Here is a 144,179-nt window from a genome sequence, read left to right on the forward strand (position 1 = left end):
CGACTGACTGCATGGCCCAGTCTATTTGCGGATTATGCTGCCGCAACCTGGGAAAGCCCAAGATAAGGTGTAACTCAGGATCCCGAGTGACATATAATGACAGACACTCTGTATGCAGGGCCAATGCGCAAGGTGAGCCAATCTGTCTGCATGGTTATGGTCCCAGCAGCCAGTGGGCACCCATCCAGGGCATGAACTGGTAGGGGTTGTAGGACTGCCTTCAAACGAAGCTTCAAGCTGCGGGCCAAAACTTCATCAATAAAATTTCCGGCAAAAGACTAGTACTGTAAGGGGTCAAATCTTAGACCAGCCCAGGCCCCTTTACCTGGGGATCTGAGAATGGATTCGGGCCATTGCACTGATTTAGGCCAGTGGAACCTAGTTACATGGGTTCTGAGGAAGCCTCTTGAGGTTCAGAGTAATCAGAACGCATATAAGCTCATACGAGTTCACGCTGGGGCCTCCTACTCGCCTGTTGCTTGGTTTGGCGTGCACGAAGGCGATTATCAATGTGTATCAAACGTGTTTCTGGAACTGTAAAAGTGACTGGCTCCAAGCTGCTGGCCTAAGGATCATCACCCTAAGGTCTGTCTACAGCTGGGGCTCCTTGAGGCTGCAGTAAAGCCTAGATCTGCCCTAGCTGATCAGAAACTTGCTGAACTTTGGTTTAGGCCTGCTCATGCTTGCCCAGCACTGAGGCCTGCCCAGCCACAACCTGCCCTATCCGCTCCAGACTGTCTTGCTGACGGTCTGGTGCGTACATACTTGTATGGGGGGATTCTGGTTCCACTTGGGGGAGGGGGTACTGGGTCCGGCCTGTTATGCACTCGAGTAGTGAATGGTGAATCTGACAGGCATCCGGTGCAGATAGAGAAAGCATGAGGCTGGATAGGGCGTGATGACAGGATAGGCTTAAATCGGTGCAAGTATAAATAAGGGGAAGTGCAGGGGGTTAGCTTGTGACTGAAAATATATTTCTTTATATATATGTTTGTGATCAAATAATAATGAGGGAAGATAAAATGCGGGGGGCACGGTGGCTTAGTGGTTAGCACGTTCGCCTCACACCTCCAGGGTCAGGGTTCGATTCCCACCTCCACCTTGTGTGTGTGGAGTTTGCATGTTCTTTCCGTGCCTCGGGGGTTTCCTCCGGGTACTCCGGTTTCCTCCCCCGGTCCAAAGACATGCATGGTAGGTTGATTGGCATCTCTGGAAAAATTGTCCATAGTGTGTGATTGTGTGAGTGAATGAGAGTGTGTGTGTGCCCTGCGATGGGTTGGCACTCCATCCGTGACCCGAGGTAGTTCGGATAAGCGGTAGAAGATGAATGAATGAATGAATGAATGAATGAAGATAAAATGCTTGTGATGATGAGGAATGCACAAAGCAGGGTTTGAACCGCAGAAGCTCAACTCCCCAAACTGTGCAAATGAAACTACCTCTACACCAAGCAGTCATGGAAGCTACAGTCAAGGAAGAGCACAGAAGTGTTTACTCCTCACTCTACTGGCTATTACCTCTCAAAGCGACGTGCACTCCAATACAGGTTACCACCCTGAAACTCAAACAAACTCCTAGTCGAACTCCTAGGGGTAATGTTACTCCTATTGGTTCATATATTACCTCTCAGAGCGCTACACGTATTACTGCTCTACTCTGGCAAAGACTATGTCTGCTCGGCTTCTTAAATATCAGCGTGCACAGGTGTCAAGAGTTTCGCTAATTGCAGCTATGTGACCGAGAGCCTATAAAAAGGCGTGACATTATATATAGTGTAATGATGGCTAAATAAACACCACTTAGAACAATAAAATCGTCTTGTGAAATTTACCTTTATACTGTGGAGCCTCTTGTAGGACCTTGGCAAATTCAGGTGGTGTCAGGCTGAGTTCAGTGAAGTGACTGCTTTTAACACTATCTGATGAGTCTCCTCCACTCCGTAGTACATGTTCTGCAAAACAACAATTATTAGTACTACACTGCATATAACAGTTTAATGTATTAGACATTTTATTGATTATACAGCGTCTTGATGGTTAAATTGGTATTGAGCATAAAAATTACAAAGTGACGTGACATACGGCTAAGTATGGTGACCCATACTCAGAATTTGTGCTCTACATTTAACCCATCCAAAGTGCACATACAAAGCAGTGAACACACACACACCATGAACACACACACCGTGAACACACACCCAGAGCAGTGGGCAGCCATTTATGCTGCGGCGCCCAGGGAGCATTTGGGGGGTTCGGTGCCTTGCTCAAGAGCACCTCAGTCGTGGCCGGCCAGAGACTCGAACCCACAACCTTAGGGTTAGGAGTCAAATTCTCTAACCCTTAGGCCACGACTTCCCCAAAAGTAAGTCATTAGAGAATAGTTTTTTTTCTAATTACCTTCATCCAGTAAGAGCTCAGCAGTCTCAGGTTCTGTGAAACTGTCTGTACTGTCTCCAGCATCTGAGATTTTTTCATCACTCACTGTGGCAGCTTCTGAAAAACAACCATGAAATATTAAAACTTTATACAGGAGGTCACTTGTGTTTATTATTATTTGAAAGTGTTTTGTTTGTGAATATTGTCTATGTCTATGTTTTTCTTCTGTAAATCCTGCTATGGACTCTGATGATGTATTTTGTATTTTGCTGAATAAACACCTGTAGAGTCAAAAAAGCTGAATTTTAGTGAGATATACCTTTGTCCAGTGGAGCCTCATGGAGGAGCTCGACAGGTTCAGGCTGTGTCTGAATAAGTTCAGTGACAGGATAACTTTCAACACCTGGTGATTCTTTACTGCTCACAGGAACAGCTTCTGAAAAATAACCATTTAACATTAATAATCCACCTTACACCATTTACTTGATTACTTGTTTTATTAGTAATTGATGGTATGTTGTCTGTTAATATTGTCTATTCCACTTTTGAAAACAAATCCTCGTATGGACCCTGATTATGCATTTTGTATTTTGATTAATTAACACCACTAGATTTAATTAAACTTTATTTTTGTGGAAATGTACCTTTGCCTAGTGAAGCTTCCGGTAGTGTTTTGTCGGTCACTTTACAGAACATGAGAACACTGTCCTGTAGAGATGGTGACTTCACCAGAGACACAGATTTCATCTTGTCACAAATTTCACCATCACTCTTTGAATCTTTGGTCTTTCGAACCCATCTTTTTAAAGATTTTGGTAAGCTTCTCTTGGGTTGAGATGGTGGCCTGGGTAGATGTTCAGCTGAAATTATAGAGTATATAGACTTAAACATGCTGGGGATTCATGGTACAGGTATGTGTCTCAGGTAAGTCTGACCAGAAATTGACATACAAAATTATTTAAAACAGTTGACTGATAAAACATTTGTCAGGGAAAATAAAACTAGAGACATTTTTAACCTGTGAAGGAGAAAAAAAGGAAGTCAGTAGAAAGCATTTCACCAGGCTTTTGTTTCTTTGGCATTTACCTTCTTCCAGTGAAGCTTCCTGAAGGACCTCAACATCAGGAACAAGCTCAGGTGTTGTGAGACTCACATCACTGATGTGAATTCTGTCTGCAATAGCTGATGCTTCTTCATCACCCAACAGAACATCTTCTGAAAAACAACAATTGAGCATTTATTCTACATGCATTCACCAGGTGGCTAGATTTTTTTGTAATTTATGCCATTTTGTCTCTGATTTTTCATCGCTCACCAGAGCATTTTCTGTCAACCAACAATCAGGCATTAGTAATGTATGTTACTGCTTTAACAGTTCATCATGCTTTCTTTTTTGTTTTGGAATTTACCTTCTTCCTGTGAAGCTTCCTGAAGGACCTCAACATCAGGAACAAGCTCAGGTGTTGTGAGACTCATATCACTGATGTAAATTCTGTCTGCAATATCTGATGCTTCTTCATCACCCAACAGAGCATCTTCTGAAAAACAACAATTGAGCATTTGTTCTACATGCATTCACCAGGTGGCTAGATTCTTTTGTAATCTACGCCAACTTGACTATGATTTTTCATCGCTCACCAGAGCATTTTTTGCCAAACAACAGTAAAGCATTAGTAATGTATGTTACTGCTTTAACAGTTCATCATTCTTTCTTTTTTTGGAATTTACCTTCTTCCAGTAAAGCTTCCTGAAGGACCTCAACATCAGGAACAAGCTCAGGTGTTGTGAGACTCACTTCACTGACGTGAGTACTGTCTCCAATATCTGATGCTTTTTCATCACCCAACAGAGCATCTTCTGAAAAACAACAATTGAGCATTAGTTCTGCCTGAATTTAGCAGGTGGCTGGATTTATTTGTAATTGATGGCATTTTGTCTATGAATTCTATAAAATGTTCCTTTTCTGAAAAACAAAATATATTTTTTACATCATTAAATAAAAAGCCCATCAAAGTTAAATATTTTGATTGTATCTACCTTCTTACATTTCCTAGTTGTTTATCTAATATTCTTCATATTGTCTGATTTTGATCATGTATTCTGTTATCATGAATATAAATTGTGGTCTTTTATGTACCCTGATGATGAATAAAACCACTAGATTCAATAATGCTGTCCTTTTGTGAGAGTTACCTTTGTCCAGTGGAGTTTCCCTTAGGAGTTCAGCTTGTTCAGGTGATGTGACACTGACATCACTGAAGTCAGTTCTGTCTTTATCATCTGGTGATTTTTCATCGCTCAATAGAGCATATACTGCAAAACAACATTCAAGCATTAGTAATGCATGTTACTGCATTTAACAAGTTACTTTATTAGAGGTTTTGTTCATTATATAGTGTCATGAAGGTGAATTTGATAGTTAGCAGAGAAACTATAAAAGTAAGTCACTACAGAATTTTTGATCAGGCATTATGACTTTGTAATTACCTTCATCCAATGGAATTTCCTGTGGAAGCCCAGTAAGTTCAGGTATTGTGAGACTGACACCAATGAAGTCTGTACTGTCTTCTCCATCTGATGACTTTTCTTTGCTTACTGGGGCATCTTCTGGAAAACAACCATTAAACATTAAAACTGCATATTATACAGCATGTCTCTTTTTTATTAGCATATGATGGTATTTTTCTAATAAATATTATCTATTGTTACTCTTCTAAAAAGAAAGTTAAAATATTTCTATTTTATATTTTAACTTGTGAAGGAGAAATAAGGGAATTCAGTTCAGAACATTTCACCAGGCTTTTGTTTCTTTGAAATTTACCTTCTTCCAGTAAAGCTTCCTGAAGGACCTCAACATCAGGAATAAGCTCAGGTGTTGTGAGACTCACTTCACTGATGTGAGTACTGTATCCAATATCTGATGCTTCTTCATCACCTAACAGAGCATCTTCTGAAAAACAACAATTGAGCATTAGTTCTGCCTGAATATACTAGGTGGCTTTTATTTTTATTTATTTATTTATTTATTTATTTATTTTTAAACTAATTTATGGTATATTGTCTGTGAATATTTTTTTCTTCAGAAAAAAAATATTTTGATTTTATGTAACTTCTTAAAGTTGATTAGTTGTTTTTTATCTAATATTCATTGTATTCTCAGATATTGATGATGTATTCTGTGAATGTAAATTGTCTGCTCTTATGAGCCCTGATGATCGATGAGTTACTTGGTTTTATTAGTAATTGACCACATTTGGTCTAGAAATATTGTCTATTTTTACTTTTCTAAACTCAAATATGCATATGAACCTTGATTTTAGAATTTTGCTTAATAAATACCACTAGATTTAATTGAACATTATTTCTGTGGAAATGTACCTTTGTCCCCTGGAACTTCCTGTAGTGTTTTCTCTGTCACCTTACAGGACGTGAGAACACTGTCCTGTAGAGATGGTGACTTCACCAGAGACACAGATTTTATTTTGTCACAGATTTCACCATCACTCTTTGAACCTTTGGTCTTTCGAACCCATCTTTTTAAAGCTTTTGGTGAGCTTCTTTTGGGTTGAGATGGTGGCCTGGGTAGATGTTCAGCTGTAATTATAGGAGAAGATATAGGCTTAAACATTCTGGGGATTCATGGTACAGGTATGTGTTCTGAAAGTTACATTTTGACCTCTAACATGGTTATTCATTCATTCATTCATCTTCTACTGCTTATCCGAACTACCTCGGGTCACGGGGAGCCTGTGCCTATCTCAGGCGTCATCGGGCATCAAGGCAGGATACACCCTGGACGGAGTGCCAACCCATCACAGGGCACACACACACTCTCATTCACTCACGCAATCACACACTACGGACAATTTTCCAGAGATGCCAATCAACCTACCATGCATGTCTTTGGACCGGGGGAGGAAACCGGAGTACCCGGAGGAAACCCCCGAGGCACGGGGTGAACATGCAAACTCCACACACACATATATGGTGGCTATATTTCTTTTGTAATATATGAGATTTTTCTATGAATTCTCTCGAATTTTCCTTTTATGAAAGAAATTATCTTTCCTAGTTGTTTTTTATCTAATATTCTTTATATTGTCTGATTTTGATCATGTATTCTGTTATCATGAATATAAACTGCCATCTGTTATGTACCCTGGTAAGGTATAAAACCTTTTTGTGATAGTTACCTTTGTCCGGTGGAGTTTCTCTTAGGAGTTCAGCTTGTTCAGGTGGTATGACACTGACATCTCTGAAGTAAGTTCTGGCTTCATCCTCTGATGATTTTTCATCGCTCACCAGAGCATTATCTGCAAAACAACAATTAAGCATTAGTAATGCATGTTACTGCTTTAACAGTTTCCCCAGACCTATGTTTCCCTTTCGATACTCCACTCATACGGCGTATGGGGAAAAAGCTCCTTTTTTTCCTCACTACTGAAGCCTTTTTCAATAACGCAGTGCAACTGCACTGCCATTGGTTTAATCTGTAAACTTTTTTAAACCAATGACGGCGCTGCGTAGCTGCGCGAGCCTGTGGCGATGCAGCGTGCCAAAGCACGCTAAAAATGGGCGGGGCATATAGCTATATAAGCAGGCAAATCGCCAGAGGAAATCAGATCTTACTCCTTCAGCGACGACTTCACTTTAACGGCAGCGGCCATGCCGCGTCACAACTGTGGCACATGCAGAGTCCCTCTGCACGACAATGACGGCCATGAGGAGTGCGTTTCCTGCCTGGGTGCATTTCCTGCTGAAACTGCACTCACTGAGTCCTCATGCTGCTTCTGTGAGAGCATGAGTCTCGCCTCTCTGCGCTCGTGGATCGCTTTCTTTAATGAAAGTGACCCCGCCCCTCACGCCCCCCCGTCTTTTTCCTACCGCAAGCTGGCCAGGAAGCGACAGCGGGGAAGAGGGGCTCAGCGCCCGGGTTTGGGTGAGCTCACGCCGGCTCGGCGCCCGCGTGCCTCACCCTCTCCAACGAGAGAGCCGTCCTCCATCCTCTTCTCACGCCCAGAGCAGCGTCCCTCAGCTGAAGTGAGTGACCTCGTCTCATTTGGCGAATCGGAGGACGAGCCGCTTGACGACTCCATGTCACTCGCGGCTTCTGAAACGGAAGACTGTTCTGGTGATTCTAACCCCACTTGATTCTGACGCCCACTTGCCGTCGCTAGAGCCCATCGACGCCAAAGCTGGGATGGATGCCGAGCTTCTCCGCATCCTCTCCAGAGCTGTTGAAGATCTCCATCTGGAGTGGGGCCCCCCTGAGGAGCCGACGTGCAGCAGGCTGCGTTCTGCCCCGTTCTTCCCTGAGGTGCACGATGAGCTCACAAAGTCGTGGCGCGCCCCCTACTCGGCCCGCCTACGCACTTCCTCTGCAGCTCTCGGCGCAGTAGATGGCTCTCAGGAGAAGGGCTATGAGCAATTGCTGCCCCTGGACGAGGCCGTGGCTGCTCATCTCTGCCCCCCCGCGGCTGTGGGGTGGAAAAGCAAGAGAGCCCTTCCTTCAAAGCCAGGATTACATCTGCCATGGCTGGCAGAGCCTACACTTCTGCGGGCCAAGCCGCTTCAGCACTACACACCATGGCCATTCTACAGGTGTTCCAGGCAAAGCTTCTCCATTCCCTGGATGAGTCGAGCCCTAGTGAACCTGCTTTTCGCGACCTCCGCAGCGCCACAGATCTGGCCCTGCACGCCACAAAAACCACGGCCCAAGCCATTGGACGATCCATGGCCAACCTGGTTGTGCTAGAGCGCCACCTCTGGCTTAACCTCACTGGGATTAAGGAGAGCGACAAGGTGGCCTTTCTAGATGCCCAAGTCTCTCCATCCGGTCTCTTCGGGCTGGCCGTAGAAGGGTTTACGGAGCGCTTCACCGCAGCACAGAAGTCGTCCCAGGCTATGCGGCACTTCCTGCCCAAGCGCTCCACCTCTGCCCCGAGTCGCCCCCGGACTGCGCCGACTCAGCGCCAGAGCAAACCTGTCCTTCTGCCCCCCAGGTGGCGCCCCCTAAGGAGCACCACCCAGCTCGCCCCACTAAGCGTGCTAAACCGCCTGGACGTCAGGGCCCCCGGCAGAGGATTGTGCTGGACCCGACGCCCTCTAAATCCTCCTGATCGTTGGGGAAGGAAGAGGAAAGAGCAAAGTCCCACCACGGCTGGACCACCCCAGAAGCTCTCTCACCTGCCGGCTATGCGACCTGGGCCCACCGTTGTTGCGTCCACGCAAAGCGCTGTTGTTATGGCAAAAATAAAGATTTCACATTTTCTAAAATAGAGCAGTTTTCCTCTTCCACACTTGTCAGTGTTCAGGCCCCTAATCAGTGGCCTGCCATCCGACACTATCCAGCCCCTTGTCACGCGGGCTGAGGCCTGGCAGGCCATCCCCGGAGTGTCCAAGTGGGTGTTGGGGATAATAAAATACGGCTACTCACTGCAGTTCGCCCGGAGACCCCCGCGTTTTCGCGGGGTGATTCCCACTTTGGTAGAGCCGGATGACGCCCAGGTCCTCCGCACCGAAGTGCTGACGCTGTTGAGGAAGGGAGCCATAGAGATGGTTCCTCCCTCAGAAAGCGGGTCGGGGTTCTACAGCCGTTATTTCCTTGTCCCCAAGAAAGATGCCAGTCTCAGACCCATTTTAGACCTCAGACTCCTGAACCTCTCCCTCATGAAACGGAAGTTCAGGATGTTGACACTGAAGCAGATCCTCACGCAGATTTGCCCCGAGGACTGGTTCTTCTCGCTGGATCTGTAAGACACTTACTTTCACATCCAGATAGCCCCACATCACAGACGATTCTTGAGATTCGCGTTCGTGGCTTACCAATATGCAGTCCTTCCCTTTGGGCTGTCTCTAGCTCCACGCACTTTCACAAAGTGCATGAACGAGGCACTTTCCCCTCTGAGACAGATGGGAATCCGCATTCTGAACTATCTCGATGACTGGCTCATTCTAGCCCTGTCGCGAACCGAGCTAGACCACCACAGATCCGTGCTCCTGAGCCACTTAGAGTGCCTAGGACTCAGGGTCAATTTTGCCAAGAGCTCACTGCTCCCCAGCCAACATATTATGTTCCTGGGAGTGGTTTTCGACTCAGTCCGCATGAGGGCGGTCATATCATCAGAGCGCGCTCTGGTACTTCAGCAGCTCGCGGCCTTTGTCAGGAACAAAGCCTGTTTCCCTCTGAAGTTCTTTCAGAGGATGCTAGGGCTGATGGCTTCCGCCTCCCCAGTTTTACAGCTTGGCCTCCTACGAATGCGGCCCCTGCAATACTGGCTGAAACTCCGGGTCCCACCTCACGCTTGGCGGCACGGGCGCTTTCGCGTCAGAGTCAACCAGGCCTGTCTAGCAGCCCTGGAGCCTTGGATGAACTCTGTTTGGTTCAGCCGTGGAGTACCCCTACAGGCGGTTTCCAGAAGGACGGTGGTCTCAACAGATGCGTCCAACCTGGGTTGGGGCGCTCTGTGCGAGGGCAGACCAGCCTTCGGCTCGTGGTCGCACGAGGACAGCCATCTCCATATCAACTGCCTCGAGATGCTGGCGGTAGAACGATCCTGGAAGGGCGCCATGTCCTAGTCCAGTTGGACAGCATGACAGTGGTGTCCTACATAAATCACCAAGGTGGCTTTTCGTCCAGCCGCCTCTACATGCTGGCAAAGCGCCTCTTGGAATGGGCATTACCCAGGTTGCAATCGCTCAAGGCGACACATACCTGGCAAGTCGAATCTGGGAGCAGACATGCTTTCGCGGAGCAACGTCCCCTCGGATGAGTGGATGCTCCATCCCCAGACGGTTCTCAAAATCTGGGAGAATTTCTTGAAGGCAGAGGTCGACCTCTTCGCCTCAGAAAGCAACTCTCATTGCCCAACTTATTTTACAAAGGACACAGATGCGCTGGCGACCTCCTTCTTTATGCTTTTCCCCCGATCGCTCTGGTCCCTCAGGTCATCAGACGAGTCAGGGAAGACAGGCACAGAGTCCTCCTGGTGGCCCCACTCTGGAGGAGCCAAGTTTGGTCCTCGGAGCTATTCAGGCTTTCCATGAAAGCCCCATGGCCGATCCCCCTGAGGCAGGACCTCCTCTCTCAGGCGAACAGGACAATCTGGCACCCGCAGCCAGAACTCTGGGCTCTGCACGTATGGTCCCTCGATGGGAGCCTCTGAGCCTCCCCAAGGACGTGCTACATACCATTGCTCAGGCGAGGGCCCCGTCTACGAGACGCCTCTACGCCCAGAAATGGTCAGTCTTCATTGACTGGTGCTCCGCACGGAACGAAGACCCTGTTGAGTGTGACGTATCTCCGATACTGTCATTTCTCCAAGAGCGTCTGGACAAAGGTCTCACCCCTTCCACGCTCAAGGTGTACGTAGCAGCCATCACAGCATTTCATGCTCCTATTGCTGGCCAATCAGTGGGTCGAAACGGCCTCATTGTGCGTTTCCTGAGAGGTGCTAGGCGGTTGAAGCCCCCACGTCCTCTCACCGCTCCCACTTGGGACCTTCACATGGTCCTTGAAGCGCTCAAAGGACCTCCCTTTGAACTGCTGCGGTCAGCTGGCCTTCGGCCCCTAACGCTCAAAACCGCTCTGCTACTTGCTCTAGCATCGGTCAAGTGTGTTGGCGATTTGCAGGCCCTCTCGGTGAGCCCTGCATGCCTTGAGTTTGGGCCCAATGACTCAAAGGTCATTTTAAAACCCAGGCACGGCTACGTACCTAAAGTGCTCTCAACGCCATTTAGAGCGCAGGTAGTTTCTCTCTCGGCTCTGCCTCTGTTGCCAGGTGAGCAAGAGCTGAATTTACTCTGCCCAGTGAGGGCTTTGAGGGTATACACTGAGCGGTCACAGCCGTTCAGGCAATCTGACCAGCTTTTTGTCTGCTTTGGTGGCCGCACCAAGGGGTCTTCGGTCTCAAAGCAACGCCTCTCGCGTTGGATAGTCGACGCTATCGCTCTATGTTACTCTTCTATGGGTCTTGAGTGCCCCATAGGAGTAAGAGCCCACTCCACTAGAGGGATGGCCTCTTCATGGGCCTGGTCTGGTGGTGTCTCTATCAAGGACATCTGTGAGGCGGCCAGTTGGTCCTCGCCGTCCACTTTTGTCAGATTCTATAACCTGGACATCCCGACCTTGCACGCTCGGGTTCTTTTGGTTTGATACGACGGCCTCTTCAGACTCCGTCATCATACCACCTCCGGGGAGCTTGCTCCCTCTTAGCAGTGTTGCGTCAAGGGTTCGACGGCTCCGGCCCTCTCACTTATCCTCTGGGCCCCAGGGTGTTCAAGATAAGTCTTATCGTTCCCTACCGTGGCATGGCGCGGTTGAATTCGTTCCCCATACGCAGTATGAGTGGAGTATCGAAAGGGAACGTACTCGGTTACGAACGTAACCTCGGTTCCCTGAGATACGGAACGAGTACTGCGTTATATGCCGTGCCACGAGGCTGCGGCTTCAGTGTCGTCGCTTCAGTCGTATGACCTGATTTCCTCTGCCGATTTGCCTGCTTATATAGCTATACACCCCGCCCCTTTTTAGCGGGCTTTGGCGCAGCTACGCAGCGCCGTCATTGGTTTAAAAAAGTTTACAGATTAAACCAATGGAAGTGCAGTTCCACTGCGTTATTGAAAAAGGCTTCAGCATTGAGGAAAAAAAGGAGCTTTTTCCCCATACGCAGTACTCGTTCCGTATCTCAGGGAACCGAGGTTACGTTCGTAACCGAGTACGTTTTTGGAATTTACCTTCTTCTAGTGAAGTTTCCCGAAGGAAGCCAAAATCAGGAACAAACACAGGTGTTGTGAGACTCACTTCACTGATGTGAGAACTGTCTGTAATATCTGATGCTTCTTTATCGCCCAACAGAACATCTTCTGAAAAACAACAATTGAGCATTAGTTCTGCCTGAATTTAACAGGTGGCTGGATGTTTTTTCTAATTGCAGGCATTTTGTCTATGAACTCTGTCTAATTTTCTTCTTCTAGATAAAAAAAAAATCTTTTTATACATCAAATAAAAAGCCCATCAAAATGTAATGATTTGATTCATATTTTGATTGTATCTACCTTTTTAAATTTCCTAATCGTTTATCTAATATTCTTCACATTTTTATCATGTATTCTGTTATCATGAATTGTCCTCTGTTATGAACCCTGGTAAGGAATAAAACCAATAGATTCAATAAAGCTGACTTTTTGTGATAGTTACCTTTGTCCAGTGGACTTTCCCTTAGGAGTTCGGCTTGTTCAGGTGGTGTGACACTGACATCTCTGAAGTAAGTTCTGGCTTCATCTTCTGATACTTCGTCGCTCACCAGAGCAATTTCTGCAAAACAACAATCAAGCATTATTAATGCATGTTAGTTACTGCTTTAACCGGTCGCCAGGCTTACGTGTTTTGGTATTTACCCTCTAGTGAAGCTTCCTGAAGGACCTCAACATCAGGAACAAGCTCAAGTGTTGTGGGACTCACTTCACTGATGTAAGTTCTGTCTTCAATATATAATGCTTCTTTATCATCCAACAGAGCATCTTCTGAAAAACAACAATTGAGCATTAGTTTTGCCTGAATTTACCAGATGGCTGGATGTTGTTTGTAATTGATAACATTTTTTCTATGAATTCTTTCTAAAAAAATACATCAAATCAAAAGCCCATCAATGTTTAATATTTTGATTGTATCTAAATCCTTAAATGACCTAGTTGTTTTTTGTCTAATATTCTTTGTATTGTCAGATTTTGATCATGTATTCTGTTATCGTGAATATAAATTGTCCTCTGTTATGTACCCTGATGGGGAATAAAACCACTAGATTCAGTAAAGCTGACTTTTCGTGATAGTGACCTTTGTCCAGTTGAGTTTCCCTTAGGAGTTCAGCTTGTTCAGGTGGTATGACACTGATGTCTCTGAAGAAAGTTCTGGCTTCATCCTCTGATTCTTCATCACTCACCAGAGCATTATCTGCAAAACAACAATCAATCATTAATAATGCATGTTACTGCTTTAACAGTTCACCAGGCTTACGTTTTTTGGAATATACCTTCTTCCAGTGAAGCTTCCTGTAGAACCTCAACATCAGGAACAAGCTCAGGTGTTGTGGGACTAACTTCAACGACATGAGTATCGTCTGCAATATCTGATGCTTCTTCATCACCCAACAAAGCATCTTTTGAAAAACAACAATTGAGCATTAGTTCTGCTTGAATTCACCAGGTGGATTGATTTTTTTTGTAATTGATTCCATTTTGTCTATGAATTCTGTCTAATTTTCTCCTTCTAAAAAAATCTTTTTACATATATCATTAAATAAAAAGCCCATCACAGTTAAATATTTTGATTGTGTCTACCTTCTTAAATTTTATAGATTTTTGTTTATCCTTAAATGACCTAGTTGTTTTTTGTCTAATATTCTTTGTATTGTCAGATTTTGATCATGTATTCTGTTATCATAAATATAAATTGTGGTCTTTTATGTACCCTGATGATAAATAAAACCACTAGATTCAATAATGCTGTCCTTTTGTGATAGTGACCTTTGTCCAGTGGAGTTTCCCTTAGGAGTTCAGCTTGTTCAGGTGGTGTGACACTGACATCTCTAAAGTCAGTTCTGGCTTCATCATCTAATGATTTTTTATCGCTCACCAGAGCATTTTCTGAAAAACAACAATCAAGCATTAGTAATGCATGTTACTGCTTTAACAGATCACCAGGCTTTCTTTGGAATTTACCTTCTTCCAGTAAAGCTTCCTGAAGGACCTCAACATCAGGAACAAGCTCAGGTGTTGTGAGACTCACATCACTGATGTGAATTCTGTCTGCAATATCTGATGCTTCTTCATCACCCAACAGAACATCTGAAAAACAACAATTGAGCATTTATTCTACCTGCATTCACCAGGTGGCTAGATTTTTTTGTAATTTATGCCATTTGGTCTATGATTTTTCATCGCTCACCAGAGCATTGTCTATCAAACCACATTCAGGCATTAATAATACATGTTACTGCTTTAACAGTTCATCATGCTTTCTTTTTTTTGGAATTTACCTTCTTCCAGTGAAGCTTCCTGAAGGACCTCAACATCAGGAACAAGCTCAGGTGTTGTGAGACTCACATCACTGATGTGAATTCTGTCTGCAATATCTGATGCTTCTTCATCACCCAACAGAACATCTGATAAACAACAATTGAGCATTTATTCTACCTGTATTCACCAGGTGGCTAGATTTTTTTGTAATTTATGCCATTTTGTCTCTGATTTTTCATCGCTCACCAGAGCATTTTCTGTCAACCAACAATCAGGCATTAGTAATGTATGTTACTGCTTTAACAGTTCATCATGCTTTCTTTCTTTTTTTTTTTTTGGAATTTACCTTCTTCCAGTAAAGCTTCCTGAAGGACCTCAACATCAGGAACAAGCTCAGGTGTTGTGAGACTCACATAACTGATGTGAATTCTGTCTGCAATATCTGATGCTTCTTCATCACCCAACAGAACATCTGAAAAACAACAATTGAACATTTATTCTACCTGCATTCACCAAGTGGCTAGATTTTTTTGTAATTTATGCCATTTTGTCTCTGATTTTTCATCGCTCACCAGAGCATTTTCTGTCAACCAACAATCAGGCATTAGTAATGTATGTTACTGCTTTAACAGTTCATCATGCTTTCTTTTTTTTTTTTTTGGAATTTACCTTCTTCCAGTAAAGCTTCCTGAAGGACCTCAACATCAGGAACAAGCTCAGGTGTTGTGAGACTCACTTCACTGATGTGAATTCTGTCTGCAATAGCTGATGCTTCTTCATCACCCAACAAAGCATCTTCTGAAAAACAACAATTAAGCATTAGTTCTGCATGCATTCACCAGGTGGCTAGATTTCTTTTGTAATTTATGCCATTTTGTGTATGATTTTTCATTGCTCACCAGAGCATTGTCTATCAAACCACATTCAGGCATTAGTAATGCATGTTACTGCTTTAACAGTTCATCATGCTGTCTTTTTTGTTTTGGAATTTACCTTCTTCCTGTGACGCTTCCTGAAGGACCTCAACATCAGGAACAAGCTCAGGTGTTGTGAGACTCACATCACTGATGTAAATTCTGTCTGCAATATCTGATGCTTCTTCATCACCCAACAGAGCATCTTCTGAAAAACAACAATTGAGCATTTGTTCTACATGCATAAACCAGGTGGCTAGATTCTTTTGTAATCTACGCCAACTTGACTATGATTTTTCATAGCTCAAGAGAGCATTTTCTGCCAAACAACAGTAAAGCATTAGTAATGCATGTTACTGCTTTAACAGTTCATCATTCTTTCTTTTTTTGGAATTTACCTTCTTCCAGTAAAGCTTCCTGAAGGACCTTAACATCAGGAACAAGCTCAGGTGTTGTGAGACTCACTTCAGTGATGTGAGTTTTGTCTGCAATAGCTGATGCTCCTTCCTCAACCAACAGAGCATCTTCTGAAAAACAACAATTAAGCATTAGTTCTACCTGCATTCACCAAGTGGCTAGATTTCTTTTGTTATTTATGCCATTTTGTCTATGATTTTTCATCGGTCACCAGAGCATTGTCTATCAAACCATATTCAGGCATTAATAATGCATGTTACTGCTTTAACAGTTCATCATTCTTTCTTTTTTTGGAATTTACCTTCTTCCAGTAAAGCTTCCTGAAGGACCTCAACATCAGGAACAAGCTCAGGTGTTATGAGACTCACTTCACTGATGTAAATTCTGTCTGCAATATCTGATGCTTCTTCATCGCCCAACAGAGCATCTTCTGAAAAACAATTGAGCATTTGTTCTACATGCATACACCAGATGGCTAGATTTTTTGGTAATTTATGCCATCTTGTCTATGATTTTTTATAGCTCACCAGATCATTTTCTGTCAACCAACAATCAGGCATTAGTAATGCATGTTACTGCTTTAACAGTTCATCATGCTTTCTTTTTTTGGAATTTACCTTCTTCCAGTAAAGCTTCCTGAAGGACCTCAACATCAGGAACAAGCTCAGGTGTTGTGAGACTCACTTCACTGATGTGAATTCTGTCTGCAATAGCAGATGCTTCTTCATCACCCAACAGAGCATCTTCTGAAAAACAACAATTAAGCATTAGTTCTGCATGCATTCACCAGGTGGCTAGATTTCTTTTGTAATTTATGCTATTTTGTCTCTGATTTTTCATCGCTCACCAGAGCATTGTCTATCAAACCACATTCAGGCATTAATAATGCATGTTACTGCTTTAACAGGTCACCAGGCTTGCTTTCTTTGGAATTTACCTTCTTCCAGTAAAGCTTCCTGAAGGACCTCAACATCAGGACCAAGCTCAGGTGTTGTGAGACTCACTTCACTGATGTGAATTCTGTCTGCAATATCTGATGCTTCTTCATCACCTAACAGAACATCTGAAAAACAACAATGAAGCATTAGTTCTGCATGCATTCACCAGGTGGCTAGATTTCTTTTGTAATTTATGCCATTTTGTCTATGATTTTTCATCGCTCACCAGAGTATTGTCTATCAAACCACATTCAGGCATTAATAATACATGTTACTGCTTTAACAGTTCATCATGCTTTCTTTTTTTTGGAATTTACCTTCTTCCAGTAAAGCTTCCTGAAGGACCTCAACATCAGGAACAAGCTCAGGTGTTGTGAGACTCACATCACTGATGTGAATTCTGTCTGCAATAGCTGATGCTTCTTCATCAACCAACAGAGCATCTTCTGAAAAACAACAACTAAGCATTAGTTCTACCTGAATTTACCACATGGCTTGTTTTTACATTAACGGATGCTATTTTGTCACAAACAAAACAAAACAAAACAAAACAAAACAAAAAGTTAAACAAAATATGTTAAATATTTTGATTCTATCTACCTTCTTAAAAATTCCTTGTTGTTTTTATCTAATATTTTTTGTATTGTCAGATTTTGATCATGTATTCTATGGATATAAATTGTCCCCTAATATGAATGCAGATGATCAATGAGTTACTTGTTGCTTATTAGTAATTAATGGTATTGTCTGTAAATATTTCAGTAATGTGCACTGCAAATACCGTTATTCAAGTTTCCAACCAGTGATTATAGCCAATGTATGTCCACAATCAGGCATTAAATCTGAAATAAAACCTTCATGTGGGGTTCATTATCCTTACGTCTGCACATGTTATGTCTAAAACTTACTTGTTTCCATCTGTGCTTTGTGCACAACCTTAACCTCAAGATCAGAATCCGATTTCTCAGAAGGCTCCTGCTCTGTAATCCTGCCAAGCCCTGATGTAGGCAACTCCTTCTCTTCCTTATCAGCTGTAAAAGATTTTTAAGAGAAACAACTTTTCAACAAACATCGACCTGCTTTTATTGACATTTTCTCTCTGATCGAGTGATCACTGTTGCAGATATAACCTGTAATTACACCAATCAGATCTTGATTGGTGTGAAAATAAAATTATGTACTGTAATATATCTTGTACAGTACAATTTTCAACTTATATGCAAATCAACAGTTCTCACCTGGACTTGTGCTGCTATCTTCATCACTCTTTGAGCACTCTGACTGTTCAGACAATCTTCTAATATATGTTTTTTCTAAAAATGCAAAAAAGTTAGTTGTTTTTATCTTGAAAATCTTTTCAAAACATCTCTTTATTTCATATTTCTTTATCTCTCATTTCTTAAATATCTGCTTTGGTTTTCATAATGTTCTAAAGATCCAGAATTATTATTATCTTTTTAATGTGGCTTGCTCAAGTTAAAATTAAACTCACCTTTAAGTTGGTGAAATTTAATTATAGATTCTCGCTGATCCAGTGATGGGTTCTCTGTGAAATAAAAACCAGGGAACTTGTGCATGGTTTGTACATTTTAAAAAGATACAAAAATAATGTCTTATTTTAATTATCATGATTGAGAAATACATTTAAGAAAAAAAAAACTTCAGAGAAATATATGTCCAATATATAAAAATATGTGAGTATTTTTATCAAACAGAACATAATCTAGTAGTTTACATAGCATTTGTTCATCTAACTTTAATTAAGTTATCCCCACCAGATGCATAAAAAGGGAACATTTAATCTAAATATGTTAATAATTGTAGTAAGTTGAACTACCATTAAAAAAATAATAACAATAAATCACAGTCAAGTATTTCTTTTAGTCTATAAATAAGTGATATCTTAAAGTATCAACATGCAAATAATAATAATAATAATAAGAAGAAGAAGAAGAAGAAGAAGAAGAAGAAGAAGAAAAAGAAAAAGAAAAAGAAGAAGAAGACGAATAATCAAATCTGCTTTATACCTTTATATTTGTATAAACAAGTGTTTAATACTCTTTAATAACCCCCCACCTCCAAACCCCCACCCACCCCAGGCGTCGCACGGGGCAACGTCCCAAACCTATTACTCATGTAGTATTGCAATTTTCTTGAAAGAAGCGGAAAATGAACAACCTACTGGACAACTTACCATTTTTAAACTGGAGCAGCTCAAGGGTGTAATCAAGCAAGAACTGGCAGATGTTTTCCGGTTTGTTCATTATAACTGACCAGCTCATTGCTTCCACCAGCTCCTGCAGGCCGTACGGCACGGGCCCAGGTGAATGTCGCTTAGGTGTTCTCTGGTCGCACATGATATTCCTTTCACATAAATATAGCGGAATAATGATTAGTGCAAAAACCTCAGCGGAAACTCTTTTTGCAAGAGTAGAATTGAAAATAGAAGTATTGCGTAGAATTGAAAATTAGTTAGAACGATAGAACGTTTACGTCAAGGTTCCAAATCAAATTCCGATTTTTTTTCAGCCGCTTATTAATAAGCATTTAAGCGTTATAAATAGCGTTTAAATAATATTTAAATATGTGGCTGTTTATTTATTATTTTTTAAATTGTCATTTTACAGATAATACACTTCGTATAGTTATACAGATATGCAGTTATACATATTTTTTATCATAATCATCATTATTATTATTATTATTATTATTATTATTATTATTATTATTATTATTATTACTGATATACAGACTTTATTCTGATCAGGTTCAGATTCAGAGCTGTTTTACACATATTGAGCCGTTTTATTTGGTTATTTATTTCATTATCGTGTTCATTTGGAAACTTAACCTAAATGTTGAGATATTCCGGTCTCCTGCGGGAATTTTTAATTTGCTCTGTCCCGACTTTATGGGAAAGAAATGGCTAATTTGATAACCAGGTAGCTGCTTCGCTTCAAAAATAAAGCTGTATATTTATAACCCGCGCTGTCTACTGAATTTATTTGATTAATGCTATTTATTAATTTTGATTTTGATTAATTTTGATTTGTTTAATATTTGCAAATAAATAAACCCCAGTCGTTTGTTTACATAAACGTTAAAAGTTAAAATTAGTGAACTTGTTACTGGCGCGCACACTGTATACCAAAATAATACATACATAGCCTACATACATACATACATACATATAATAATATGTATTGTCCAAACCCTGGATAGCCACTCAACTCTAAAAGTGTTGGCACCCCAACGGGTATTCTGGTGACGTCAGTCGACACCACGTGACGTCACGTTCAGTCACGCCCAAAATAATCGGAATCACAGAGTTAACACAACATGTCAGCACAATGAGGGGAACTGCCCTCACGGGTATTCTGATGACGTCACGTGACGTCACGTGCAGCCCCTAAAATAAGCAAAATCAAAACATTTCATGTGACATATCAAAACACTTTGGCCAATTGCGTCACGGGTATTTGGATTACAAATCTAGTCTTAATTACAACGAGTCACAGATTTGAAAAATTCGCTTTAATAACCATTTAAACCTCTGAGTGTCAACCTACATGTTTATAATTTGGCCAAACATTCAAGGATATGTAAACTTTTGATCAGGGTTGTTCAGGTGATTTCAGTTATCATTAGGTTTTCAAAAGGAGTCAAACATCTATGTGATAGTAAATGACTTCATGTGACCACAACATTTTAATAAGAAAAGAAATATTTTTAATTATTACTCATATCTTCAAAATAAATGGCAATGTTTAACAATTTATTTCAGGGTATGCAAACCTTTAAGCACAACTGTACATTTATACATCATACACACACATACATACTGTATACATACATACATACATACATACATACATACATACATACATACATACATACATACATACATGTATCTTGTAACTCATCAGTTGAGTTATTTTTAACTTCCTGCTAGGGAGAGAAAAATACCCAATGCAAAAAAGTTTAAAATAAGTCTGGATGCATTTCAGCAGTGGACAGTTTCAAGCTGGGAGGTCAACAATCAACTAGGATTGTGTTAAATGTTATTTACGTGTTGAATGCAGAAATCTCATGTTGTTGAAATACAGGATGTGTGTAATGGTTTGCCAAATGTTTTGATCAGTCATGTGCTTTCTTGGTACATGGTTGATCTTAATTCTGCATCTTTCAAATGTTTACATACATTTGAGTAGCTTCAGGAGGACTTTTCTTCTTTCTCAACTTCAAATTACAAATGAGGGTGAATGAAACAGAACATTTTCCAATGCTGACTTTAACCTTCTTGTTTTCCTCAGGACAATTTTGACCTCTGCTGGAAACTTAATGCGTCATAACTTGGGTTTTCTTCCACATATTTGCCTGAAATTTACCAGGATTGTTCCAAATTATGAACTTTGCAAGTACAATTAATTTTGTCTATTTTCGTTGAACTTATGTGTTCGTAAAATCAATACTTTCCTCCTCAAGTCATCCAGGGTCAGTTGAACCCGGCCACATTTAGTGTACAATAGGTTACACTTTTGCCCTTTTCAGCGCAATGAACATACATACAGACACAAAAATGCACACATAAAATGTCCACTAACACACGCACCCAAAACACACACTCACACACCACACACACACACACACACATGCACACACACATACACACAAACACATACACAAATTGGGCATTGCATTTCATTAGGCCTCCAGAAAAAAAGCTACATATTTATAAATATTTCACACTTTTGATATGCCTTTGCCTAGCAGAGTGCACAATATGATCTACCAAAATAATACTACACACACGCACACACACACAAACACACACAAGCATTGGGCATTGCAATTCATTGGGCAAAAGCTACTCATTTGTAAATATTTCACACTTGTTATATGCATTTGTCCAGCTGGGGGCAAAATCTGATCTACCAACAAGCTTCACACACACACACACACACACACACACACACACACACACACACACACACACACACACACAAGCATTGGGCATTGCAATTCATTAGGCTTCCAGAAAAAACAAAAGCTTCTCATTTGTAAATATTTCACACTTGTTATATGCATTTGTCCAGCTGGGGGCAAAATCTGATCTACCAACAAGCTTCACACACACACACACACACACACACACACACACACACACACACACACACACACACACACACACACACACACACAAGCATTGGGCATTGCATTTCATTGGGCCTCCAAAAAAAAAAAAAAACAATCATTTGTAAATATTTCACACTTGTATGCATTTGTCCAGCTGGGGGCAATATCTTCTCTACCAACAAGCTTTACACTTTACACACACACACACACACACACACACACAGTGCAGACAGTACAAGTGTAAAATGTTCACAAATGTGAGGCTGATCACACAGAATGGTGATAATTGTATAATCTTTGATTTATAAGCATTCGAGACAATTTGACCTGGAAAAAACAGCTTTTTATTAGTTTCTGACATTAAAAATGGTCAAAATGGTTTAAAAAAAATCTCCTGGCTTTGAAATATACCAGCCTGTAATTGTGCATCAACTTTTGTGCCTCTTTAGTAAAAATAATTCAAAACTTCTGGTTTTGTTTTTACTTGAAAATGAGGCATTTTTATATTGAGGCATATTAATGAGGTTTATTATACCAAATATTAAAAAAAATTTTGCAAAATATATGCTAATATGTTGGAAACAAGTTAGACTAAAAAGTTGAAAAAAAGGCTATCATATATACTTCATTTTTTATAAGCAGTCAAAACAGACAAGGTCAACTTGACTTGGCGCTCCTAATTTGCATAGGAATGCAGGAAAGGAAAACAGGAGGGTTACGAAACATTTATTATAAGTGTATTTTCTTATTTTCTGTTCCACTTTAAAAAGGCCACCAGTTACGATATATAGCCTGTAGATGGCGCCATAAAGCACATTGATATTACTGTATATTTCTTAGATTATTTCACTCACTCATTCATTCATTCATTTTCTACCACTTATCCGAACTACCTCGGGTCACGGGGAGCCTGTGCCTATCTCAGGCGTCATCGGGCATCAAGGCAGGATACACCCTGGACGAAGTGCCAACCCATCGCAGGGCACACGCACTCTCTAGATTATTTCATTATACTTTAAAAATGTACCCAACAAATTTCTGAAAAGTTGATGGAATTGAAATGACATTTATCCTACTGCTTTATTTAAAACATCAAGAAAATCTGACAATTGTATATGAATTTCAGTACAATATACTTTCAAATTACAGGAATAACATTTTCTGTATTATTTTTAAATAATGGCCATTTTAACTTGACATTTTAACTTTAAATTTACACTACTACTACTAATTTGCTATGTATGTATAGTTGTTGTTGGTACAAATTCATTCATTCATTCATTCATCTTCTACCGCTTATCCGAACTACCTCGGGTCACGGGATCTCAGGCGTCATCGGGCATCAAGGCAGGATACACCCTGGACGGAGTGCCAACCCATCGCAGGGCACACACACACACTCATTCACTCATGCAATCAACCTACCATGCATGTCTTTGGACCGGGGGAGGAAACCGGAGTACCCGGAGGAAACCCCCGAGACACGGGGAGAACATGCAAACTCCACACACACAAGGTGGAGGCAGGAATCGAACCCCCAACCCTGGAGGTGTGAGGCGAATGTGCTAACCATTAAGCCACCGTGCCCCCTGGTACAAATTAGGATCTCTTAAAAAGCACTGTTACCCTTAAACCAAACATGTATTGGATAAAAGTCAGAAGTTCTTCATATCAAAGTATGGAACTGTGTTACATAACTGTTTAAAGGATTAAACATCTTGGGCCGCCAAAATCACCATCTGAAAGAAAGAGGCTCTATAAAATATATCTGTAGACTGTCCCAAAAGGCCCAAAACACTATATGATCTTGGGGGATCGTGGTGGAACACATCCCTCACTGGATCCAGCACAAACGTGACCGGTATGACCAGTTAAAAGAAGGATGGGGTGTGCACACGAGCATTCTGAGAGATTTGTATCCAAACTCTCTCTCTCTCTCTCTCTCTCTCTCACACACACACACACACACACACACACACACACACACACACACACACACACTCTCGCCCTCTCCCCCTCCCCCGCCCTCTCCCCCTCCCCCGCCCTCTCCCCCTCCCCCGCCCTCTCCCCCTCCCCCGCCCTCTCTGGCTCCTCCCTGAGCGTGGTATCTGCATGTTGTCATTCATGGGTGGAACCATAGATCCGTGTCTGAAATCCCTGTTTGAGGCGCGTTTTATTGTTCGTGCATTTAAGGGAAAATAATCCGTATCAAATTTTAGACATGTCGTACATCCCGGGACAACCTGTCACTGCTGTCGTGGTGAGTCTTGTTTGATTCTAAACTCCTGAAAGTTTCAATCTCGTCACCAGTCGAGACCACTAGGTTAGCAACGTAGCCAGCTAAACTTCCTTTTGCTTCCAAACCATAGTCGAGTAAAAACTACGAAAGTTCCCTTTGTATAAACCTAGTTAATGTGCAGGTTAGTCTTCTAGCTCATATTCGTGCAACTCTTCGTGTAACTGCATACAATAGCTAGCTTAGCTTAGTTTAGTTTATTAAAGTTAACATGCCTATAGCTAGCTGAGCTGCCGGAATTTTACAAACCTAAGTAATGAACGGTTATAGTTAATATAGTGTCTGAATATAACATAGATGATGTGACAATTTGTTTGAAAAGATTAGAAGAAACATTATGTCTAGTGTTAGGAAACAATACCCGCAATTCAGTTAGCATGTAGCTAACGTAAGTTAAATGTCAGCTAATAAAGATGTTAGTAGCTCAAGTAGGTCAAGCAGTCTCAAGTGGGAATTAATAAGGCTTTAATTGCACTTAATTAATGACTTTAATTGCAAGTTTTTATTTTGAAAGGACTGTTTTGGACCTCCAGGTAAAGTCTAGGCGTGGCTTATGTGGTTAAATGACTTGCAGGTAACGTTAGTGTGTGTATATCCATATAAGCACATGTTGGGAATTCAGCTCTCCAGATAAGCAGTCCAGCTGAAGAAGCTCTGTTTTCTGTGTCTTTCAGCAACGGATTGAGATTCGTAAACTACGCGATGGGGATAATTTAATATTGGGATTTAGCATCGGAGGAGGAATTGATCAAGATCCAAGTCAGAATCCATTCTCACAGGACAAAACAGATAAGGTGAGAGTTGTCATAAACATACTGTTTGAGTCACAACACTAAACTGCAATTTATATAATATGTTGAAATTCAGGTTTATTTTGTCATGATTCATGTGTTTGCTATAAACTGATGCCAGTAAAACTTACACAAACTGTTGTCATGATCATTCCTCTCTGTTTCTCAAGAGTTTAATGCTTGCATACATATGTTTAGATTTGAAGACAAATGTTTCTGATTGTTTTTAATATATATTTTTTTAAAATTAGGGCATTTATGTGACAAGGGTATCAAAAGGAGGACCAGCAGAAGTTGCTGGTCTCATGATGGGAGATAAAATAATGCAGGTAAGAATTAGACCTGTGCCTCATGTTGTTAAATCTTACAACATGGGCATAACTTATCTATCCATGTGAAACTGCAAAAGAATTTTAAAACTGTTTTATCCACCAGAGGCTGCTCTCCTCCTTCTGTTTGTGTTTGTCACATACTGTATATCTACTGGACCCATATGGAGTACATGCATGTTACTAGGCCTGTTACCTGTCTGCTTATATAGCGTTGCAAGGTTAGAACAGCTTCTGTGATTATTGAAGAATTATAAAAGTTTTCTCAAAGATATCATACAACATCCAGCATCATTCAAAGAACATTTTAAACTGATTGTTTAGATCGTCTTGTTTTTACCATTTGACTCTCACCCAGACTTTTTTTTTAACTTTCTGTACTTCATTCATTTGATTGCACATAAACAAAAGGTTTCATTACGATTAATGTCAACACGACTAAATACACATGGGAATAGAGATCTTGATCTTAGTAAATCAAATGCAAATCACTCATGAATGACAAGAAGATCGTTCTGATGTTACTGATGATGAAACTCGACACCTGAAAAGTTTATATTCCATCTTCTGTAAATAAAAATTCTATGTGAATTTATCCAAGGGCATTGCTGAGCAATGGCAAGGTCTGAGAATAACATGAACTAAATTTAAAAAGCTTGTCACAACCTCATTGTGCTGACTGTTTTGATATGTCACAAGTCTATGTTACGGTAACATCGTGTTTCCACTCATTTTGGCGGTTGATGTGCACATGACGTCACAAACAGCAGCTCTCCGCATTGTGCTAAGCGTTTGATATGTCAGACGTCTGTATTGTGGTAATTTTTAATTTTGCGTGTTTTAGAGGCGGGCGTGCACGTGCATAAGAATACACGTGTTGAAGGTCCCCTCCTTGTGCTGAGAGTTTTGATATGCCACATGTTCATGCTGTGGTCGAGCAATTGGATATTTCAGGTCTACACTGCAGACATTTTTGGATTCCACTTCATATTATACTACATAGTACAATACAATGCGCATGCAGGAGTGTGTGAGGGAATTTTTGGGATATTGGATTGTCCGCTATGGGAAAACCAGAAAGGCCAGTTGGTACCCCAATTTAAAACCTCGCCCAGAGTAACAGCCTAAGTGGATTGAAAGCTTGCCGAGTTATAAACCTCCAAAATTTTGAATAGGTTTCTATGGAAAAAAAAGGGCAGTTCGAGTTATATATTGGGAATACTGGAATCCGTTTGCTTATGAAAGTAATAACAAACTTCACACCAGGATCTACGACATATCCGATTTTGGTGCATGTGGCTCGAAAGCTCTAAGAGGATTTACTCTTGATAAATAATTGTCTAAAAATAATAATAAGCTTATAAAGTTAATATTATGTTTTCAAGCCAACATAACATGACAAGTCGTTTTTAAAAACCTAAATACAGATGTGTATGTACATTGTGTGCGTACATTTGCAAACAACATAAAATGTTGGAGTCCAATGTGAAAATGAATCAGTTAAAATATCCTTTTTACAGATTTTCTGCTTTTAAACCACAATGCAAACGTGCATTTGATCTAATATACAGACAGAGGTTAAGCAAAGACTGTCACCTGTAAATTTTGAAGCATGTACATGGCACAGCTAATTGCAAAATTCTGTAAAGGTTCTCACACAGCTGTGAGAAAGAAAGGATCACTCAGGGTGAAGCTAAAAAAAAAAACAGAATTGGAAATTCTTTAAAATCACTGCTGTTTCAATAAAGATATTTAAAGATATGATAAAGAGCTTTATCAGCTGAGGTACTTGTTATGGCTGTGTGCAGAAAGACCGTCTCTTCTTTATTTATATATATATATATATATATATGTGTGTGTGTGTGTGTGTGTATGTATGTATATAGCTGTAGTAAATGAATGATTTGTTGTCTATATATTAATTTATGGGGTTTTGTTGGTTTGCTTCCATATTCTTTAAAGAACGACAATAATATAAAACACCTGGTTTACATGTTGTGTATGAGACCCCAAAGCTCAAGTCACTGTGGTTAAGAGCATCTGCTACATGTTGTTAACATCATAAAAATAATCAATCTTTGCAGCAATATTTACTGATCACCAAAGTTTTACTGTTGAATGGTGAGAGAACGTTAACATGGACTTAGTCTATTTAAATTGAAGAGTATTTGGCACAGTTATATAAAGTAAGTGATAGATCAATATTTGATCTCTTTTTACATTATTCTGAACACAAGCTTCAAAATAGTAAAGTATGAAATCTGCTTGTTTGAGAAATATCCTTAACACACGCTTGTTTTAGTTGTGTCCTGTCCTGTTTTAATCACCAGATTCTGTAGCGGATACTAGCATAATGCTTTGCGAGACTATGATCTAATTACTTTGAGGTGTATACTGCTGATAAGTGACTGACGAGTTAAAAGGCTTATTGTGTTTATGAAGCTGTTATAGGATTGGCTTAAAACAAAAACAGTCTTTTTGTTTCATGTAGCAACGCTGTCTATACAAATAAATACCATTATAGTGAGTCACACTTGCACTTTGATGCTCATTTTAAGGGCAGGTTTGGACTTCTGACTATGCAGAAATGTGAATCTGTGAGTGTGTCATGGTTTGGTGGCTGCATAGGTGTTGCATTATATTATGGATGTCTGCAAGCAGCTGAATAATTTTTCACTGCAGAAAAAAATTAAAAGAATCCTGTTCTCTTGCATAGGCATGGCTTTTTACAATTCTCATGCTGCCCCTCTCATGATCCAAAGCCACACATCAAAGTCTAAACCCTAAATCTAACTGCAAAATACTCTATTCTATCAAGTGCAATAACTATTAAATGCAAAAAGTGTTCATCGTTTCATAGTTCATTTTTTATGTCTCATTGGAAAAAGTAACCAAAGTGTTTGTGAGGTAGTTTCAACCTAAGTCTAAAATTAAACTATAAAATAAATAATTAAATAAATAGTTGTTTAAATTATAAAAAGTAGTTTTATTGAATAGGTTGCCAGGTTGGTTTTCCAGTAGGTTAAATAGTGTTAGTTTGCTTAACACCACATTAATGCTTCCTACACTTCTGTGTGCAATTTCATATATACATTGTTGTATTTAATGTAATTTGTTGAATTATGTATAAAACAGGTGAATGGCTGGGATATGACCATGGTGACCCATGACCAAGCACGGAAAAGACTAACAAAAAAGAATGAAGATGTCGTTCGGCTACTGGTAACCAGAAAATCCCTGGAGGAGGCAGTCAGACACTCCATGATGAAACACTAAGAAGAACTCTAAAAAAACACATTAATGAATGTCTCATTTCAATCATTCTTACATAGTATGTAATTCTTCATATATACTTCAATGCAATCAATCCAAAGAACAAGATGTCCTTCCCATTGAGTATCTCATAAATAAACTGGGTGGTTTTACTGTTTTTTCTGACAGATTGAGCTTCAGATTTACACTAACGGCACTATTTAGTAATGTTTGTAATATGCTGGTGTCATTTTTTTTGGAACACCTCACTCGTGCATTCCATAGGTTTGATCTCACAGTGCATTATTTCCAGTGTTGTAATGAAAATGTGCACATGGGTCTTTTTGCTGACCATAATCTGTCTGTCTTTTTTCTTAGATAACAAGGGCTACAAGTAGGTTTACAATTATTTCCTTTAGTTGTATTTTTCTATTGATGATAAACAATAACATAAACTTCTTACTTATTCCCTGGAACTACTACACTGTCTGGTTTTATTGTCTTTATGAGTGACTGTATAATTGTTTTCCACTTTGAATAAATGATTAAATTCTATATGCTTGCTTGTTACTCATTTTGTGATAGACATATGTAATGTCTGGACATTTTGAGCACTGCTTATCATACAAATATACAAACAATACATAAGTCAAGAGAGTTTCCGTAATGTGAAAATACGATTAATGTCGTGTGTGTGTGTGAAAATAATCAGGTGACATTTTGAATCATAAAATCTATTGCCTGACCTTTTGCTGTTTGCTCAGTCATTTCAGTACAGTGATGACTTTCATGTCTTAATTTAGCCTATAGGCATTTTCCTTTTATCATATTGATTTAAGTACACTGCTTCTGTCACTGATTTATGAAATTAATCAAAAGTAAAAGCACTTTATTAAATATTCAAACAGATTTTGAAATACTGAAACAAGCCAATCTGTTAGCAACAACAACAAGAAAACGGCACAGTTAATGGCACTGACATCGCATTTCCCCCCCATTCTGATGTTGGATGCGAACATTCACTGAAGCTCTTTACCAGTATTTCTTGTGCTTGTTTGATTTGATTGCTGCATAAATGAGCAGGTCTACAGAAATAAAAAGTTAAAAATGACAGTTCCTATTAAAGTTGTGAGTATGTATAGCCATGTGTCTGAGAAATATGACAGTTCCTATTAAAGTTGTGAGTATGTATAGCCATGTGTCTGAGAAAAAAGAAGGAATCTGAAGATAGGGATTTTAAAATAACCACAGATGATTTGGATGTTGGAGGTGGCTAAGTTGGAGGCTGGATTTGTTCAGAATCATTACAACTTGACTGGAGTTTAAGAGTCAGCAAAGCCGGTTGCCATGGCAATGCATATGCATTTGTTCTCCTCTTATGCACCAAATAATCGAGTCTATTCAAAATGTTGCATCCTTGTACTTCTTCAGTTTTAAAATGTTCTTTGCCCTCGTCTTTCAATATACCGAACCTGTGAAAATGTGAGAATTTGTAACACTTGTATCTGCACTCTGTTGCACATTTCTTTACACTTTCAACAGCTGCAATTCATTTGCTCTGCTTGCTCCAGCTGACCGTCCTCCTCTTCCTCCTCCTCCTCCTACTTCTACAAACAGAATATTAACCAACAGTGTTTCAGCAACTGGTTGCTCTTTTCACCTGAAGGATGCCTACTCTTCTGTTCCCACACAGACCTACACATTTCTTCTTTTCCAGTCAGAATCAGAAACCAGAATCCGATATCAGACAGAAACATTAATCATCGTAAGAAGAGCAAGCTGATATAGATTGAAACGTCTTTGTCTCCTGTTATTCTTGCCTATACTTCTCACCACTTGTCATCACGAAACAGCAATCAGATCAGTTTAAACAGGGTAAGTATTTTTTTTATAGTCTACTTAGAGTAGATGTAATTAATCTTACACAGTTTATTTTAGCCATAGATCAGTTTAATTTAGCTTATGTACGTAAGAGCTTCAGTAACTGGATAGAGTATATTAATGCACAGAGTATAAAATCACCAAGACGGAAAAAGATGCTCTGAGGAAATATGTATGGATAGGTGACAGGTGTGTAGGTTGGTTGTACAAAGCAAGCCTTTGTAGTGTGAAGAACATATTTTTCTGGTGTATTGTGAGAGTATTGTAAGAGCAGATTTAAATTTTTTTTTTTATTATACTGTAGGTAAAGTCCTCCAGGTGTTCCCACCATGTGGTGATATGAAGGTCAAGGTGCCACCAGTGGCATCTAAAGTTACTGTTCCATGAAGAAAGTGTGATGGATTATCCTATGAGCAGAACTACCAAAATGATGCTTGACATGATATGTAGTCTATTTAGAGGAGGCTATTAGAACTCAAGTATAACAGTCACTTGTTTCACTATGCAGAGCCATGCAGCAACAATTATCTGAAGCCAAGGTCAGGATGTGCAAGTCATTTCTGCGCCGCAACACCTTTGTACTCTTCACTGTTGCAGCAGTTGTAGTTGGTAAGCGTGGACATTAACCTAGAACATGAACAGCACCTGCTTTGTGAAGTCTGTGTGCATTGTTAAGCCCTGTGCCCTGTAATGTTGTTCAGGAATCATGTTGGGATTTGTTCTACGACCTCAGAACTTAACATTAAGGCAAATAAAATATTTCTCCTTTCCTGGGGAGTTACTGATGAGGATGTTACAGATGTTAGTCCTCCCACTCATCGTGTCCAGTCTTGTTACAGGTACGTGGATACATTGGATGCAGTTTTGCTCAGTGTGGCAGTACAACTGTAAACTGGTTGTGGGCATGTTGAAGCTGTTCTTGTCTTGTTTTTTACTTATTATAAACAGATGTAAACTGATTTGATTCAGTATGTATTTAGTTCTTGTCAGATCACTTCCCCATGTGTTATAAATGCAATGCCATTTTGCCCATTAACCAGGCATTTCCTCCTTGGATAGAAGAGCTTCTGGAAAGATGGGAGCACGGGCTATCATTTACTATATGGTGACCACTTTCATTGCTGTGTTCATCGGTATTGTCCTGGTGATCATTATACAACCTGGTAAAGGCAACAGAGACAGACCAATGTCCTCTAGTGGGAGTATTGAATCAGTACAAGCTGCTGATGCCTTTCTGGATCTTATCAGGTGAAGAGACACCCACCTATGAATGTGTTTGTATTCGTATTTGTATTGCAGTTCGTTATAATGATGTACATTTACGCTCCTCCTACAGAAATATGTTTCCACCTAATTTAGTGGAAGCCTCTTTCAAACAGGTATCGCATATATGATGCTTTTATTTACTATCACTGAGGAAAAAGAGAAACATAAGATAAGTAGAACTGAACTTACCTGCAAAATTTCTTCTGTTTTACTCACAGTACAAAACTCATTACAAGAAAACTGTTTTCACCAAGGACATAACAGTTTTAGTCAATGCTAGTCATGACACCAATGCCACCAAGTACAGCCATGTGGGAAATAACAGTGCAGTCCTGCAGACCATACAGGAGACAGTGGAGGAGATGATTCCAGTCTCAGGTTCCTCTAATGGAGTGAATGCTCTAGGTCTTGTGGTGTTTTCTATGTTCTTTGGCTTGGTAATTGGGAATATGAAGCAGCAGGGCCAGCCATTGAAGGAATTCTTTGATTGCCTCAATGATGCCATAATGCACTTAGTGGCAATCATAATCTGGTAAGTGTCCTGGTTCAGTGAAACACCAATAGGTTATATAGTAATGTAAAAATATGAAATATGTGACATTTCTTTTGCCTGCCACTATGTACCTGATATGACCAATTTAAACATCTTTAGGTATGCACCAATTGGGATTCTCTTTTTAATTGCTGGAAAGATCATTGAAATGAAGGACCTGGCACAGGTTGGAGGGCAGCTGGGCATGTATATGGGCTGTGTCATCATTGGCTTACTAATCCATGGTCTCTTCATACTGCCCTTGCTCTTCTTCATGATTACTCGGAGGAACCCCTATACATTTATTGGTGGTCTAATTCAGGCTTTGATTACTGCCTTGGGAACATCTTCTAGGTAATTAGGACATTCAATACATCATTTGCGACTCCTTTAATACATATCTCATGGGGAAAAATGGGACAACATCTGGACAGGACAACACTCTCTGGAGCACCAGATGTCACTGTTACAACAAGGATCAGTAGGACTGAGTTCAATGAGGCAGGACTAAATCCAGTGACTGAGCAGGAGACTAAAACTGAGGCAGAGGTTGGCAAAGAATATGATCCAAGGCTGGGTGAAAGCGTGGGGCCATAGAGACAGAGACTGGTTTATGGGCAAAAGCAAAGACTGAGCATAGATTTTTGAGCTTGATTTGACACTTTACACAGAAGAGATGGCACCAAAAATCAGGAATGGAGTACACTGGTGGTTATGTGGGGCAGCTTAGTGGAGGTTTAGACAGGAGAGGCTGTGGGCTAAAGTACTAAAGAGTCATCAGCCAGTCTGGCGATTTACTTAATTCCTTGAATGTAGGCAGAACTGACCTAAGAAACCTGGCCATGGCAAGCTCTCCAAATAAGACAATGATTTTAATTATTTAAAGGTGGGCACTGTTCTTACTGCCACTGTCTTGAACTGAGGATGTACCATTATAAATTATACCATTATAAACACACCAAGACAAATTCCCGTACACATGTACACATTGTGTAATGTTGGCTATTTGGGTTGAGGAGGCAATCTTAATTACAGGATCTGCTTAGGCTCAGCATCAGAGTGATTTACTGACAGCTTGAATGGTAGTGACTGTATGAGAGGACTAGAGCTCTTCAATCTTGCTTTCATCAAGGTTTCTATCTAGAACCCAAACTGCTGTCTCTTAGCCAACAACTGAGCAGTGCATAGCTGGTGAACTCTTTTGTATTAAGTGAGAGCTATATACAGTAAGACATTAATAAAATCTTTTTAAAGAGGCTTTTCCTCAAATTGGAATCTATAACATTGATTGAAGGCATGAGCAGAAATGGCCACAAGACTTTACAAGGCATACAGCAAACAAAATAGACTGGCAAGAGAAACATTACAAGACACAGATTAATAATCAACACAGCCTATAAAGTAATACCAAGCAGCATTTATTACTAAATGATATTTAGTAGTTTTCTTTCACGTCTACAGTGTTTCACAGTGTATACAAAAAAGTCCTGTACAACAATGCTATAAGAAAATATGTTTCTTTTCTGCAGTTCAGCTACCCTTCCCATCACATTCCGATGCTTAGAGGAGAACAACCATGTGGACAAACGTGTAACACGATTTGTTTTGCCAGTGGGAGCCACCATAAACATGGATGGTACAGCTTTATATGAAGCAGTGGCTGCCATTTTCATAGCCCAAGTTAATGACATGGACCTGAACTTTGGTCAAATCCTTACCGTTAGGTAACAATGAATACTATATATTTAACATACATAATAATGTTTAGAGTCCTGTCTTACATAAGAATAGATACTGTGTGTATAGGATGCCTTGAATGGTCTGCTGGCATAGCTGATAGTACATGCTGTCCACAGTCAGTGTGTTATAGTGATATATCTCAGTACATATTTTGAATTCATCAAAAACTACTGTATAGAACCCTTTGTGTTATGCCATTAAAAAACTTCTTGGGAGTTTCTATCTTATTCTTTCTTATTAAAATGTCACTTTTCAGTATCACAGCGACAGCTGCTAGCATTGGAGCAGCAGGTATTCCTCAGGCTGGTTTGGTAACCATGGTGATTGTATTGACATCTGTGGGACTGCCCACCGAGGACATAACACTCATCATTGCTGTTGATTGGTTCTTGTAAGTCTTGACTAAATGTCACATTGAAGCATGCAGCTCCAGCAGAGAGCACTCTTGCAAAAGGTTATTGATAGGTAATGCAGGTGCATAATCTGAGAGATTATGACTGGTTTTAAAACCAGTATTGCTGTTACTTTACAGAATATACTTGTGAAAGTTCCAAATCTCAAATTAAACTCCAAAATGCCAAGGAAGCAAGTCATGAGAAGATTTGTTTGTGTTTGCTTTCAGGGATCGCCTCAGAACCACTACTAATGTGCTGGGAGACTCATTGGGAGCTGGTATCGTGGAACATATGTCACGAAAGGAACTGCAGAATCTGGACACGGATAGTAGCAACTCTGAGACTGAGGAGAATAAAAAGTCTTATCAGCTCATCTGCCAGGAGGACGACTGCCTCGGGCCCCAAAACAGTGAAAGTACAATATAAAAAAATAATACATATACAGAGAAATAAGAAATAATACATAATAAATAATACAGAGAAAGGCCACTAGGGAAAACAGCTAAAAAATATTATTGGGTGTAATGTCATGTTAGTATGTTCACAAATAAGAAAACAACCCACAATTTTAGAATTTCTGTATTCTCAGGACAAATCTGAATATCCAAGGATTTTTCACCAAATCAGTCATGTTATATTATATACCACAATTCAACAATTTTAGAAAATGATTTATTGGATAGTGGAGTTATTTTAGTTAAATGCCTAAAACACCTTTCAGACAAAAATATTGTCATCACTCCTTACTCTTAGATTCAGCATTTTTCCCTAAAAGTATAATATGATTGTACTTTTGATAACAAGGCCAGACTTCATCAAAATATTTATATGAACAAATCAAGAAAAGTGATTCTGTATCCTGAATATTTGTAGTGGTGGAATTATCAATTAAAGAGAGAAACGAACATGTGGTTACTAAAAATGTGGATATGAAATCCTTACCTAATGTTGCAGCACAGAACTGCCCTTCATTTTGACTTATAATGTTTTAAACATCACAGATTGTGGTTTTGTTAATTCATATTTTAAGTTTGCATTTAATGATTTGATTTTGTTATATTATATTGTTTGATTTTATGTATAATTTATATAATTATTTTAATTACATTTAATATAATTTAGGTTACAATTATACAGCATTGGTTGTAAAATGATAAAACCACTGGTGCATAGTTGAGTATGCACCAGTTGAGTGGCAAGACTGGTGTTTACAGCCTCTCTTTTTCATTTTCTGTAATTATTTCCTCTTTAATGTAGACCTAGTTTAAAATTATGGGGTAATCTTTTAAGTGGTTAAAGAAATAGATATGTGATGCATACACAATGCCTCCTAAAAAACTCCAGATTATTGGCAATAAAATGAGCCATCCTGCAGGTACATACAGTATGTATTATGGAGTGTGATGCAAACAGGAAAAGCACATAACACATAGCTGATAGTACATGCTTATTGTGTCTATGGAGACACCTGCTTTTCAAAATGACAGGATAATATCTCATTGTTAACAATCTGAGCTGTTTGTTCTTTAAACCATGAACATAATTGAACTTTACCAACTGCCGCTGACACATTGAGTGGAACCTGGGCCCTCATTTCTTAATGATTTGTGCGTAAATCATGAGTATAAACCATTCAAGGCATGTGGGATTTATCAAAGCAAACATTTGCTTTAATGATACCTCTTGCGTCACCATGTCACACTTAAAACAGGTATTTCCCAACAGTCGTGTGGGACTGTGCAGATTGTTAAAGATTGTACATTCTTTTGGCCCAAATCAAACCCTAGAGTGAACTGCAATATACAGTTGTGAAACAAGCTTTACATGCTCCAAATCACCAGACTATTTATTTGACACACACGCTCATTATAAGGAGACTTTATCTCCCAGATCATTTGTGAAGTAAATGCTCAGTTTTCTTCAGTACACCTGAAATTTACTGTGTCTTATTCTTCCTGAGTATCTGATATTCTGTTTTATTTTTTTTATTATTTTTTTTTCTCCTTTGATTAATTATGTCTGTTTGTTGATCTGATATAATCCTGATTTTGGCCTTGACCTTGGGATTTCTGAGCCTAACTTTCATGACACAAATCATGGTTTATCATTACAGTTACCTGGGACATTGATTTCCAAATAACCTAGGGCTATTTCTTCTGCTTTTGAAAGTGTACGGGTGTTATTACATTTCACACATTATATATGAGTATCTTTTTCTGCATAATCTGAGTACATTGTGTCACAGTGTTTCTTTTTTGATGACTTACTGTATGAGTTCAAGTTTAATATTCATATATCCCCAAGTAAAGAGGTGAAAACTGGAAGGTATCCCAGAACCTTCTTAACCAGCCAATCTGATGAATGGTCATGTTTTCTCCCTTTGGTAGAGCATTCTAATGTGAAAACAGATAAATGGCACGTTTCTTTCCTTAGAACTTCACATTCAGTGCAGTGGAAGACTGGTTTCAAAAGAGCAAAAGAGCAGGTGCACAAACATCCCATACAAGTGGTACAGCAGCATAAGGATTCTGTTCTAATATGGAATGGGGGAAAAAGGACTTTTGTCTATTTAGTAGGGAAAAAAGATAATACCTTGGTATATTGATCCATTTGAAGTCATCCAATTTATTAATGAGGTAAAATACAAGCTTAATTTACACCACCAATGTCATTTATCATCCATGTTTTTCACTTTAACCCTGTTGTACTCTGTCCACTGAATGAAGCGTCACATGCATTCACAACTAGTAGACATTGGAGAAGTCTTCTTTACTCATATTGTGGGCCATCATTGGAAGCACTACAGCTCTAACAGAAATTACTGGGTCCATGCTCAAACCGTCTTGGACCCAGCACTCCTTAGGTATCACTACTGTATGTACTGTATGTACTGGCTTCTTTAGTCACAATCCCACAAGCAGAATGCTGTTTCTAAATTGAACGGCTATCAAATTCCTCCTATTGACCAGCATCTGGATCAGCTTAGTTTATCCCATCCATAGACTATACGTAAGAATTACATACAGTTCATGTTCATCACAGTACACTGTAATTCAACAATACCTCCACTTTCCACCAGAGGACTCAATCTCATGCATTCTAGTTAGTTTCCGAAACATGTGTACCTGTTTATTCTTTGCTCTCTTCAGTACTCATTGCAGTCTTGCTGTTTATTCTTCCATATAGTTACATTTTCTACATGACCTTTAATACAGTCTCAGTCCAGATCTAACTACTGCATTGTACAATTTACTAAGCTTGCAAAAATATTCATTTATAGTCTACAACTAGTCCAAGATAGTCCTTTGCGTTTAGAAAACTTAACTGTCTATTAGAGCAGATACACAAAAGTGACAAATATAGCTTAAGTGGCAAATGTATTAGAGTGTTAAATATTTATTTAAAAAATGTGAGTGTGCATTCCATTAACATTTCAAATAAGAAATTTTTGTAACAAATGCTTTTATTCTAGCTTTTTCTAAGGTATAACTAAACAGCACTTGTGATTGTGGGACTGGAATCTAGATCAAGATAAAATATTTTTGATGTTTATAGAAATTTCAATACAATGTCAATTGTACAAAACATTTTCTATTATAAGGTCATTCTTCTGTATCCAACTGATCAAAATGACAAGAGGGACACAGCAGCTGATGCTGTAAAACAGATACTAATTTGCACTGAAGGACAATTATGGTGATTAACACTTTGCGTCATTCAATCGCTCTAAGTCTCTAGTATTCACTTTAAGCAGTGTAATCTGTATCTTTATAATGTTTCCAGGCTTTGCAACCAGTGAAGTTCATCTGGTGAAAATTTCTTGTGGTGGAAAGTAACTTGGTCGAGCCTTGATTTGAAAACTCTGATACAAGTTAGATCATGTTTCATCACTACATTTACATATATAGCATTTGGCAGATGTCCTTATCCAGTGTAACCTATACGAGGGCTTGAAGTCTATCAATAAATATGTAAATCACCATCATCTTTTAAAAATAAAAACCAAAAAAAATAAAATCCTAAATTAAGTACTACAGGATGTAGCTACTACGTAGTTCCTTAGGTAGGTCTTTAGAAGTTGTTTGAAAACAGCTAGTCACTCAGCTGTTTGAACATCTAGGGAAAGTTCATTCTATCACCCAGGTGCCAGAACAGAGAAGGACAGTTTTTGCCTTTGTACGCAATCATTAGTGTTTTAAAAACTGATTCAGGCAGCAGCAGGAGGCCAAAAAAAGGAGTGTAGCAACGGAGTGGTGTGGAAGAACATAGGTTGAAAACAATTCACACAGCCGAAGTATGGATCTGTTGCATCAGTCAGTTGTTGAGTGGCGCTCAGAGGTAGACCTGCCAGGACTGAGATGTAGTAGTCCAGTCTTGAAATGACAAGGGACTGAATGAGCACTTGAGTGGTCTATGTGGAAGGAAATGAATCCTTCTGATGCTGTAAAGGAGAAACTGACATGAGCATGTCAGATTAGTGGCAAGAGAGAAAAAGGACAGGTGAATGTCCAAGTCTGCACACAATGACCGAATATCAGAGAGATTACAAGATGAATAGCAGTTCAGTTCTCCATGAGTAGAGATCAGTTTCTACTAGCTGAATACCTTGGGAAAGGATTGTTTTCAGATGTATAATAATGAGTCACTTTCAGGCCTTGAAATGAATTCCAGTATTTAATTATTTAAAGAACCTACTTTAATTCATTAGTAATAAATGTGCATTAATATAAAGCTATCATCCATCCTCTTTATAGTGTTTGTTTACATAACCTTAAATGTAAAAAGTGGTCCATATAAGTGATGTTTTCTATGCACAATATCAAAAACATACATACAGTAAATTCTTAGTGAAGCATATAAGTCTAAAAAAGCACTTCCTCTAGTCCATACTTGCCTAGCAAGACACAAAATATATTAATTATTTTCTTTACACATGAATACATTTAATGGGATTTAGCTTTAATTTAGCACCTTCAAATAGCAAAATATACATTTGGAGTTCAATACAATTCCCATATGATTCCTGTGGGCAAGAGAAGTACCTTTTATTTGGAGCAACGATTCATTACAGCACAGTACAGACAGTGGATTTCTCATATTTGCTGTTCCATTCCTTCCTGTCACATAAATCTTCAGGGTGCAGTGCTGTATATCCCACAGACTCCACCATCCTTCTTTTTTGAATGCCATGCAGCAAAATACGATATGTTCCTGTAATGGGACTGCACAAGTCTTCACAGGTGTTATTCTGAAGGTGCATGCTGTTAATTCCCAGGTCATTCAGTGCAATCTTGATCTCCTCCTCTTCTGCACACAGGCCCTGGGAGGGATCCATCAGGTGACTGGGTGTCAGGCTTAGGCAGGGAAAAGGCTTGGGGTAGTCAATGCCACTCATCCAGGGACAGGTCATGATCTGGGAAATGCTGCTGCGGTCTGGAGGAACAGGCCTTAGCATGCCTTGAATGGTCTGCTGGCAAGGCACAGACACGTACTGAGGGATGGTGTAGATGCCCTGCAAGATACAGCGTTTTAGACGGCCCAGGTTTTCAGCATTGAACGGCATGGTAGCAGTCACCATGAAGTACAGCAAAACACCCAGTGCCCAGATGTCTACATAACGGCCTACGTAGCCTTTCTCCTTAAACAGCTCTGGTGCCACGTAAGGAGGAGAGCCACAAAATGTGGTCAGGACGTCATTTGGACCACTCACAGTGCTGAAACCAAAATCACCTATCTTGATGCAGTAGCTGGTCGTGTAGAAAATGTTTTCAGCCTTTAGGTCACGATGAACTATATTGCTTTCATGCTGGAATAGTAGAAAAGGCAGAAGTTCCTATGAGATTATTTGATCAAGGTGCCTACTACTGTATATGGCCTATAATATATCTGGTAAGGATGATGCTCAGAACACATAAACATATCAATCATAACAATTGATTTAAACCCGCATAAAGAAGCTCAATGTCAAATTGATGCAGTCATGTCAAGTGAAAACAAATTGAATTGCTTGGACAAATTTAATATTATCTCATAAAGCATAAATACTGTAACTCTGTCATAAGAGTAGCATGTATTTGTTGTATGTTTTATTAAAAAAAAACAGACATCTGAACGTCACATCATCATTTTGTGACAATAAGCTACAAAGTCAGTTGTCATGACTTTCTAACGAAAGTCAACATAAAAGTGCCATCACACAACCTTATGTAAATAAAAGTGTTACTTTAATAAGCTCTTCTGTTAATTTGACATAGGATTAAGCAGACTTTGACAGCCTACGCCTGCTCCTTAACAAATGTTTATCTCGGCTAACATCAGTTGTCATAAAGGGATTATGTAGCTCTGTGAGGACAGACTTTAAGTGAAGTGCCACATGCTCTCTCAATTATATTCATAATAAATTTCATACATAATTCTAATGCATAGTTAATATTATATGGTTAAAGGGAAGACATCTGATCAGTGTATAGTATACAACTTTTAAGGAAAGGTTCTACTTGATAATGATAAGGAAAGGTCTACTTTCAACATGAACTAATTCTAATTCCCAGCTTGGATATAGGAACCACATTTTTCTCACCATGTATTTAACAGCTGAAATGATTTGCGCAAAGATGAGCTTGCTTTCCAAGTCGGACAGGCGTCCCCTTGTGCTGATGCGTGAAAAGAGGTCTCCTCCGCTGCCATACTCCATAACCAAGTACAGGTGCTTACTTGTTTCAACTACCTCATAAAGACGCACAATGTTTGGATGGGACAGTCTTTGCAAACAAGATATTTCAGAAGCAAATAACGTTTGTGTCTTCTTATCCAAGCGCCTTTTATTAAGGATCTTGACTGCAACACGCTCTGGACAGAGAGAGAAAGAGCAGAGGACACATCAACAAAGACTACAAGAGAACCTTATAGTAATAAATGTAAGTGTACAATGTAAGTGTATTATACACATGCTGGTTATTTGGAGTTATGCAAATGCAGTATATTCAAAAATAAGTGGCATCAACAGAATGTAACTCAAGCCTTAAACAGCTTAAAAAATAAAACACAGCTTACTCTGGCAAAATGGAAAAGCACTAAATTTCTTTACAAGCACTGAGAAGCATAGCTCTAAAGCAGGAGTGTGTGATTAATAGTTCACCTTTAGTTAAGGCATGAACACCAAGTCTGACTTGTGAGAAATTGCCAGTACCAATTTCCCCTCTGAGTTCGTAGAAGGCTATCCTTTTACCCAGAATTATGTCACTGATGATGGATTCATTGTGGGACATGTCATACACAACCCTCTCAAATGCTGTTTGGTTAATTTGTTGCTCTGCTGTTATTGCTGGTGCTCTGGATCCCAGAAGTGGAGGTCTGGTGGGTTTGATCAGAGTTTGGGTTTTGTTTTTTATCCCCTCATATCGCTTCGGACATGCCTTCTGATATATATAACCTAGGTATAGATCAAACCAACAGGAAAAAATTCAGGAGAAGTAGTTGATTAAATTTTCATTAAAAAATCCAAGAATAGTTACATAATGTACATCTTAACCTATTTAGAATAAATTGTATGCAGTTAAACCTACAAACATATTTTTTATTGATTATCACAAAGGAAGCTTCAGGTCTTAGTATACAATTAAAATCCAGCTGTTAGGAGTCTAATTTTTGAGGTTACAACAGCCCAAGTCAATGCTGAGCATCTTTGAGCTGTAGCTGCAACATTTTAAAACTTTTGGCAATAAAAGGCAAAAACTTTGATACCAGTTAGCAAATGTTCACATTATGACAATGTAATGTAATGTGTTCTTAATGATATTCTCTTTTAATCACTATTCACAATTCAAAATTGTGTTTAAAAATCTGTCTGGTATTTTGGCTATTTGAAAAACCTTCAAAGGACACCTTAGCACAGGATGAATGCTGAATACTTTATGTGACTGATCTCCTGGTGACAGTCTGGGTCACTATGGATCAAAATGGATGACCGTGAGCATGTCGATGTAGCAGACACCACATATTAAATCTCCCAGACAGATATACAGCAAGGTCAGTACAAAACAGTAAGCAAATTGTAATCAGCCCTTGTCACTGTCCAAGGGATGATGGAACATTTTTACATAGATAATTAATTATATAAATGTTTTTTCTACTAAGAAAGAGCAATCTTTAATCCAGATAAAAATTAACATGAAGATCTTTATTTTATCCCCATTGTTAAAGTAGCATATTTAGGGTTTTTCCCACAATGTTTCAGAATGCACAACGTTCCCTTGCCAACATCCCTTTAATCCCTTTTGCAAGCAAGGACAGATCAAGGCAGTACAATTGACAGGGAAAAGATGTTGTATCCATCTAAGATTAGAGGCCATTTTTAGCATCACACTATTAGGGCCAGCTTTATTTCTAAAAAAAAAAAAAAAAGGATTTCCAAGAATCTGTTATCTTTATTTTCATTTGGTGATAAGCAACCTTTATGCGTTATGCTAAATTATATGAACAAAGTTAATGGAACAAAATTTTATAAAACAAGGAGACTATAAGATTTGAGCTGAGATTTTGGGAACTGCTGAATAGTGCATATACATATGTTAGGCATCATGTGTGTTACACTATTTCTGTAGCTAGTGTGTCCTGTTTCCTTAGTGATTCAAAAATTACATTTAGATTTAGAAAGCAAATAAACAGAGCCCCTAATTGTGATCAATTAAAAAAGAATAGAAGCAAAATATCATAATTTCAGAGCAAATATATATTTCTATTATAATATGAAAATACAGGTAAAAACATATAGTTAGAGGATAAACAACGAACAGACACCCACATTGAGTATTTTATTATTCACTGATATATAAATTATGAAAGTATTTGACACTGACCTGGTAGCTGAGGGTCCTTCATCTTCCTGTCTGTAGCAGAGAACTGTCTATACTGAGTAAAACAACTCTCTAGCTCTCTAAACCTTTGAAGATCATTAAGGGGCAATCCAATTAGAAGGACGTATTAATATCTGAGCTGTTGCTGCCTGTGAAAACACTGCAGACATGTTTTATCCACGTGCTGCTCCAGTAACTCACTTACATATTATTAAGTAATACATATATAATATTATATTATATAATATATTACAATATATAGTTGTAAATGAATTAATGGGTGGCCTCTGTCTAGTCCTACTGGGTACTATTTGTATGCATATAATACCCTGGTAAAATATACCAGAAGGGTACTATTAACCTAAGCATACAATTATAATATAATATAATATAATATAATATAATATAATATAATATAATATAATATAATATAATATAATATAATATAATATAATATAATATAATAGTATGTATTATAAGCATACAAATGTCATTGTTAGGTTAATAGTATCCTTCTGGTATATTTTACCAGGGTATTATATGCATACAAATAGTACCCAGAAGGACTAGACAGAGGCCACCCATTAATTCATTTACAACTATATATAGTAATATATTATATAATATATTACTATAATATAGTAAGTATTACTAGTATTGAGTATTAGATTATATAATACTCAATGTGGGTGTCTGTTCGTTGTTTATCCTCTAACTATATGTTTTTACCTGTATTTTCATATTATAATAGAAATATATATTTGCTCTGAAATTATGATATTTTGCTTCTATTCTTTTTTGTATGTATGCATACAAATTATATAATAATTAATATATAATAATTATATATTATTATATAATATATTACTATATATAGTTGTAAATGAATTAATGGGTGGCCTCTGTCTAGTCCTTCTGGGTACTATTTGTATGCATATAATACCCTGTTAAAATATACCAGAAGGATACTATTAACCTAACAATGACATTTGTATGCTTATAATACCCTTAAAATGTATCTCAAACAGGAAGGAAGCTACTCCCTTAATATGACCTTGAACCAGTTGTTTTGCAGGTTAGAATAATAATAATTCCATATAAATCCTTCAAATATTCCATCTTTCATTAGATATCATACTGCAACACTGTATATAAACGGATTCTCATACAGTGAGAATCCTGGATTTATGGACAACAGAAACATGAATTGTTAGCTAAAAATGGGCTTTTGGTTTCCTGAATATGAACCTGAACATATAAACTGGTACGACAAACAGGAAAAAAGTTATTATTAAGAAAAACAATTGCGGACATCTGACCTTGTTGTGACCTTGAACCCATTTGTGTCAATTGCAAAAACGAATTAGATCATGTGCTGGTTAGAACGATAATTTCATACAAATTCTTCCATGTCTGTGACACAGACAGACAAGCCAAAGCACAAAGAAATCACTCTCTGAATTGCTTATTGCAACTTCTCTGTCATTTATCCATCAAATATACGTAAGACATGTCTCCACAACACAGCAGGTGTCACCCAGCTATTCTGAATCTGTTTTAAACGAGAAAAAATCTTAATGTATTAATATTAAAAATATAACATGAGGTTAGAAACTCATTCTTGTTATTTTTTGTTTTGTTTTTCTTAATTTCTATTTCATTATTTTAAAGCAATTAACCAAGCAACTGTGCACATCTGGGAACATCTGGGAATCGCACAGGATGAGCTGGAATCTGTGTTATAGGATGGAGAAGTCTGGACTGACCTTCTTAGCCTGTTGCCACAAACAAAAAGGCTTAAATTGACACCTGAATTATAAATATATAAAAAAAAATATCTGTTCTTCAGTGGAATAACCTCTAACCTTTGTGTAATGAGGTGACGTGGCTCCAGCGTCCCGCCCCTTCGCCCTTACTAGTGTGATTTGGTGGGAGAAAAATAGCGCGCTTTCGGTACACTTTTCAAATCGGATGTTTACTGCGGTGGAGTAAATTCTTGGAGTAAGAACTCAGCACCGGGGTGACTATGGCCACGGGAGTAGCGGTGAGTGTATGTGCTTCGGAGCCTGAGCCTGAGCGGAGTGAAGAGGAAGTGCGGGGAACAGAACCAGATGAGGAGCACCAGCAGCACCCCGGGCCTGCCGTGGGCCCTCAACATCGCCTCGCTAAATTACCCCTGTCCCGGATTAAAGCCCTCATGAAGGCTGACCCTGACGTAAGCCTGGCGAGCCAGGAGTCTGTATTCATCATAGCTAAAGCCACGGTGAGTGTCTGACCTACATGCATTACTATTTGTCTAGTTAATATAACCCAGTAATAACCCAGGCGTCAACATAACAGTAGCCAGAGGCTTTTAATTACAATAACAATTAATGTAAGAAGTATCAGGCTAAGTTTAGCCTGCTATCAGCAGCACCCAGTTAACAGTCTGTCTGTTGCTATCGCTAGCATGCTAGTTTGGTTAAGTTATTTTGAAGTCAGAGTAACTGGACTTAACGTCTTTGCTACGAATCTGTGAAAATATTAGCTATCTTAACAGTTCATAAGTGTTTGAGCTAATGTTATTATGATAATATGCTCGGTCGGGGTGGTCAAGTTTTTTTTTTTCTCCAGGAGAAAGTAGCTAACGCACGCTGTTAAAGGTTATGGACGTTTTCCGGTGTCGCCATGGCACCTAATTTGCATATTCATGAGATTGTCATTCTTATGTGCAAATCGAAACGGGTTAGATAGAGAAGATAATATAGAGAGAATATAACAGATATTTTATACGACATTTAGCAGAGCAATATATGTATAGTTGTTTGTTCATTGTACCACAAACTGTTCCATATTTCTGAAATAGAGTAAAAATCTATATTCAAATTTATGTAAAATCAAACAAAAATCTAGCAGTGGTAGATATATTATATAAAATGTGTGTGTGTGTATATGTGTATATACAGTATATAGTGTATATATGTGTGTATATATATATATATATTTGTGTGTGTGTGTGTATGTATATATAATATACTTCCATAAATCAGCAAGTACAAAACAGTGGACTGTCTATTAAAGGATAGTCTTCTTATACTAGTCAACAAGCCCTTAGAACTTTATGCATTTAAGTAAGCACTTATTTTCACAGGGCCACACCAACCTTGTAAAGAGTATATCTCAGAAAATAATGCAAACAAAGACCTGAAATGTTTGCACATTATTTATTACATACACACACACATTTCTTTCTTTCTTTCTTTCTTTCTTTCTTTCTTTCTCTATTTATTTTATAAGCTTAAAAGGTTAGATGGTCAAAAATCTTTAGTTATTTATTATCTTTATTATCTAATAAAGATAATATTATAATATAATAATATATGAAAGAAAATAATATAAAAATATTATTAAAGATAATATCTTTATTATCTAATAAAGATAAAGATTATTTATAATCTTTATTATCAGAACATAAACTTTACACACTAGTGCTCTCTGTGTTGTGGAGCTTCAGATGTAATCTTGGTTATTTTTCTATGGCTAGGTCAATGTGTGGTCTTGTTCCTAACATTATTATATAATTATGAGCTTTGTATAGGCCAGCCAGTTCTGTTAAAACATATCCCAATTTCTGTAATCTTTAAGGAGCTGTTTGTGGAAATGATATCCAAGGATGCGCTTGTTTATGCACAGCAAGGAAAAAGGAAAACTCTACAGAGGAAAGATCTAGGTACGTTTTATGAGAGTTTTATGTTTAGTGACTTTTAATCTTTGCTCTTGTATTAGTAATGTGTGTGTCTCTTTTCAACAGACAATGCTATTGAGGCAGCAGACGAGTTTGCATTTCTAGAGGGTAAGTAAGCAATTTCTAGCTAGTCTGAAATCACTTCTTGGTTATTTTAACTGGACATTACTTTAAAAAGACAACCTTTCATTTATAGAACAGTCAAATTAGCACATTTTCATATTTTCTTGAAATAACTAGTCTGTTTAATGATGTTGTGTGTTTCAGAATGTATAAAAAAAAAGGTAGTGCATTATTTTTAAATATTAAAACTCAGCATTCAGTTGAACAGCGCTGCTATAGGAATGCTTATTATATTTATAAATAGTCTGCTTTAACCTTTATTTCAGTGGGGCGACAATCTAGACCAAAACTGTGCACTTTACTTGGTGCTTGTTTTTTAATGATATGCCAAGTGGCTGATGGTAGGAGAAGGGAATTTGTTCTTTCACTGCAGTGTGAATGCATGTGCATTGTACTGCTAAGTGTTCCAATCTAACAACTCTGAAGGCCACTGAAGAACACGAACATTCATTTTTAAATTCAGTGACCTATTAGAGTTTAGTTGTGGTGTTTCTGTGCTATCTGAAGAAGGGATGTTTCTATAATTTTAATATCTGTAATATTTCTGTAAGTCATTGTTAATTGACATGTTTCTTATATTTTGTCTCTTTTATTTTCAGGTACCTTGGACTAACTTGAATTTTCCTTGCTGTAATAAGGAAAAATATTGACATTTTGTTTATTTTTGTACAGCTCTGAGCAGGGGAACTCTTTTTTTGGGGACAACTGGGGTTGTTTATGGTCATTTTTTAGTATGAAGATGTACAGCTTAGTATATATTGACAAATCTCATTGCAGAATTTGTCATTGTCTGTGAAGTGACAATTTTATTTGTGAATACTACTATGCTCTTGCAAAATATTTTAAAGTTGCAATAAAGATCTATTATTATTATTAGTTTGCTATTTGTCCAGTGAGGTCATTAAATCCCTAAGCAAGGCAATTTTTAGAATTTAAACATTAAAATAGTCCTGAAAATTTTTTTGGTTCAGTTTCATGCTATGTTATTGCTCAATTATTTTAAATTTTAAATTCTATAATTCACAAATTAAAGTAGCAAAACTACAATACCCAGTATACAATGTACTAATGTTAATGTTTCTGCTTGAAAATTACACCAGTATAGTACATTGATTTTATTTTATTTTATTTTTTTAATCAAACTAGAATTTGTATTCTAAATTGCTTATTGGCATTTAACATTTAATAAACTGGCATAAATCAGCAAGTACAAAACAGTGGACTGTCTATTAAAGGATAGTCTTCTTATACTAGTCAACAAGCCCTTAAAACTTTATGCATTTAAGTAAGCACTTATTTATATCTCAGAAACTAATGCAAACACAGACCTGAAATGTTTGCACATTATTGATTGGGAATAGTCTCAAAAATATGAAATCAGCCTGAGAGAGTCAGGTGTTGACATTTATTTTTTAAATTGCGAATTGAGGTGTATATAATGGGTCAAAATCTTTCACATTTTTTAAGCGTGCGTCCAGCACTTTAATCAGGAGGAATGTAAAAGAGATTTAAAAGCACTTGGACTTGGAAAATAGGATAAAGAAAACTGACTCCATGTGAGTTACAGCACATATCTGGTTAACCCAACAAAAGGAGCTCAACTAAGTTATAAGTTGTTAGCCTGTGCCCATGAAACTACGAGCAAAAGAAGATAAGTTATTTGTTGAGAAGTTTAGTATACTTTCGGAAGACCTGCAGTTGCACACTGTTAACCTTCTGTAGCTTTTCTCACTAGCACAGCTCTTGTGTATATTCTGGCTTAACAGTGTATTGTTGGGTGTCGCTGTCATTTCTGCTGTGTTAGAAAGTTTCCTTGAACATACAGTACCATCAGCTCTGACATGGGATATGGGTCCCATGTAAGAGCACACATTTTTACATTATTGTAATGTTTGATGTTATATCTATTATGTCTTGGCTTGTATCTGGATGATATTTTGGCATGAATGTCAGGGTCTTGTAATAATAAATAAAGTGGACAGTGATTGCATGTTCAGCCAGCATAGACAATATTACAGTTAACAGTTATAACATTTTAGCAATAGGATATTCGTCACTATAACAGGGCTCGTTATGCCTAGCAGGTTGGACTGCACTCCGCTGGGATTGTATGTCTTTGCTCACAGTTTTTCTTGTCAGTTTTTGTAAATCCTTCCTGATCTGCCTGTCTTTCCGCATGATTGTGATTTTTATAACTTCATACCAGTGAATCAGTGAGGCTTTCTTTCAGCATTGTTTGGTATATTTATGGCTGCACAATGTTCAATGTGTCCCAAAATGACCAAAAAAGTATGCAGAAAATGTGCATACCTTTCTGTCTTGGACACAGGCTTAAATGAAAAGGAATGTTTTTACAGCCGAATGATTCCAGCCTGAATTCTTGGTATCCTCTCCTGTACATATAGACTTTTTCTCATGACCTCAGATATGTGTTCCTCTTATCATCCTCATATGAATCAACTGACTTTGTTTAAATGGCAACAAAAACCTAATTTAATTCTGTTAGTGTTAAAAAAACTATTTTGTCTTGTGTTTATTATTTTCTGGGTTTTTCATCCAGTCTTATTGCCATGCTGCATTTATTTATGAAAAGGAACATCTGGCCAACTCAGAAGACTGTGATTTAATAGAAATCAAGCAGGTATCATTCCAAGTATTGAAAAATTTGAAGCAAAATATGAGCAATAAAAAGAAATAACACAGAAAACACTGATTGAAATGGAAAAGGGTGTAAATGTTTTTGCAAGTTATTGTTTATTAATTTTTTGCAATTAATGTGTAATTAATAATACATTCTAGTATCCCTTGATGGTTCTGTGGATGTTTACAACTTTTTTCTTTTCTTTTTGTTCTTTTAAGTGTAAAATATACTTATATCGATATCAGTTTATAGAATTTTAAATCTTGGGCATACACTCTTATGAAAAAATTAAGTTCTGTAGGTCCTGTTCTTATGAGGTTAGTACACTGGCCATGTTTCTACACAACCATTGCAACTCGCCATATTTTTTAATTTGTTTAGTAATTTCATTACTTTGCCACTCAAAGTACACATATGTTGTGGAAACAAATGATGGCCTTATCAGCTATATCACATGTGCAGGTTATTTTACTTCCTGAACAAGTGCAAACCTGAGTATGAGTTTATACAAATTCAAGGGAACCACAGGACAGTTTCCACAGAAACACTCATCACCTCCTACAGGTCTCAGTTTTAGTGTGCTTTCCGGTCCACATGACAGCTTTCACAGTTTTTATGTGAACTGTCTAATCTGCCAGTATGAGTGCCATCTTAGTTTACTAAAGTAGTTGGAATGTTTGGTTGCCTGCCAACTTCCATCTATCAGTCATACAACATCAGTCATCTACTGACCTGGGAGGGTGAAGGCTGATACATGCTTTCTCTGAAACATGCAAAGCCAGTAAACTATCTTTTTATATGCTGCTCATTCTGTCACAGGTCAATGAAAGACAATCTTCCACATACATGTGCTAACAGACACGTTAGTTTTGCTATAACAGGCAAAACAGTGCACAGACAATTTTGGCTTTGTTGATTAATTTTTACAGAATGCTGTAAAAGTATTATGTATTCTGTGATGTACATAGTAAACTGTTTGATGATCTTCAAGTGCACAGCTTTCATGCAACTGAAAGAGAATGAAAGCTGTGCACTTGAAGATCGTTTATGAATACTGAATAAATATTGATGCTTATGTTGAGAGGATTTTTCTTTTTTTTTTATCCTATAAATCCCTCTGTCCCAATTGTCTGTGACGAATCCCATAGGGTCCATCCATAACTAATGTCAAGTGGAACTTCTTTAGATAGCCATTGAACGACTGTTATAATTAATAGTTTATGGCGCTCTTGGTGTGTTTTAGTGTACTGCATCGTTACAGATGTTGAAACTTTTACATAAAGAAAGTACATATTGTGTGCATGTGCAGTATATGATGTAGTGTTTAGTCACTTGAAACCTCTCACATGGCCAAACTCAATTTACCCTCATTGAGACTCTCATTCATTATGTAATCATATCATTTCAGTTTTCTTTTGAACATGAAAACATTTTCTGCATCATTAGTGCTAAACCGTGAAAAATGGCCTACGCAACATGTCATAAGCCAAACTAGTAACAAATCATAGATGTATGTTATTCGGCATATATATTTATATAAATGGCGTATAATGTACATGTTTATATTTATACATGTTTTTTTTTGTTTTTTTTGTTTTTTTTTTTACAAAAAAATAAGTTATCCTTACACCTCATATACTGCTGTAAATCCTCATCATCTTGGTGTGAAGCACTTGGAAGAGAGGAGAGAGGAGACACAGAGCGAGGATCACACACAAGCAAGAACAGCGAGGAGGAGGTGGGTGTGTTAGCATGTGAGAAAACGACAGCAGGCAAAGGGAGGGAGTCAGTGAGTGGAGAGAGATAAAAAAAAAATCCTTCCAGAAGATAGCAGATAACAGAACACAGTCGTTTGTTTTATACGGAAGATTGACCATGTTGCTGCAGACCCTCTTCATGCTCTCTGCAACTGTTTTTTTCGGCTATCTGGAAGGTAAGAGGAAAGAAACAGCACTGCTGATTTGAGATGCTCAGGAGTTTTGCATTAGTGGCATGTCAAAAATTGGCAGAAGGAACAGATCATGGTGGAAGGTATAGAAGGAATTATCTGTTTGCTGTAATAAGCTTTTGATGGTAATCAGCCATGTGTGCTGGTAAGAACGAGGCTGCTCTGTGTTACTATGCCAGCCACAAGAAAATCTAGCACATTAGCTTGTTTTTGTTTGCTCTGCATTTCCGATCATTACAATATCTGTAGTGTGGCATAATCCTCATCTATAATGAAGAATACATAAATGTGAATATGTGAAGGTCATTTGTGTCAGCCATATTGTGTCATGCTTGAGCAGTAACAAAACACGTGGATGTACAACACCACCCATGTACTACATATTTCAATGTGCATTCTAACTATTGTTGATGTTTTTTATTTTTTAATTTTTCCATATTGGAAGTACCTCCAGTGATGGGCATGTAGATCAAGAATGGCAAAGTTTGCAAGATTTTGTCTGAAAGTTTGTTGCCTTTCTGTTAATTGTCATTAAATGGTATCTCTTTGGCAGGAAAGGGTGTTCAGATGCAGAGGGATGTTCAGTGTTGTATGCAGTACTCGCAGCAGAATGTGCGGACCAAAGATGTTCTTAAGTTTGAGGTGCAGACAGAGGGGCCAGACTGCAGCATAAGAGCCATCATGCAAGTATTTCAGTCATCTTGAAACCATTACATACCTGAAAAACTATAGCTTTTTTTTTATTAAATATCGTACAATCCTTGCAGGTCATGTTTTTGTCATGAAATATGGTATTGTCAGTCAAGAATGCACTCGAGGCTGGATGAAAAATAGCAAAATGGTTGTTCTTAATGGGCCAATTTTTCTTGTGCTGATTTAAACCTCCATTTTAGATAAAAAGAAATCTAAGAAGGAACGAACTTTGTCTGACTTATTTGGCTCTGCGTAAATCCGGACAGATTGTACACTAAGAAGGTGGTGAAGTGTGCAGACCCCAGGGACAGGAAAGTGAGGAGATTACTGAAGAAACTGAGGCAGAGAGCCAAAGCCCACAAGTCCATGCAGGTTCTGCCGCAAAGACGTTTGCCTGTCATGTCAAAGGTCAGTCTTTTTGTATCATTGTAAGATGTTTTTTAAGTTTATTTTTATGATTATATAGTGTCGAGATCTTAAATCTTATTAAATAAGGGTTGGTGTGGCAGCAGACTTTCATTCCAACCAAGCTGGAGATTTCACTCATTTAACCAGTTCATCTTAGTCTCCAATCATCTATCAGGTGTACCTCCAATTTAGCTGTAATAAAATTGTAGCTACTTTGTGCCTTTGCAGTAACCCCTAGGATGTAACCCCAGACCTCCAGTGCTACTTAAAGTGCAATAAAATTACATTTTGTAGGGATGAAAGGACAATATTTTCGTGATGTAACCTCAAACAAAACTGACTTGAGAGGCTATTCCACTTAAATTTTGATATAGGCTACAAGCTAGCAAATTGTTTGAGTAAGTAGAGGGTTGACAGTGTACAGTTTTTGAGCAGTTTCAGTGTTCTTTATAACAGGCTTATTTCATGTAACGGGTGAGGCAAATACAGAAAAGATAATACGAGGTTTGCCGAGTTTCACCAAAATGTTCTTCCTCAAATACATCTTAATAAAAGCTATTATTAAAACTATTACAGAAACCTCAAAGGAAGAGACGTTTTTCTTCAAGGTCACTATGCTCCAAACATAGTTCTAATGAATAAATATATTTATATACCTGTATGCATTGGACTTTGTTTGTATAAAGTGATTGTTTTAATACAGGTCATTTGCTATTAAACAGGGTTTTGGCCTTTGGAATGTGTAAAGTAGCCCAATTTGGTATAAAAATGAAAATGTTCACAGAACATTGGGCAGTATGATTCCAGCTCCTATGGGCCTTTAGTAGTGCTTTCATACAGTTTCTATTTTTGACCACTAGGTGAAAATAAGCCTGTGGAGATAAATCCCACAAAGTCCCACAATTTCATCTCATCTAGAATTGCCTTATATTTGTCAACCTTTTTAAAGTTCAGTAGTCACTCAAAAGAAATAATTACTATTTTAACGGAAATCAAACCAATGATACCAACTAAGCTCAGGCTGTCTGGGAAAACCATTCACATTGAAATTGTGAAACAGAAAAGATGTTTTATCTCAAACAAAATTTATACAATTGAGTAGTTGAAGGTTAAGGGCCTTGATTAAGTGTTCAACAATGGCAGCTTGGCAGTATTGGGGTTTTAATTCACAAGTTCAATTTCTTATCCACTGAGAATTTACGTGGATCACTGCATTTAAAGATTTCAATCCAATTCTGCTGAAAGACATCCTGTCCATACGTATACCTCTACATACAGTATATGCCCAACTCTTTTTATATTAAATAAGTTTGTACTATGATTATTAATATCCATGCCAATCTCAGTCTCTCACAGTTACTCACAGCTTTATTGTTGTCTCTGACATGGTATTATGGTATCATGGATGAGGAAATCACTGATGATTCATTCAGTTCTGCTTTGTTCACTATATTTCTTGTGTTTAATGTCTGTAATAGGTCATTTAATTTCAACATTCTGTCTATTGATCAGATGTAGGTCTGTTTTGCAACGAATATGTATATATGTATGAGAGTATGACATTTTCTCAGTTCTGTGAGAAAAGCACACTTGACCGCCTTGACAGGCAGACACACTTTTTACCACTGTGTTTGATACTGGCTCCTTAACCCAGGTATTTTTGCAGAAACACAGTCAAAACAAGGGTAGAAAACAGACAAAACAAAAAACATTTTCATTTTGTTTTGGTAAAAATTTATGTATGTTTATGTAGGTGTAGATGGATATTCATGCCTGTTTGACAGAATTTAGCCACAACAATATAAAGTCTCCTGTTCAATACTGATCTCGGGTTTACTTTCATTTACTGTTCAAGTTCTCTCATGTCAGCATTAGTCTACTTTGTATTCTCTTCCATTAGGTGGATTGGCAAGGTAAACTGCCCTCAAGATAGAATGAGTGTATGAATGTGTCAGACTAGCATCCCACACAAGGTGTATTCCCAGGATAGGCTTGAATTTCACCACAGTTCTGACTAAGTCAAAACAGAAAGCCACTATGGCTCAGCCACTATGATATGCTAGGCTCAAACTAATATATAGTCTGCTACAAATATATAAAAAGGTAACACTTACCAGTTAATCAGTTATTTTAGTTAGATTCATACTAGCAAAGGTCTGAAGTTCAGTGGTAGGAACTTGACGAAGCATGTTGTTTTTGACCACATGGAAAGAAAGGAAAAAAGTGGTAGTGAATCCACTAGTGTTTTTTTTTCTTTTTTCTCTCTTTTCTTCAAAGAGGTATGCAGTGACTGAAATGACTGTATAATAAATTTATCTTACTGATGATTATTATTACTGTTTTTTTTTGTCTCCATCAGATCCAGTAATTAATGGAGTGAATCTGACCACTTTAGCCTTTTCATCTGTCACTGTCTTCTTGAACGTATGTAGATCACTGATTTTCAATACAGAACATGCAGTATGCTGTCCCTCTGAGACATGTAATATTTTAGATCTCTTGAAAATGACTGTTAATCTATATATGCCAAAGCATTATTTTTAACTCTGTACTTCAAGCTTGTTCATTCTCTATATACATTATATGTGTATCTTATAAGCTATACAAGCTGTTATATAGAGTTAAAGTGACATGACTGTTCCTGGCTCAAAAATAGTGCGAATACATATTCTATTATGTATGGTAATGCAATCAATTTTTATATATACAGAAATATTGGAAAATGCTGTGTACATTGTTTTGTTTTTATTTTGAAAAAAGAAAGATGGAGTTCTTTGTCTTTTCAAAAGGGCAAAATTAAGCGCGCACACGTTTCTAAAAAAATTTTTAAAACAAGAGTTGCCGCTATAGTAGTTTTACTTTGGAAGGATTAAAAAAAGACCTCTAAGGAATACTTTTACTAAAAGTGTAGCATTAATCAGGATTTGTTGAAATAGTGGCCATGGATGGGTCTGATTGTTACAAACAAAATACTTAAAGTTGCAGAACTGTGATGTTTCTGGGAGCATTAACAAAACTAGCTTGACACCGACACAACCTCATGACTAAGACTTAAATACATTATGCAAAATAAGAACTAATCTGGCATATGGTCAGAATTTTGGTTTCAGCAACTGGCTAAAATCCTGCTGACAACTATTCAAGTTGTCAAATGATAACCAGTTTCACAATTTACACCTGATATTGTCTAGTGGATGACTTTGGGTACTCCTTACCTGTGGACTAATGTGGACCCAGTGCATTAAAATACAGAGGTACACACAATTACACTCATTATCATCACTATCATCTGTCATTAATGCTGCACTGCTACATGTTGCCACATATATGCTGTATTTTTGACACAAGAAAGAAAGCATAAAAGTTCAGTTGTTCATTTGTTTTATTTTTAACTTTTGTTAAAACAGAATATCTATTAACCATCAGCATGCCAGTTACAAGGCAGCAAAAAAAAACCTTCCTAAAGTTTTGAAATGATAAGCTGTTTGAAAAAGAACAGCACAATATTGTGTGCTTTAAAAATATTAGTAATTTTTATATTTTCCTTATATTTTAAATCAAGATATTCCCCTTTAGGCAGTACTGTCAACAAATCAGATATAGACTGAATCGTGAATCAGTTTCTCAAAAGATTCTGAACAAGAGATGTCAAAAGTTTCTGTCTTTAAATATTAGATAATGTATTTTCAAACATGTTTTAATTAAAAGTATTTAGATATAAACCAAACCAGAAAGGTGACAAATTTACAGTCTGAATGATTAAGGAAGTCAAATCTAGGGGAACACTGTGCATTTTGTAATGCATCAAGGCATGATGCAAAGACGACAGAATCAAGGGTGTTTGTCATCAAAATAAAGATCAAGGGAATGTTACATAAACTGATACACTCACTGCACGGCTGAAATGAAACAGCAGCTGTTGCAAATTCAATAGTGCAATTGTGACATGCTCAAGATTGGAAAGTAAATGACACCATTGTATAATACAGAGCACAGCACTTAAAGGCAATACACACACGGCTTTCTGTCTTTCTGTCTGTTGAGTTTTTTATGCTTTATATCAATGTATCTGTCTAAAAAACAGTCATTATTTTAGAAAGACAACAATAAAAAGAAAAAAGAGTAAAGGAAAAGTCTGAGGAGCCTTTTTTTTGCTGTTCGCCATGATTCACTGATAGCAGGTGCTTAATATAATGTAAGCCTAATATTAATGTATTGTGTTCTGTAAAACAAAATATTAAAATGCTGATATGCTTAATTTTTCTGTAAGGAGGTCAATTTCAAATTGTTGCTGTATAAGAGGAAAAAAAACATGACCAGGTGTGATGGTCTAGTCAAATGATAAACAGTTATACACACTGCTTAAGGCCACATTAAATGTTTTTCTGTAAAACCAAGCTACGGCATGTTTAATTATTAAATAAATACACTATTGGGTGTAAGATGTATACAGTAAGATATCAGGTCTTACAGGCAGCTCAGTCACACTGTAAACTACTGATAAGGATAGAGGCTAGGATAAGGATAAAGTGCTACCAAGATGGTGTGCCCATTAAAACACAGAAGCTCCAAATAATCCAGTTCCTTAACATTTTATTTTCAAGCAATCATGAGACCAGAGTTGTATGGTATCTAAATCAAGAAAACAACATTTTAGAATTTAAACACATAACCAATCAATCAATCACAAAAATTACAAATATGAAGCAAACAATAATACTAAGCATTACATAACTTAAATACATTTAAAGAAATACAGAAATTAATATAAACTTACAAATTCAAGCACTCATCAACTCTGAAGCTCCCCATGAGCTGTTGGATACCACACTGAACAAAGAGCCACTAATTAACAATTTAACGCAGCTGTGGAGACAAAGCTCCTCCCACCCTGCTACAAAGAATTCTCAACACACACAGTTCCTCTTTACTAAACTAAAATGTCACAAATGAACAAAAAGATGAAACCCATACCTTGTTTTTGAATTTACACACTTGTAAAGTCAAAGCAATACCACTGTACCATTCTAGATGCTGTATATTCTGATGGTTATTAGACTGCTGTTTTACTGTTTTGATGACCGAGACAATCGTCCTCCTGGTAGTTGACCTCAGTCACAGAGCTGCTGGTCCCAGGATCAGTGTTCTGCAGTTCCTTTCTTGACAGGTGTTCAACAATGCCGGCTCCAATTGAGTCTCCTAACACATTGGTGGTGGTTCTGAGGCGATCCCTGTCCCAGTAAACAGTTAGAAGCTATAGACATTTAGAAGTCTTTCCAATAAACTTTGATTTTATAAAGAGAATGTGTTGAAGCTGATCTGAGAGAATATGTCTGAAAATGGCTAAAAACACAATCATTTTCCAGCCATGGATGGTATGGTGGCTGTTGTATTGCTATTAGAACATTTCATAGTGTATTCTCTTACACTAGGCCTGCATTATGTATTAGTAACCTTTTGCAAGAGTGCTCTCTGCTGGAGATGTGGCAAATGTGACATTTAGTCAAGACTTACAGGAACCAATCCACAGCAACGATGAGTGATATGTCCTCGGTGGGCAGTCCTACAGATGTCAATACCATCACCATGGTTACAAGACCAGCTTGAGGAATGGCTGCTGCTCCAATGCTGGCAGCTGTCGCTGTGATACTGGAAATTTTTATATTTTAACAGTAAGAAACAGATCTAGACTTTTTTTATGTTATAGTTTTGCAACCAAAAAACTTTTGATCAAAATTATTGTGTACTGTTATGTTAATTTATTGGTTAGTGTTACCCGATGGTAAGGATTTGTCCAAAGTTCAGGGCCATGTCATTAACTTGGGCTATGAAAATGGCAGCCACTGCATCATACAGAGCTGTACCATCCATGTTTACGGTGGCAAGACAAGGCATGATACACGTTTGTTCACGTGGATGTTCTCCTCCATGCAACGGTGGGTGATGGGAAGGGTAGCAGAACTACAATAAAATTAAATTAAAAATACTTAATATGTTTAATGTTCCAGCTGACAAAACAACTCGTAGACCATATTTGCCAATTGGTTAGTGCTCCTAGAAAGAAAAGAGTTTGTGAATGACATACTGCAGAAAACAGACAAGTTATTTTATTGTAGAAGATGATAGCCATGGTCTCATCCTGTTTATTTTGCATGGTAGAGTAAATACCTAAAAATACTGATAAGCACTTGGGTATAATCAAATTTCATTATATTTGTAGTTGCAAAACTAAAACCTTAAACCTAAAACTAAAACCTAAAAACCTAACGTTTAAAAAAATTCAAGAGTGATCAAATATAAAATCAAAAACATTTATAAATCAATTATTTTACATAATTAATCCGTTACGGGGGTTCCACACTGGTTCAGGTTCCTCTTGGAGGAGGGGGTACCAGGTCCGGCCCATTATCCACTCGAGTAGTGGATAGAAAAGCGAACAGGCATATTAGTGCTTCACTATTATGTACTTTCTAATACTCCATAAACACTAAAAAATAACGTCCTATTTTCTCTATAAATCTGGAGCTCCACAGCATGTTATTAAGGTACCTTGACGATGTTCCAAATGCTGTAATTAAAGCCTGAAGCAGACCAGAGATGAAAATGAAAGGGGTCCTATGTGTCCCCACATAGAAAAGTGGAGGCAGAACAATGACGCTGTGGATGAACAGACCGACGATGACACACACCATGTACATTCCTAACTGCCCTGCAACCTCTAAAAAGGTCTTTCATTTCTAATAGCTTCCCAGCAATTAGAAAGAGGATGCAAACAGGAGCATACCTGAGAATGTGTGAAGTGAAATATCAGAAAATATGTGCCCAGCCAGTTACTATCAAAGCATAATTTACAGACATACATCATTTTATTTGTGAGTGCGTGTTAAAGGCTATGAATGCAAACACAACCAACAAACAGAAACTGATCCACACAGAATCAATTAATTACAGAATATAGGTTGACACCACATAGTGATTGCAACTATGAGCATCATGACATCATTGATGGAGTTAAAAAAATCCTTCAGTGGCTGGCCCTGCTGCTTCAATTTCCCAATTACCAGGCCAAAGAGCAATGAGAACACCACAAGACCTAGAGAATTCATTCCATCATCTCCTCCACTGTCTCCTGGTTGGTCTGCGGGACATTTTAATACACCATAACAGTGATGTTCTTTGTCCAAACGATTTTCTTGAAATGTGTTTTGTACTAGAACAGATAAATTAAGATACATCTTTAAGGTGAAGGCAAACTATATTGAAAAGAAACATCATACAGTATAATATTTAAGCACCCTTTATACACCTGTTTAAAGCAGACTTCCAATGAATTAGAAGGGACCATATTATAACACTTTTTAATCGAATTGCGCGCATGAACCAGATAGATCTACGGGGTTTCCTTTCTCATGATCAGCATTGCCACGTTTTCTGGCTGCCATTTTGGACTTGGAGCGGGAGAAACAGGTTTCGGGTGAGTAATTAACGTTGATTAATTTTAAACACTTGAAATGAAAAGTCCAAACGCAAATTATATATTAACCTTACGCGGTTATATTAGCGCAAGCTACACGTACGTAATTAGTAGTTGGTTTCCGCAAAAAATGGGCAAAGTTAATATTTAAGGCTTTTTGTTAAGGCTATTGTTAGTCCAAGTTAAGTCTCAATGTGGCGCTATTGCGATGTTTAAGAGGACGTGGTTGCACTCAGTATTAACATCGTATGTTAAGATATTTTTCACGTTCTCATTAAAACGAAGTGTTAAACCGGATTTTTATAAGATTTTTATCCAGTCTGTGCCCAGGTATTCGAGACAAAGATGTGTTTGACTTTTGACTAAGTTACGCTGTACCGCAAGACTGATTCTAGAACAGTCTGCTGTACTGCGCTCTCTCGCTGTACTTTGACGTCATACGCCGTTCAGTCTGCGCAGCGCTGTATAACAGCGTTCTTGTCGACGTCACACGAAACCCACGAATCTCCCGGTATTCACTAAATTGCAGGGGTTTCGTTACCACGACGTAAAGTGGGCGTGGTTTCTGGAGGTCTTGGAAAACGCCCTCTTTAAAAAAGGCATACCTACGATGGATAATTAAGGACAAAACTGTCATACAGGTCTATATTATATTTTATATCTATTATGCTTTATTATCTTACAGTTAAACTGTTTTCGAAAACAAATAAACAACCAAAAACTACCGTAGTTTAACTACGGTTAGGGATAGATTATCAAATAGGTCACGCCTACCCGATGACGCAATATCTGTTACGCTGTTCTGAAATCCCTGGAAATAAGTGCATCCCGTAGCTGTCTATGAAATGTGTAGATGGTCCGCCATTTTGTAAACGCTAATGTTAAATGCTCATGTGCTCCTGAAATGCATTTAATTTGATTTATACCAGTTCCAGTTACCGGGTTATTATGTTCAATATTGTATACATATTTACATTATATTTTTCTTTGGTTAATCAGAGTTTATGTATGACACAAATGTACATGCACTTCTTCAGTAAATGTTTAAACAGACATTTCTGTGCAAACAAGTGTAATACAGATATTTGCTGCTAATGCAGAAAGAAAATTTAATGTTAATATAACATGGCAGATCTGATTATAAAATCAGCAATGTTAAATGTGTAGGGTTTACATGTATTTCTTAGGTTCATAGGCCTTATATGTTCAGTTATATATTATTTATGTATTATTTTATTTAAATGCATAAAATAATTTTTGAATTGTATGAGTAGATTTAAAGAAGAAAAGTGAAAAGCTCAAATGTTTGTGAAATAAGAAAAAAACGTAAATGTGCATTGTGCTTATTGTGTACGTCAGTCACCACCCGGAAGCAGCCAACACGGAAATAACTGTTGGCCTTTGCATCGAGTGGTGTGCGTGAATGACTAATTGTGAGTGCTAGTTGTGTACTAGACGATTTTCTGACAGTTATAGTAGCTGTTCTTTAAGTCCTGGTAATGTTTAACACGCAAGTGCCGTTACTCTTCACTCCGAGCAATAATGCTAATGCTAAGCTAGAATGTTAGCTCCATGTTAGTCCTGTTTATGCCGTTAGTTCCTTTGTTGATTTATTACTAGCAGTAAGCTGTGAGTTTATCTTTATCTGAGTTATATCTATTTAGTATATAGTGACTGAACCGTATTACTGATGTTTGTTACATGCTTATGTGACATGCAGCACCATATTTAAGTGTAAACTGTTTATTAGAGCTTTATTTGTCACTCTAATGCCTGTGGGTTATCATTGTTTAAGTTAAAGTGCTTATGAATCATCCTACTGAGGGTTATGTTAATTTCTACTCTCTTCTGTTATAGAACCAAGCCATATTATTTTTCACCACGTTACATCATAATACTCCATACCTCATTACTACACCTATCTACATGCCCTCCTCCACAAACTGTGTACATCCAACCTAGTACTAAAGGACCTTTTTTGCAACCACGGCTCTGATCCAGTTGCCTGTGTTCTTACAACGTGTTACCGATACAACGAGAGAGAGGCTAGGGGTATTTGAACCTCTTTGTAATACAATCCTGAGATACAACCTCCCAATCTTTCCAACATTGGTGGTCCTTTGAGCCGGATCCCAGCCATTGCTCTCGGATAAAGTGTATTTATTAAACAGAGTATGCAGCCGGATAGAGTACTTTCAGAGAGCGGTAGGCCTCGTCGTCATTCCCATCCTCCTGTTTACCTTAATGATTATGAGCAGCCTTATTTCTGGCAAACACGAGCTACTGGGCATTTGTGGTCCAGCAGAGAGCCTAGCTTTGTGACTATATGTCAAGAGGTACAGGCCATCACTGGTTCTTGAGTCTCCTTTCAGATTTCACCTATAACTCAGCCCCAAGGGGTCTTCAGGATCACTGCTGCCATCACTGCTGAGCATTTGGGTCTCGCCGACCAGACCTACCCACTAGGAGTCCTGGAAAGGTACCGACCCCTCAAGAACCTTCCATTACAGCCTTTCAAGCAAGTCTGCCCACTAGTGCTCGTCGGAGTTGACAATACTCACCTCATCACTCCTATCTCCCCTGTGAGACTTGGCCCATCTGAGGGACCTGCAGCCAAACTGACGATGCTTGGGTGGACCTTGCAGGGACCTGTAAGACTCGGGAGAGAGCAATCATTCTCACCAAGTTGCTTTTTCATCTCCTTAACCCCTCTCGAGCTGGAGTTGAAGAGTGATGTCGAGAGTTTGTGGCAGATCGATGTCCCCCTTTATCGCTGCGAGAGACAGTTCACCAGATCCATAGGGGATAGCCTCCATGTGCCTCTTGGAGGCCAAAAGCACTAGAGTTGAGGTCAATGGTACTTTTTGGATCAGAAGTGGTGCCCGGAGAAGTACTACAAGCAGATCTGTCGGAAATCGAAGCCATCCTATACTCTAAACCTTTTGGATATGTTCCCTCCCTCATAGCTAACTTAGACCCAGTAACTCCCAACTGTCTGCTTATGGGGCGGCTCCTTACCCTAAGTTGTGTATCCCGAATCAGAGCTCCTCGCCATACGGAGATGGAGACACTCCCAGGGGCGGACAGTCATGTAAGGATTGTTGAGCTTCAGATCAAGGGCAGAAACTTCACTCGGGCCATAATCCGCCTTATTGTGCTTTCGGAAATTCCTGAAGGAGATGAGCCCCTGGAAGGCAAAGATCACCCAGCGGAAGCCTGATTCGTATCCATGGAGCAAATTTACCCATAAATTTGGGGCTGGCAGTGTTGGAGAGGCAGGGCTTATCATGCATGAGTCACCACCCGGAAGCAGCCAACACGGAAGTAGCATCTGGAGAGAGAAGCTGGGGCTGGGGCTGTTGGCCTTTGCATCAAGTGAAGTGGTGTGCATTCATGACTATTGTGAGTACTAGTTGGGTACTAGATGATTTTTTTGAGTTATCCAAAACAGCTGTTCTTTAAGGCCTGATAATGTTTAGCACGGAAGTGCCGTTACTGTACACTCCGAGCGATAGTTAGATACCATTAGTTCCTTTGTGGATTTATTACTAGCAGTAAGCTGAGAGTTTATCCTTATCTGAGTTATATATTTAGTGCATTTGGTGACTGAGCTGTATTACTAATGTTTACCTTAGTTAATCTGCTGGTTATGCTTATGTTACATGCAGTGCCATATTTAAGTGTAAACTGTTTATGGCCTTATTTGTCACTCTAAGGCCTGTGGGTTATCATTGTGTATGTTAATGTGCCTATGAAAAATCCTACTGAGGGTTATGTTCAATTTTACTCTCTTCTGTTGTAGTACATTATATCATAAAACTCCATACCTCATTACTACACCTATCTGCATCTACATGTCCTCCTCAACAAACTGTGTACATACAACCTTGTAAAAGGAAACTTTTTTTCTACTACATCTCTGATATAGTCACCCGTGTTCTGACAGACACAGTGAGAGATAGGCTAGGGGTATTAGAACTTCCTTAGAATACAATCCTGAGATACAACCTTCTGATCTTCCCTACAAGGTCTTTGTTCCTGCCATAAACATTGTATGTAATAAAAGGATGGGGACTTTAAGGGAGTGTGTGTGCAGGATTTGATAACTCAAAAGGGGTAAATCTTCAGTGACCTGGGAGGTCACATTAACACAGATGCACACAAACATACACACACACACACATCTGGGGTACAAAAGGGAGAGCTGAAACAGCACTCTACACTGTATGGAAGAAGTCTTTTGCGGCAGCTTCTTAGCTTTTACCACCACCTCCGAGTCTGTGTGTTTTTTACTTGTAGATCAAAACGGCCACCACATTTTTGGAGGTTCCACCGAGATTTCCCCTGTCTGTGTGCCAGTCTTTAGGTTGATCCCTGATTGGTCTGGACCGGACCAACACGAAGACGGTTACTTCCTCGAACCACGCAATTGACTACTAGTTGGGAGCAATCTGGACAATGGCGAGACTGTCCCAGGGATGGGATTCCGAGCTAAGTGGTAAGATTTCGATTTATTTATGTTCTCAATCTTTTCCATCTTCAAACAATTTGTCTCAAGGATAGGCAGAATTTTGGATTCTGGCCAACGGTTCCAGGAACTGGTAAAGTTACATGAATAGTTTTGGGATCTGACGGTGTGCTGCAACACGTACACTTTAATCATGTTAACTACCTTCAGCAAGTTTTGAGGAATGCTTTTGGAACAAAAAACAGCACATACTGTATGACGGCCACACCATGTTTGAGATATAACGCTGCTTTTGTGGGAAACGTGAACTCTTGCGTAAAGAGGTGGAATACTTGGTGAAAAATGAGTTGGCAATTCCTAGTTGTAGTCCGTGGAGCTCACCTTGTGGGTTGGTGCCAAAACCAGATGGCACTTTTAGACTTTGTACTGATTATAGAAAACTCAATGCCATAACCGTCACTGAGTCATTTCCGTTACCACAAATTGATGATTGCATTGATACTGTAGGTAAAGCCACTTTTGTCACAAAATTAGATATTGGATATTGGCAAGTTCCACTGACTCCGAGAGCTTCAGAACTATCTGCTTTCGTTACTCCAGATTAGTTTTTACAATATACAGTAATGCCGTTTGGGCTGAAAAATTCTCCTGCTACTTTTCAGAGACTGGTTAACATTGTACTTGCTGATGTATCAAACTGTGTTGCCTATTTGGATGATTTGGTCATACACTCCTGTGATTGGACTGGTCATATGGGATCCCTTTGTGCTGTCTTCACTAGACTAAAAGAAGCTGGGTTAACGGCAAACTTGGCAAAATGTGAGTTTGCACAAGCCACTGTGGTTTATCTTGGGATGAGGGTTGGCCAAGTAAATGTTTCTCCATTGGAGGCTAAAGTTAAGGCCATTCTTGACTTTCCAGTTCCCACCACCCGACGGGAATTACGTAGATTTTTAGGAATAGTTGATTATCACAGAGGGTTTTGTAAAAACTTTTCTTCGGTTGCTGAGCCATTAACGTCCTTACTAAGTCCCACTACTACATTCAAGTGGTCTCCTGATTGTCAAATTGCTTTTAAAAATGTGAAAGCTTTGTTGTGTTCTGCTCCTATTCTAGTTGCCCCTGATTTTGCCAGACCTTTTAAACTGGAGGTTGATGCAAGTGGTGTGGGAATCGGAGCAGTGTTGTTACAGGAGGATGTGAAGGAAGTGAACCATCCGGTTTGCTACTTTTCTCGAAAGTTAAAAAACACCAAGTAAAGTATTCCACGATTGAGCGAGAAGCTTTAGCTTTACTGTTGGCCCTACAGCACTTTGAGGTATATGTTGGTTCAAGTGTCTTGCCTGTAGTGGTATATACTGATCATAACCCGCTTGTGTTTTTGTCCCGAATGTATAACCACAATCAATCATGAGATGGTTTCTTGTAATTCAAGAATATAACCTAGAGATGAAACATAAAAAAGGTATTGAAAATAAAATTGCCGCTGCTCTTTCTATAGTTTAAAAAGAAAAAAAAAATCAACTACTGTGTTTTGAGAATTTTTTTTTTTTTTGTGTAGGGGCTTGTTATGTGTCAAGGCACGTACTGTATTTTCCGCACTAAAAGGCACACCTAAGAGCCTTAAATTTTCTCAAAAATCGGCCGTGCGCCTAATAATCCGGTGCGCCTTATGTGTGCACTGAGTTCCAAAAATCTGTAAAAATGTTGTTGTGCGACTTTGGTAAGCACTCCGCTTGATTGACTGTCGGATCATTTCTCGCTGACACAGGGACGTAATACACACACTACGTATGCTGGCAGCGATAAACCAATCAGAGAACATTGCGTAATACGTACAGTACGTACGCTTACCTCCGCCACGCCTCCGGTAGGTATACTACCGGTATGTTGCAAAACATTTGTTTCTTCCTAACCATTATGCGCTCCACACTCCAGTCCAGTAGGTGGCGGTAAATGCACCTTAAGTTGGTTTGCCATCCACCAATAAAAATCAGAAGAAGAAAAAGAAGACATTTGTTTGTCTAAGGACCCCTGAAAATGGCACCACTGAAGAGACATGTTTACGAGGCACAATTCAAACTACAGGCTATCAGTTACGCAGTTGTAAATGGGAATAGAGCAGCTGCGAAAGATTTCAACATCAATGAATCTGGTTCGGAAGTGGAGGAAGCAAGAAAATGAACTGTGCCAAGTTAAGAAGACACAGTAGATGAGGACTTTGATGGATTTGTGGGAGAAGATTGATTAAAAAATAATGTGTGTATTGTTAAATAGTAGAATAAAGTTGAACTAAACTCACTGTTTTGCTTCCATTACCTTTTTTGTAGACCGTATGTTTTAGCATGTGCCTTATAATATGGTGCGCCTTATGTATGGGTTAAGAACAGAAATAGACCCCGTAATTGAGACTGCGCCTTATAATTTGGTGCGCTTTATAGTGCGGAAAATACGGTATTTTGCAGGCTGCGTGAGCGCGATGCAGTTTACCCAATACCGGTCAGGGTACGGACACCGTCCCGGAAGAAGTCCGCGACCATAAAAGCGCGAACATCGTGTCAACTCATTGTTGGGTTGTTGGTTGGCGAGTTGTTGGAAAGTTATCTGCTGTGTATTTTGCCTTTGCGATTTATGCTGTTGGTGTACAATATTGTTTTATTGTCCCTCAGTACGGGACTGAAAGAGGTAAGAAGGAGCGCCCTCATACATTGTACACCACGTAGTATACGTCCGTCTCTATAGAGACCTCAGGTAAGGGGCGGTGCTCCCTCTGTATTCTAGTTAGCGAGGGAAGCATAGCGTAGTTAGGATTTTGGTTTCACTTTTGTTTGTAGATGAGCGTGACTAATATAAAGCAGTGTTAGGTAAGCGGGTTTTGACTTTCTGTTTGTTTCTTTGCTTTGGCGCCGCCGATTTCCCAGTCCCGCCTGTTGTACAAAGTACAAACCATTTGTATATAATTCTGTATATATGATTGTAAATACATTTACCACTTTGTACAGTAAAGAAATAACTCACCACAAGCATTGTGTCCGCATATGTCATTACTGTTGTCGGCAATTTATAGTAATTATCACACTGTACCAGTTAGTCTTTTCCATCCACTCACATCCACATTGGTCATCACTAGTTGCTGACTCTGAGAACTCCCTAGACTTAACTCGGGGTCATAACAATGTACAACTCTTAACCCTGCCACACAGCGTTACACGACTTTGGGACGTTGTGGAAACATCAGGGTTTTTGACCTCCTTGGGCAAACCCATCATGCACCATGGCCTAATAGCTCACCTCCTGGAGGCAGTCCTCCTTCCAAAAACAATTGCAGTATGTAAATGCGAAGCGCATATGCGTAATAATGATCCTTTTCCATAGGTAACAACAAAGCGGATGCAGTGGCAAAGGCAGCAGCAAAACAACCTGAGCAGAAACAAAACACAAACATCAAGACTAAACTGACTTCTTCTATCCTAGATCTCACTGAATTACAAAGTATGAGTGATCATGAGGAGAAACAACGCTGGAGAAACCTGGGATGTGTCCAAAAACAGGGTGTTTGGTATGGTCCCTCAGGGAAACTGTGTTTACCAAAAAAATTGTTTCCTTTTGATGCTAAATTGATATATGGTAAAGACCACTTGTCAAAAGAAGGGATGGTAATGGAAGTAAGGAAACGTTGGCATGTCATAGGCTTTACTGTGTAAACGCTGTCATATGTGCAACAAACAACGTTGGGAGAGGCATCTCGGTTACTCCGAGCACATATTCGCCACCACAAAGGCCATTTGAACACTTACAGATGGACTTTATGGAGCTAAAACCTAGTGAAGGTAAGAAGTACTGTCTGAATTGGCAGTGATAATGGCACCCCATTGGTAAATCAGGCTCTACAAAAAGTCAGTGAATACTTCAACTTAAAACAACACTGTCTCTATCATCCAGCTAGTGTTGGAGCAGTAGAAAGTAGGGGTGTAAGAAAATAACTATACACGTGAGTATCGTGATATTTTGTTTGGCGATACTGTATCGATTCTCAAAAACAAAATATCGATATTTATAAAAAAAAAAAAAATTATACAGATTCATGGCAGTTTCATCTTGTTCCGTTTATATCCCAACCGCTAGATCGCAGTCTTCTTATCTCTGAACTTGAACAGTGACAGGAAGTACTAGCATAACGGCGCGCTACTAATGTTAAAGTAGTAGTTAAAATAGTTCGCTGCTAATAATGGAGGATGAAAGAATATTTCCAGCTCCTGCTTCAGTGTACACAGCCGATGTGTGGCGTCATTTCGGCTTTCGTTACAGACCAGGCATGAAAGAGATTGACAAAAGTATTGCTGTTTTGTAAAATGTGCAATGCCAACGTCAAATATTCAAAGAACACTACAAATCTGAGAGCGCACATAACGAGGCACCATGCGGATGCACGGATAACAGAACAGCAGCAAATGGCTAACGTTAAAAGAGAGGATCCCCGTCAACTCACCCTGGAGCAAGTTCACAGATCAAAGTTACCACCAACCTCAACGCGTGCAACCAAAATAAGTCAGTACTTTATTTTATTTGCAAAGATAAGCGCCCTCTCAGTGTCGTAGAGAACGAAGGCATCCGTCATATGCTGAAAACTTTGGAGCCTCGCTACACAATACCATCCCACCAGCACATTACGGATATTGCTGTGCCCAACTTGTACAATGAGGTAAAAATGGGCGTACTACAATCTCTTAGCTTAGCTGAGAGAGTCGCGTTGACGTGATGCTTGGACAGCCCGGGCCACTGAATCATTCGTAACGATAACAGTGCACTACATAACGACTGAGTGGAATCTGGTCTCGTATGTACTACAGACAAGAGCTATGGCTCTGCCTCCACCTCCCTGCAACCCATAAAGAGGCCAAGGAAATCATGTGCATTGGCTCACTTGCTTGGAATGGTTGTTTCTGAAAACAACATGGCACCAAAATCTGCACATGATACTGCTGCATCCGAGATTAAGAGATTTAGAGAAGAAAAACCTTTGCCCCTCCAAGAAAACCCACTCAGTTGGTGGAAAGAACATGAAGATGCGTACCCTGAGCTATCCAAACTAGCAAAGGGTTTCCTGTGCGTTCTGGGCACAAGTGTTTCTGCGGAAAGAGTTTTCTCCACTGCAGGAGACATTGTAACTGCACATAGAAGTGCCCTGACATCTGAGCATATTGACCAGCTCATCTTTCTTCAGAAAAACCTTGACATTAAATAAAAAGACAAATATAAATACAAATGAAAGAAACCTGTAAAATCCAAGTTTAAAGGTTCTGAGAATGTCCAACATCTGCAAATATTTTATTGTTTATATTTGTTTTGTTTTCTTTAGGAATCCTGCAAGCAATTTATTTTTTCATTGATATAAAGCAGATGTAATTCTTTTGTTCAGATCAAAATGTTAGGACACTGCATGCTACAATTGTAAACTGAAACTGTGAAGCTTTAAAAGCAGGGTCTAAAAATAAATATGGTCTGTTTATAACAGCTAACATTTAATACATTTAATTTAACATATTTAATACATTTAAGAAATCCTGCAAGCACTTTATTTTTCCCCCTTTATTCATACTGCACATAAAGTGGTTCAATCATATTGAATGTTACAGGGGCTAATTAATGCAAATGCAGTTCCCACTGTGTTCTGGTTAAATAAAAAACTTTTTTTTGCTAAGGTTTGCATATGGTGGTGTTCTTGACAGCTTCCCTAAAACTTTATCCTATAACTAAAATAAGAAATATCCCAATATATCGCCTTGCTTACAATATCGCAATGTATCGCAACATATCGTATCGCAACCCCGTATCGTGATACGTATCGTATTGCCAGATTCTTGCCAATACGCAGCCCTAGTAGAAAGGGAAAATGGCACACTAAAAAACAAATTGGCAAAATGCTGTGCTGAAACAGGCTTGTCATAGGTCAAAGCCCTCCCAATATCGATGCACATGCGAGCAAGAGGTAGAGCTAACCTGAGTTCATTTCAAATATGAAATGAGCAATTAGCGAATTCAAATATGAATTCGATATTAGCGAATGTTAAGATGAAATGTTGAATTATTGCACACATGTCCTCTGTGTTATCTGATATTCACAGACAGGTGAAGGATGCCCTTCCTACACCAAATGCAGACGCATTGCCTAATGAATGGATTGTGGTGAAAGACTTCAGGAGAAAGAACTGGAAGGCCAAGCATTGGCAGGGACAGTTCCAGATTCTGCTGACTACACCCACCCCTGCGAAAAGAGCGGTGAGAGTAACGTGGATCCATACCAGCCACTGCAACTAGGTACCAGTACTAAGCCAGGAGTAAAAGAACATATCAGCAGACACACCCATGGAAGAAGGGCAAGGATCTGCTTTAACAAATTCATAGTGAACTTTTCAGAAGCAGACCTAGAATTATTGAGAAGCAGCTAGGAAAATGTCCTGATTAGGGTTAACTTATTGTGGCTAACAATAAGAGGTTACCTGCACTCATGAAACAGCCTATACTGGTAGTGTTCCCAAGCCTCGGTGAGGTGGGACGAGTGCGAAATGGCAGTGCCTGCACTCTGAGCACCAATATACGTCAAGAAGGGTGAAGGTTCACTTAAAGTTTGGTGCTGTCTACATGAATCACTGAGTGACATCCTGAATTGTTCTTCTTCTCTTCCTATCCTTTCCTATGCTTAAACCAGAGTGGCCCTATCTCTCAAAGAAAAAAAACAGCAGTATATCCAGTGTCTAAATTTTAGTTAATGACGATGTCATTGAAAAGACCAACGGAAAATGTCTGTTTCGTCTCATACTGTCTATTGAATGCCTAAAGTAATGATTATGTTAAAATTTCATTTATATTGTATGTTCTAAAGGACAAAATGGAGGGAAATGTATTGGAAATTTTAAATATTATGAGTGTTTACATGTGCTTTCATAGTAAATTGTGTGTCAGACTAGGGAGAGAGAACAGGACACCCTTGTTCCTGCCAGAAACATTGTACGTGCAAAAAGAATGGGAACTTCTTCAGTGACCTTTGAGGTCACAAACACAGATGCACGCACATACTAACACAAACATACCGGCCACACACGCACACAACTGGGGTACAAAAGGGGAGAGCTAAAACACTAGAATTTGCCTTGTCACTGTGTAGATCTGGCACTACACTGTATGGAAGACACCTTTTGCTGCAGCAAAATAAAATTCTGTCTTTGCTTTTACCACCACCTCTGAGTTTAAGTCAGTTTTTTTACATGTAGATCAAAACTGCTACCACAACGTGTAAATGAAATCCAGCCTGATGAAGACAGGCAGTATCTAAAGCAAACTTCAGTCAAGCCAGAATTACATCATGAGTGTTTTGCTGCTATTTCACTGTTAATTTTCCTTAAATTCTTTAGGTTTGATGGTTTTAGATTGGGTGGCTCCAAAATATACTTAAATGCTTCAGGGTTTCTTCTGCATACTCTGGTTTCCTTGCCCAGTCCAAAGATGGGTGTAGGCAGTCTAATCTATGAACTATAATATCTGTAGAGATCGTGTGTGATTGTGCCCTGCAATGGGTTGCCATTCTGGGGTCTCCAGCCTTGTGCCCAAGACGGATGGTTTTCTTCTATTTTTTTGCATATTTGTCACGTTTGTTTGTTTCAAGACAAACCTGAATAAACATGATTAATTTATTTCTAGAAGGAATTAAGTCATCCAAAAAGCAGCTAATCAAATTAAATAGTTTCAAATAATTCAACTGATTTAATTAGACCGAGACTTGATTTCTGCCAGCACTGTTGATCTCTAAACATCACCTTAAATAGCAATGTGAAGTAGCAATTTCTAAGGCTCTGTTTTTTTCATCTATCACAGTTCTTTCAACTGTGAAGCAGGCATTGAACTTGATTAGGTAATTAATCCACATGAACATCTAAGGAATTGTGGGCCTCATTTTCCATGGATAAGTTCAGCATTCATGATTCCATGATTTGAAGAGAGATTGGGCTCATTTGGCAATAAAAGTAGGTCTTACATAGCTTTTTTCGTTCAATAAATATAAGGATAATACATCACCCATGGCATTGTTTTGTGTTTGCCAGGGTTCTCCTTGTCAGAATGGATTCAGAAACTTTTGTATATTTCTGTGACAAATATACAAAAATAGATGAAGTCTGGATGGGGCAAATACTTTTTTTCCAACAAGACTGGAGAGAGACTATTTTTGTTCTTTGTTCTCCAAAATATGTTGGTATGCTGTTGGGTGATAGAATCGAAAAAAGGGTCATAAACACATTTGTTTTTACCACATAATTTTGAATTAGAGATATTTTCCATCCATCCATCCATTTTCAACCGCTTATCCGGGGCCGGGTCGCGGGGGCAGCAGTCTAAGCAGGGACGCCCAGACTTCCTTCTCCCCAGACACTTCCTCCAGCTCTTCCGGGGGAATACCGAGGCGTTCCCAGGCCAGCCGAGAGACATAGTCCCTCCAGCGTGTCCTAGGTCTTCCCCGGGGCCTCCTCCCGGTTGGACATGCCCGGAACACCTCCCCAGGGAGGCGTCCAGGAGGCATCCGAAACAGATGCCCGAGCCACCTTAGCTGACTCCTCTCGATGTGGAGGAGCAGCGGCTCTACTCTGAGCTCCTCCCGGGTGACCGAGCTCCTCACCGTGTCCCTAAGGGAGCGCCCAGCCACCTTGCGGAGGAAACTCATTTCGGCCGCCTGTATCCGGGATCTTGTCCTTTCGGTCATGACCCAAAGCTCATGACCATAGGTGAGGGTAGGAACGTAGATCGACTGGTAAATAGAGAGCTTCGCCTTGCGGCTCAGCTCCTTCTTCACCACAACAGACCGGTACATCGACCGCATCACTGCAGAAGATGCACCGATCCGCCTGTCGATCTCCCGCCCCATCCTTCCCTCACTCGTGAACAAGACCCCAAGATACTTAAACTCCTCCACCTGAGGCAGGAGCTCCCCACCAACCTGAAGGGGGCAAGCCACCCTTTTCCGGTTGAGAACCATGGCCTCGGACTTGGAGGTGCTGATTCTCATCCCCGCCGCTTCACACTCGGCTGCAAACCGTCCCAGTGCACGCTGAAGGTCCTGATTTGAGGAAGCCAACAGGACAACATCGTCTGCAAAAAGCATAGACGAAATCCTGTGGTCCCCAAACCGGACTCCCTCCGGCCCCCGACTGCGCCTAGAAATCCTGTCCATATAGATAATGAACAGGACCGGTGACAAAGGGCAGCCCTGCCGGAGTCCAACATGCACCGGGAACAAGTCTGACTTACTGCCGGCAATGCGAACCAAACTCCTGCTCCGGTCATATAGGGACCGTACAGCCCTTAGCAGAGGGCCCCGGACCCCATACTCCCAGAGCACCCCCCACAGGTCACCACGAGGGACACAGTCGAATGCCTTCTCCAGATCCACAAAGCACATGTGGACTGGTTGGGCAAACTCCCATGAACCCTCCAGCAACCTGGCGAGGGTATAGAGATGGTCCAGTGTTCCACGACCGGGACGAAACCCGCATTGTTCCTCCTGAATCCGAGGTTCGACTATCGGCCGAATTCTCCTCTCCAGTACCCTGGCATAGACTTTTCCGGGGAGGCTGAGGAGTGTGATCCCCCTGTAGTTGGAACACACCCTCCGGTCCCCCTTCTTAAACAGAGGGACCACCACCCCAGTCTGCCAGTCCAGAGGCACTGTCCCCAGCCTCCATGCGACGTTGCAGAGGCGCGTCAACCAAGACAGCCCCACAACATCCAGAGACTTGAGGTACTCAGGGCGGATCTCATCCACCCCCGGTGCCTTGCCACTGAGGAGCTTCTCAACTACCTCAGTGACCTCAGCTTGGGGGATCGACGAGTCCACAACCGAGCCCTCGGCCTCTGCTTCCTCAATGGAAGACATGTCGGTGGGGTTGAGGAGAACCTCGAAGTACTCCTTCCACCGTCCGAGGATGTCCCCAGTCGAAGTCAGCAGATTCCCACTCCCACTGTAAACAGTGTGAGCAGGGCACTGCTTCCCCCTCCTGAGGCGCCGGACGGTTTGCCAGAATTTCTTCGAGGCCAACCGATAGTCCTTCTCCATGGCCTCACCAAACTCCTCCCAGACCCGAGTTTTTGCCTCCGCAACCACCCGGGCTGAAGCTCGCTTGGCCCTCCGGTACCTATCAGCTGCCTCCGGAGTCCCCCGAGCCAACCAGGCTCGATAGGACTCCTTCTTCAGCTTGACGGCATCCCTTACTTCCGGGGTCCACCACCGGGTTCGGGGGTTGCCGCCACGACAGGCACCGGAGACCTTACGGCCACAGCTCCGAGTGGCTGCGTCGACAATGGAGGCGGAGAACATGGTCCACTCGGACTCAATGTCTCCAACCTCCCTCGGGATCTGGTTGAAGCTCTGCCGGAGGTGGGAGTTGAAGTTCTCTCTGACTGGAGACTCTGTCAAACGTTCCCAGCAGACCCTCACAGTACGTTTGGGTCTGCCAAGTCTGTCCAACTTCCTCCCCCGCCTTCGGATCCAACTCACCACCAGGTGGTGATCAGTTGACAGCTCCGCCCCTCTCTTCACCCGAGTGTCCAAGACATACGGCCGGAGGTCAGATGAAACAACCACAAAGTCGATCATCGACCTCCGACCTAGGGTGTCCTGGTACCATGTGTACTGATGGACACCCTTATGCTTGAACATGGTGTTCGTTATGGACAAACTGTGACTAGCACAGAAGTCCAATAACAGAACACCACTCGAGTTCAGGTCGGGGGGGCCGTTCCTCCCAATCACACCCCTCCAGGTGTCACTGTCGCTGCCCACATGAGCGTTGAAGTCCCCCAGTAGAACAATGGAGTCCCCGGTTGGAGCACTTTCCAGCACCCCTTCCAGAGACGCCAAGAAGGTCGGGTACTCTACACTGCCATTTGGCCCGTAAGCACAAATAACAGTGAGAGACCTATCCCCGACCCGCAGGCGCAGGGAAACGACCCTCTCGTTCACCGGGGTGAACTCCAACACATGGCTGCTGAGCTGGGGGGCTATGAGCAAGCCCACACCAGCCCGCCGCCTCTCACCGCGGGCAACTCCAGAGTAGTAGAGAGTCCAGCCTCTCTCAAGGAGTTGGGTTCCAGAGCCCAAGCTGTGTGTGGAGGCGAGCCCAACTATCTCTAGTCGGTATCTCTCAACCTCCCGCACCAGCTCAGGCTCCTTTCCCCCCAGCGAGGTGACATTCCATGTCCCTAGAGCCAGATTCCGTGTCCGGGGATTGGGTCGCCGAGGCCCCCGCCTTCGACTGCCACCCAATCCACATTGCACCAGCCCCTTACGGTCCCTCCTGCAGGTGGTGGGCCCACAGGAGATCGGCCCCACGTCGCTCCTTCGGGCTGAGCCCGGCCGGGCCCCGTGGGGTAAGACCCGGCCACCAGGCGCTCGCATGCGAGCCCCAACCCCGGGCCTGGCTCCAGAGTGGGGCCCCGGTTGCGCCATACCGGGCGACGTCACGGACCTTGTTTTTAAACCACTCATAAGGGGTATTTGAACCGCTCTTGGTCTGGCCTGTCACCCAGGACCTGTTTGCCTTGGGAGACCCTACCAGGGGCAGAAAGCCCCAGACAACATAGCTCCTAGGATCATTCAGGCACGCAAACCCCTCCACCACAATAAGGTGGCGGTTCGAGGAGGGGAGAGATATTTTCAAGCCAACAAAAGATTATAATCCGTTAGGAGTAGGATTGCAAAGGGGCGGAAAGTTTCCGGTAAATTTCCGGAAACTTTCCATGGGAACTTAATCTGGGGAATTTTGGGAATATTCCAAATTGGAAACTTTACGGGAATTTATGGAAATATACGGGAATTTACAGAAATTTATGGGAATTATTTGGAAATATAAGGAAATGTATATAAACTATATCATATATAAACGTAAATAAACATTTTGATTGGTCATAATAAGACATGCATGCAAGTAGTGTTAATTTCGTCAGACGAGACGAGACGAAATATGTTCGTCAACAACCTTTTTTTCATGGCTAAGACGAGACGATGACAAGACTGCACCACTGTCCAAAAACGCTGACTAAGACTAAATTAACATGCATTATTGTTGACGAAAAAAGACGAGACGAAAATGTTTTGTATAAAATAAAAACTAAGATAAAATCTCTTCATTTTCGTCTACAATTGTCTCTGCTTTTTCATCAGCTGTTACGCCTTTAAAATATTCAGCACGAGTTCGCGGCTTTGCGCTGTTGCTCAAGTTACAGGTCCCCGTAATTATATTGCTACCTACCAAATAAATCGATAATTTGACTCAAAATTATGATTTAAAAAGGACTTTATTGATTAAAAAAAAAAATTTATTGTTTCCGCTAAAGAAAATGGTGCGCTCCGTCTCTACGGTTAGAATCCTGTGTGTCCATGGCAACGCTCTGTTTTTCATGGCAACAGTGTGTTATACTGTAGTTCGCAGCGGTCTGTTATCAAGAAAAGTCCACACGCCGCTCAAAAATAAATAAATAAATAAATAAATAAAAACTGAGCGCAAGTCCACCCCTGGTCTAGGCGGCCTTTTGTGTTAAATTATATTTCCTGTCACTGTGCAGGCTCTTTTATTGTACATGACAGCTTATGTCCCGATGACCGGTATTTGCATTACGATTAAAAGCAGCATCAATAAAGTAAAAAATGTGATGTGCAGTCAGGTTTGAGTGTATGCACTGTTTAAACTTCAACTTCTCACTGATACTTTTGTGATTCGCGGAGTTTTGACAAGTTTTATAGCCTTGATATTGTTTCTTATTCAAAAGTGGTGACAGAAAAAACTCAGCACCCCCAACCTGAAACCTCTTCCCTGTCACAATCACATCATAATCAAAATTAATAATTAGGCTTAAAAACAAATGTATATGTAAGGGAATCAAGTTTAACAATTACATGTAATATTGCTCCAAATATCATCAGTAATGGTGTGTGCAATACCATGTATAACTTGCATTAAGTTGGTAATTTATATGTATAATGTGTGTGTGTGTATATATATATATATATATATATATATATATATATATATATATATATATATATATATATTTATATACGTGTGTATGTATATATATATATATATATATATATATATATATATATATATATATATATATACATATATATGTATATGTATATATACATACATATATATATATATATATATGTATATATATATATATATATATATATATATATATATATATATATATATATATACACATATATATATATATATATATATATATACCTACAGTTTTTATCTTAGGCTTTTCATTAAGTTATTTATTTCCACTATAACACTTGTGTTCCTGATATTATTGCATTTAATGAAGCCTCATTGTATTTATTCTTACAATAGATTCCAGATGTGGTCAAGCTACAATTTTTTGACGAAAACTAGACTAAAATTAAAAGACTTGAATGGAGGTGAATCCACCCTTAAGTGATATACAGTATGGAGGATTTATTTATTTATTTATTTCAGGGGGGAGTGTGTGTGGAGGGTCAACAAATTATCTGTGCATGTGGTAACACTCGTAATTTACCTCTTATTAAGAGTTAGTAAGGTAGTTATTAAGTTTAGTTAATGGGTACTATTAAGAATGTAGAATAAGGTAATGCAGAATAAGGCATTAATATGTGCTTAAGTACTAATAGCCAATTTTCTATTAATATTCATGCTAATAAGCAACTAGATAAATGACCCTAAAATAAAGTGTTACTGTGCATGTTATGGAAGAATGCAAGTACATGCAGGGGGTGTGGCCTCAATGGCCCTTCAGTAAGCAGTGTGCTGTGTGCAAGAATGCAGGGTACAAATTCAACTTAAATTGCATTAAATCTTGTTCTTTTAAACAAAATTATGCTGCAAGATTTTTTTTAACTGCATTTAAGTTCCTTGTTATAGGCAACTGCATTTTTTTTTTTTAATTCCCAGTTTATTTCCATATATTCCTGTTAATTCCCATGGAAAGTTTCCAGCCTTTGGAAAAAATTTTCCAAAAAAAATTGGAAAATTTTGCAACCCTAGTTAGGAGGGATAAGTGGTCTGAGGAGTTCCATCTTTGGGGCAGACATTTTCTCAGTTATCTTTCAGCTTGGTTACTAAGAATTTAGCTTGGGTTGCTATTTAACTAACATGCCTAATTTATATCATTTTAGCAATCCTATATACAGTAAATAACAACATTTACATCAGGAAACTAGCTAGCTGAAGCTTTCTCACTAGAAAGTTGCATATAATCGACATGTTTTGCTAGCTATCTAGCTTACAAAGGAGTTTATTGCATTTGTATAGACAACACACAAGCTTTCAGTGCTGAAATGACATTGTTTTGAAATTATAAGCTGTTTGAGAAAGAACAGCACAATAGTGTGCTTAAAATATTGGTAATTTTCCCTATATTTTAAATCAAGATATTCCCCTTTAGACAGTACTGTCAACAAACCAGATATAGACTGAATCATGAATCAGTTTCTATAAAGATTGTTTTTGATTGATTTCTATAAAAATATGTATTTTCACATATTTTGCAATTAAAAGTATTTAGACAAGTACTAGGTAGGTGTTGGGCTCAATGCAAACCAACAAAACCGGCCAGAAATGTGACAAAATTACAGACTGATATGGCAAGCCGTTTTTTTTTTTTTACCTTTAATGGCTAGTCTGGATATGTATTATAGATATCCATAATTCAGTTCTGCCTAGTCAAAATGAAAATTTCATATATCCACAATGGCATTCCTCCTATCCACAACTGTCTTTTCAGATATCCACAACTTCATTCTTCCTAGGACGAATGACGTCACTTTTCCCATTCATGTCTATGGAGTTTCCCTTTACAGATATCTTTAATTCAGTTGTAGATATCCGCGATGTGAAATGTGGATATCTACAACTACATTATGACTATCCATAATTCCGGTTAGAGATATCTACAATTTAATTCTGACTAGTCACAATTCCAGTTCCAGATATCCTCAACTCCCCTCAATTAAGGAAGTCAAATCTAGGGGAACACTGTGCATTTTGTAATGCGTCTAGTTCTGATGCAAAGACAACAGAATCAAGGGTGTTTGTCATAAAATGGAAAAACAAGGGAACATTACTTAACACTTGTATTGTCTTTCTCTTTTACTATACAATTTTGGAGTTTTGACTGCTTATATAAAAAATGGGGTATATATGATATCAATTTTTGTTTTGTGTCAACATGTTTACAACACATGAGCAAATATTTTGCACTTTTGTAATATCTGGTATGATAAAACTAATTTATATACAATTATAGTAAAAAAAAAAAAGCAAAAATTATTTTCACTATAGTTATGATCAGAGGCACATAAGTTGATGGAATATCACAGACTGGTATATTTCAAAGCCAGAATATTGTTTTGAAACTATTTAAAATTTTTAATGGCAGCAAATAATAACACCTGTTGTCCTCCCAGGTAAAATTTACTTGAATACTTGTAAATCATAAACTGTACAATGTTCACACATTTTACACTTATCTCTTTTGCCCAGCAGAGGGCATCTGATCAACCAACAACGGGTCACACACACACCACTCAAAAACATGGCATAATTTAATGTAAATAAAACTTCTTTTACACATCATATGCTTTTTTTATATGTAATTTATGAACAACAAACCTTATGAAATTATTCCATGTTTTTGAGTATTGTTATCTTGTCCCAGTTGGGCAAAGGCATATCCAGCTTTTGTTTTGTCTGGAGGCCCAATGAAATGCAATACATAATGTTTTGAAGTGTGTTTGACTGTGTGTGTGTTTTTGCAATCTTGCAATTTCAATAGTGCAATTGTGACAAATGCTCAAGATTGGAAAGTTAACATCATCATTGTATAATACAGAGCACAGCACTTAAGGGCAGTACACACACACCTTTCTGTCTGTTGCGTTTTTTATGCTTTATATCAGTGTATCTGTCTGAAAAACAGTCATTCCTATTTTAGAAACAACAATAATAAAGAATAAAATTCACCTTTGGTCTTGCTGGCATTTGAACTCATCTTAAACGTCCCTGATATGCCTAATTTTTCTCTAACTGAAAGACTCTAAACTGGCATGAATTAGTGGGTGATCACTGCCTGGTTTTATTCAGCTGTGAGCTTGATTTATCAGCAATTTCACAATGTAAAGCAATGCCACTGCACCATTCTAGATGCTGTATATTCTAATGGTTATTAGATTGTTGTTTCACTGTTTTTGATGACTGAGACAATCGTACTCCTGGCAGTTGACCTCAGTCAGAGAGCTGCTGATCCCAGCATCAGTGTTCTGCAGTTCCTTTCTTGACAGCAAAATACTTTGGATACTGTTATTTTAATTTCTTGGATAGTGTTACCCAATGGTAAGGATTTATCCAAAGTTCAGGTCCATCTCATTAACTTGGGCTATGAAAATGGCAGCCACTGCTTCATACAGAGCTGTACCATCCATGTTTACGGTGGATCCCACTGGCAAGACAAGAAGTGTTACACGTTTGTCCACATGGTTGTTCTCCAGGCAATGGAAGGTGATGGGAAGGGTGGCGGAACTACAAAAAATTTCTTTAAATTCTCAATATGTTCTCTGTTTAAAGGTCCAGCTGAACAAATACAACTCGTAGACCATCTTTGCCAGTTGGTTAGTGTCAGCTGACGTGGCTCATCCTTTACTGGTGTTACTGGTCTTTACAGACGAGTTCCACATCACCACCCTCCTACAGTTTTTTTTTTACTTTCGGCCGGCAACGTTCAGATGGACCCAGCCCCGATTGAGGCAGCCCTTAATTGGCCATGCCCCGGGTTCCCGCAAGGAGTTTCAGAGGTTTCTAGGGTTTAAATTCTATAGTTCAGCATTCTTATTCGAGGATTTAGCACTATTGCTGGTCCCCTTCACAGACTCGCCTTCTCTCTCCGAAAATTCATTTGGGATCGAGAGGCCGAACAAGCCTTCCAGAGACTCAAAGAACTTTTTACTTTGGCCCCCATCCTGACTCTGCTTGACCCAGCCTGCCAGGTTGTCGTCGAAGTGGACGCCTCTGATCAAAGAATGGGAGCAGTCCTGTCCCAGTGATCGGCTAACGGATAATTGCCTCAACCCTTGTGCCTTTTTTCGCAGCGTTTGAACGCTTCTGAACAGAACTATGCCATCGGGGTCCGGGAGCTTCTGGCTCTTGTCCTGGCTCTTGTCCTCGGTGGGCAGTCCTTCAGATGTCAATACAATCACCATGGTTACAAGACCAGCTTGAGGAATGGCTGCTGCTCCAATGCATCCATTTTAACAGTGAGAAACAGATCTAGACTAAGAATTTTCGTGTTATAGTTTTGGATCAATATTATTGTGTACTGTTATGCTAATTTCTTGGTTAGTGTTACCCGATGGTAAGGATTTGTCCAAAGTTCAGGGCCATGTCATTAACTGCTTCATACAGAGCTGTACCATCCATGTTTATGGTTGCTCCCACTGGCAAGACAAGGCATGTTACACGTTTGTCCACATAGTTGTTCTCCTCCAGGCAACAGTGGGTGATGGGAAGGGTAGCTGAACTACAAGAAAAAATGTTAAAATAAATACAAGAGTGATCAAATATAAAATTAATAACATTTATAGATCAATTATTTTACATAATTAATCTGTTATGGGGATTCCGGTTCCACTCGGAGGAGAGGGTACTGCGTCTGGCCCGTTATCCACTCGAGTAGTGGATAGGAAAGCGAACAGGCATATTATGTTAGTGTTTCACTATTATGTACTTTCTGATAGTCCATAAACACTATGATAAAAATCTAATCAAAATAATGTTTCTGTATAAATCTAGAGCTCCACAGCATGTTATTAAGGTACCTTGAGGATGTTCCAAAGGCTGTAATTAAAGCCTGAAGCAGATCAGAGATGAAAGTGAAGGGGTTCCTCCGTGTCCCCGCCTAGAAAAGTGGAGGCAGAACAATGACGCTGTGGATGAACAGACTGGCGATGACACACACCATGTACATTCCCAACTGCCCTCCAATCTCTAACAGGTCTTTCATTTCTAATATCTTCCCAGCAATTAGAAAGAGGATGCCAACAGGAGCATACCTGAGAATGTGTGAAGTGAAATATCAGAAAATATGTGCCAGGCCAGTTAATACTCATCAAAGCATAATTTACATCATTTTATTTGTGTGTGTTAAAGGCTATGAATGCAAATAGAACCAACAAACAGTAACTGATCCAAACAGAATCAATTAATTACAGAATATAGGCTGACACTCACCACATAATGATTGCTATTAAGCTCATTATGGCATCATTGAAGCAGTTAAAAAAATCCTTCAGTGGCTGGCCCTGCTGCTTCCGTTTCCCAATTACCAAGCCAAAGAGCAATGAGAACACCACAAGACCTAGAGAATTCATTCCATCAGCGGATCCTGAGATTGGAATCATCTCCTCCACTGTCTCCTGGTTGGTCTGCGGGACATATTCATTCACCATAACAGTGATGTTCTTTGTCCAAAACGATTGTTATGTACTTTTTTCTTACATAACAGTATAAGTGTCATAACAATTATTCTTCAAACAACATACTAGAGCTGCAACTAACGATTATTTTTTTCTGTCGACTACTCTAGCGATTATTTTTTAGATTAGTCGACTACTCTAACGATTATTAGGGTTCAAGCGGGAAGCGCTGGAAACCTATTGTTTTTGTTAGGATTTTTATTATTATTAATATTACTATTAGGGTTCAAGCGCGAAGCGCTGGAAACCTATTGTTTTTGTTAGGATTTTTATTAGGGTTCAAGTGCGAAGCGCTGGAAACCTATTGTTAGGATTTTTATTATTATTATTATTATTATTATTATTATTATTATTATTATTATTCCGCCCTAGAAACGGTCGTTCAGCCCAAACCGTAAGGCCTAGAGAGCTGAAACTTGGTCAGATGGTAGTACTGGTCACAGTTAATCAGGGCCAAGGTTTCAGCGGAATCGGACAATTTGGGGCGCTTCAGCGCCCCTCAACGCGTTTGTGCCCATAACTCCAATTTCATTCCCCCCTTGAAAAGTTTTTCGCTATAGTGCGTTTTGTCCGAAACCTACTTTTGCTAACTAGTCCTAGGTTTTTCGCCTGATCGAGACCAATCCAGTGCAGTAATATTCTCTGGAGTCTCATTGTCAATAATCTTCGAAAAAAAGTCGAAATTTTGATTCAGGGTCCTTAAGAGGCCCCAAAACGTTTGGACTGTGAGGAGCCAGTTTTACTAAAATGTCAATAACTCAAGAACTTAATGAGCTATCAACACCAAACCTGGGACACATGTGAAAGAGGTCAAACTGAGGTCACAGTTCAAAAACCGCGGCGATTGGCTACTTGGTGGTGCTATAACGGAAATTTTTTTTAAAAAAAGCCCTCTAGTGCCACCAACAGTCCAAAAACCCAATTTTGTGCAAAGATTCTGATTCTGAGAAAGATTCTGATTCTCACGGGTATTCTGATGACGTCACGTGTAGCCCCGCCCCCAAAATTAGCGAAATCAAAAAGTTAGCACAACATGGACATATTACATATCAAAACACTCAGCACGATGAGGGGAACTGACGTCGCGTGTAGCCCTGCCCCCAAAATGAGCGAAATCAAAACAGTTAGCACAACATGGACATGTGACATAATCATCAAAACACTCAGCACGATGAGGGGAATTTGCCACGTGCAAGCACATTCACATTTTCTTCAGGAAATGACTTGCGGGTCACTCGTTCTACATCTGGGTGCTTGTGTTTCTTCGCTTTATGGATATGTCTTTGTATATTTTAGGGAAAACTGGACAGGTGAGTACTTCACATGACATATATTGTGGCACCCTCTGTAGCATGACATATGTAGCATGACATGACATGTATTGTGGCAACCTCTGTAACTTGCGGATCACTTTGTGTATGTGAAAATCCTTTAAGGCCTTAAACTCCCTAAAGGCCTTAAACGCTTGAACCCGGGAAATGCTGCTTGCAGCTTTAATTATTATTATTATTATTATTAATCCGCCCTAGAAACGATCGTGCAGCCCAAACCGTAAGGCCTAAAGAGCTCATACTTGGTCAGATGGTAGTACTGGTCACAGTTACTCAGGGCCAAGGTCTCAGTGGAATCGGACAATTTGGGGCGCTTCAGCGCCCCTCAACGCGTTTGTCCCCATAACCCCTAAACCCCTAAAACCCCTATGTCCAAATCTCAAGTGCTTTATATCATTGGAATCCTTGGCTCATGACTTAAAAAACGTATATCTCCGATTTCATCTCCGCCATTAAATTTTTTCGCTATAGTGCATTTTGTCCGAAACCTACTTTTCCAAAAAAAGTGCCAAAAGTAAAAAATGCACTAGTAGCCTATTTATCTATATGTTCACGTACACTACTAGATTACAGCGCATTCTACATTAGTATGTGGCCAAAAGTATACAGACACCTTACCAATTTCACCTATATTTGATTTTTAAGCATTCCATGCCAGAGGTAGTCGCTCTTCACTGTTCTAATAAACTTAAATCTTCTGGGAAGGCTTTATGGTAGATTTTATATCAAAACAAATAACGATGCTATGGGTTTTGCAAATATCTGCCTCACATTTTTGGCACCTGCTGCTGGTTTTTGTGTAATTTGTTCAGAATTTGCACCTCCTCCTTTTGGGTGATGGTGGAGGAGGAGCAGCTGGGTGGAGGGGGGTAGCTGCAGAGGTCGATGTACCCTGCTGGATGTCCATGACCAAGCTGACAAGCTTGTTTTTTCTGGAGGCCCAAAGAAATGCAATGCCTAATGCTTTGAAGTGTGTTTGACTGTGTGTGTTTTTGCAATGTTGCAATTTCAATAGTGCAATTTTGACAAATGCTCAAGATCAGAAAGTAAACACCACCATTGTATAATACAGAGCACAGCAAAACACACACGTAGGTCATTCCTATTTTAGAAAGACAACAACAATAAACAATAAAAAGAAAAAAGGAAAAGTCTGAGGAGCCTTTTCTTTGCTCTTCGCCATGATTCACTGATTTAACTAAATTCTACGGGTTTTCCATTGCCCATCTCCATATTTCTTTATGCTTACATTAAAGATTATAACAGCACACAGTATTGTCAGGTGTAAAAGTAATCCCACTGTAATAATAATACACACTCATTCTAACACGTTAGCATTGACATTTAAATTTATGGCATTTGGCAGACGCTTTGTGTCTACCTCTGCTTTTCTATACTAACCTCATACACAGGGGATTGTACAGAAGGTGCTGAATATAATGTAAGCCTGATATAAATGGATTGTGTTATTGAAATGCAGATATGCTTAATTTTTCTGTAAGGATACATTTATTTAGCACTTTTAATAAAAATGAGCCTGCTAAAAAATTTCCCATGTTTTTCACTTAGGAAAGTCTTCAGGAGAGAAAGCTTTCATCTGGTAATCTGACAAGCTCTCTTTTTTTTTTTGCTGTCTTATTAATTTAAAGAGAAAGTGAGAAAACTATTGTTTATTGCTGTTGTAACAATTGCCATAAACAAGTTTTTTAATCTAAAAAAGTACAGTATTTTAATTAATTGTAGAATTATATTCACTGGTCAAAGTCTTCTTCTTCTTCTTCTTCTTCTTCTTCTTCTTCTTCTTCTTCTTCTTCTTATTCCTCTTCTGCCATTGAAGTCAATGGCAGCCCATAGAAGTTTTGTAATTTGGCACACATGTAGAGGCCAGTCTTAGAAGTTACTATAGCAACTTTGGTGTGTCTAGCTCAAACCCTCTACGCCACCAACAGTCCAAAAATCCAATTATGTTTATGTTCATGTTCATAACTGCTATAGGCCTAGAGACAAAATTCTCAGAATCAGAATACAGCAAAAAGAAGACACGGCATCTGTCTGTCTGTCTCTCTCTCTCTCTGTCTGTCTCTCTCTCTTGCTCTGTCTGTCTGTCTGTTCATGGTAAACATTTGAACACACAGCGCCTGAGCTGTCACTTTATTTTCTCCTTGTGGTGAGCGCTCTTCAGTGTGTCCTCTACTCTCATCAGTCTTCCTGTAAACCCACTGCGTCACAGAGCTCTGTTTCTGCTTTTAGGGGAACTTGTGAGGTTTGGTGCAAATGACTAGCACCACACTTACACACACACACACACACACACTTACACACACACTCACACTCACACTTATCACACACACTTAGGGGCGTAGACACCTATTGTTATCGTTAGTTTTCTTATTATTAGCATGCAACGTCTCGTGACAGTGCCACCTAGTGGCCACGAGATTTTAAAAACAGCTATTTTCGCTTATAACTACTGCAAACTTGAGTCTAAAATCATGAAGGAGGTGTTGTTAGACTCCTTGAGGCATGCTGAGTCAAACGATACCAAACGGTTTTCGGACGGCCATTTTGAATTTTCACGTTAAGTTCAGTATTTTACGATTTATAATGCAATGCCATATCGCTACGAAACTTGGTATGGTTCATCAGCGACATGTTCTGAGCGCATCTGATCGGCTTGACCCCGGTATCACTGTATCAATATTTCCACATTATTATTATCATCCCCCCCCCCACTATTTGTATATTATATATTGTTACTTACTGTAATATTTTGATTAATAAACTTTCATATTGTTTGAATTTGTGTTCTGTCTTCAGCCTTTCACACATATACTCCTGGGAATAATTTCCTTTTTTTGTTAATACTCCCTAAATACCCCTAGACTATTATTGGGTCGTAACAAGTATACAGACAACTTACCAATTTCACCTATATTTGATTTTTAAGCATTCCATGCCAGATGTAGTCGCTCTTCACTGTTCTAATAAACTTAAATCTTCTGGGAAGGCTTTCTGACAAACCATTTCTTCAAGAACCATACTTTGTACATGTGTTGATGCTGAAACAGGTTTGGACCTCTTAGGTCTAGTTCAAGAAATATTAGAAAACTGTTTGTTGACCAACATAATGTGATATGATAGTCATAAAATATCATTGTCACGGTCATCAAAATACTATTGTTTTGGTAAACCTACTTGTTTACCTACTACATCTGCTCCAAACATGAAGAGCTATTGTGCTATGGCGGCGCGGCAGTAGCAAGCAGCGGCCACTCAGGTTTCAATATGGTGCTATTTACGTTTTTTAGCCCGACTATTACTAGTGCATGGACACCAGAGACAGCGGTGTTCATGTATACAACAAGTTAATAAAATACAGAAATCGTGCAACAACCAACCTGTACGATGATGTGCTGGAAAGGCTTCGCGACCTCGGCTTGGTGCGAAGACAAGGCCTCCAGTCCTTGGCGTCGCCTGATATCGGAGACCAGGAGAGGGGACGCCGAAAGCGGTGCGCCAGGAAGCCGAAGCACGGTAAGCGGGCGGGTGTCAGTGCTAGGCTAAAAACAAACCCTAGCCGACCGGCTTTTCCGTCCATTCTGCTCTCAATGTTTGCTCTCTGGACAATAAACTGGACTACGACTCGAAAGCACTACACGCCGGGAGTTTAGAGACGTGGCTCAGCGACAGAGTTCCGGACGCCGCCATTCACCTTTACGAGCTTACCTCATTTAGAGCCAACAGAAATGCAGCTCTGTGCCTGTAAGACTCGCGGTGGTGGTGGTGTGTGTTTACATCAACACATAATGGTATAAGAACTCTGTGCTTGTTTCTAATTACTGCTCAACATCAGTAGAGTTTGTGACTGTTAGATGCTGGCCATTTTATTTACCACGTGAATTCACCACTGGAGTTTACATCCCCCCAGCGCTAATGCTAAAGAGGCGCTAAGTGAGCTATATGGTGCTATTAGCGATCTGCACAATGTTCACCCCACGGACTGTTTATCATCGCCGGAGATTTCAATCATGCACATCTCAAGTCAGTGCCCCCTAAATTCCATCAGTATGTGGACTTTGCTACGAGGTGAAAACATGCTGGATCTTGTTTTTTTTTAATTGCATAACAAGAACAATAACAAAATACATACAGAGGATCACAGTGTGTTCAACTATTATGTATTACATTCATAATAGCATCAAAGGAAAAACAGAAAGGGAAAAAAACTATACAGGGGGAAAAAAAACTTAGTGTTCCAAAAAGAAAAGGATTAAAAAATTCTATGCATCCGTTTCGCTTTTTTATTTCTTGCATCTTTTAATATAATGCTTAAGTTAAATTTTAAATAATTTTAATGTTAGGTTTATTATTATTCCATTTCTGTTTGTGTATCTGATATTTTCCATACATAATTATTAAGTTAATCACCAAATTTTGCTCCAAAATCTTATTTTTATATAACAAAAATATATCTTTACCAGATAGTCGAATCTTTAATTTTGTGAATTTGAATATTAGATATTCAATAATCAATCCAAAACCATTGGGTAAATCCACATTCTAAAAAGTGTTTTATGGATTCTTCTTCTGAATGACAAAAGACTTATGTAGTCTCCATGTCTCTGAAAAAGTTTGACTACTTTTCTTGCTGGATAAATCAAATGAATAACCTTATATGTAATTTCTTTAAATTTATTGGTGAGACAGTATTTACTAGGTAAACTCCAGATCTCTTTCCAGTCAATCTGATTATACGTCGAGTTCCAAAGAGGTTTGCATTTAGGCAATACTGTAATTTTATATATAAAAGTTATAAAAATTTTTATCTATAATTTTCACACCATTAATACTTAACTGATCTGTATATAAGGGAATAGGCTCAGAAGATATATTGCCTGATAAAAGTTAAATAAGACCACTAGGAATGGCATCAAATACTACCGTAAACTCCTTAGCAGTTACAGGGATCTTATAATGATTCAGGAATTCACAGTAATTAAAGAGCTGTCTGTTATTCTTAAATAGCTGCCTCACCAAAATTATACCATTATCGTACCAATTTCTGTAAAATAAAGAATTATTTTTAAACTTAATATATTTGTTGTTCCAAATCACAGAGTTGTGTGGAGAAAAGTTATGCTTAAAAATGAGCACCCATAATACAAAAACCTGTTTATAAAAAGAAGAAAGCTTTATCGGAACCTTGTTTAAATCAAAATTACACCTCAAAAAAAATTCGAAACCCGCCAATTTATCAGAACTTAATTCAGGGATGATATTCCAAATCTTGTCTTTAGAGCTCTTTATCCGTTTGTTTTTAAATACCCAGTTAGCAGTATTAAAGTCAAGTACATTTAGACCACCATCTTCAATTGAGTTACATATAACTGTTCTTTTAAATAATGTGGTCTGTTCTTCCGGATGAAATTGAACAAAATAGTATCTACCTCTTTTATAACAGATTGTGGAACATCTAATGCAAGAGATGTATACAGTAAATGTGACAACCCTTCAGTTTTAGATAATAATATTTTTCCTTTTAATGATAGATCTCTCATTAACCAGGAGTTTATTTTTTATTTAACTTTCTTTATAATTGGTGTAAAATTTTGGTCCTTACAGATCTTAATACCTAAATAATCTTATTTATCTTTTTTACTGGAATACCCAGTATGTTATAATGAATACATGTTTTCAAATGAAATTACACACATTTTTTAATGTTTTTAATAAACCGGAAATAGATGAGAAAATATTAAGGCACTCAATAGCTTTTTTAATTTCAGTTTCATTTTTTTTAAAAATGGCAGTGTCGTCTGCTAATTGAGAACACTTTAGCTCTTTCTCCAAAATTCTAATACCACAAAGTGTATCTTTTTTAATATCAATGGCCATGGTTTGTGTTACAAGTAAGAAAAGAAACGGAGAAATTTGGCATCCATGACGTATAAATATACTGATTTTAAACCTGGATGACATTCCATGTGATAATTTAATTGAGCTGTTACAGCCGTTGTACAGTGTTTGAATAGCTTTTTTAAAATATTCTCCAAAACCAAACAAATTTAAGGTTTCTAACATAAAGTTATGATCGGTAGTATCAAACGCTTTAAAAAATCAACAAATAAAACTATTATCTGTAATAAATTTGTTATAAGCAATTAAATCTAAAATGAGCCTAATAATATTGCAAATGTGCCGACCTTTCATAAATCCTGATTGACAATCATTAATTATAGGATCAAGACATTTCTTCAATCTTTTGGCAAATATACGTGCAAAAATCTTTTGAATGTCATCTTTAATAGATTCTAAGAATGACTGTGCCTTACTCAATTTGTTATCATAGGAATATAATTTCTCAGAAATCTCGGCTGCATATTTTGATATTTCTTTAGAATTTTCTGTTAAATGTCCATTATTATTCAATTTGACCATAGATGTAAGTTCTACCTTCCTATTTTACATGTTAAAATGTGTTTTTCTCCTTCCTCTATCCATTTCTTTATTGATCTTATGAAAGCACCCTTTGCTTTATATTCATATATTTTATAGCTCTAACTGCAGTTGTAGTAATTTATTTTTCTTTTCTTGATCAATATTACAATTTCCAGAAAGGCTTGTAATTTCTTGTATAATTTTTTTCTTCATTTTCCTGTCTATGTTTTGCTATTTCTTTTCCTCTCCTTATGGCTAAAGTTCTGGTGTTATATTTCATGAATTCCCAATTTGCACCAAAAGAGTTAGCCAGCTTTGCCTTCTTCCAGGATTCTATGATAACCTTTTTGCTTCATTTCTAAACTGCACATCTGTCAATAATTATGGTTCATTTTCCAACAAAATTTAGTTGTATGTAACGAGAGAAAAATAGCTTTATGATCTGTAAGAACAGATGGTTCTATAGAAACCTCATTAACAAAATTAATTAAATTCCTTGAAATTAACCAATAGTCTATACGTGACTGTTGAGAAAGATTTTTTTTACACCATGTAAACTGAATTTTTTCTGGACGCTTATGTCTCCATATATCAATCAAATCAAAAGTAAAACATAAATTGTATAATTCTGGAAGAACAGACTTGTTACCTGGACGGGGTGGATAACAATCCTTTTCAGAATCCCATATTGTATTGAAATCCCCTCTAAGTACTAATTTTGCATTGCTATATGGTTCCACTGTTTTTTCAATTTGTTCTTCAAAGTTCAAAAATATTTTTTTATTTTGTGTAGTAAAATTACTTGCATATTCCCCAAAATAAACAATTCTGTAATCTTTTCAATTACCAATATTACCCATCGACCCGAATTGTGCATTTTATTTTGAATGATTTTCTCCTTAAATGTACCTTTTATGATTGCAACACCAGCTGCTTGATTACTCCCATATGACATCCATAAATCATCCCCTATTGAGCGTGTGTTTCCTGAATCTAATAGAAGTCAAACTTAAATTTCCTGCAAAACAAAAATACTGATTTCCTTTTCAGCAAATCATGAATTCCCCTGACATTTAAAGATAAAACTGACAAAGATACCAATGTGCTATATTAGCAACCTCAGGCTGAACAAATGTAAGATAAGATAAGATATTCCTTTATTCATCCCACAATGGGGAAATTCCTCTGGTGCAGCAGTTGTGGTTGGTAATAGCAGGTGTGATGGTCTAGTCAAATGATAACCAGTTATCCACATTGCTTGAAGCCACATTAAATGTTTTTCTGTAAAACCAAGCTACGGCATGTTTAATTATTAAATAAATACACTATTTGGTGTAAGATATATCAGGTCTTACAGGCAGCTCAGTCACATAGTTCCTCTTTACTAAACTAAAATGTCACAAATGAGCAAAAAGATCAAACCCATACAGTACCTCGTTTTTGAATTTACACACTTGACATTATGGAGGTATTAAATTGTAATCATTCCCCAGTGTTAATGTATGAAATGTACGATCACTAAGACTCTTAACTGGCATGTTATTTCTTTATTTAACCAGGTGAGTCAGTTGAGAACCAGTTCTCATTTACAATGACGACCTGACAAAGAGGAAACAAAAAAACAAATACAATACACAAAACACAGCTATAAACAATGACATGTAAAAACAAACAAAAAACTAAAAACAAGTACAGTGATCATGAGTTAGTGACTGAATTAAATATTCAAAGGAAGAAAGCGATATAAATGAACTAAGCTTAAGAGTAACTGAAAGGAAAACTGAAAAGAGCATCGACCAAAGGACGTACGGACTTTAGGAATGCAGAAATTAAAGAATCGGCTAGAGTGCAGATTACGACTTGTATTATTGACATTAAGAAGGGACAAGGGAGTTTTAGTGGATTAGTTTCATGAATTAGTGGGAGATCACTGCCTGGTTTTAGTCAGCTGTGAGCTTGATTTATCAGCAATTTCACAATGTAAAACAATACCACTGTACCATTCTAGATGCTGCATAATTCTGATGGTTATTAGACTGCTGTTTTATTGTTTTGATGACCGAGACAATCGTCCTCCTGGTAGTTGACCTCAGTCACAGAGCTTCTGGTCCCAGGATCAGTGTTCTGCAGTTCCTTTCTTGACAGGTATTCAACAATGCCAGCTCCAATTGAGTCTCCTAACACATTGGTGGTGGTTCTGATGCGATCCCTGTCCCAGTAAACAGTGTACCACAAGTTATAGACATTTAGAAGTCTTTCCAATAAACTGATTTTATAAAGAGAATGTGTTGAAGCTGTTCTGGCAGAACATGTGGTAGCTGTTGTATTGCTATTAGAACATTTCATAGTGTATTCTCTTACACTAGGCCTGCATTATGTATTAGTAACCTTTTACGAGAGTGCGCTCTGCTGGAGATGTGGCAAATGTGACATTTAGTCAAGACTTACAGGAACCAATCCACAGCAACGATGAGTGATATGTCCTCGGTGGGCAGTCCTACAGATGTCAATACCATCACCATGGTTACAAGACCAGCTTGAGGAATGGCTGCTGCTCCAATGCTGGCAGCTGTCGCTGTGATACTGGAATTTTTTATATTTTAACAGTAAGAAACAGATCTAGACTTTTTTGTGTTATAGTTTTGCAACCAAAAAACTTTAGATCAAAATTATTGTGTACTGTTATGTTAATTTCTTGGTTAGTGTTACCCGATGGTAAGGATTTGTCCAAAGTTCAGGGCCATGTCATTAACTTGGGCTATGAAAATGGCAGCCACTGCTTCATACAGAGCTGTACCATCCATGTTTATGGTGGTTCCCACTGGCAAGACAAGGCGTGTTACACGTTTGTCCACATGGTTGTTCTCCTCCAGGCAATGGAAGGTGATGGGAAGGGTAGCAGAACTACAATAAATAAATAAATAAATAAATAAATAAATAAATAAAAATACTTAATATAGTTAATGTTCCAGCTGACAAAACACATCTTGTAGACCATATTTGCCAATTGGTTAGTGCTCCTAGAAATAAAGAGTTTGTGAATGACATACTGCAGAAAACAGACAAGTTATTTTATTGTAGAAGATGATAGCCATGGTCTCATCCTGCTTATTTTGCATGGTAGAGAAAATACCTAAAAATACTGATAAGCACTTGGGTAGAATCAAATTTAATTATATTTGTAGTTGCAAAACTAAAACCTTTTAAAAAAATTCAAGAGTGATCAAATATAAAATCAAAAACATTTATAAATCAATTATTTTACATAATTAATCCGTTACGGGGGGTTCCACACCGGTTCAGGTTCCACTTAGAGGCGGGGGTACCAGGTCCGGCCCATTATCCACTCGAGTAGTGGATAGAAAACCGAACAGGCATATTAGTGCTTCACTATTATGTACTTTCTAATACTCCATAAACACTAAAAAATAACGTCCTATTTTCTCTATAAATCTGGAGCTCCACAGCATGTTATTAAGGTACCTTGAGGATGTTCCAAATGCTGTAATCAAAGCCTGAAGCAGACCAGAGATGAAAATGAAAGGGTTCCTCCGTGTCCCCAGATAGAAAAGTAGAGGCAAAACAATGACGCTGTGGATGAACAGACCGGCGATGACACACACCATGTACATTCCCAACTGTCCTCCAACCTCTAAAAGGTCTTTCATTTCTAATATCTTCCCAGCAATTAGAAAGAGGATGCCAACAGGAGCATACCTGAGAATGTGTGAAGTGAAATATCAGAAAATATATGCCCAGCCAGTTAATACTCATCAAAGCATAATTTACAGACTTACATCATTTTATTTGTGTGTGTGTTAAAGGCTATGAATGCAAATAGAACCAACAAACAGTAACTGATCCAAACAGAATCAATTAATTACAGAATATAGGCTGACACTCACCACATAATGATTGCTACTAAGCTCATTATGGCATCATTGAGGCAGTTAAAAAAATTCTTCAGTGGCTGGCCCTGCTGTTTCAATTTCCCAATTACCAAGCCAAAGAGCAATGAGAACACCACAAGACCTAGAGTATTCATTCCATCAGCGGATCCTGAGACTGGAATCATCTCCTCCACTGTCTCCTGGTTGGTCTGCGGGACACTTTCATTCACCATAACAGTGATGTTCTTTGTCCAAACGATTTTCTTGTAATGTGTTTTGTACTAGAACAGATAAATTAAGATAAACATTTAAGGTAAAGGCAAACTATATTGAAAAGAAGCATCATACAGTATATATAATATTTAAGCACTCTTTATATACCTGTTTAAAGCAGGCTTCCACTAAATTAGAAGGGACCATATTTCTGTAAGAAAAAAATACATATAACAGTATAAGTGTCATAACAATTATTCTTCCAACAACATACCATATATATATATATATATATATATATATATATATATATATATATATATATATATATATATATATATATATATATATGTGTGTGTCTCTCTTTACCTAATTAGATCAAGAAATGCATCAGTAGTTGTTACCGACTCAGCCCCGGCACTAGACTTTGGAGTCTCTCTTTTGCCTGTTCCAGGTCTTATGCTGGTCACCAAGACAATACCAATAAATACAGCAATAAGAGTTGTCACGATATAATAAATGATAGCCCGCAATCCCATCTTTCCAGTGGCTTTAGTATCCAACTGTGAAATACCTGTTAAAATAATAGAAAAATTTCTCATTGTTATATAATAATAGGAGCAACAGATCAGCCAGAAGAATGTTACTGAGGTTAATGACCTATGCAGGCCACTCAAGTTATTCCACACCAATTCTGACAAACCATTTCATCAAGGACCATGTTTTGTACATGTGTTGATGCTGGAACAGGTTTGGACCTCTTAGGTCTAGTTCAAGAAATGTTAGACAACAGTTTAAGACCCACATAATGTTATATGATAGTTGTAGTCAGATATGATAGTCAGGTGTCCACATATTTTTGGCCTATATAATTTAGATATGATTCCACTCGACTCTTACTTGACATTTACAGTTTCTACTTGACTTTTTCCACATACCTGAAACAAGACTGGACACAATGAGTGGAAGGACGATCATCCGTAACATCCTCATCAGTATTTCCCCAGGGAAGGATAAATACTTTATTTCTTTCAATGATAAGTTATAAGGTCGCACAGTAAATCCCAAAATGACTCCTAAACAGTAAAGAATTGTTACTCAAGAAGTTTTAACAAGCTGCCACTTGATAATTATTGGTCACTGACTTTCTAAAACACTAGGACAAATACAGTACTCTAGGAATAACTTTCTTTTCAAAAACTGTCATCAAAATAGTATTGTTTTGGTAAACATTACCTACTACAACTGCTCCTACAGTGAAGAGCACATAAGAGTTGCGAAGCAGGAATGCCTTGATGTAATGTTGATTGATGGAGCACATCCTGACTTGATGTCTTCTCATTTTTAATCAGCTCAAAAACTCCAAGGAGGCAGGTTTCATGAGATAGTGATCAAAAGGCAAAAGATACAGAAGACCCTTAGAGAATATTACCTTTAAATGGCTCACTCAACAATACACCTAGAATCAGAATTAGAATCAAGCATACTTGGCGATAAAGCTCCTGATTCTGATTATAATTTTTGCTTTTTGCATGTGCTCTTGTTCGGTTGGTTCTCTTACCATTAACATGACTACAAAAAAAATTGCTGTTATGAAAACAACCCACACAATTTTTTACACAAATTAGAAAAAGCATTTTAATTATTTTCAGTATGAGTGATCATCCTCTCTAAGTCTCATTCATGTGTGATTTGCAGCGCATGTTGATCAACTCAGTTCCCATGACAGCATTTCAGAGAGTTTAGCTGCAAAATGTCTGTTAGCCCATTTAGGGAGAGTTATAAATACTAACCTGTGTGGTTCTAACACTGCAAAAGGGTACCTTACAGTATGTTTCACGTGGGGCTGAAGTCTGGACCAAGATTGTCAAGTCCAAGACCGTGGTTAAGGCCAAGTAGAGACAGAGTCCAGTCTAGTCAAAATCAGTCCCTTTTCAAGACCAGGTCATTACATTTCATGAAAGCCCGACCAAACTACAAATTGTCTTGAGAATTAACCAGATTCCTCTCAACATCATGCTGTACAATAGAATTAGGCATATAATGTAGTTTCCACTAGTGGTTTTACAAGGGAATTCCTAGGACCAAGACAAATTCAAGCACAAATAAATGAATAAATCCAAGACAAGTTAAAATACAGATAACATCTCAAAAATAGACTCAAGTACAAGAATGGACTCAAGTCCTACAGCACCGGTATCAGAGGTAATCAAACATTTTAAAAAGATGAACTATTGTTAAGAATGTCAATAAAAAGCCAACTAATGGGAAAAGAAGGGTGGAAAGGAGGGAATCTCCAGGAGAGATACATTCTGCAGCTGGCATGCTTGGAACATAGAAATGTGCCTAAATCTATTACGCTAAACCCTTTACAGATCTTTTAGAAACTATTGTCTATGACAGGCAACTCATCCCTGGAAACCTGACTGATGCCTTCTTCTATGTCTCTAATTTCCATGTGAATTTAATTTGATGTATTTTTTAAATAATATAATATATTTTCTACTTTTTTGCCTAGTCAATGTACATAAGATTGTCTTATATCTTGTGCAGCTGATTATATCACACTAATGGCTCTGACAGTAGTGTCTAGAGTAAACTATATCTAATTAAAAAAACTGATGGTGAACTATCTACATTATCTAAGACTTTACTATATTTGATATGATGACGCTTGAGGAGATGTGCATGTACCATTTATGGTCTCCATAGTTCTTTGTAATAGTCAATACTATTAAAAAGCTACCATGTAAGTGATAAGAAGAACCAACTAGCTCATAACACCTTGCTTTTCACACATTGTCTAACATTTCAGTTTGCTGTTTTGCACAATTCTTGACATTATCTCAGGGACTCAGGTTGTAATCAGTATTGAGTCCCATCATACCATCATGTTGTTTTATACTTTTCTAAAGGAGCACTCTGTTGTTTGATTTCAGGTCACCAAATGACCTGCCAGCATTTAGAATTTCTGGGAAAAGAACTGGATTATTTATTATCATGTCTTGCACAGAACAAAATTCTGTCCATGTCCAGCTGTGTAATCGGATTTTTGATGTTTGAAAGATTGTGTAAACTTCTAGAAGCAGATGTTGGTTTTTTATGCTCTGTGTATTTCAACAAAGTGTGTGAAAGAAGAGCTCTTAATAGACTAACACAGACATATACGTCGCTCTGGATAACTGCCAAATGCTGTAAATGTAAATGTAAATATATAATGTCACAGTAAGGCAATAGTGGTAGGAGGGGCTAAAACTTTACACTGAGTGTTTTAAAAAGATTCCATGATATTCTTCATTATACTCAACCAGCTTATGTTTTAGTAAATCTATCAATGTAAGGTTTTGCTTCACTATGGTTTTCAACTTGTCTTACACGAATAGCCAAGGATGGTATTCAACTTTTTGCATCCTGTTTTTTGGCATCTTTAAATGCTTTAAATGCTGAGCTGTACCTCTATCCACCAATGGTTACAGTTGTTTAAGGAACATTTGGTACATTTGGTTCAGGCCAGCATGTTTTCTCATTCCCCCTGTTTTTTTTTCTTTCTTTTTGTTTTATGCGCTGGATTCTGTTTTCCATCAATATCTTTTCCTTCAATTTCTTATGACTGTGGAAGATGCTGCTATTGTGACTGTCCTTTTCTGATTAAGGAGTCAGATGTATGGCTTTTAAACCAGGTCAGTACTCAGTTTGCACTGGTGATGATTATTCAGGCTGAATCAAGAGTTCATTCTGAATTCATGCACATTAAGGCTAATTTATACACACTGAATTGCTGTTTAAGTGCTCTCAGTTCATCTAAAGTGCACAATGTGTTGTGTTCAGTGTTATTTTTAAACATCTGGAACCATAATATCCAAAAATCAACAACAATAATAATCATAATCGTATGTATAAATCTTTAGTTGCAAATGTTTTATATTAAATCCAACTCAGCACAAACCAGCTTCACCATGTCCACTCATGATTTTAGGCAGTTGCTGTTGCTTGCCGTCTATGAAGAAATAAAACTATAATTCATAGACGTGTTTTCTCAGAAATCTTACGACTGTTGCCAAACTACAACATACATGTGCTGATAAACATGGAACAGTCTGTCGTCTCCGCAGACCTGACCATCAGAAGGTCCTTCCTCAGTCCCCTTGACCACATGCTGGGCAACACTGAGTAAAAGTTGCCCCTTAGCATTGGCCAAGAATAACAAACACCTATAATGCTAAATATAAATAGTAAACCACAAACCAGTCACAAATAAGTAAAAAACAAAACAAAACAAAAAACAGTTTGTATCACTGTCCCTGGTCTCAGTGCTGGATCTATGCAGTAGGGATGTGAGCCAATACAAGTACTTTATTGTGAGTGAACAACTATTGCATATCTAAAGAGATATAAATACAGATTTGAATAGGAAGCGCAGTATTCTCTGTTTTAGAAAGGTTCACAGGTTCAGATCTGTTAGCTGATCCTTTGTGATGTGGCAAAAGGCTTGCTTGTGCAGTCAAATATGAAGCTTGGAGAAAATGGTTAGGGTTAGGGTTAGACCACATTCATTAACATCTATCCAGGACCTAGATTTGACTATCCAGTAACTAGATTTGACTAGATTTGACTTGGAATTATGCCATTTTTGACCTCTTCATTCAAGGTGAAAATAGTTAAGCAGATAAACATCCATCCACCTATCTATCCATCTAAATACTTTGTTGCATATCCTACACAGGGTAGCAGTAAACCTGAAGCCCATCCCAGGAGACTCAGGATATAAGGTAGGAGACTCATGGCAGGGCAAAATCACATCTTGCGCACACTCACACACAACAGTCAATTTAGAAATGCTAATCAGTCTACAACACACATCTTTGGACTAGGGGAGGAAACCGGAGAACCCAGAGGAAACCCCTGAAGCACAGGGAGAACATGCACACATGGCACAGGACCTTCATTTCCGGAGGTTTGAGGCAAAAATGCCAACCACTAAACTGTGCCAACCTTCACACCTCTCATACACATGAAAAAGTGTTATACAACTGTCTGTGTTTGCTGTTATGACACAGACAAGCATTTATTTCAACAGTTTTGTGACGTGTCTAAAATGAACGCTCTGTGTCGTTGCTATCTAGTGCTGTCTAACATATTAAAGTCTTGTTTGATTTTACTCAACTCAATCACAGACAGTTGTAACTACTGCCATCTGGTGGCAATTTACATTGTACCATGAGCTGCTTTTAATTTCATGTAACAGAACATTTTTACATACTTCATTCTTTTGCAACCACTTCCTTTATTTTTTTATTTTTTTCAGCCTGATGAAGATATGCAGTATTTAAAGCTGCTAATTCACTGTTAATTTCCCTTAAATTCTTTAGATTTAATGGTTTTATATTGGGTGGCTACCAAATGTACTTAAAACTCTATCAGCTGTGATTATGCTATGCGTCTTTTTCTAATGTCTGTTGTTAGCTGTTCCACGTGTCACTACTAGTATTTCAGTGCATCTGTATCTCTGCATGTCATGTGTTCATTTAATATGCAGGACACGCATATGGTTGCTATATGCTGCTTTATCATTTAACCTTTTATGAGGCTCCTTTAGTTTAAGGCTGAAACAAAATCCATGCTAACAAAATTTTTCATGTGGGATTTCTTAAAAGAGTAAGATTTACCCAACTGATTTGGCCAAAGATATGAGTAGGCTGTCTAATCTATAAAATATAATATCTATAAATCTGTAGCGATCGTGTGTGATTGTGCCCTGCAATGGGTTTCTTCTTTTTTTGCAAATTTGTTTGTTTCAAGACAAACCTGAATAAACATGATTATTTTATTTCTAGAATTAATTAAGTCATCCAAAAGCAGCTAATCAAATTAAATAGTTTCAAATAAATCAAATAATTGTGTTTAATTGACTTAATTAGACCCAGACTCTGCCATCACTGTTGAACTCTAAACATCACTTAAATAGCAATGTGAAGCAGCAATTTCTAAGGCTCTGTGTTTTCAGTGAACCACTCTGAAAGCCGTTATCTACAAATGTGAAGCATACATTGAACTTGATTAGGTAATTAATCCACATTAACGTCTAAGGAACAGTGGGCCTCATTTTCCATGGATAAGTTCAGCATTCATGATTCCATGATTTGAAGAGAGATTGGGCTCATTTGGCAATAAAAACACAGAGGACCTCCAAGAATTTTAGATAATGTTCTGTGCAATCGAAAGTGGAACTTTTTTCTAAATCGTGGCTCTTGTTACATCTGGGGTACAGCTAGGAGAGCATTCCACAATAACAACATCATACTGACAGTCAGAGTGGTGTGAATGTGATACGCTTTGTTGTTTTAGAGAATACCTTGGAAGAGAATGTGTGGTTATCAGTCTGTAAACTGAGATGGCAGCACATTAAACATTTGGTTGCACTTGATGATATAAATGGCACAAGCAGTTATTAAGCTTAAGAATACAGTTGCTTTAATCCATGGGTGATGTACACAGTAAATTTGCAAGAGTAAAATTTACTCAAATTGAAGAAAGTTTTACTCTCTTCCATATAACATTTGGTCCCTCTCTAAAAAGTGATATTACTCTTTCAAGTGATATTTGACTCCATTTAGTGTTTTTCCAAATTAACTCTTGTACTATTTATTTTACACAGTATTTTACACTGAGCTATTTGAAATTGACTCTGCTACTTTTTAACTCTATTCAGAGGTACTTTGACTTTACTCTGCAACAATCCCCTTCCCCTCCAGAGTTGTTTATCATCAATTCTAAGTGACCTATAAAGAATTTACTCTATTCAAAGTTATTCTTATGAATTACACCATTCATGTTTACCCATTAAAAGGACATAAAATGAAAAACTTGCTTTTCAGTCTTAAAAGAAAATTGAACAAACTATATTTTCTTATATCACAAATTTTATTTTTCAAGCTTATTTTGAAAAAATAATAATGAAAACAATTATTCTGAGATGACAAACAGGATGAATTACATGTAACTATATGGTACAATAAATAAATCAGAATCACAACCATAAGACATCAGAATGTCAAACAGTTTGTGGTGCAAAATATCCTTCACATCCAAAACACAAGGTGCTTCTACGGTATGTGCAACTTTGTAAGCATGAATATGTTCAACTAAACAAACAGTTTTCAGTGCAGTTGTTATTAAAAGGACATGTTCATCTTTGACAACAATATTCTGGATTACATGAAATACAGGCATGTCTTTATCTTTAGAATTCTCACATACCAAGCCTGGTATATCCTGGAATCGTGGGAAAATTGATAGAATATCAGTTGACTCTTTAGGGTCATGAAGCAGCTTCTGGCGATAGGCCAGTGTTAACCTCATCTTTTCCTTTACCACTGCCTCGTCAGCTGTATGCTTCATCAAGCAATTGCTTCCTGACACTGAAGTTCATCATTTAACAAACTATCTCCTTTGCAGAGATACCTTTCAGCAGTTGGCCCTCCTGAAATGGTTTAAGACAATATAACCACATTTGTAATTCTTTTTTATTTTTAAAGCACAACACGTTAACATCAAAGAAGATAAATGACAGAAAATAACATGGAAAACATTAATATATATCCCAGAATGACATTTAAATTTGCCAACTGTTATAGATTATGAAAAACATGTTCACATTCAAAAAGAAAAGCAATTATATTTTGTAGAGATACTATAACAGGTGACCTCATTCTCACTATAGAACAAAAGAATACTTCAAATACTGTACAAGTCACAAATGTTAAGATGAGTAAAATAAAATAATGCAAAAGTTACATATTCATTTTAAAAAAATTATAAAATGTTGATTGCATCAGTTGCACTGATTAAACATCAAATCTTGCACCCACCTGTTTGTGATTGCCGTGGGCGTTTCATCCGACCCTCCGATGCTCTCCATGCCAAAAATCCACTTTCATCTTCTGCATTGTAATAATGCTCCTATGACCTCAAAGTTATACATTACTAGACTAAGAAAATAAATACCACTTCAATTATACTGTAAATAATATGTATTTTGCAAGATGCAGTAAATCCTCCTTCTGTAAATCAAATAGTTTGAGAGGCAACAGCTACTAACATAGTAGCCAAGTTTGCTCCTGGGGTCAGCCAAATTTGGGAAGAGGGAGATGATTCCCTTTGCATATTGTTCCTTCAAGTGTTGGGAAGGCCTTGTTCTACACACAAACATAAACCAATTACAACCCTTAACATCAGAAACATTAATTTACAAGGTACTGTATAAACAACCTACCCATGTTCATTTGTCAAATGTGCTACCAAGATTTTCACCATGTCACGTCTTCGGCTATCTGACAGACTTTTAGTGCGAGCGTATTCATTTGCAATCTTTTCACCTCCAGGGCTGGTCTTTAGGATATTTTTGATCATCTAAAAGAGGGGATGATATAATATTGAGCAAAGATGAGAAAATAACAACTGGCAACTGTATATAGTTCCAAATATCTTTAATATTGAAGTAATTCTATATAGATGTAATTCAGAGACAAGATTGGTGATCCTTACTTGAGCAAGATGTTCCTCTGCTTGATTTTTTTAGGAGGACTTCTAATCAAAATTGCTGTGTCGTCAGCCTCTGATGTGCCTTCGGTATCTCCTACTGAGCTTAAGCTTAAAGAATCTTCAATATAAACCATACCTATAGTCTGATTATCTGTTCATACTATTTTTATATCTTGTTATAAGCTATTGAGAATTAGTACAATAGACACATTAGTCTATGCAAAAATAAATTGGTGAATATTGCTGAAAATAAACACAAAAATGTACAAGCATGTAAAACAATTTACCCTCAGAACATTCTTTGCCTGGGATCAAAATTTCTAGTACACCAAGGTCTGGTCGTGTCAGCAGGTATTCAAATGCTTCCTCATCAACCTCTGTCTTTGAGTCATCAAAGACTTTCACATCCATTGTAGGAAGATCAAATTTCTTGCAAACTGAAGGATGACAAACCATTGTGCAAATTAACAAAAACCAGCAATGACAGGAAGTTAGTGTTATTTTTATACCCCATAAGATACAACCATAAACTTAGTTTTATGCTATTAAAATTTTTAGAAGGAAAAGTATTAATGATATTAACAATGTTAAAGTTTCTCCTCTTACCACATTCCAAAAACGTTTGAAACGTAAAAGATTTTGAAGAAAAAAATATATTTTTTTGCTATCTTTGAACTTCACTCTGACAACGTTGTTGGTTTGCATCCTGAAGGAAGCAAAAAGACGAACACAAGGCAATAATGAAGATGACATTCAACATGAATTATTTTTTCTTCGCTGGTGTGTTTAATTTGTAATAACTGTTCAACAGTTTATGCATGGTGCTAGCATGCTAGCCCTATTCAGGCCATTTTTCTCATGGATGTCTGAAAATATAATCCTAATGGCGACTCAGTGATAAAACTCATGCATTCAGATGGCGATTTAATCACGATTTAGGAGTGGGTTTTGTACGATTAAACGTGTCCATATATAAAAAAAAGCGCAAGGTCATTGCACGGTGTTCCACAATAATGGCAAAATCGCACATTTGCCAAGGAGTATGCAAATTCAGTGTGAGCGCCCTAACACTCGCAAAAAATATTCTTTAATCAATGTCAAAAGCCCAACAACGAGCTTGTGAATGAAAGGGTACAATATTCTGGATTCAGATGCCAAAAAAAATAACGAATAGCTCCTGTAAATATTGATAATATCTTACGTTACCGTGAGAAATTAGAGTCCGAATAGGGCTAATGCACATCAAAATGGCCTCCAGCAATCCAGTTAAGGCTGTTAACTCTTTACCGAGTCAAGTACATGTGGTGCACAAACATTTAATAAACAGTTTGCAATTTCACCGGTGTCATTTAACGTTCGTTACATTTGTAATCTATATATTAACTATTTGCTTTCAAGATTAGTCGGACTTCTAAATTAAGCAAAGTTCTAAAATTAAAATTCATCCGGATATTGATATACAAAACAGAGGCTCAAAACTAAAATAAATAATTATACTTAAAAATGTAGTTACTTACATCTCATAGAAATGCGCCTTCTGATTCCACAATCTGCAATGACCGTGTACAGTAATGGCGAATAAATTAAACTTTGTGAGGAGACAATGGGGAGGAGTCTGTAATTACTCTGTAATTTTGCTCTCACTCTACTGACACATTTTACTCTGTACACTCAAAATAGAGCAAAAACTACTATTTTTGAGGAAAAGAATATTGTATATCGGAAAAATTACTCTGCCAATTTTCCTGTGTAGGTCTTGCATAGCATTTTTCCTTCAATAAATAGGATAATTTAAAGGCATTGTTTTGTGTTTGCCAGAGTTCTCCTTGTCAGAATGGATTCAGAACCATTTTCAGTGACAAATATACAAAAATAGATGAAATCTGGAGGGGCAAATACTTTTTTCCACAAGACTGGACAGAGAAAGTTGTCTAAAATTTGTCGGTGTAATATAATAGAATTAGTCAGAATTTGTTCTCGAATATCCACATAAACACATCATCAACACATTTGTTTTTACCACATAATTTTGAATTAGAGATATTTCCAAGCCACCAGAAGAATGATGTGATTATAATCCATTAGGAGGGATAAGTGGTCTGAGGAGTTCCATCTTTGTGGCAAATATTTTTTCAGGTATCTTTCATATCAGCTTGGTAACTAAGAATTTAACTTAAGTTGCTATTTAACTAACATGCCTGATTTATATTGCTTTAGCAATCCTATATACATTAAATTACAACATTTACATCAGGAAACTTGCTAGCTAAAGCTAGATAGATAGGCCACTTTATAGTAAACATGTTTTGCTACAGTAGCTATCTAGCTTACAAGGAAGTGTATTGCATTTGTATAGACAGCACACAAGCTTTCAGTGCTAAAATGACAATGTTGTAATAAAAACACACTTTCCCAGTTTAAATGTAGATTAAAAACTCATTTCTTTAGTCAGGCGTATACATAATACATCCCATAATATTGTGCTGTATTACAGCAGTACTCATCTAGTACTTTCTAATATTACTGTATGTACAGCAGCTACTGTACGTTAATCCCCCTCCACTGCTTCTCTCTTTCTACCCATCCAGAGGCATCCAGAAATTGTACCAGCTCCAACTGTCTTCCGTACGATGAAGATTTTGGACCTCCACTGAGATGAGCCCAACCATGTGAGGATCCTGAGGCATCTAGAGATCTTCCAGCTCCATTAGACTCTGAGATACTAAAGAGGAGATGCCAACTGCATGTGGTTTTTTGCATCAATACAACATTTGTCAGACTGTATATTTATAATCACACCCTCCAGTGTTACCCACATGAGGATGGGTTCCCCTTTGAGTCTGGTTCCTCTCAAGTTTTCTTCTTTCCATTCAAGGGAGTTTTTCCTTCCTACTGCTGCCTGAGTCACCTCAGACTTGCTCATTGGGACTAAATACATACACATTTACATATATCTAATATTAATCTTGAATTTTGTATTATATTAATCTTTATATTATTCTTTATAATAACCTTTTGTTCTATGTTTTTGTTCTGTAAAGCTGCTTTGAGACAACGTCAATTGTACAAAGTGCTATGCAAATAAACTTGAATTGAATTGAATTAAAACATAAATATAAATATAGTGTACACAATAGTGTAAATCTTTGAACATGCCCACAAACAAAGCTGTACAAATCAACAGGTTTGTATGCCTGCAATTAGCATATTCGTTTAAGCATCTCTTAGCATCATTTAGCCATTGCCGACATGTCAAGTAAAAATAATACTTTTTTATTTAGCAGTAATGCATACTAATACTTGCACAACTGTATAGTCCAGTTCCTAAATATAATAGATTCTTCTTGCTAGAACCAATTAGCTTCAGGTTGTGGTTTATACTCTAAATTATACATATAGCCTATATTTAAAAACAAATAAGCAGCACACTTTACATTTCTGGCCCAGCAACATGATTTAGCTAAATGGGAAAGGGAAGATTCAGTAACATCAAGCAGTATTTGTGTGGCAAGACACACTCATGGGGGTTCAAACTGTGGGTGAGAACTGGAATCTCTGGCAGGCTGTGTGATTTTGTGTACCAAGGGAGTGTAGATGAAATACGGCAAGCCAAATCTGAACTTGGACTGTCAGGTGATGTTGTAACAAAGCTCACCTTCACACTTCCAGAGGGTCAAAACTACAAGATGTACGCAGACAACTACTTCACCGGTGTTCCATTGGTAATTAAGCTCCTTGAGCATGGTATCCATAATGTGGGAACAGCACGGCAGGTACGCCTACCCAACTGCAACCTTGACGATGAGAAGAGGTTGAAAAGAAAGGGGAGATGAAGTTTTCATGTCCGAGTGGAGGGGAACCACAACATCTGCACTGTCAAATGGTATGACAACAGAGCAGTCACACTTGTCATCCTTTGCTGGACCAGAACCTGTGCAGAAGATTCAGCGCTGGGACAAAGCGACCAAAACCATCATTGATGTTGAGAGGCCTTACATTGTTGGTACCTACAACAAACACATGTGAGGTGTGGATTTGTTGGACTCATTTGCTGCTAAGTACAAGTTCCCCATGAAATCCCAAAGCTGGTACATTTACATCTTCTGGTACACCATCATCCTTGCTGTGATTAATGCCTGGCTTCTCTACAAGCGGGACTGTAAATCTCTGAAGATGACTAAGAAAGAGATACTGAACAGGAGACAGTTTCAGGCACAACTTGCAACCCCTCTCATCCTGGTGAACACACAACACAACACCCATTCACACTGAAGGTGACATCAGGGAGCCCTTTGGATTCTCAGAAGAGACCATCCTCAACAGATGTGAGTCCCCCAGGCAAGAGGTTATCGGACCACCCCCTGCTGGATGTACGTAAAGACATGATTGCACATTTCCCAGTAAAGACAAAGAGAGGATGCTGCAGACACTGCAAAAATGGATACACAAACACATTGTGTAGCAAGTGCAATGTTCACCTGTGCTTCTCAGATGAAAAGAACTGTTATAGGGACTATCACTGCAAGTAAACACAGACTTCATTCAAACCACATTGAAATTGATTGAAGAAAAATGTTATAAATTTTCAATATTTTTATCAATAAATGCTTATCCATAATAAAATATGATTGTGATTATTACTCATGATATATACTGTTATGGGGCTAAGTAAGCAATCAATCCTGCAAATGAATGCTTAAATGCTCTGTATATCTGTTCAGACAAAGTGAGTACAAATACAGAAATTCTGCTCTTATCTGGGGCCAATGTTGCAATATTACAACATTTCCCTAAAAACGTACTAAATGGTAAAAATTTTAATAATCTTTAATTTCTACACCAGAGGCCTGATTTAACCATATCTTTATTTTATTTTATTTTAATTTTGCTAATTTTTTTTTCAATATTTGGGTATTACTGGTTTAAACATGTGGGTAAGCGATCCAGTATGCAGGTTGACAATTTTGAAAAGGAAATCAGTGAAAATTAGTCAGTCTCTTGAAGGGGATTAAAATTCATTCATTCATTCATTCATTCATTCATTCATTCACTGTCATCAAGTGGCAAAATGAGTGATACTCCAAGCACAGCAGATACAGTACTGATCTCTGCATCAATTCAGGAAATTTAACTTGAGGGGTGGAGCGCACTTAAAAGTGACAATGGAGTTGAAACATTCTTCAGAGGCTAGCAGAGAACATGTACTCCTTCAAAGCTTACCCAACATCTTCAGATATACTGTACGTGATGTTGTTAAGGCATTAGTGGCAGCTCACCATCCTTTCAAGAACCACCTTCTGGATACTGTGAATGGATTAACAGTTTAAAAGACAAAATGGGCAATTTCAGGTCAAAAATGAGGAGCCTTGGACTCACAGACGTTATAGTTAATGCTGGGAAAAGAGGGAGATTTTCTGCCAGTTGTGAACCACCTAACAAGAACATTTAGGAAACCAAGAAAAGAAGTCAATTACCTACATGATGTTCCAGATGGGCAGGATGCCTCCAGCCTTGAAATATGCAGACAGGAATTGGTGGATGAATGCAGTCTTTATCAGTGAGAGGATGGACCTGATGCTCTCTTTCAGAAGAAAAGAAGTTGTAAGGTGTACCAAGAGGGCTTCCAGTGGTTGGGAAGAACCTTAAACAGGAGCTGGGTGGTTGGAAAGAACCTTAAACAGGGGTTTTATGGCTCTCTTGATCGTCACGGTCCACAGTTAATTCAGATCTTCAGGTCAAAGACAGGTCTCACTTAAGATTTTCAGTGATCATGCTCAGGGGCCAAACAGTTTCAGCTTGGTGGAACAGGGATTGAACTCACAACCTTCTAATTAGTAGTCCAACACCTTTAATACTAGGCTACCACGCACCCAGGCTTCTTCCTTTGATGGTAACAACTGAAACAGCATTGTCTCTGCCACCACTGAATTTCAGAACTCATTGCTGACATGGGATTTGCTGCTACAGTGTACAGTATAAGAGGGCTTCCAGTAATACCTGATGACACAACCCAGTTCCAAGTATTGTTTGTTTCTGACATGGCACCTTTAAAACTTTAATGTACTCTAGAATGATCTCATTGACTCATTGTATAATTGTGCATGTCATTTAGAATTTTTTTTATTAATATTAATTTAGAATTTCATTTACATATTTTTGTGCACATAACTGACAAAACATCACAAATCATACATGGAAATAACTAAATGGAAACATGATTTCTAAAAGTTAAGAGCTAAAATTGTTTCACAAATTCTATTTTCATGTCTAGGCTTCTGCTGATGAGGATTCATACCAACATGTTTCAGTTGGAATCCTAAGCAAAGAAAGTGAAGATGTGGCATAGCAACCCGTGTACTTCCACATGCATCCACCTTCTGTATTATCTTGGAGGGGAATGTTGTGATGGACAATTTGGAGAACCTGCCTCAGGCCATGTGTCTTGTTTGGGTTGACTTATGACATCTTGACTATCTCAAATGCATAACAAAGACATTCCATTTTATTCAGCGGGTGATGTTATGTTTGGGTAAGAAGGAGCTTAAAGGCAAAATTTTGCACAAATCCGCTTGCTATATAAGACATACGAAAACAGTCTCAATTTTATGTACACCTAGCATGTTGAGTTTGGCATAGTAATATAATACCAGAATAGATATTGTGCCTGTTCAGAATTAGGCAAATGTTTATGCAGTTTACAGTATAAGAATACATACTGGGCCTATTCAGAGTTTGTCAAATATGTAATAATGTAGGACTAAGTTTGGTAAGACATATTTTGTTTTTGTTACTCTTTTGTAAAGTTAAGTGAATTTAAATAAATTGTAAATTCAAATAAATCTTATAGTTGCATTTTTGTTGTTTATTGTATAATGTTGTAGAGTATTGTATAGTTATACAAAAAACATCTAACTAGTTTTGTCTACCAAAGCAATTTAGCATTTTAAGTTACCTAAACTGATAAATATTAGTCATTGTAGCACATACTCACATACGCAATATACTCATTGTAGCACATACTCACATACGCAAATAACTAACACTTTTCAATACAGCTATTCCCAAATGCTAAGTACATTAATCCTAAAATGTTTTTTGTTCAACAACTTTTTTAGGGCAACGAGTTTCCATAATTTTTTTTTAAGTTGAATCAACCTGTATGGGCTTAGAGTGTAGATCTTTATGGGGTTTTACAACCGATGTTAAGATTTTATTCGGACTAGTTATGAGGATTTGATTTCTTACGGCGGATCCTGATCTTGTCTCTGCTTAGATTAGCTCTTATGTAGACTGCCAGAATCTCTGCATGTTCTGGACTTTGATTACTCCTTTTGTCCTTTTAGTTATTTGCCTTGGCCGCAACTCTGGGGGCTCTGCCAATAAAATTGGGTGAAAAAAATTAATCAAAATTTAACTCGACTTTCTGTTTAATTGAATAGACTTGAGGATAATATCTCAATTGACTTTTTGCTGTGTTTGAGTTTTTGCTTGAATGGAATTCCAATGGCAAAGGTTTTTGCAATACTAACATGCACAGACAAGCACATATCTGTCAATGTATTCTGGAGAGAGTAGCAAGAAGCAAAAGTGAAGGCTTGCAAGTCTTTGCTAGTCTTAAATCTGTATGTCCCCTAAAGGTAAGTTCACCCACACTGTATAATTTGCATTTTATACTTTTTTTTCATTTTTACAAAAAATAAGGTTTTATTTCTTTTTTATTTTAATTTTTTTAATTGATGTTCCTACAACAATCTACAAAGTCAGTTCAGTAGAAAATGTTAATACTGTAGAGTTTGTGTGATCATCAGTGGACATGGCATCAATACAGATTTTCAGGAATTAACATAACCTTTGGCATGAAATAAAATAATTAAATATAAATAAACATGACATGAAGATGAAAAGGAAGAAGGGATGCCCATCTTTCCAGAAGCATCTTTAACAGAAAAAATTGAGCCAGCTAGCATTTTAACTGTTGTCCTGATAAGTGAGTGTGTCTTCTTTGGGATCTATTTACATTAGTAGAACGATTAAACTATCAGCACAGCTGTGACCTTACACCCGCTCACCTTGTGGGCTCATGCCACATGCGAATCACAGCCGTGTTGATATATGGGATAACCGTGATCTTGTTCATGCCATATTGCTTAAAATAATGACAGCCTAATGCTTAATTTCAGACAACCCATCAAAAAATATTACACATATTTCAGCACAAGAGTAGAAGTATATTCATCACTGGCATTCAATTTACAGGTGCCATGTTCTCAGGACTGCCATCAGTCATCACACATGAATAAGGACAGAAACATGTCTGGAAATGTCTTGGTTCTCCCATAAAGGTGACAGGGATTTAAAATTATATTAATCAGAACACATTTCTTACTCACTCACTCACCATGATTGCCGGTGGTCGATATAAATTTGTGCAATCAGAGGACATGAGATCTAAAATTTCCAGTAAATGTGCTGACAATAAATCAAATGTTTATGCTTGTTTGAAACAATTAAAATTCTTCCATATAAAGCCTTTTGGATTTGATGATAGATTTAGAAACTCAGTAGCATTAAGCCCAGAAGGAGATAAATAACAAATCTTATGAGTAATCCAATCCCCTTAAGCAAGTTCAGGCTTCTTTATCCCACGCTGAAGAAGCAGAGGATTGATGACTGAAGAAAAAATAAACTGGTCTGAGTACTTTCCCTATCAGGATGTCAAAGCACGAACTAACATGCAGACCAACTTGAAATCAATGCCTGTGTTATGAAACACAGAAAGAACATTACAGGTAATCCTGATATGTCAGCCGTTGCTGAGGGAAGTTAATGAGGTATAAAGAACTGGGAGGCAGTTAACCCAGTAGCACAACAGCATATTGAGTCCTCCTAATTAAAAATCCATTCAAATGCAGGACGTTACCAACAATACACTGTATTTTATCACAGATGTTATCATGTTGAATTTTTTAATAGGCATTTGGACTGAGATTAAATCCACATAATATTAAAGAATGAGACATATATATATAAATATAAAAAATTGGCCTCATAAAATAGTGTTCTTATTGTGCAACATGCCATATTGTGCAACAACTTCTTGTAACTGATGTATTAAACTATTAAATATGGCTTAAACCTATTACAAACAAAACCTCAAATACTCTCATAAAATAAAGCACTCTCTCCCATGAAACAATAAACACCACCAAACCAAAGTTACAGTTAATATGCATTATTTGGTTTGTATGACTGGGGCCTCTATGCAATATTGTTTGTGTGGTGTTTCTCTTGGCTTCTCAGGTTTGATTTGATAATTTTTCTTGGCCAACAATCAACATTTGCATAGTTTTCATGGTTTCACACCAAATAATTACAGTTCTCCAAAATCATTGAGATCAAGATTTTAGGCAAAATCGTAAGCAGGGCTCTTCTCCTCATCACCTCATGATCCAATGTATAGATTTCTGACTGTCTTGCAACCTGTATATACAGTAACAGAAAACATTGCCTTATACATCCAGCATTTGAGAATCTGAGTAATCTAAGTGTGCTATTACCTTATGTGCCTGGATTTTTTCTTATTTTCTCCTTGCAATCTCCTCCATCAAATTGCCAGCATTGACAGCATATTCAATATGGAGATCTAGGGATAAATCTAGGGAGTGATCTAGGGATAAACTAATAAATTGTTAAAATTATTCAAAATGTATATATACTGTATTTAATATACCCAGAATACCCAGAATCCCTGTTGTTGTGTTGTTGACTGAGATGTGTGTTGTTGACTGAGATGTGATGTTGCTCTTTTTCTGTGGTGCTCTTCAAACACAGAAACACAGAATTATTTTTGATTGATCTTATCACTGAACTTATTTATTGGCATTTAACAGTCAGATAATATCACAGACAAATCTTAAGGAAATATTTATGTTGGTTTATTATGAAGCACATAATTCTCTCTCTCTCTCTCTCTCTCTCTCTCTCTCACACACACACACACACACGACTAATGTAACATAATGGAACGTGAATGAAAAATACAAAAAAATACAGTGGTATCAAATATAAAAAGAAATTAAACATACATATATTTATAGTGAAACAGAACAAAGCAAACAGATGAAAAGTCTTGAAACCAGAAGGACTCAGCACTTAGCAGTACATTAGAAGTATAGAACCTCCAGCTCTATTATTTTACAATGCAGTAATTTGCGAACACTGAACTGAAAAGAATCCAGTCAAAAATTTATGAACTGCTAACACTCAGCTCAAGCTATATTAACTGTTTTCTCTCTTTTTTAAATCATGATCACCACACAGATAAAAACAATTGGAATGATTTCAATCAGTTGTTTTCCACCTTGGTTTCTAAAATTTTCACCATTTTCATCACCCAGGACTTTGTGGGGTCAGCACAGAATGTCACCGATGTTTTCTTCTTCAGAACAGTGAATCTTTTAAAAGAAGAAAATATTGTTATATCTCAATTTATTCATTAATATATTTATATTTTATTGAAATATCACTCTTCCTTTTGTAGGACCAGTCTTGAATTGGAAAATAACTACTAACTAACTTACATAACAGCGGAGCGGTTGCATCCTCCATCACTCTCCTGAATCCTGAAGCGCACAATTTTTCTTTTGATGCTCATCTTAGGCTCCTTAGAATACTTTAGGCAACAATTTTCAAAAGAACCTATTACAAAAGGGGAATATTATTAATCTGCGTGCATCTTGACTGATAAAATTTGATACTGATTCCATGAGCTGCATAATAGTTCCAATATTTCATAATATCCTCAATATATTCAGCTGAATGTAGATGAGGAATAGACAATTTATCCCCCCAAAAAATCTTGTTAAGACAACACCTCAAAACACATGTCAGTCAGTATAAAAACGAAGGTGCAGATGCAGAAAAGTGGTTTGTGCCAACCTTGTGCCAAACTTGGGTACAGGCATGCCAGAAGCAGGAGTAAACTGATGAAATAAATCTTCATCGTTGATCTTTGTAATCTGATTTTACCTGAGGTGGAATAAAATGTATTTATTGAGCTCCAGCATTAAAGAACCTTTTTAAAATGCAACATTTCCTGAGCTGAGATAAAAATCATTTTGTGGTAAAATAACATACCTTGGCAGTCTGTAAAATTGTTCAGTGAACAAAAATGTTGCTCAGTCTCTGGAAAAGCCGCCGCTCGTACAGTATGCTCACTTTGGGGGACCGTGCTTCCCTTTTATGGCTTTCAGCAATTCCACTAACACACCTCTTCCTCTCACTTACACAGGATCCTACCAATGATGAAGAAGACATCAGCCTGAAACCAGATTTTTTTTTCTGGATGGTAAAACAAAACTAAAACTATAAGTTTATTACAACATATATTTCTTTAAAGAAATAACCTTCCAGGAGTTCAGTGGTTACTTTTTCACTAGGGACATTTGGACACTTTTAAAGACATATTATAATAAACTAACCGTTTAATAAACTGTGTTGGACACCAACTCCACCCCCACCCCAACCCCTCAGTTTTGATCATGCACATCTGTTACTTATCAAAGCCAGTATAAACAAATATCTGAGAAGTGAGATTGTGCAACGCTTTACATGAAGTCTGTTCACATACAACTTGAAACATGCCCAAAAGTTTTTTTAAAGCATTATTTGAAACACATGTAATTGCAACGTGCAAAATATGTCCGTTTTAACTCTTTATCCTTCTAATGTCCTCACTTTTAGCATAATATTCTATAAGTCTTGTAAACCTCCTGGATGCAATTTATTTTCATTATGAGGATCATCTTCAGAAATTCCTATGTTAAGATGTCTTTATAGTTTACAGACTACTGTACCTCCACATTCTCATCCTCTGTGAATCTCACACACTGTCAGTGGGATTTAGGACTCAGTTTCGATAAGTTGGATCAAAATTAAAGCCTTATTCTAGGTTCAAGAGCTCTTTTTTATATTTCGTGAAAAAAAATTCCTGGATTATTATCCAGCTGGATGATCCAAAAAGTAGCCCAAAATATCCCCAGTATTGCATAATCTGGAGGAGGCTGCCTGATTTTGCTCCACAAAATGGCAAAGTACATGACAAGTTCATGATCCCATTTACTGTAAAATGATCTTATGTACATGTTTCTCATGACTCTTTGCAAAAAAAAAATCTGTATTTACCGCAATATTTCAGTGTTGACAATTTTCTGTAGTTTTCTTAATTACAAGAAACCCCATGGTTTTTATTAACATTAAACAGTTTTTTGTCTCACCTCACCATACAAACTAGCACCAAAATTTTTTTTACAGCTTTTAACAGAAAATTGAGAGCTAACAAAGGCTTTATACCAAAATAAAAATAAACAAACAAAAAATAACAAAACAAACAAACAAACAAAATAATAAAACAGAGAACAATGTGGCATGTTTTTTTTTTGTTTTGCTTTTCACACAAGAGGCAATTATTAATGTATAGCGTGATCCATCATAAATGTTACTATGACATAAAGTAACTAGGTTGCAAATGCTGCAATAATAATAATAATAATAATAATAATAATAATAATATCAAAATTTCAAGTAGCATTTTCAGGTGGCTAAACTAACTGTTAAGACTGTTAGGAGCTACTCTGTACACACACTCAGTTAGCCACATTAACAGATGTGCTATTTGTGCAGATTGTTTTACATACAACATATATTAATTTTCCCATCTAATGAGTCTTCCATGCAGATCAGATTTGGACAAGGAGTGCTGCATAAAATAGTGCACCACCATCTCAAACTAACCGTTTCTGCTTTGCCTTTCTACCCTCATACAGGTAGCACCATCTGAAGGTTTTCTTAGTGTTCCAGATCTTGCTATGATGTCCACACATTATGAGGTTTTCAGTCATCTGTATAGAGGAGCCCATGGTGGTTTAGTATGAGCACCCGGTGTACAGAATCAGAGAATATATAATGCTATGGAAGTGTTATTCCTAATCAAGTCAAGGCAAGAAGCTTTTATTGTCATTTCAACCATATATAGCTGTTGCAGTACACAGTAAAATGAGAAAGTTTTTCCAGTGCTACATAAAATGCAAAGACAGGGCTAAGGACTTAGTAAGTAAGTCTTAGCCACATAAAGTGCAATTGTGCAACCTAGTGTAAACAGTGAAGGACAAGACAAACAAGACAGACAAGACAGTGCAAGTCAAAAGACAGTGCAGACAAAATATCACAAGACAATACACAAAAGACAATAGACAGAAACAGCGCCGAACAGCGTAAATAAATACTGTATGTTCAGACAATATTGCGTGTGCAGTAATACTAGAATGAACACAGTAATATAGCAACACTCTGTAATGACAACTCTTTATCTGACTAACAAGTTCCAATTAGTACATTGCAGTCTGACAAGTGACTGAACAACATTTTAACTTCATTAAATAAAAAGTAATTGTGTGATAGTATTTGTACTATAATAGTATTGTGCATTAATATTAATATTATCTGCATTATCTGCTTATGCTTTATAGTCATCCCCCTTAATCTTTGATTTGTGTTGATAGTGTTGTGCATTATCAGATGCTATTCTGCTCACCACAATGTTTATATACTGTATGTACCACTGTCATGAGCAGAATATCATCTGATAATGCACAACACTTCAAAGCTTCAGGAGGATGACTATAAAGCAAAAGACCACCTCAGCTTCCATTTCTCTCAACCTAGAACAGAAAGTTCAGGCTGTACTGTGCACAGACTAACCAAAATTTGACACTGAAGACTGGAAAAACATGGACTGATCTGAGGAATCTCGATTTCTGCTGAGGCATGCAGATGGGATGTGGTAGAATGGGAGATATGCAGCATCCAATAACAGCAATTTCAGCATAACAAACATTTTCCCATAAATCATAAAGATTGGATTTGGGGAAACCATGAGCAATGTGGGATATTAGAAAAAACATGTACAGCACCCGGGGGCACGGTGGCTTAGTGGTTAGCACGTTCGCCTCACACCTCCAGGGTTGGGGGTTCAATTCCCGCCTCTGCCTTGTGTGTGTGGAGTTTGCATGTTCTCCCTGTGCCTCGGGGGTTTCCTTCGGGTACTCCGGTTTCCTCCCCTGGTCCAAAGACATGCATGGTAGGTTGATTGGCATTTCTGGAAAATTGTCCGTAGTGTGTGATTGCGTGAGTGAATGAGAGTGTGTGTGTGTGCGCCATGCGATGGGTTGGCACTCCGTCCAGGGTGTATCCTGCCTCGATGCCCGATGACGCCTGAGATAGGCACAGGCTCCCCGTGACCCGAGGTAGTTCGGATAAGCGGTAGAAAATGAGTGAGAGAGATGTACAGCACCCAAAACAAACAAATATCATAATCAAAAGACAGTGTAAATAAACCTTTTAATATCCCAAAAATAAGTAACTGGGGAAAACAGGATTTAGGGGTAATCCAAGACAGTAAATAGTCCAAGGTTAAAGATACAGAATAATCTGACAAGGTTTCGTATTTTCAGACTCAATGTTTAATAGATCACCTCAACTAGTGATTGAATGCTGGTATTATTATTATTATTATTATTATTATTATTATTATTATTATTGTTGTTATTATTAATTTATTATTTTTTATATATGGAAAATGGCAGATATAACTAACAATTTAATTATTAATTTCATAATCCTGGTGACTGCGACCTCTAGTGGACATGTGGGCACACGTCCTCGTTGCAGTGTGATGCAACTTATATTTTGATATGAACAGTTTACTTAGATTTTGATATGAACTTATATGAACAGTTTAGTGTATTCATTAGGTTTAAAATAATTTCAAATATGCCCACATCTTTCTTGTGTGATATCAACAAACGAATAAGAAAGAAAACTTAAAGAATCATATCTTGAAAATCTGTTTTCATAGCTTGAAATCTGTTTCGTACTGTTTTCAGTTTCAAATCTCTTCAAATTTACAACAAACATTAACAAATTTCTTCAATTTACAAATGATATAGTCACATCCCTTCAATTCAAGTCTCACATCTCTGCAATTTACAATCAATATTTATATTCACATATCTCTTTAATTTGCAGTTAATAGTCTCATATATTTCTTTCATGTACAGATAATATAAACATATTTTTAAATGTACAATTAATATAGGATCGTACAGGGGCGTAGATTACGTGGGGGACATGTCCCCCGCACTTTTTATAAAAAGTAAATTCGTCCCCCTCACTTTTTTAGTGGAGAGTTGTGTTCACCACATGTTGAGGTTTTAATGGAGAAATGTATATAAATGCAGAGTGATTTAAAATTCAAAGAGACAAGAAAGTTTAAGATAGACTATACATGACGTTCACAGCAATCAGTCACTCACTTGTCACGTCGTCATCACGCGCCCCCAGTACTGTAGCTCGAGTCGCATTCGGTTACGATGAGCTCAAAGCGGCAAAAAACGCTTCACTCCTTTTTTTTATAAAATGTCAAGCAGTGTAAGTTGGCATATGGTATCCGAATTGTGTTGCACAATGTTTAGTAACTCTGCCTGTTGCTCTTGTTGAATAATTAGCAAGTTTTAATTTAAAGGATTATAAGGGAAAATAGCTGCTTTGACAAACGTTATATAAACTCTTTTATAACGTATTTTGTTTTAACAAGTGTGTTATCAAAACCCTTCAAATAAGAATAAAGATAATGTTGAACTGAGATTTTACAGCATGTTTAGCCAATTCTACATAATATCGAGTATGTTTCACTGTATGTACACGACAGAGACGAGGACGGTGAATAGTGACATTAAAGATGTCATTTTAATAATAAGGAGCAGGTAAATCACACATACATACAACGTAGTAAAGACGATAACCGACAATGAGTGAAGACAGTGGTGATGAGTATAAATAGGCCACGTTCACACTGCAGGTAAAAGTGGCCCAAATCCGATTTTTTTGGGGTCAAGTGACCAGGTCAGACTTCTTCAGGAGTAGTGTGAACACTCAGATCTGGGCCACTTCCATATGTGGTCCTGAATCAGACCCAAATCGACATTCGTCACAATTATGCGCCGGCGAAACCTTTTTTTTTTATTTTTTTTATTTTTTTTTGCGCCGGCGAAAGCTTTTTTTTTTTTTTTGCGCCGGCGAAACCTTTTTTTTTGCGCCGGCGAAAACGTGACACAAACGTGACTGGTAACGTGTGTGTTAAGAGTGTTATATAAAGTGGTTACGTGAACCAGCTCATAATGCTTGCGTTGAATACATCATATTATAGCATTACATGATATGTTTGCTTGCACCAGATGATACAATACTTCCTCCATAACCTCGCCAACTTTTTAGCGCAACGGCGTGCTGCGTGTGACGTCATTGTTATTGTTCGTTTGCGCATGCGGGTCAGTTCACACTGGTATCTGATATAGGCCACATTTTAAAAGGTAATGTGAACAGCCAAACAAAAAAACAGATCTGAGCAAAATATCCGAATTGAGCATTAAGACTTGCAGTGTGAACGTGGCTATAGAGTCCGGGTGAACAGACAGGTGAAGACGGGAAACAAATATGGTGGATGACGGTGTGCAAAGGATGATGGGTAATGTAGTCCGGTGAATGAGGGTAGATCACAGGGGAAACGTTACAGTATGCTGATAGGTACGATCTTTATTTAATGGGCTGCTCTTTCATTATTGCACTAATTTTACGTTTTTATGTGTTGTCAAGAATGAGCAAGAAACAGACAGCATAGGTTTGTCAGGGCAGATTCAGCCACGTGACTTTATAGCCTCTGTGAGCACGTGATATAGAAGTCAGCTGGTTTGGGTCACATGAGCAGGAAATAACCACACAGTGAACCAGGAACGATTATGTACACGCTATTTTAATGGTTTGCTTTACTACTACGTACAGTATGTTTGTCAACATTTTGTCTGGTTAGAAACACAGTTTGTATATAGAGAGAAAGGGCTGGGAGATGTGTAGTTTGTTACCCAGTATGTGAGCTTAGTCATCTCTATCTGTAAGTGCTGTTGTGTTATTTGCACTTTTAAGGAAATAGCACTTCTCCTTCAGCCTTAATGGCTGTTCGCTTTCTTCCTCTCAGGCTTTTCTGAGCTGAACAAAATGCAGACAGGAGCAGTAGCACTGCTGTTTGTGTCTTTGTCCGTGTTCAGGACAAACTGTGGTGAGTTCACTGATTATTCAAACTAATTCAAAGGCTGCATCAGTGGAATAATAAATACATAAGTCCTAAGAGTCCATGAGTTATTATATATATATATATATATATATATATATATATATATATATATATATATATATATATATATATATATTTTTTCTTTTCTTTTTCTTTTTAGTTTTGTCGTGATCTCTGCATGTACCCAATTGTTAATATCAGTATCTGAATCAGAAAGAGCTTTATTGCCAGGCATGATTTCACATGCGAGGAATTTGTTTTAGTGACAGCAAAACAATTTGTTTTAGTGTTTCAGAAAGCTGTAACTCCTGAGCTAAACACTGTTACTAGCAAAACGCAGTTGTATCTGCCTTTCTACATTACAACGATAGAAAAGAGGTGTTATTTGTGTAGTAACAGCGTTTAGCTCAGGAGTTATTGACTCGGGAAACTCCAATCTGTGAATATGCGCACATATTGACAAGACCCGCCCCTTTGTGCTCATTGGCTACACGTTTGTTTTGATTTTTGTTTTGTTTGGTGGCCCAACGCAGTTTTCTGAAGCATTTCTCAAATATCAGAGACCCTACCTTTAAAGGTTAGGGGCCTTTGATCAGGAGCCCAACAATGGCAGCTTGGTGGACCTGAGATTCGAACCACTAGGCCCCCACATACTTTAAGCATTTATTCTCATAAATTCTGTAAATTTATTTTTTTTGTCGTGTATTTATTTAAAAAATTATCATTTTGTATTAATTTATTGTTCTGTGATGACGCTCTCTTTCCTCTTTCAGTGCTATTAACGCAATGTATGTATTTAAAAGCCGCTCCAACAACATATTGTTGCGGTTAATTTAATTGTGTTTTCAGAATGAGCGGCTGGATTAACTGCAGTAGGGTCACTATATTGTCTTCGACGATAAAGCCGCAAACATCACAGTCTCCTTCTTAACTGTCAGACACTTATGTGGAAGTCGTCCATCACATGAGTCCCTGATCAAATTAAAAGTGCATGTGATCATCCGTGATGCTGATTTATTGTCCTTTTGCTGCCTTTTGATCATGTTCTTATGCAGAGATCATGAGAAAATGAAGTCGTTATCACGACAAAACAAGAAAGAAAAAATATAATAATCGCATGGCATCTTAGGACTTCTGTAGAATAACAGTTGGACTTCAACTGGATGCCAACTCCATGTGGTCTTTGAGGACAACAATCTCCTCATCAATACAATATTTGTCAGACTATATATTTATAAATCACACCCTCCACTGTCACCCAAATGAGGATCTGTTCCCCTTTGAGTCTGGTTCCTCTCAAGGTTTCTTCCTTTACCATTTAAGGGAGTTTTTCACTGCTGCCTGAGTCACCTCAGACTTGCTCATTGGGGATAAATATAAACACATTTAAATATATCTAATATTAATCTTTATATTATTCTTTATAATAACCTTTTGTTCTATGTTTATGTTCTGTAAAGCTGCTTTGAGACAATGTCAGTTGTATAAAGCGCTATGCAAATAAATTTGAATTGAACAATTTTAATTGAATAGCGTGATCATAACGTATTATTGTATTCACTGATGTCTTTTCAGATGGCGGCGTTTCCCTAAGTGCTCCAGCTGTTGTTGACCTGGAGGAGAAATTCTCTAAAAATATCACCATCAATGCAAGGTGAGACAAGCTTTTAAATACTGTATATGTTGCCAGTCTGGCTGGTTATTTATTACCTTACATTCTTAGAATTCTGTACTGTATTGTTTGTGTCTTTTGCAGTTCTCCTCTGAATGTTACTGCGTACATCTACTTCAACATTACATATCAGTCAGCAAACTTCTCTTCAATAATTCATCTTCCAGATGTGGTAAGCTCACCCTGGAGTTACGGCACATAAAATGCCTTGTTACTTTTACTTTTAACCGCATTTGCTTGAGTGTTTTCATGTTGTTTGACTCCGCAGGTTGTTCTGCCAGCAAAAAATGTATCCACTGTTTTTGAAGTGCAAGCAAAAAGCGTTGGACAGGTCACTGCTTATCTGTACAGCAACAACACTGACATCCAAAGGTATGCAGTGGATCACTTAACCTATGTCCTCGGTTTGAACTTCAGCACTACAGACCCAAGCCTTTCTGTTTTTTTTTTTCTTTTCTGAATTAAATTCCACCCTGAAATGCATTAAACATGTCAACATTTAAATACATTTGTTACATTAGATACATTTTTGTTATTAATGTAAAAGGTTAGAGTTTTCCTGGTGTTATTAAAATTGCATTTAGATTTAAGTTAAAATTATTTTTTCATGCATCTGTGGTAAGTTTTAGATTAATCCCTTTCCTTTCAAATGATCAGCTATAAAAATATCATACGGATTATAAACCATAAATGATCAAGACACATTGATAAGTTATTATGAGAATAATTTCCACCAGTCGTGTGAATAAAAAAATAAATAAAAAATAAGGGTCACTTTGGATATATTTAACAGACCCCTGAGACAGACAGACTAAGGGATTAAATCACTGGACAGACTAATTGATTAAATCACTGCTTCATTGCTCTCTTTAGGGAGAGAAGTTAAAGACAACATTTCTTTTATAAATTATTTGTTATGAAGTTTGATGTGCAAGTTGTTCTAAACTGCAGGGAAAATCATTGACCCCAAATCTGGCTGGTATGGTATAGAGGGTGGAAAATCACATTACAATAGATCCAATTCAGCTATTTCTTTCACATTATATGATTAATTCCTCAGTATTCCTCATGTATAGTATCTTGATATATAGTCATATTTTCTATAGATGATGACAAGAATTATAACTTCCATGCATAAAATTCTTTTCTCTGTAGCTTACAAACTCGAATCAGATTTTTGGTCATCAGAAGCAATGTTCTTTATGTCATCAACCAAATCATTGGATGGATCTACTTTCTGGCTTGGTCTATTTCCTTCTATCCTCAGGTGTATGAAAACTGGAAAAGAAAAAGGTAGAATTTTTTTTATTTTTTTTTTTACAAATATTGAGAATTGAACAAGTGTTCCACTTTATTTGCATAATTTCTGCAATATTCTTCTACAGTGTGGTGGGCCTGAACTTTGATTTTCTCTCACTGAACCTGACTGGATTCATTGCTTATAGTGTATTCAATATAGGCCTTTTTTGGGTACCTTACATAAAGGTAAACACATATTAGACATTGTAACATGATCAGAAATTTCCCCAGGAGCTATTTAATACTTTATAATATGTATCACCAGGAAGAATTCTTGAAGGATAATCCAAATGGAGTCAATCCGGTGGATGCCAATGATGTGTTTTTCAGTCTCCATGCAGTCGTTCTTACTCTGGTCTACATCGTTCAATGTACAATATACGAGGTGAGTCAACACCTATTTTTGTTTTATTTTCACATATATTGAAAAAAATAATAAAAAAATTTAAAAAATCTATGAAATAAAATAACACATAGACATGTGAAAAAATTAGGACACCCAATTATATGTTCAGTTCTGTATTAAGCAATGTCAACATGTCAGTTTCTGATCTTGTTTTAATTTGTACCTGTAGAAGAAAGTGATGTAAAGCAAGTAAACAAAATAAATCAACAAAAATGAGTATTTCAACTAAGGAAAAAGTAAGGACACCCTATGCTCTAATAGCTAGTGTTTCCCCCTTTGGCTGTGATACACCTGTAGGAAATTTTATATTTTTACATTTAATTTTAGTACAAATAAATGTAGGTGTGTCCTTACTTTTCCCTCACAAGAAATTGGATTATTTTAAAATGACATTTTATAGAGCATTAAAAAAAAGACTTTTCTTTGGTTTGATTTGTTTAGTTATATTACTCGAAACTTACAATATTGTTAAAATGAAGATTGAATGCGCATCTTTAACTACTAAAAAAAACCCACAGGCTTTCATGGGGTGTCCTAATTTTTTCACATGATTGTATTATATCGGGTAAAATAACATGTACATCAATGCTTATAATTTGTACATTAAGAAGAAATCACAATGTATACAGTACACTAGTCAAGCATGTTTTTTACATTTGGATCTGTAACATCATGATTAAAATCTGAAAACTTTCTTAACTTGTTTAGAGAGGAGGACAAAAGGTGTCTAAGGTGGCCATTTTTTTCTTGGTGGTCGCTTGGACCTTCGCGTTTGTCACACTTTTTGTTGCTGTTGCTCAGAAGATCTCCTGGATAACTTACCTGTACTATTTCTCCTACATCAAACTGGGTATAACACTGATTAAATATATCCCTCAGGTATGGCTCATTTATGTACTCTTGTATAGAGAAAGTGTATTACTTGAACTACAGTCATGTCTTAATCTGTTGAAGTTCAGATTTTCAGGCGAGTGTGCAAAGCTTTCTAAAAGACTATAATGCAGAAGGAAATGTTGATATCTTCTATGATGTTGTCATGTTACAGATGTAACAGTGTGTTGTAGTGTATCTGTACCAGATTAGGTAGGCATGTGAGTTTCCTTGAGAAAAACAAGATCACAGTCACATGTATAAACTCAACAACAAGAAGTTGGCCATTTTGGATTTTTATAAAGTTTTAAATATTCCTCCTAGAGGGTTCATCCAATTCATACAAAATTTGGAATGGATGACATCAAGATATTCATGTTATTTATATTACTTATATTTAGTATTGCCATGGTGATGGAGTCAATTAATATGTCAAGCCACTTGTGATGTGACCCAAGTTTCATCTTCATGTTGTTGCTTTTTCTTAGCACACATATGGTAGGTAATAACCCCTGAATACTAGGAACACACCCCAAAAGACCTGATGTTTTGCAGGTGCCCTGATCCAGTCATCCAGATATCACAATTTCTGCCTTGTCACAGTCACTCAGATCTTTACACTTGCCCAGTTTTCCTGTTTCCATCATCTTCAAGAACTGACTGCTCACTTACTGTCTAATACATTCCACTTCTTGACAGGTGCCACTGTACCAAGTTAATTTATTTTAGTCACTTCACCTGTCCACCAGTGGTTTTAATGTTTTGCTGATTGGTGTATATTAACTGACAAGACAGTGAATTCAGTTATGATGCTTTAAACAGAAAGTCCACAATATGTCATGTGAAGGAGCTGATATCAAACAGATTATTGATTTTAGAGGAAATTTTCCACCAGTTGTCTTCACTGCTAAAACGTTCTGATGTCATGCAGCTAAAGATACCACAAGCCTTTGGTGCTTAGATCTGCTAGTCACTCCTTGTATCTATATTTCTGATTTGTTGTTATGTCTTAATTTAACCTGTATTAGGCATACATGAACTATCAGAGACAGAGTACTGAAGGGTGGAGCATTGGCAATGTGTTACTGGATTTAACAGGAGGCAGTTTCAGTCTGCTACAGATGTTCCTGCAGTCTTATAACAATAGTAAGAATACACACACACACACACACACACACACACACACACACCCACCCAATACTTGTATCTGGATCAGTACAGTAAATATAGAGTTGTACAGAATAATCAGCCACTCATCAGCATACCAGTACTGTGTGGGTGTGTGTGAGAGTGCGCGGGAGTGAGTGTGCTCGTGTTTGACTCCACCACAACCAGGATCAAAGTCGAGTTTAACTGCGTCCCTGTATAGATGATGATGTGTTTGATGTAGCCAAGTTGAAGAATGATAGATACATACAAACAACAATGCATACAAATGATGCATACAAAGATCAGATGTGCTGCTGACATACTTCTTTTAATGCTTGCTAGCTATGGATGGAGGGAAAAAACATGTACACATGCACCAATATTGAGCTCAGGAACATTAATTACACAGTTTAACTCTTCCTGTATTCCTTTTTACAGATCAGTGGAAGCTTATATTCGGAGACCCAACAAAATTTGGATTGGGCATCTTCTCAATATTTTTCGACATCATATTTATGATCCAGCACTACTGCTTGTACCGCAGTAAAGGTCCTGTGTATCAGGTACTGCGTGGTGAAGAATAGGGAAGGAATTTTGTTACTGCTCAGGTAAAATGCCTTAACCTTGTAGGACTTTGGACCTACGTCACCAGAGAACAATGATTTTTCTAATCATTTTATAATGCATTTTTATATTTATATTATAAATTCTATGCATAACATTTTAACACAAATCCGAAAGCATTTTAATATTGAGTGATTAGTAGATGGACAAACTGTTATATTCTTTTTCACTAAAGGATTGAGAAGTACAGTATAATTGCATAGAATGATGTGCCATTTAAAAAAAAAGTATATCTGAATTCAAAGAAATTATGTTTTACTGTTTATTTTAATTGATATTGTTTTATTATACATGTTGGTGTTCAGGTCTGATTTGTTAACACAATAATTTTCTCTACATACTTACATGGAGAGAATCAGGAAGCATCATTGCTGATGTTAGAAAATAAGTTCCACAGCTTACATTACAGATTCAAGGGTGACATTTGAGTGTGTTTTCTGACAGCTTCTGCCTGCTGATAAATGTCAGTGGATCTTTGAGCTCGGCTACTATAGCAGTTAGCTTGCAGCTTAGCTAAGTGACCTCATGTTACTGATAATACTGATGACAAAAACGACAAAAGACCATTTAACTGTATCCAAATTGTATATATTTTTATGCTTCAAAAATTCCACATTCAGACTTTATTATTATTATTATTATTATTATTATTATTATTATTATTTGAATAGAGACTTTTTTTATTAAACAGTCATTGTGTTCATTCCCCTTTTAATTTGTGTTAAATAAATAAGTAGAAAAACAGTTGGGATTGTCAAGATTTCAGATTTTTGTTTGCCACAAACAGGGTGGGTAAATAACATGAATTACAGGCACAATCTTGGATGATTTTACACTTTGACAAGTGATTTTACACTATAGGAGGTGCAAGAGGGAATGGAGTAAAGAGGGAAAGTACCATAAAGTCAAACCAACTTTTTTAAACTAAGGGTTTATAAAAATGAACACATTAATTCATTCAAGAATTTTAAATGAATTACACAATTTATAGTTCTAAATCTGCAGTATGTTTTCTGTCACAACTGACACTTTATGTAAAGCTTTTTTAATTTATGAAATTTATGAAATGAAATAAATGGGACTTTTATTAAATGTAGCAATTATTAAGGCATTCTGTCTCAGATATTATTACTTACTCAGATAGTTCACATGCATGTGTATACATACTTTTAGGATTTTTATTTTTATTTTATTTTGGAGACCAAACCATATGTTTCCATACTAAACAAACTAAAATGAGTATTTTCAGTAAAAAAATAAAGCACAAGTGTTTTGCCTGAAAAGTTCTATAAAGGTTCTATACCAAAATTTAGGATTTGTTTAAGTTTTGGATAAGTTTTGATGTTTGATTATTATTGTTAGTGATAAGATACTGATTCAGTATAAACCAGAACTATTTCTAAGAAGCTCCATCAACAAAATATTTTATTAAATAAGAATTAAGCTACATTCACACACAGTTTTTATCAGTGCAACATTGCTAATACTGGTTGCTATATTAATAATGAGGTGCAAAGTTTATAAGTTAATTTCTAATGAACAAGCCAGAAGTGACGGTTGCATGGGAAAAACTCCCTGAGACGATATGAAGGGGAATCCCTCAGAGGACACAGACTTCAAAATAAACCTTTCCTCATCTGTGTAATACAGGATCATGTGACTATAAATCATTACCCTTCTGAATCTGTGTACTATATTGTCAAAAAGGTGCAATTATGTAACCAGGAAATACATTCTAGTTTTAACCTGAAGTCTGTTTGGTTGAACTGTTCACTGATTAACACCTGAGGGCATCAGAAGTGATCGCTTTGATCCAGAGAGTTTTATCTGATTTATTCATTCATCCATGGTAGTAATTGTTATTGACATAAATCTTACGAGATGTAGTGTAGAGAATGAAGATGAAGAATTAACATTTCATTACATTTAATTTGACTTTTTTCCAGTGTAAAGTCTTTACTTAATTGGTTTCCATGTTTCCCAGATTATAATAGCTCCAGCCCTCCTGCTAAATTTGAAACATCATCATACACACCTCCAGCCTCCTACACTTTAATTGTGGCTACAGTTTTACTTCTCCTGTTACTCGCAGTAAGACATATTTGGTTCGTTTCATTTCGAGTTATCTGATCGTTCCATATTTATTTGTGGTTTTTTTGGTTGATTTTGTTCTTTTCACTTTTCCAGTGTCTAAGAATAAGATTTTCTTGCCATCCAGTCTCTGCCTTCCATCTGGAAATATTGATTCAGACCCTGTTGAGTTCATGCATCTTCACACGTCTATTTTACTTCCTGTAAAATTGTCAATATGTAGGTTATTTGACTAGAATGTGTGTACCTTTGAACAGAGGAGAAGGCTGTTGATCTCCTCTTGTGGCCATCAGTATAGTGCTGGTAAACCCCCTAAAAATACTCTAATGCATTCAATCCATCTTCAAAGGAAAATATCAATCTCTCGCTCTCTCTCTTTCTCTCTCTTTCTTTCTTTCTTTCTTTCTTTCTTTCTTTCTTTCTTTCTTTCTTTCTTTCTATCTTTCTTTCCGCTCTCATCCCTGACATATAACAACATGAAATATTCTGCTGTAATTCTAGAAAATGTGTGAACACTGCTCCTCTCTACCTCTCAGGGTACCAGGACAGCACTCATCACAACAGACACATCTCTGTTCTGGTACCGAGGTGGTGGAATGAACTTCCAGGTTTCATGTTCAAACCACGTCCAAAGACCTATTTTTTTCTGGAGTACTTAAATTAGCGCTTAAAAACTAAACCCTTTTGTTGTGTGTGCTTTTCTTACTATATTGCCTCCCAATAGACTTTTTAGATTGATGGTATTCTTAGTCTGTGACCTAGTAAATCAGTATCAGCATGTATTCATTGATTCATCGAATCTTCAAAGCAGTTTTGTAAGTCACTCTGGATAAGAATTTAAGTAAAAGGTGTGTATGGTGTTTTCTGTGCTATCAGTTCTTTCATGGTTTATATATTCATATTTTTATAATATTTTTTCATGCTAAAATTTACTTGCCAGAAACAGGAATCTGAGACTACTATAATATGGTCACAGACAACTAATCTGGACAGTTGAATATCAGACAAAGACCAAGTGATTAAACCGCTATGTGTTGTTAGGTGCTTTTCTGCTCACTGGGGTTATAAAGACTAGTTATTTGAGTTACTATAGCTTTCCTGTCAGTTCACACCAGTCTGGCCCTTTGAAATGGTTCTGTAGTGATTCTGAAATGCTCAGGCTGTCTGGCACTAGCAACCACAACACAGACTCCATACCTGGACAATGTTATGCATTTTTATTTTTTTTTATTTTTATTTATTAATTTTTATAAGAATTCATACAAGCATGGCAGTTTTGTGCTGATGCATGATGCTGAATCTTATGCTGTTGTTTTCAGAGTCGAAAGAAAAACAGCAAAGCAACAGCAGAGAGCAGTGTGGAGTCAAAATCAGCCACAGCCACTGCTCACAACCTGCTCATCATCAGCTCTCAATTCAGAGAAGAGTTTTCTGTCCAAACATAAGAAAAATACACTCATTATCCTTCATTTCTATCAGTCTTTATGAATTTGACACTTGGACTACTGACTCTTGACCTGTTTTTTCCAGAGCTGTTTCTGTTAAAAAAAAAAAAAAAAAAACACTCTTTATTCCATTTTTAACCTGCCAGTAAGTTTATTTAAACACACAGCTAATTTTAAATGGTCATATACTCATTCCCTTTAAATGTAGTTATGCTGAGTGGAAAGTAGAAGGTCAGGATATGCATGTCAGGATAAATGATGGTACCTTGTCATCAATGCGGTAAACTGCAGCTCAGGGTGAATTGTGATTTCAAAACAGCCTGTGTGTGTGGGTGGGTGTGTGTGTGTGCGTGTTTGTGAGTGTGTGTCCGGTAGATAGTGACAGCAGTTGCAAACAAAAAAGCTCAAACTAAGAACTGCTTGCAGGAGAGAGTGGAAGTGATGAGTAGAGAAGAGCTGGAAAGCCATGTTTACAGGTTAAAACAAGTCGGGTGTAAAAACATTTTTAATCAGTACATGTCGAAGCACTGGAGCATGACCATAGCCGTGACAGATCTTGGAACATCCTGCTAACATGCCTAAGCCAAATTCAACTTCAAAAGGTCTTAATGGGGTCACTGAATTTTAACCACTTCTGCTCTGTTTTGTGTTGAATTTAGAAATGTTCAGTGGTAACTGCAAAACTGTGGCTTTGGGTTTTTGTTATGGTCTTTATAGGCAGGAATGCATTTGTGAGGGTGAGGGGTATATGATCCTTAAGGAAATAAAAGATACGGCAAAACAGTATAATCAGACTAATTTCTGATCATGTTACTAATCTGAATAGATGATGTGATAAAGTTGAAATAGTCCTTTTCCAAGAAAAGTCTAGACACTTTTTCACTCTACAATTGTTTATCTCAAAAAACATTTTGTGACTTTGCCATTATAAACCAACCATACATAAAACAGAGCACATTACCACTCTACAGTAAACCATACAGTAAACTCACACCAGGTTGCCAGTTCATTGCCATACAGAAGCACTTTTGTAAAAGTACAATTACAGTCCATGTACCGGACTATGGATAACATGCATGAAACATATAAAGTGAAACACCATCCCTCATAAACAACAAAAAGAAGCCTTTTATTAAAATACAAAGCTGAGGGTCCATCCATCCATCCATTTAATTTTTTGTACTGTTTATCCTACACAGGGTCGCAGGGAACCTGGAGCTTGTCTCACGGTACTCGGGGACACCCTGGACAGGGTGCTAACCCACCAGCGGGTGCAATCTCACAGACACTTACACACTGGTGGAGGAAACCAGAGTACATATGAGTCATACAGTACATGGTCACACTGTTCCACTTGTCCTTGAACAAAATAAAAGAAAAAAGGAGTAAATGCCAGGAATCAATACTGCTCTCTCCTCAGGTTTGTGTGTCCTCTTTTCTGACGTAAACTCAAACAACTCAAGTCTGCTGATTATAGGATTGCACTATTAGAACCCAAGTCATCTCATTCAGAGGATGCAAGTTTCCCAGGTGATAAAGATGACCCATTCTATTGCTTTTATCCCTGTCCAAGTTTCAGATAGCATCATCAATCTGAGAATCTCACTCTTTCAAACAATCTTAAACAGGATAAATTAATCCTAGTTAAATCCAGTCACTTCTGGGATTGCTTTAGTGCTTTCAACTGCTGACATAGAACTGAAGGCATGTATTCATGAAAATGTTTTATAAAAGTCTAAGCATATATCTGAGGATTTGGGAAAATAAAAAAAAACACTAATGGCTTTATTTCTTTTGACCCCGTCCTATGTGAATAATCTGACAAGATGAATCACAGGAGTCCTTAACATGATTGTGTAATCAAAAGAGTGTTAGCCAAACAGCATGTGCCAGATAATGGTGACACCACACTACTGTCCTGGATTCCACAATACATTACTGCTTTATCTTTCTCAAACCTCCTTCTATTGGCTGCTCCCGTGACGACGTCCGCATGTTAGATTTGGCACAGGTTTTATGATGCAACCCCTCATTTTTGTCCAGGTTTGGGGCTGGCACTGAGAGTTAACTCTTCAGTGGCTGGGTTAGCTCTCTACCTGGGAATCAAACCCGGGCCACAGCAATGAGCACGAGAGATCCTGCCACTGGACCACCAGGGGGCTATTGTCGCTCTTAAACCATTGTTAAATATTACACAAAATTCCCAATTTTACCTCAATTTTAGTCAAAATCATCAATGAACCCAATTTCTCTTTATCAATACAATCCTGGATTTTCATATGTTTCCAAGGATGGTTGGAACTTTTGGTCTGGATTTTGGTCTGCTGTGTGTGTGTGTGTGTGTGTGCATGTGTGATATAGAGAGTGATTTGATGTGCAATAGCAACTTATTAAACAAAGAACTGCATTCAGATGTGATATTTTTCAATGAGCTCCTTGACTATTAAACAAAGTACAAATCTCAGAATATGTATTTGTATCAGCACACCAGCAGTAATGTGTGTTTTCTGAGTCAGTTAGTGTATGAATGTGTTTTTGTGGTAGTGATTAATTTGCCTCATGCTCAATTTTACATTCCTCATGTAAGATCCAATAAAGAAAATAATGATCAGGAGAGAATATAAACAAGACTAAAGTCAAGAGATCAGGCTACAGAATGATATTGGGGTAATATCTATATTTCTATGTTGTTTTTACTCCTAAAAGTAATTTAAAAAATGCTATATAAAATGCAGGCTACTGGGGTCAGCCATTAATATTTCAAATTGTGAATTGGTTTGTGGCTTCTTTCAACAAGGTTTGGACAACTGGCAAGATGCAGAAATATGCTTGTAATTTTAGTTTTTTTTTCAGCTCAGTTTTCCACATAAATGATTAGTGAGGTTTGGAAGGGCAGCTTGATCTAGGATCTGATGTTTTCCCAGCATGGAAATAAAAGTCAAACTGTGATTAGTAGAAGTAAGAAATTATGTACACACTGTAAACATACAACACTGTCATATTGTAGTATAAATTCATCTGAAATACCAAAATGAAATATTTTACTGACGATTTATATACATTTTATGCTCCGTATCAAATCTTTAAAGCATATTACTTAATTCAGGGGTTAACTTTTCATCTAACCAAACATATTATGATATATGGACCATTATGAGTATTGTAAAATTACTTTCATGTGTCTGGCAGGTCCAGCAGTGATTTTAGGAAATATAAGACTAACATGGAATTTCCATTAAGGTTTTAAAGAAAATGTCAGTTTGACAGCTTTTTTGGTTCAAGACAGTTTTTTGTACCTTTAAAGATTTGACTTTTTAGTTTTATTTGGCCATATGCATAGATATTTCCAAAAATGAAAATGATTTCAGTTTCTGAATTTGATTTAAAATTGTTTGCTCAAGTAAATTTTACAAACAATATGTTCGTATTTCACTCCAATCAAAATGAAATGGAGATTCTTTCATGTCTTTAATCCGAAGTAACACTGAGGCAGAATCCAATTTTACCACTTTACACGTAAGGGGTAGAGCTGAAGAGTGATGAGTGGGATTTTTGTGCACATTCAGAATTACAAACCTGGCCTTTAAAAAAATGCTCTCCATGTTGTCGATTTTGACAAATCAGGATTTGTTTCACTTATAAATTTGCCAAATAATGTTACCACTTGCATGTCTGCCAGAAGAACACTGTCCATGCATCCTGTTCTGCCTTGTCAGCAAAATATATATCATTCTAATTATTTATTTACATTTTGGTGGTACATGCACTTTTCTCCATGGAAATTTGTAGGATATAAGATAACTTTGGGTATTTTCTCCTTTGTAGATAAATTGTTATGCTCATAAAATATGAACTTGAAATCTGTTTGAAATTGGTTTATTGTTTTAATGGCCCTGAAAACTTAATATGTTCTTCCTTTGTAGATATTTACTTTTTTTGGGGACATTTAAATTAATTTGATTTAATATGTTCACCATAAGCAATCATATTTCTAGAGATAAATATATTCCTATTTACTTAAGGGGAAAAAATTTAAAAGTAGACTTTTAAGGTTCCAGTTTAGCTATTCTCTAAGTTGTTTTTCTCAGTTAGAAATTGTACTTTTTCTTTAAGCAGCAGACTCTTATGATATTTGTATATTCCATAAGCAGAAATGACTCAGTGCTCTCATATTTCAGGAGTCACTCACATGGTCATAAACCCTATGATTTGTGTTAGTGTGGGCATATTTCTAGAGCATATACCTTATGTAAGCAAAAAAGGATTTAAACTTGTCCGATAAATTGAGAATGAAGAAATCAGGAAAACATTTAATGACAGTCAGGTTGGCAAATGTTAAAGTGATCAATGTTAAAGAAAACGATTATCACAGCTCTATAAAGCATGATGAATGACTGCGATCAAATTAGAAAATTGGAGTGTTTTGTGGTACATATCGTGTAACATTTTATTTCACAGTTTTCCAAACTGTGCTATTCCTGGCACAATGGGTATGTCAGAATACACACTCTTATGTTTTGGCACTTTCCAAATGTTTATGAATTCCGATAGCTAAAATGAACCTTGTGTACGCAAAGATAACCATGATTTAAAAGCATAAGAATCACATTTGCAAGCGACAGCCACTGCCCAACCACACTCTTGGTTTTCCACTCCACCTCAAAGTAAGCAAAGACGGTGAGCAGTGAAAACAGAGTTGCACATGAGTCACCTAAGTGTCCAAAGTGGTAACTCCAATTACTGACTCCATCATTATGTTTGCAGTATAACCATGGCACTGACTCAAGTCCTGCAGCAGCCTTTTAAAATCTGTAGCCTTCGTGACTAAACTGTGACTCATTAAAGGAGCTGATCCTGTCGAGTAACATATGGATTTTTTGAAGAGGGAGGGCTTCTTGTTTGCCAGCTATATATAATGAAATCTTTTCATGCGCATCTAGGGCTGCCAGGCTCGTGCACGTGTATCACATGTGACAAAAACAATCTCTGGAGTTTAGAATGTTATTAATGTTTTAAGAGCTCAAGCAAAAAATGTGGCTGTAAAAAAAAAAAGTTTGAATGTTTCCACACATTAGAAGCCGAGTTTCGATGTCTGCCTGCAGGACAAAGCCACAAAACATGGCTCCTATTTAAAACTATAGCGGGTCATCTATGGTGGGAGGCCGCACTGAGATATAAACCTTTTACAAGACAGATTTAGATGAAAAGGCGAAAATAGATTCAGTCAGCTAAAATGCTACAGTACTATAAGCTTAGCAGATGACAATTCCCATTAATTTTAAAATGACTTTTAATTTTAAAAAATTTAAAAAAGACAGTTTCAGCTCCAATAGGCTGGTCCAAGTTGAGCAGCAAACATAAATGTAGAACTTTCCAAACAGATATGTAATCCGCAAGTGCTGTGTTTTCATGACCATATGTATGCATTAGTATTAGTATTGTTTGTATTTTATGAAGTCAATTACACAATAACCCTCAGAACATTACTGACATTTACACTAAAAATCCCTTTTTTTTTTATTTTAAAAACATTTGTTCACTTGCACATATATACAGTTATATAATCAGCCATTTATATAGCAGGAACACAATGCATAAAATCCGTCAGATAGGGCACGAGCTTCAGTTAATAGTCACATCAAACATCAAAATGAGGTAACACTGTGATCTCTGTGACCATGACATGGATGATTTGTGTGTTTCAGAAACTGCTGATCTCCTGGAAGTTTATACACACAGAACTTTCTAGAGTTTAATCAGAATATAGGATCTGAAGTCTGAAACATGATTAGATGAACTTTTGAGATCAGCAGAGAATGACCAGACTGGTTTGAACGCAGATAATCAATCTTTATAACAGTGGTGAGCAGAAAAGCATCTCAAGCTTGAGGTGGATGAGCTACAACAGCACAAGAACGCAAATCTGAGGCTAACTTTGACACAGAGTCACCCAATCTGGACAGCTGAAGACTGGAAGAAGAACATTGTCTTTCCCTTAATACTCAACTGTCCACTTTCTACTGTATGTTTAATCAAAATAAATGTTTCCCCACAGAAAACAAAACTAAAACATAGTTTTGTTTTCTGTGGGGAAACATTTATTTTGTCACCGTCAGAGGTCAAGTTGTAACTTTCAGGATGGAGAGTGTTTTGTTTTCTCATTGACGGGATTATTTGATGGGAGTTGCTGAAAAAATTTATTCTGATTAATAACAGAAATTAATTTGTTTCATGGCTGTACCACAACATTAACCAAAGCTATGACTACGAAAAAAGAGTTTCTTTAATTATAAATAGCAATCTTTGGCAAATCGCTGTTGTGTAACAAGAATAAAACGCTTCATAATTGCTCTCATTAAAAATAATTCATTTTTATAAGTTTTGCAGAAACATATCACACCACACTGGGGGTCAGCTTAGCAAAATTCATACACTACAATCAAGTTATTCTTTTTATTTTTTTTATTATAGAAAACTACTAAAAGTAATAATTTTTTTCAAAACATATCTAAAATAAATAGTCACATTAAAGTGAGCTTCGCTCTATAAATCAGCGTAATGCCATTTGCCAGAAACAAAATCGTACACATGTATAGTCTAGGTTCACTGTAGTCTAATTGTCTTTCCTTGATCCCTGCGATATTCACACGTAATGACTGAATTCAGAGAAAATAAACATGCAAAGACAGTGGGAGATAATGATAGATGGTGTTTGTATAGTGGAGATAATATGATATATACAAGCCCAAGTAGTTTTTAGACTAAACTGATCTGGATCACTTCCCCAGAAGGTAGAATAGGGGTAGGGTGGTGGAGGGAGGACTTGGGCCTAAAGGAATGTAGGCTAATGAATTAAAAAACAAAACAAACAAAAAAAAACATTTAGTTGTTTTCACCCAAGTGCTTGTTCGTACATATGTAAAATTTGAAGGCACTAACATTCTGTGTATCAGATGTGTTCAGGTTATCACAACAGCTGGAAAAACACACATCTCACACTGAACGACAACAGACTCCTGACTCATTTTAGATCAGACTTGTGACGATAAAATTATTCATTTGTTTAAACTAATTGAATTAGTAGATTTCTATTCTGCTGGAAAAAAATGGGTAAAAAAGGTAGAAATCCCAATTGCACGGATTAATATGCTGACATAAAAATGAAATGAAACTGATTTGGTGTTTTTTACATTCAGGTCACTCAGCCAACAAAAGATTAAATTGGAACAAAGTTATGAGGTGTTAGATAAATGCAGCGGAGTCGCAAAGTAGCGCTACAATAAATCTCCTTTAAAGGCAAAGAAGTTCAAAGTCTTTAGAAGTATAAATAATGAAAAGAAGTACAAATACTCAAGAGGTGGGTAAGTGGACTTAACTTTCAAATGTGCTTAAAAACTCAGATGTTCTGATAGCACAAAATCTGCTACACTGCACTCGGGTACACGTCTATATCAGAGTTTTTCTCTTCCTTTGTTCTTTTATGTGTTGAGATACCAAATGACCTGCTTTCCTTAAAAATATGTAAGTTAAGTTGGGAATAATATGTTGGTAGGATGGTGGATGTGGTAGCCTAGTGTTTAAGCCGTTGATTACTGATTGGAAGGTCACTGCTAGGCCACTGAGAAAGGCCCTCAATTGCTCAGTTGTATAAATTGAAATAAATTGTAAGTCACTATGGATAAAGGTGTCTGTTGAATACCAGAAATGTAAAAGGTAAGTGTTATTATTATCCTTTGACATCATGATCTGTCATGTTCTATGTATCTTATACCATGTCAATTTAGAAATTTTTATTCATTAAAACGTTCCTAAAGACAAAATTATAAAAAAAAAAAAAAAAAAAAAAAAACACGCAGCTTGTCATGTTACAAAGAAACTATAACTGTAAAGTGCAGCATCCTCTCTCTGAAACATGTTCCTTCGGCCTGTTACAAAACTGACACTGGAGACTCCTTCCAAAAGTGCTAAATATCAATGTTCTTACGCAAGAATTATCAACAATTATAAAGATTTGTTTACATGTTATGACCTGTGCAGAGAGAGAAATAGAGAGAAAGAGAGACAGACAAAGAGAGACAGAGAAAGAGAGAGAAAATTTGATGAATCATCAACAATATTTACCTGAAGAAATTTTCCTTTGAAGACGGATTAGATGCATGGAAAAAAAGATGTGCGCTCTGTTTCAGCCCATGAGCAACTGTTTTTAATCCGTTTATGTGTGCTGTCAATCATACAAGTCCCTGTGTAAGTTGTCAGTTATTACAGGAACTATAACATATTATGTGTCATCTTTCTATTTCTTTTATATTGAACATGTGCATGTCTCTACTGTAAAGTGTGGGATAGAAACAAGCTCCTCAACAGACTAAAACTGCAAAATGACTCTATACATAACATATTGTTCTGCTAAAATATCTGCTATCATATTGAGACTGCAGAATTATCAATACTATTTGCATCTCGCTTGCACACTATACATTTTGCACACTTTTTATCTAGAATGAGCATCTACATTTAACTGTACATGAACATATTCTATCAGTGTAACCTCTGATATTCACACTCATATTCTATCAGTGTAGAAATTTGTTTGATATCATTTACTTTGATATTTGCATTGATTTTCTATGAATACAGTACATTCCCTCTAGTAGACTAGATAAACAGAAATACTTATAAAAAACTTTAAATCCTTTAAAAACTTTAAAGCTCTGAGTAGTCGGTACTGAAAACAAGCGTAAATTACTTTTTTTTTTGGCTTCTGGGAAAAAGATTTGAATCTAATAATGTAAAAATATAATTAATGAATAATAATGAACTTCGAAAAGTACATAAGGCAACAGAAGACACAATAATGCAAAATAAACATAAAGGCATGTTTTAAAGCTTGTACAGTTTATTAAACTGTTATGAGAACATAATGCATGAGACTTTGGCACCAATACATTGAATAATAAATAAATGCTCCTGTTTTATTTGTGAATGCTATGTAAATAAATAAACCATAACTTACTCTGTAATAAATATAGATAAACCTTTATACAGATGCATTGCATCAATGTTTATTGTAGTTGGTCGGCAGGGTCCAACAAAGCCTGGACAAAGTGTCTGTAACTGTTTTCTTTCTCATTAACGGTTTTATTAAAACGTTTCAGTTTGAAGAAAGTAAACACTAATGTGTCAGAATGGGGAGTGTTTCAATCAGTACATCCAGTGAACTTAAATAATAATTTTATATATAAAAAAACACTATTATAACATTTGTTGTGCCTCGGTTATATTGTATCATGCTGCAATGTAGATTAACTGCATGCACAAAATCCACCAGTATCCTGAAATGTACAGGTTTGAGAATAATCTAAAAATATCAGTGTTATATCCTGGAGTTTTTTTATTTTTGCATTGCCAGCTTAGAGTCTAATTAAATGGTTGGAAGATGTTCATGAGGTTTCGAAAAATGAAAAATCATTTCAGGTCGTCAAATCTGTTAAATACATACATTTCAATTTTGTTTTCAATTTTCAACATTGTAGTGGAATATTGATCTGCCAGAAATGGTGACATTAATTAGATGAAATTATCTTGTATTTCAAACCCGGAGATAGGAGCTCACGAGATTGCAGATTGCACAGAGGTATCTTGTCGTTCTAAAGCACTGTTTTTTTAAACAATTTTACTAGAGGAGAAACTGTGCCTTTAACACCAAATGTATATGAAGTGCTAGTGAATTTGCTAGCGAAGTCCTTTAAGTATGTAGGATATTTATTTAGTAATGAAATGACCTATTGTTCTGTCTACTTTAGCATTCAGGGTTTGTGGGAGTCTGTTGGAAAGGCACTAAGTGGATTAGAATAGTCTGTTATAGGATTTACAGAAATGGAATGGATTTGGAGAGGCTATCTCAGACTCAATCCTCCTGTCCCAGTCTTAACAGGACACCTGCTCCTCGACTGATTTTGCAGTCAAGCACAACTGTCCGATTTAATTGTACATGCGATTTGGAATTTTTCCTGTTTCCATAAAAGTGCCTGTATTTTATCCCGTATTTTATCAATGCAGCAGAATGATTTTTTTATTTCTCAAATCATGCCTTGGATAAGAAAGAAATCTTACAGCTTGTTATCCCATGTATGTGCAAAAGCAGCTTCAGGAAGCACTTTTAATTTCCAGAGAAAATGATATCACGTTTGTGTTGTGTTGTGTTATGACCTGCGCAAATCTGTGCAATTCCTCAGAAGACTGATTAGAAGAGACAGATACACAGGATTTTATGAAGCTCTCACAAACCTTAAAAGAGCAGTGCTGCTTGTAATATCTCTTTTTCAATATCTACTGTGCAGAAGTTCCAGCAGTATTTTAAGGTAGTGTAAGTTAATGTTAAAATGGTATACTGTATGTTGCTACTTAAAGGTCGAGCTGCTATTTTTACAGTAAATCTGACTACAGTATCTATCGCTACTCTAAGTTTATTACATATTTATTGTTATTTTTTCTTTACACACAATTTGTTTTTGCTGTTTTTTGCATCTTAGTCTTGTGAAGAGTGTGTAGTTTGGGGAACATGGTATTAAACGTATGCAAGTAAATGCAAGTATGTCTTCAGCTTATAGGGCAGAGTAGGACTTTTCAGACTGAGCAGATTCCGTGAGGATTGCATTGACGTGGCGGTTTAGTGGAAAAGAAAATGAATTGATTATTTAAAATGCTGATTTTTTTTGTTAGTCTTACAGTTTACTGGCTGTCTGTTTCATTCAACTTCAAAATCTTGTCCCAGAAAGGCAAAAAAACCCATCATATAACAGCTGGTAAAAATGTTTTTAAGACCAAAACTGTAAGGCTATTCTCTACATGATAGCCATTTAGCCTGGTCTCTTTCCTTCTTCTTCTTGTACTTCTTACAAACTTCTTCTTGCAACCTAGTATTTGATGTCATACACAAGCACACTTTAGCGCAGAAACGTCTTGGATGGTGTGGTACTGGCTGTGGTTGTCCAGAAAGGTGATCTCTTCGTATGCTGTGGGCCGGCAGCATGGGCTGTGCCGAGCTCTGTCCATGTTCTCTCGACCCTTCAGCTTTGCCAGTGCCAGGTCGTAGTTACGCCGACTGGACACACATTTACCACTGCAGTAGCGGAAAAGAATGACTTCGTCGCTGGTGTAGCCCAAGCCGAGTTGGCTTACTGTCATCTCCTTGTCTCTTAGTGAACATGGCTTGGTGCCCTTCTTAGCCCGCTTAGTTCTTTTGCCAAGTTTAGCATCCCTTTGAGCTTTTCTCTGCATCAGACTACGGATGACCTGCTTCAACTCGCCCTCTGTAAAACTCTGGAATATGTGCATGACTGGAGTCGGGACAGAAGAAGATGCAGTGAGGACATATATTTTACAAAAGTCCATACAGTTATTACATTTATGCAGCTAAAAGTGATTTTTTTAACTTGACATGGTCCTCAGTTTCGATGGTTTTTCGAAGTATCTTTTCTAATTAACACTAACTAATGAAACAAAAGTGAACCTACACCCATTGTTAACTAGCAGACAGAAAGAAAGTGCTAAATGGTCATGCTAAAGCTAACAAGATACTACAACTAATGCGCTTCATTCATGTTTCGCTGAAATTGGTAACACTTTACTGTATTAAGCATTTTCTTGAACTTAATGGCATGACATATCTAATGAGGAGAAAGAAGAAAATTCCAGTAGCATGTCAGAATATATACAGTATGTCTGATATACTGTATGTAAAACACAATATGGAATAAAAGAGGAGTTCAGAATTTTTTAGGCCCTTAGTCTGGACATGAATATTTTCATCAAAATACTGTATTGGAAAAGAGCTTGTGCTACAATAAACTAATCCTACATGTCTTTCACTAAGTCGGAGGATAAAACTGGAAAAATATCTAGCTAAATACTGAATTTATTGTAATATGGTTGCATTTTAGCTTGTCATAATCTCTGTCTTTGTTTGGTTTTGCGCTTGTCTGCATGCATTCATTTGTATTTGTTTCTGTTCATCTCTATTGTTTATTATCTCCTCTATTATTTATTTATTTATTTATTTATTTATATATTTGTTTATATCCATGATGTAATTATAGATCTGGTGATACCAGCTGTATTACGAAGTACTGTATTACGAAACAGATTTCTCAGAATCGTAACATACTTTCGTCACCTCACACATTCTGCTTAGTGTTCTGTTAAGCACGAGAGTTTAAGGACAGCTGGCCAAAGAGCATGCTGAGCCCTTGATGACCCGCTTAGCAAAAGTAATTCTCTGATCCTTCCTCTAATCAGACGACTAGCTAGTCTTCTGGATTCTCATGAATCATTGGAGTCTCTGCTGAAATTCTGCAAGTGTGTACATGTGTCTGTGTGTGTTTTTATCATTACGCTGAAATGGCTAGGTCATTTTAAGCAACTTGAACATTAAAATCAATTGATTAGGAAATCCATTAGAGCTTGATTCCAAAACCATTCATATGACAAGAAAAAAAATCTATTTATATTTCATATTCTGTATAAGAAGAATTCAAATGAAACAATGCTTTCTGTCTGACCTCATGACCTCCTGCTTTATTGCATTCCTGCATTGTTGTGTTATTATATCGACTGCACCAATATAATCAATGCTTTTTATAGAATAGGGAACAAAGCGTTTCATTCTGGTATAACTACTGAGCCTCTGAATAAATCAATTCAATGAAATATAAAGGCTTTTCATTAAGCCAGGAAAAATATTGCATACTTCTAGTATACTGGGAGAAAAAAGGCTGGAGCTTACATTCAGAGATGACCGAGCTGTCTTCATTTGCTGACCGGACCCTCCGAAATGTCGCCCTGGTCCCAGATGAGGAGTTGTTTGAAGACATTGAAGATGCAGATGATGCAGATGGTGCTGCTGGTGATACTACAGAAGATGAATGCTCAAAGTGGGGAAGAACATGTGCTTTGGAGGAAGGCAGGATTTTATAGAGGAAGACGGAGAGTGCAGCACCACAGAGCATCAAGACGATGGCAACACACTTCCATAACTTCATCTTAAAATGACTAAGAGCATTGGCACTCTGCAAGAAAAAAACAATTTGCGTCAATGCATCAAATAATATTTTTAAATAAACACGATTTGTAAAGAAAGCTCTGCAAATGATTCATAATATCCAACGCTGGTCATAATGCTGAACAACCCCGTCAATACATGTTTATTTCACAAGTTTATTAATGTGTACAATAGATTGTTTATGTGTAGGATAATATTTTGTCTGTTTAAAGAGCTGTAGAGCTTTTATTCATGAACATTTCACTGAACACAAGATGTTCAAGTTGACATTATTTATGCTCCTAATACTGTGTTCACACATACAGTGACTCAAGGTGACATAATGACCAAAGATCATTCATTTTCAGTGAGAGCTGGAGACATGAGTAATAGTGATCTTTGGCCACTAGATGTGGGCATGTCCAGCGATGTGACAAAGACAAGTAAAGTTGAACTATATGCAAATATGAAGTGACAACATGAAGGTGACTACTGATGGAAGTGAAGACAGTAGAGCACATGCTTCATGTTGTATATGATGCAGATATACATCTGCTGAATTTTATACAGGAGTCAGGTCTCCCTCAATGAAAGTTTCATTTTATTGGCAAATATTTGAGTTGCACCACACAATAATACAGGTTGTTACTATGGCAACCGGTAGTAGTAACACCTACTGGCGACTTTATTGTACAGCGACTGGAGATTCGCACTGATAAAATCACTATATGTGTAAACGTAGCATAAATTCCTGTATAAGTAATTGACAGTGACAAAGCATCTACTAACTATAAGAACTCAGTGATAAATAGA

The 144,179-nt window shown here is 37.6% G+C and overlaps 9 protein-coding genes, 2 long non-coding RNA genes and 1 pseudogene across 15 annotated transcripts in view; 6 read left to right on the forward strand and 6 right to left on the reverse strand.

Annotated features, from left to right (window-relative positions):
- The first annotated feature begins 23,893 nt into the window (after positions 1-23,893).
- On the forward strand, positions 23,894-29,018 carry tax1bp3 (Tax1 (human T-cell leukemia virus type I) binding protein 3). Its single transcript, XM_060879355.1, has 4 exons — positions 23,894-24,055; positions 24,766-24,885; positions 25,134-25,211; positions 28,347-29,018. Exons 1-4 carry the CDS (start codon positions 24,017-24,019, stop codon positions 28,485-28,487), a joined length of 378 nt encoding a protein of 125 aa, XP_060735338.1. The 5' UTR covers positions 23,894-24,016; the 3' UTR covers positions 28,488-29,018.
- A 1,838-nt stretch (positions 29,019-30,856) lies between these two features.
- Positions 30,857-34,703, forward strand: slc1a6 (solute carrier family 1 member 6). Its single transcript, XM_060879365.1, has 9 exons — positions 30,857-30,953; positions 31,046-31,183; positions 31,385-31,592; positions 31,681-31,723; positions 31,829-32,142; positions 32,263-32,496; positions 33,672-33,866; positions 34,139-34,273; positions 34,505-34,703. The coding sequence occupies exons 1-9, from the start codon at positions 30,857-30,859 to the stop codon at positions 34,701-34,703; spliced, it is 1,563 nt and encodes a 520-aa protein (XP_060735348.1).
- A 3,094-nt stretch (positions 34,704-37,797) lies between these two features.
- Positions 37,798-43,177, reverse strand: LOC132852275 (serine/threonine-protein kinase NIM1). 2 transcript variants are annotated; one of them, XM_060879384.1, is made up of 5 exons: positions 43,136-43,177; positions 41,416-41,709; positions 40,858-41,126; positions 39,320-40,083; positions 37,798-38,732 (listed from the first exon to the last, which is right to left on the reverse strand). In XM_060879384.1, the coding sequence occupies exons 1-4, from the start codon at positions 43,155-43,157 to the stop codon at positions 39,343-39,345; spliced, it is 1,326 nt and encodes a 441-aa protein (XP_060735367.1). In that variant the 5' UTR covers positions 43,158-43,177; the 3' UTR covers positions 37,798-38,732; positions 39,320-39,342. The 2 variants fall into 2 exon arrangements, with proteins under 2 accessions (XP_060735367.1, XP_060735359.1); XM_060879376.1 differs by lacking the exon at positions 37,798-38,732 and having other exon boundaries at positions 39,216-40,083.
- A 1,839-nt stretch (positions 43,178-45,016) lies between these two features.
- Positions 45,017-47,855, forward strand: pole4 (polymerase (DNA-directed), epsilon 4, accessory subunit). The gene is made up of 4 exons (XM_060879406.1): positions 45,017-45,395; positions 46,757-46,841; positions 46,923-46,964; positions 47,579-47,855. Exons 1-4 carry the CDS (start codon positions 45,159-45,161, stop codon positions 47,590-47,592), a joined length of 378 nt encoding a protein of 125 aa, XP_060735389.1. The 5' UTR covers positions 45,017-45,158; the 3' UTR covers positions 47,593-47,855.
- Positions 47,856-51,382: 3,527 nt separating this feature from the next.
- ccl44 (chemokine (C-C motif) ligand 44) lies at positions 51,383-55,392 on the forward strand. Its single transcript, XM_060879420.1, has 4 exons — positions 51,383-51,553; positions 52,122-52,251; positions 52,528-52,669; positions 55,029-55,392. Exons 1-4 carry the CDS (start codon positions 51,496-51,498, stop codon positions 55,035-55,037), a joined length of 339 nt encoding a protein of 112 aa, XP_060735403.1. The 5' UTR covers positions 51,383-51,495; the 3' UTR covers positions 55,038-55,392.
- A 2,098-nt stretch (positions 55,393-57,490) lies between these two features.
- LOC132852289 (excitatory amino acid transporter 1-like) lies at positions 57,491-83,122 on the reverse strand (annotated as a pseudogene).
- On the forward strand, positions 63,368-71,892 carry LOC132841837 (uncharacterized). Of its 2 annotated transcripts, none has more exons than XR_009647967.1 (3): positions 63,368-63,545; positions 64,503-64,641; positions 70,737-71,892. It is a non-coding gene; the product is annotated as an uncharacterized LOC132841837 (long non-coding RNA). The 2 variants fall into 2 exon arrangements; XR_009647968.1 differs by having other exon boundaries at positions 63,519-63,545; positions 64,443-64,641.
- Positions 83,123-92,973: 9,851 nt separating the features above from the next.
- On the reverse strand, positions 92,974-96,387 carry LOC132853168 (excitatory amino acid transporter 1-like). Its single transcript, XM_060880699.1, has 9 exons — positions 96,282-96,387; positions 95,984-96,121; positions 95,415-95,619; positions 95,214-95,256; positions 94,848-95,113; positions 94,426-94,659; positions 93,652-93,846; positions 93,391-93,525; positions 92,974-93,151 (listed from the first exon to the last, which is right to left on the reverse strand). Exons 1-9 carry the CDS (start codon positions 96,385-96,387, stop codon positions 92,974-92,976), a joined length of 1,500 nt encoding a protein of 499 aa, XP_060736682.1.
- A 5,679-nt stretch (positions 96,388-102,066) lies between these two features.
- Positions 102,067-105,143, reverse strand: LOC132841842 (uncharacterized). The gene is made up of 7 exons (XR_009647972.1): positions 105,104-105,143; positions 104,193-104,292; positions 103,874-104,023; positions 103,590-103,704; positions 103,318-103,454; positions 102,914-103,240; positions 102,067-102,525 (listed from the first exon to the last, which is right to left on the reverse strand). It is a non-coding gene; the product is annotated as an uncharacterized LOC132841842 (long non-coding RNA).
- Positions 105,144-113,427: 8,284 nt separating this feature from the next.
- Positions 113,428-114,776, reverse strand: ccl25b (chemokine (C-C motif) ligand 25b). The gene is made up of 4 exons (XM_060864422.1): positions 114,723-114,776; positions 114,525-114,614; positions 114,167-114,284; positions 113,428-114,040 (listed from the first exon to the last, which is right to left on the reverse strand). Exons 2-4 carry the CDS (start codon positions 114,586-114,588, stop codon positions 113,932-113,934), a joined length of 291 nt encoding a protein of 96 aa, XP_060720405.1. The 5' UTR covers positions 114,589-114,614; positions 114,723-114,776; the 3' UTR covers positions 113,428-113,931.
- Positions 114,777-120,399: 5,623 nt separating this feature from the next.
- On the forward strand, positions 120,400-127,902 carry ctns (cystinosin, lysosomal cystine transporter). 3 transcript variants are annotated; one of them, XM_060879430.1, is made up of 11 exons: positions 120,400-120,591; positions 120,676-120,756; positions 122,347-122,425; positions 122,528-122,615; positions 122,712-122,815; positions 123,599-123,736; positions 123,829-123,928; positions 124,008-124,127; positions 124,857-125,027; positions 126,047-126,164; positions 126,606-127,902. In XM_060879430.1, the coding sequence occupies exons 2-11, from the start codon at positions 120,696-120,698 to the stop codon at positions 126,749-126,751; spliced, it is 1,125 nt and encodes a 374-aa protein (XP_060735413.1). In that variant the 5' UTR covers positions 120,400-120,591; positions 120,676-120,695; the 3' UTR covers positions 126,752-127,902. The 3 variants fall into 3 exon arrangements, with proteins under 3 accessions (XP_060735413.1, XP_060735420.1, XP_060735429.1); XM_060879437.1 differs by having other exon boundaries at positions 120,438-120,476; XM_060879446.1 differs by having other exon boundaries at positions 120,441-120,459.
- Positions 127,903-139,261: 11,359 nt separating this feature from the next.
- The window catches only part of nrtn (neurturin), a 14,079-nt gene continuing 9,161 nt past the window's right edge, over positions 139,262-144,179 (reverse strand). Inside the window, exons 2-3 of the mRNA XM_060879458.1 lie at positions 143,112-143,394; positions 139,262-141,666 (exon numbers count right to left, since the gene is read on the reverse strand). Coding sequence (XP_060735441.1) covers positions 141,257-141,666; positions 143,112-143,367 — 666 coding nt within the window. The 5' untranslated portion in view covers positions 143,368-143,394 and the 3' untranslated portion in view covers positions 139,262-141,256. The remainder of the gene's footprint in view (positions 141,667-143,111; positions 143,395-144,179) is intronic.

The sequence above is a fragment of the Tachysurus vachellii genome, chromosome 1, assembly GCF_030014155.1.
Source record: "Tachysurus vachellii isolate PV-2020 chromosome 1, HZAU_Pvac_v1, whole genome shotgun sequence".
NCBI classification, from domain to species: Eukaryota; Metazoa; Chordata; class Actinopteri; order Siluriformes; family Bagridae; genus Tachysurus; species Tachysurus vachellii.

Excerpts from the sequence above, each read along its gene's own strand:
- tax1bp3 (XM_060879355.1), top strand. The coding sequence starts at position 24,017 with ATGTCGTACATCCCGGGACAACCTGTCACTGCTGTCGTG. Across the intron at positions 24,056-24,765 it reads AACCTGTCACTGCTGTCGTG|CAACGGATTGAGATTCGTAA; the intron begins GTGAGTCTTGTT and ends TGTGTCTTTCAG. Across the intron at positions 24,886-25,133 it reads CACAGGACAAAACAGATAAG|GGCATTTATGTGACAAGGGT; the intron begins GTGAGAGTTGTC and ends TTTTAAAATTAG.
- slc1a6 (XM_060879365.1), top strand. The coding sequence starts at position 30,857 with ATGCAGCAACAATTATCTGAAGCCAAGGTCAGGATGTGCAAGTCATTT. Across the intron at positions 31,724-31,828 it reads TGGAAGCCTCTTTCAAACAG|TACAAAACTCATTACAAGAA; the intron begins GTATCGCATATA and ends TTTTACTCACAG. Across the intron at positions 34,274-34,504 it reads ATTGCTGTTGATTGGTTCTT|GGATCGCCTCAGAACCACTA; the intron begins GTAAGTCTTGAC and ends GTTTGCTTTCAG.
- LOC132852275 (XM_060879384.1), bottom strand. The coding sequence starts at position 43,157 with ATGAAGGACCCTCAGCTACCAG. Across the intron at positions 41,710-43,135 it reads GAAGGACCCTCAGCTACCAG|GTTATATATATCAGAAGGCA; the intron begins GTCAGTGTCAAA and ends ATCTATACCTAG. Across the intron at positions 40,084-40,857 it reads TTTCAGCTGTTAAATACATG|CATGAAAGCAATATAGTTCA; the intron begins GTGAGAAAAATG and ends CTACTATTCCAG.
- pole4 (XM_060879406.1), top strand. The coding sequence starts at position 45,159 with ATGGCCACGGGAGTAGCGGTGAGTGTATGTGCTTCGGAGCCTGAGCCT. Across the intron at positions 45,396-46,756 it reads TCATCATAGCTAAAGCCACG|GAGCTGTTTGTGGAAATGAT; the intron begins GTGAGTGTCTGA and ends GTAATCTTTAAG. Across the intron at positions 46,842-46,922 it reads TCTACAGAGGAAAGATCTAG|ACAATGCTATTGAGGCAGCA; the intron begins GTACGTTTTATG and ends TCTTTTCAACAG.
- ccl44 (XM_060879420.1), top strand. The coding sequence starts at position 51,496 with ATGTTGCTGCAGACCCTCTTCATGCTCTCTGCAACTGTTTTTTTCGGC. Across the intron at positions 51,554-52,121 it reads TTTTTTCGGCTATCTGGAAG|GAAAGGGTGTTCAGATGCAG; the intron begins GTAAGAGGAAAG and ends TCTCTTTGGCAG. Across the intron at positions 52,252-52,527 it reads TGCAGCATAAGAGCCATCAT|ATTGTACACTAAGAAGGTGG; the intron begins GCAAGTATTTCA and ends AAATCCGGACAG.
- LOC132853168 (XM_060880699.1), bottom strand. The coding sequence starts at position 96,387 with ATGAGAAGACATCAAGTCAGGATGTGCTCCATCAATCAACATTACATC. Across the intron at positions 96,122-96,281 it reads TGTAGGAGCAGTTGTAGTAG|GAGTCATTTTGGGATTTACT; the intron begins GTAATGTTTACC and ends TTTACTGTTTAG. Across the intron at positions 93,847-94,425 it reads GCATTTGGAACATCCTCAAG|TTCTGCTACCCTTCCCATCA; the intron begins GTACCTTAATAA and ends TATTTATTGTAG.
- ccl25b (XM_060864422.1), bottom strand. The coding sequence starts at position 114,588 with ATGAAGATTTATTTCATCAGTTTACTCCTGCTTCTGGCATGCCTGTAC. Across the intron at positions 114,285-114,524 it reads GTACCCAAGTTTGGCACAAG|GTTCTTTTGAAAATTGTTGC; the intron begins GTTGGCACAAAC and ends CTTTTGTAATAG. Across the intron at positions 114,041-114,166 it reads TGCAACCGCTCCGCTGTTAT|ATTCACTGTTCTGAAGAAGA; the intron begins GTAAGTTAGTTA and ends TTCTTTTAAAAG.
- ctns (XM_060879430.1), top strand. The coding sequence starts at position 120,696 with ATGCAGACAGGAGCAGTAGCACTGCTGTTTGTGTCTTTGTCCGTGTTC. Across the intron at positions 122,426-122,527 it reads AATATCACCATCAATGCAAG|TTCTCCTCTGAATGTTACTG; the intron begins GTGAGACAAGCT and ends TGTCTTTTGCAG. Across the intron at positions 122,616-122,711 it reads TAATTCATCTTCCAGATGTG|GTTGTTCTGCCAGCAAAAAA; the intron begins GTAAGCTCACCC and ends TTGACTCCGCAG.